Source organism: Arachis hypogaea, chromosome 2 (assembly GCF_003086295.3).
Source record: "Arachis hypogaea cultivar Tifrunner chromosome 2, arahy.Tifrunner.gnm2.J5K5, whole genome shotgun sequence".
In the NCBI taxonomy this organism is placed as follows: Eukaryota; Viridiplantae; Streptophyta; class Magnoliopsida; order Fabales; family Fabaceae; genus Arachis; species Arachis hypogaea.
Window position 1 is genome coordinate 98,386,060 of NC_092037.1, and position 128,553 is coordinate 98,514,612.

At 30.7% G+C, this 128,553-nt stretch overlaps 12 protein-coding genes and 1 non-coding gene across 13 annotated transcripts in view; 9 read left to right on the forward strand and 4 right to left on the reverse strand.

The window, feature by feature from the left end:
• The window catches only part of LOC112755380 (autophagy-related protein 18g), a 5,894-nt gene extending 5,587 nt beyond the window's left edge, over positions 1–307 (forward strand). The window contains exon 8 of the mRNA XM_025803435.3: positions 1–307. This exon is cut by the window's left edge and continues 583 nt beyond it. The gene's annotated coding sequence lies outside the window, so the exon portion shown is untranslated.
• A 2,332-nt stretch (positions 308–2,639) lies between these two features.
• LOC112755385 (histidine-containing phosphotransfer protein 1) lies at positions 2,640–5,746 on the forward strand. The gene is made up of 6 exons (XM_025803448.3): positions 2,640–3,068; positions 3,580–3,710; positions 3,886–3,954; positions 4,281–4,352; positions 5,188–5,260; positions 5,453–5,746. Exons 1-6 carry the CDS (start codon positions 3,009–3,011, stop codon positions 5,501–5,503), a joined length of 456 nt encoding a protein of 151 aa, XP_025659233.1. The 5' UTR covers positions 2,640–3,008; the 3' UTR covers positions 5,504–5,746.
• A 9,558-nt stretch (positions 5,747–15,304) lies between these two features.
• LOC112755394 (uncharacterized) lies at positions 15,305–17,773 on the forward strand. The gene is made up of 2 exons (XM_025803460.3): positions 15,305–16,467; positions 16,984–17,773. Exons 1-2 carry the CDS (start codon positions 15,604–15,606, stop codon positions 17,323–17,325), a joined length of 1,206 nt encoding a protein of 401 aa, XP_025659245.1. The 5' UTR covers positions 15,305–15,603; the 3' UTR covers positions 17,326–17,773.
• A 16,186-nt stretch (positions 17,774–33,959) lies between these two features.
• LOC112755401 (gibberellin receptor GID1B) lies at positions 33,960–36,946 on the reverse strand. The gene is made up of 2 exons (XM_025803473.3): positions 36,270–36,946; positions 33,960–35,544 (listed from the first exon to the last, which is right to left on the reverse strand). Exons 1-2 carry the CDS (start codon positions 36,306–36,308, stop codon positions 34,549–34,551), a joined length of 1,035 nt encoding a protein of 344 aa, XP_025659258.1. The 5' UTR covers positions 36,309–36,946; the 3' UTR covers positions 33,960–34,548.
• A 21,676-nt stretch (positions 36,947–58,622) lies between these two features.
• LOC112755407 (protein WHAT'S THIS FACTOR 1 homolog, chloroplastic) lies at positions 58,623–63,985 on the forward strand. The gene is made up of 5 exons (XM_025803486.3): positions 58,623–58,883; positions 59,435–59,585; positions 61,873–61,958; positions 62,259–62,898; positions 63,115–63,985. Exons 4-5 carry the CDS (start codon positions 62,276–62,278, stop codon positions 63,659–63,661), a joined length of 1,170 nt encoding a protein of 389 aa, XP_025659271.1. The 5' UTR covers positions 58,623–58,883; positions 59,435–59,585; positions 61,873–61,958; positions 62,259–62,275; the 3' UTR covers positions 63,662–63,985.
• Positions 63,986–67,977: 3,992 nt separating this feature from the next.
• Positions 67,978–70,070, reverse strand: LOC112755429 (protein VAPYRIN-LIKE). The gene has a single exon (XM_025803517.3). The coding sequence runs from the start codon at positions 69,680–69,682 to the stop codon at positions 68,285–68,287; it is 1,398 nt and encodes a 465-aa protein (XP_025659302.1). The 5' UTR covers positions 69,683–70,070; the 3' UTR covers positions 67,978–68,284.
• Positions 70,071–74,041: 3,971 nt separating this feature from the next.
• On the forward strand, positions 74,042–74,114 carry TRNAA-UGC (transfer RNA alanine (anticodon UGC)). Its single transcript has one exon. It is a non-coding gene; the product is annotated as a tRNA-Ala (tRNA).
• Positions 74,115–77,437: 3,323 nt separating this feature from the next.
• On the forward strand, positions 77,438–85,452 carry LOC112755436 (serine/threonine-protein phosphatase BSL1). The gene is made up of 21 exons (XM_025803529.3): positions 77,438–78,144; positions 78,235–78,295; positions 78,470–78,548; positions 78,657–78,736; positions 78,824–78,918; positions 79,254–79,353; positions 79,442–79,511; positions 79,719–79,820; positions 80,423–80,504; positions 80,618–80,785; positions 81,404–81,593; positions 81,687–81,885; positions 81,961–82,128; positions 82,264–82,502; positions 83,454–83,538; positions 83,652–83,750; positions 83,833–84,032; positions 84,132–84,207; positions 84,356–84,491; positions 84,567–84,706; positions 84,937–85,452. The coding sequence occupies exons 1-21, from the start codon at positions 77,943–77,945 to the stop codon at positions 85,018–85,020; spliced, it is 2,655 nt and encodes an 884-aa protein (XP_025659314.1). The 5' UTR covers positions 77,438–77,942; the 3' UTR covers positions 85,021–85,452.
• Positions 85,453–85,937: 485 nt separating this feature from the next.
• On the forward strand, positions 85,938–88,212 carry LOC112755444 (protein SLOW WALKER 1). Its single transcript, XM_025803541.3, has one exon. It carries the CDS (start codon positions 86,050–86,052, stop codon positions 87,673–87,675), a length of 1,626 nt encoding a protein of 541 aa, XP_025659326.1. The 5' UTR covers positions 85,938–86,049; the 3' UTR covers positions 87,676–88,212.
• Positions 88,213–88,421: 209 nt separating this feature from the next.
• On the reverse strand, positions 88,422–103,029 carry LOC112729283 (peroxidase 30-like). Its single transcript, XM_025779561.1, has 3 exons — positions 102,902–103,029; positions 88,540–88,891; positions 88,422–88,454 (listed from the first exon to the last, which is right to left on the reverse strand). The coding sequence occupies exons 1-3, from the start codon at positions 103,027–103,029 to the stop codon at positions 88,422–88,424; spliced, it is 513 nt and encodes a 170-aa protein (XP_025635346.1).
• LOC140177523 (protein MAIN-LIKE 1-like) lies at positions 103,028–104,149 on the forward strand. The gene is made up of 4 exons (XM_072210644.1): positions 103,028–103,282; positions 103,331–103,584; positions 103,702–103,789; positions 103,883–104,149. The coding sequence occupies exons 1-4, from the start codon at positions 103,028–103,030 to the stop codon at positions 104,147–104,149; spliced, it is 864 nt and encodes a 287-aa protein (XP_072066745.1).
• Positions 104,150–115,132: 10,983 nt separating this feature from the next.
• LOC112755452 (rho GTPase-activating protein 2) lies at positions 115,133–118,476 on the forward strand. The gene is made up of 4 exons (XM_025803552.3): positions 115,133–115,681; positions 116,577–116,697; positions 116,807–117,157; positions 117,431–118,476. The coding sequence occupies exons 1-4, from the start codon at positions 115,335–115,337 to the stop codon at positions 118,037–118,039; spliced, it is 1,428 nt and encodes a 475-aa protein (XP_025659337.1). The 5' UTR covers positions 115,133–115,334; the 3' UTR covers positions 118,040–118,476.
• Positions 118,477–119,533: 1,057 nt separating this feature from the next.
• LOC112755460 (uncharacterized) lies at positions 119,534–120,586 on the reverse strand. Its single transcript, XM_025803564.3, has one exon. It carries the CDS (start codon positions 120,279–120,281, stop codon positions 119,847–119,849), a length of 435 nt encoding a protein of 144 aa, XP_025659349.1. The 5' UTR covers positions 120,282–120,586; the 3' UTR covers positions 119,534–119,846.
• Positions 120,587–128,553: the final 7,967 nt, after the last annotated feature.

The following is a 128,553-nucleotide window of genomic DNA, read 5'->3' on the forward strand; positions in this document are numbered from 1 at the left end:
AATCATCTGTACTCAATAGATTCTCAGATTGAAAAGTCTATGCATGTTGTGAATAGCAAACGAACACATGAACAACAACTAAGGATATGATTGTTGTTCAATTGTGTGAACTGCCACTTCCTCTTTCTCTCTCAACCTTGTATATTCCATAGGAGGGAATTCATATATTCATGGGTTTGCTAAGTTTGGATTGGATCATTATGCTTAGCATGTAAATATTAGTGGGATATGGAAGTTGTATAATATATATTTTTTAATTCTTGAATTTGCTAAGGAGAAGAAAGTAAAGTTGGATTTTTTAATATAATTTATGAAAATTCATATATATATATTCTAAGCATGTTTGCTTTCCTTAACTCATTACTTTGCAAGGAATAGTGCCTATGGCAAGTTGTTGCAACTTAAGACAAAATAGCTCTTCAATCATTTCTTTGTTTAAAAATTAAGAGTATGTTGATGCTTGGTAATTAAACATAATTAAGAGTATTTTAGGATAGGAGATATCATTAGTGAATAACCTTTTTTTTTTTTGGGGTCATGCTTGGTGGCTCTTTTAATAAGTACTCATTTCTAAAGGTATTTTGATGCTGAATTGGTGAAGATGAAGACATATATACTTCATCTTCGTGAAAACCTCATTATTGATATCAACCACTTTTTCTATTCTCCTCTTCCCCCCACCCTCTTACCAAAAATAAAAAACATGTAGATGATATTGAATTGAATATGAAATTCAATGATACCATTTATATAAAGAGAAATGATGTTTAAATCACTTTTTTATACACCACTTTCATACAACTTTTTTTTAAGATATAAACATTTAAACATTTTTTTCTCTAAGTGTATAAAAGTGATATATAGAAGATAGTGCATATAACATTCACTATATATATATATATATATATATATATATATATATATATATATATATATATAAAGACTCACCTGGTATTCTTATGTCCTTTTTATTCCACTAGTGGTGCCAGCACAACACTTAATAGAACAAGATTATGTTTTCCAGAAAAAAAAATGAGCCAAGATTTCCATGTGTGGGGATGAAATTGAATACATAAGCACATAAAAACAAGGGGGGAATAAAACAGAAACCAAAAAGGAAAATGAAAATGATAGGGGTTGGAAAAAGGGCAACGTGGTTAATGGAAGCCAAATAGATTTGAATCCTCATGCACATGTAGCTTCTAAGATTTGTCGGGTTTTATGTCAATATAGATTTGTTTACTTAGACCAACTCCTCTGGACCCAAATCAAATTGTATTATTGCAAATTTTCCTTTTACTAACCAATCATTCTTTACTCTCTTTTCCTTTGGCATTTTGCATTATGTCACAAATCAAATGTTTGAAAAAATTACTTTTAAGTCAGTAAAATTGTTACGATTAAGTTGACAAATACATATTTTTGTTTGAGTCAGAAAAAAATTTCAAAAAAAATGGTATAATTTTGTATTAGAATTTTGACTTGATTTTTAATTAGAATTTATAATGAGTAAAAGAAAAATGAAGATTTGCTACTATGATGATAACTTATTTTGGAGCAATTCATAGTTAATAATTTTTATGTTTTTCCCTTTTCTTTTTGATGCTCTCATGAGTTATGACCAATGTTTTTGGTCAATCAATGTTTGCGTTTAGCATATAGTTTTCTTTTCGGGGTTTATGATTCCAACGAAAACAAAAAGAAATAAATGGTGTTCCCCACAATGAACAAACACATTCTCATATTGATTCTCTATCAATCCATTCATATAATCATATGTCAAGGCAATTCATACAATTATTTGTGTCATGTGGATTCAAACAAATAAATTCTTATTTCATTTTCAACTTTTATATTTAATATATATTGTATATAGATTTAATTTTGATAAATTAAATGAAATTTAAATGTGAAATTTTACAATTTGTTTAAGACTTGTTTGAAATCCATACTGAAATTCACTATGTGGATTAAAATACCAATGCCAAAATATATGACCATGGTTGGATGATTGGGTTTAAAAGTAGATAGAAGACTCACTAACTCATTTAAAGCTTTTTTTTAATTTGTAGAATAGTGGAATTTAAACTTCTAATACTTAATTAAATAGACGAATAAATTAATCATTTAACCAATTCAAAATGATTAGAAATATCGTATTATAATAATTATTATTATTATTATTTGAAGTTGTGTGTGTAACTAAAACCAAGAGAAATGTCTATTTTAAGTTTGTTATTTATGATCTACAATATACATTAAATTATCACCTATAATTTTGAAACCCAATCATTTATTAAAATACATATTTTATACACAACAAAGAATATCAATTATTATATTAATTATTGTATATTTGTAAAAAAATTTAATTTGTATTTTATTAATAATTAATTTTTGAGTAATATTACATATACACTAAAATTAGTAACTAATATAAAATATATATTAAAATATAAATACACATTGAAAATAAATTAAATTATACATGTATTTATATACAAATATATTAATAATTGATTTTAATATAAAAATAACATTTTTTTAATTTTTAGTGGGTAAATAATATAGTCGTTATTTATATATTATTGTATTGCTTTTTAAGTTTTTATAAAATGGAAAGTCAAAACCAAATAAGTGGAGAAATTAAGAGAGGAATCCCCATTTGTGGTAACCTCATTAATCCCATCACATTCATTCAACAACATTATTACTACTAATAACTCTTTTCTTACAACACAAACACCAACGTTTTCATTTCACTTCAGAATTTCAGAAACACTCAAATAATAAACGCACCAACCACCACGCCACCTTTTAAGTGAGAGAAAGAAAGAGAATTGGAATTAGAGAGAGAAAGAGAGAGAGAGAAAAAAAGTGCTTTTAGTTTTGAGTGCATACCCCTTGTCTCAAATTCAGTGCTACTCAATCTCAATTTCAATCCTGACTTCATTTTCGCTTTCAAGTCAGAAACTTTTTTTGTGGGCTGCTGAGATCTGGTTTCTGCCATGGACGTTCTTCAGCTCCAGAGGAAGCTAAGAGAGCACCAAGCTGCCATGCTTCGAGAGGTTCATAAATCATAATATTCTAATTTTCTCTTCTTTTTTTTTCTCTTCTATATTAGTTTTCTTTTATTCCCACAGAAAATCAGGGTTCAGTTTTTTCAGGTCAACGGCAAGTTTTTTTTTTCTTTCTTTCTTCTCTATCATAATTACATTCAGTTATATCTTAATAATAATAATAATAATTAAAATAATTAATAAATATGTATATGACGTTGGTGTGTTGTCCCTTTGTTTGAATTTTTGGTTGGAGAACTTTGTGTGTTTTTATTGGGGAACTAATGATTGGTGTGATGTCACTTTCTTTCGAAAAACAAGATAAAAATTGAATTTTTCCCACACCCCTTTTTTTTTTTCATTTGTTGAAACAAAAGACAAACAAAATTTGTGTACTTTGGTTCTTGTTATTGGGATGTTATGTAGTCCCACAAAGTTATGATGATGATGATTATTATGTTTTTTCCCCTTCAATATTGTGATTGTAATTATGATGTGATTCTTGTTTTGGGGAAAATAGGGATTTCTGGATGATCAGTTCAGTCAGCTTCAGAAACTTCAAGATGAGAGCAGTCCTGATTTTGTGATTGAGGTTGTCAAAATGTTCTTTGATGATTCTGAGAAACTTCTCAACAATATGACAAGAGCTTTGTGAGTATTATTATTGTTGATTAGGAATCCTTTTATCTGATCTATGCAATAGATATAGGCACAAATTTTGTCATAATCATAATAAATACATATCAGAGGATTTAAATTTCTTTATGTTTTCTTGAATAAATTTTCATTTAATTGTTGAATTGTGATTTTGTTTTGACTTTTACAGAGGACAAGTACCTGTGGATTTCAAGCAAGTAGATGCTCATGTTCATCAGTACAAGGGAAGCAGTGCAAGGTATTAACAATAAATCAATAATTATAGGGTTTAGCTAATTTTTTAAAAAATATTATTGGTTTTTAGAGTTAAAGTAAAAAGTTTTTATTCTTTTAATGTATTGAAAATTTATAAAAAAAAATTACTTTTTATTAAAATTTTCTGTGTAATATTTTTAACAAATGCTTTAACAAAAACCCTAATAATAATAATATAATAAAAGAAGTGAATACACAAAATATTTAATTATCTATTTTTTTTTGAATACGTAATGTATTGAATCTCTTTGGAAATATGTAATTTGGAGCTTGGAAAAACTTGTGATGATTTGCCATTATTTGTTGTAGTGTTGGGGCTGCCAGAGTTAAGAATGTCTGTGCCACATTCAGAAATTTTTGTGAGACTCAGAATCTTGAAGGGTAAAAACTTCTAATTCCTTCTCTCACCACTTCACTTTCCTGCAGAAAAAAAAATAGCATTGTTGAATCATTGAACATCTTGGCTTCATTGCATTTTTTTTAAATATATATTTTTGCTGTTACATTTTTTTAATTAAAAAGATATATATATAGGCATGACAAACAAAAGTGATGTGTTATTCATAAAGAGTTTACTCTTAAATCACCACAAGAGAAGTTTCTTTTTTGTTTTACAGAAAAAATTATTATTATTATTATTATTATTATTATTATTATTATTATTATTATTATTATTGAAATAAAACGGAAAGAGAAAATAAAGATAATAGCTAGATTTAAATGTAATAGGAAAATTATAAATTTATTAACAACTTTCAATTAAGATCTTTTGTTATAAATATTATTCCTATTAAAGAATGATTGCACAATTATGTATTAGATCTTTTTCTCTTTTTGATAAAGAAAAAGAAAAAGAAAATATGGAAATTTTATTTTATTCTTCAATTATAAAGATTTCACGGGTAAACTCTGATTGAGCAAACATTATTGGAACACCATGATTAGAGTGCTTGAAATACTTTTCACTTTGTTATTTGCAATCCTATTATTACATGGACCACTAATAATAACCCATATGAAAAATTAATACTAACTCATGATTAGTTGCCTAAAATTTTCCCCCAATTTTGTCTCATTAAAAGCTAAATTCTTAGACTTATTTTTATTTAAAGTAGTAAAGTTGTAAAAGAAAAAATTGGACAACTAAAAATATGAATTAGCGTTAGTTTGCTACTTGGTGTATTTCCAATATTACCCCTCCTTAAAATTGGTGCAGGTGTGTGAGATGTTTACAACAACTCCAACAAGAATACTCCCTACTCAAGAACAATCTTCAATATTTATTTAGGGTAAGTTATAAGCACTATGATATCTTGTTCTATTTGGTGTTTATATTCTTAGATTCATGTACAAAGGGGAATAGAGAGTATTTATTTGTTTTTTTGAAACCTTTTTTCACCTGAGATACCATATTGAAAATGAAAATGAAGCTTCATATATATATAATGTTTATAATATGTTCCATGTATTGAGTATTGCAGCTTCAAGAAGAAATCCAAGCTGCTGGTGGTTCAATTCCAACAATAGAATAGAGGGAAGTGACATGATTACCAATTGGTGAAAAATCAGAACAACGTGAAGCTTTGGATATAACGGCTGATTTTTGTTGTTCATTTATTTGGAAAGAAAAAAAAATTCTGATTTAATCTTTCATAATTATATCTAGAGTTTAATTAAACAGTGGGATAATGGTGATGTGAATAAACATTTTGTGCCTAGTTTGCTACATATGTGATTCTTTTTTTCCAATATAGCTTCATGCGTTTGTTTATTAATGTGTTACCACTTACCAAAGAGCTTATTCTTTTTGTTTTTTCGGTCTAGTTATTTATTTTCTTGATAACAGGGCCCACTTTACCAGGCCAGGGAAAGGACCTAGCCCAAAAACCTTATGGCAAAGCCATCAGGTCACTTAGATAGAGACCAAGATTATTTATTGGTCAAAATTTAACATTTGTTTTTGTTGTTTGGTATATTACCAAAACGTCTTATTTATCAAACTTAAAAAGGCCAACATGAGCTCTAATGGGTATCTGAGGTTTTTTTTTTTTCCCATTTATCCTTTAGCATTTGTTTTGAGGTATTAGGACAGAGATTAGAAGACTAAAATTCGGTATCATATTTATTGATTTTGAGACTGGTATTAAAATTTTTGTCTTTGTTTCTAAAATTTTAGTATTTCAGTACTTCCAAAAAGTGAGAATATAGGGGACTAAAATTTTTAGAGATAGAGACTGAAATTTTAATAACATTTTTACCCAAAATACTCTCATTTTAATTAATTAATTCTAATTTTATCCTTTGTGTAAATTAAATTAGAATTTTATTCTTGTTTCAATTTCTGTCTCCTATTTTACACCAAACAGAATACTAAAATTTATTTCAATCTCTGTCTCTTAATCTCTGTTTCTGAGTCTTAATCTTTCAATCTCTGTCTCTCCACCAAACACTACCTTTTTTTTTGGTGACTAAACACTACCTTTAATATGGCATTTATTCAAAGAACATGAGGCTTTGGTCTAATTTTAAAGTTGGATATATATTAAGTAGTAGATACTAGATAGAAATTCTTAAATGTTGTATGTGTGTGCATGTAATATGTATTTGTGATGTAATATCTAAGATTGAGAAATATTCTATTTATCTAACTTAATAAATAAATACATAAATAAATAAATAATTTATTTGAAGAACCTAATGGTCTTCTTCATGTTGCGTCATATTATGTTTATCAAAAATGTTATTTGTTTATTAAAATTAATTATTATAAATTTGTATATAAATATATATATTATTTAATTTATTTTTAATATATATTATATATTCTAATATATATTTTATATTAATAGATAATTTTAATAATTAATTTTAATATATACATAATATAGTCCAATATTTATAGGACAAAACTGGTCATATACCACCTTATGAAGAGTCATTTGATTCAAAAAATAAGTCAGTAAAGAAAATATATATTTAAATAATTCGCTTGTTTATTTCGTAAAGAAATTGGATTAGTTAGTCAAAATAGTTATTAAACAACAACCATCACCAAAAGAAAGAAACAAAAATCTACCTAAATCCAACCATAAGTATGGAACTTAGCTCAAAACTAATTATATTGTTTCTTTTTTCATAACGTAATTCCAATTTTAGGGAAAAAAAATAAAAAACAAACAAACAAAAACTCCAATAAACGAGACAATCCATTTAATCTGATGGACGAATGTTAAAAAGTGTTGGACCTCTGTATTATTAGTCTGTTAGTACTATTTCGTTAATAATATATATAATTGTTCCGGTTTATTTGATTCACAAATTTAACCGAGCTGGTTCACTTTGTAAATGTATGTATGTATAAGTAACGATAATGTAGTAAATTAAAAAAAAAATTTAACTCCAATTTTTATTCATTTTCTTAATTTATATAAATATACAGAAATAGATAGTTAATAGAAAACTAAAGAAATAATAATAATAATAATAATAATAATAATAATAATAATAATAATAATGTTTTTCCGTGTTCAATATTTATATTTATCATTCACTCGACTTCTTGTTTTTGTGTGATACACCACTGATTGTCTCGTACATTTTTATATATTATTTTATTTTTAGAACAAAAAAACTATAGTATAACTAGTAGTTAAGTAGTATATCACATGCTAATAAATAGTCATTATTTTATTTTTAAATCAACATTGCAAACTAAATGTCATTGCAAACTAAATCAACGTCGCCTAAAAAAATTATTCCAAGTACTCCAATTAATAGATTATGAATCATGCTACACAACCAATAATTTTATAGTCATATAGTCATGCACATATGTTTTATCTCTCTTTTTCTTTGAATGAAGAAAATAAAAACGAGTTTGCTTGCTATATATATATATATATATAGTATTAACTAAACAAGTCTTGGTTGCCTAGACTCTCTTATTATGTATCATCACTAATAAAAGGGTCAAATTTTGAGGGAGAAACAACCTTATAATATCATCATTGATTGATTGCACATGTATAGGTGGATGAAAAGGACAGCACAAGAAAGTTGCATTCATAGACACAAAGAATGAATACAACATAGAGATATAGTACTAACACATGCACCAAGTTTTTAGACCTACCACCTCAAACTCCATAAATTGAACCTTCAGTAATAAACAGAAAAAAAGTTGGTCCTTTTCGTGGCAATAGTTCGGTGTAATAATAATCCTCCCCCAACTTCCCTCATGACACAAGGTCATTTTTCAATTAGGATTATGGAGATTTTATTAAAGATAAAGATTTTTTGCTTTTGAAAATAGATATGTACAATTTAGTTCATTATGTATATATTTTTATTAATTTTTTTAACATTTTTTATTGACTTATTTATCCAAAACAACTTAATTATATTTGTACATATAAATACATATATTTGTTTTTCTGTGAAAGTTTTATCCTTTTTTTTCCTATGATCTCTCAATCAAACACTATAAATAAAGTATTATATCACATCCAATGTATGCAATAAAAGGAAGTATAGGAAGCTAATGGAATATCTGTACAATGTTAATACAACATGAACAACCACCAATCAAATAAAAATATATGACACTCTAATTTAATGCTACTAATTAAATTTAAGATTAATTTACTCTTTTAATCCTATTAATTCACATTGTTCACACATTGTTCAAAAATGTTGTTAGTTATCTATACTTTTTCTTATTTATTTATGGGAAAGTATGAGGAGCCAATGAAATATTTATACAATGTGTACAATGGAGGTTTATGGAGTATTAGAGATATAATCATTAGTGTTACATTTTCCCATTAGCGGAAGCTTTTGGGATGAGTGGTATCATGATATGGTATCAAAGCGCTAGATCCGAAAGGTCAAGAGTTGGTTATTCTAAATAGTATAGGGGATGTTCATTTCATAACTCAATAGCCATTGTGATAATAAACATCTGATATACTACTGAATCGAATATCTTTATACCCCATATATTCCATTGGATCCCTATACTTTTTCATAAATAAATAAAGTCTTTTGCATATATCTTTACTAGTTAACCTAGTTCATGATTTAGGTTATTTTAAAAAAATTAGCCACAATTTTCATCTAGCAAAACCCTTATGTTATTACCTTTAATTTATTTATAGTATCTAGTAAGTGTTTGCACCATTCTAATGTCTCCCCATTATATATGTGTATTGTGTAAGATTGGATAGTAATGAGTATTTTGTTGGTTATTGCGTCCCCATTGGCATTATATAAAGGTATGTGCGTGGGTGGCTTATTGGAGTGGTAGTCATAAGGCATGCATGCACTATATATGCCTCTTAGCTTTTCTATATCTTTTCGGTTTGGGACCAAACTCACAACCATTATTCTATCACTCACTCACACACATTTATACATTGTAAAAATGCCTTTTTCTTTTTTGTCTTTATTGCTCTTGGCTGGATTAGAGTTTTTGTTTGACGCAACGCATTTCTACCTATAATATTAAGTGTAGGGTAAAGTGGCGATTAGATAGATTATTGAAAATTTTAACCTAGGATTATAATTAGTTTTTAAAGGAAAAAAAAGTATTAATTAGATTTTTTTATGATAATAAATAGTAGATATGTATGTCTTTTTGTAAATTGATAGTGCAAAATAAAATAAAATTGTTTATATATTCTGTTATTTATAATGGTGTATATCTTGTTGCTGTTACGTGAATATAGAAATTAAATGATATAATTTTGTACGGTGAAACTTTTATTATCTTTTAAGTTTTTATATAATATTTATTAACTACTCTCAGTTTATTACGAAACTTACTAAAATAAGTGAAGTTTCGCTCAAAAAATTGTTCTCTACATAATAATCTTTTATAAATAGATACGTCACAATAGTTACATCACCGTTAAATTTTATGGATCGTAATGAATTGATAGAAAGACATAATGTATCTACTATTTACTATCGTAGAAGATCAAATTAATATTCTTTTTCTTAAAAACTAATTGTTTTGAAATTAAAATTTTTGTGGACCTAATTATTATCACTTTATTCTTAAATGTATGTATGTATCTATAGCCAGGTGGTATATTATTCAATATAATACTTTTATTATTTTTGTTTTGATATAATTAAACTAATTGTTTTATTGTCACTTCTCTTCAATATAATTTGTACTAATTTTCTTTATAACTTTGGAGGTTTCAATGATCTAATCATATATAACTAAGTACAAGGCTAGAGAGAACAATGCTATTTGATTTTGGCACAAAAATCAGAACATACTATACATACTAACAAATAGGTTTATTAGATATAGAAAAAGTAAAATAAAGAATAAATCTTAAAATCATAGCTTGATTTTACAGCAGTGTAACTTTTGCCCAAACATATGTATAAAGCTCCAATATGATTTAATTTTTACCAAAAAAAAAAAGGTTAAAAGTGAAGGGAAATAAATAAATTAAAAGGTTATGTACTTATGTTAGGATGCATGCACATGGCGGTTGATTTTGGTTCTGTTATGTTGACTTTGAGTCATTCTTTGTGTCCAAGTAAAAAAAGAAGAAAGGGACATGAAGAAACCATTCTTCAAATGTGAGTGTAATTGGGCAAAGCTCAAAGCAAATAAAAGCACAATTAATGTGAATTGCAAAACAAGCTTTTGATGACTTTGCATATCTTTGACTGCAAATGTGTTTGACTTAGCTTACCTCACCTTCAAGTTACCTTCTACACTAGTTTTTTTTTTTTAATAAATATTAAATTTACACTTATAGATACGTTTAGATTAAGTTGCGATTACACACTATTATATATTTTGTTTTTAGTATGGATAAGTTTTTTATGATTGTATCTCATTTTTGTTATAAACGAGAAAAATAGAAAAAAATTAATAATAATATATTTAATTTGTAGACGAGATAAGACATTATCATTTTTATAAACGTCTCTCGTCTATACCAAAAACAAAATATGTTTATAAAAAGTTCGTTTATACTAAATATGAGATATATAATCAGGTGTATAATCGTAAATGAATACATACGTGTCTATAAATTTAAATATAATATTTATTTTATTTAATTTAAAAAAAAATTCTATATTATGTTGATATTTCGTTTTTCATCAGCCAAACTGAATTTAATTGGAAGTGGAAAAGGACTTATATACACACTATTTGGATTATGCTCACACTTCATTTAATGATGGATAATATATAACTATATAGTTTATTAGTTTCACACATGACTTACTATAATAAATATATATTTTTAAAAGACAGTTTTTATTAATTAATTAATCTATTAGATTATAAATAACTTATTATACATAAGAAATGGACAAGAAAATTAAGAACGTGATTAAATATTTTTTATCTACATTTAAAATATGTATTACATGCATTAAATTTAAAAGCATGTGAAAATCGTACTAAACAATATTGATGATATAATGTGAAATTTTATACATGTGATTTCTAAACCTATGAAGAACTTCTTAATCCAACAGTTTTTTTTTTTTTTAACTAAAAACTTCTTCAATAATCAATAACAATACTTTTGTATGTGGGGGCAAAAATGAATTTAATGTACACATGTATAAATTGACCCCCTCTCTCAACATTTTCCAAACAATAGTATTTCTAGTTATGGGACCTTGTGAATTGTTATAGTAGCTGGAATATTAATGTGACCCCAAAAAAAAAAAACTTCAATGATTAGAGTAGTAGTAGCTGCTATGTATTTATTATGAGTTACTACTTACTAGTTACTACTAGGTAGACATTTATATATGTTGAAACTGAAATGGGCGAAGTATATTGTTATGAATCACAATCACTTATTACACTATTAATGGAACTCATAATATGCATTCAGGTTATATATCAAACTCTTTGGTTGATATGGAAATTTGGCAAAGTATTGAGCCATGATAACTTAAAACAGAATTAAAAGCATTTATTATTGTGATATTTAGAGAAATAGGACAGATTACATACCAAAATTAAATAATAACATATCTCATATAGTATCACACACACAAATATGTAGGGTGTTCATGGATCGGATCGTATCTGTATATCTGCGGTAAATATCCGTATTCGATGCGAAAATTGCGGATACGATCCGATCTGCACCCTTTATGAATCAGATCGCGGATATCTGCTCTACATCCGCAAATTCGCACAATAATAATTAAAAATAAATAAATATATATGTTTGGTATTATATTTATTTGTTTGTATGTTTTAGTTAGTAATTATTATTTATATATTGTATTATTTTATTTTTGTTATTTAGAAAAAGTTTGATTAAAAATATTTTAGGAATAAATAAGTTTAAAAATGTGAAAAAAATATTTTTATTAAATTTTTTACATAGAAATATGATTAAAAATAGAAGGTTCAATTATGCGGATATATTCAATATTCGATCTGCACATTTGCGGGTCAAATCCGAATTTTCGGCCATATCCAATCCGATCTGATACGCGTATACCCCTACAAATATGCATCATGTATGGGATGATGTGAGTATGCGTCTGAGTGTGAGGTTGAGTTTACACTCATAATAATTGTTTTCAAAAGAAATTATTAAATTACATACAAGAATATTTTAATAGACCAAATTAGGGGTGTATATGTCTCGATCCGGTCCGAAGATCTAACTTGGTTTCAAACACTTTAGGGGATAATTTAGTGTGATTTTATTGGATCTAGGGTTAAGTAATTGTCTCAAAAATATATCCGATTATTATTTCGGGTCGAATCCGAACCATATCTCAGATCATCCGAACTCTGCCCGGTGGCCCAGTCATCATACACAATTAATATTTTGTGTTATTAGTGATGGATGATGGCTATTCTTATGTAAAATTTAAATATTGTAAACCTTAGTATTTTGTGTTATTAGTCATCATAAGATTATAAGTTAATGTTTTATGTTTAAAATGCATAAGACTTTAGACTAATGTATAATATTGTGTTATTTGTATTGATTTAAATATTTGGTGTTATTAGACAATATTAGTATTGATTATGGTTATGCTTTAATTTTAGAGAATGGTTGGTTCTTGTTATATTTTTTTAAGTGAATTTTACTTTGTGAATTGTGAAATAATTATTAGAGATTAGGTGATTTTTACATGCTAAAGACCCAGTTTTTACCCGATTTTCACCTGGCCTGAAGGTGCGTAGGTTTCATCGGATCTAGGATTATGTTAGGGTCTAAAAATTAGGTCCGGTCTATATTTCGAGTCGGGCTTGGGTTAAGCCAAATCCGGTGTGGCCCAGTCCATGTACACCCCTAGACTAAATTTAATTTGAGAGTGATATATTAAAATACAAAAATATTTGATAACAAAAAAATAAAAAAATGATAAATAGGTTCTTATTAATTTTTTTATTTGTGGAGATTTAAATCTTCAAAAATTTAAAAATATATTTAAGTTACTGACCTTTTTAAAACTTGGACATATCGATCCCTCATGTTCACTTGAGTCTGTCAAACCCAACGAAAAAATCAAATGTGATTCTCGTTGTACTGACCTTATTGATACGGATGCATAAATAAAAAAGTTTTTAAAATGGGACAATCTAGACCCACAAATCGATGTGTTCATATTTTGAAAAGGTCAGATATTTATATGTATTTTTAAATTTTTAGAAATTTAAATGTCCGCGAACCAAAAAGTCAGGAATTGATTTATTCTTTTTTAAAAGAATTAAATAAAAACAACTATAAATTATTTTTTTAATATTTATTAATTACTGTAACAATTAATAAATACTACATAAAACAAATTCTGACATTTTTTTGTCTTTTTAATATTCATTAAAAAAAGTTTAAAAATTTGCAATTTTCATTTATATTTACTAGTAATTTTAGTCATTACACACACTATACTAATGTATTTGAACTTTTTTTTAAGTATATTAATAACAAAATAACAATACAACAAAGTCTTATTATAGTAGATAAAGTTATTAGCTATATGTGTATCAAATAAAGTTATTGTGCCATATTATAAATTATATCAATATTGGGACTTATAAACCAATAATTCAAGTGTCTTATATATGTAAATATTTTTTATTTTATTTTTTAAGAAAAGAAATAGAAAAAATAGCAACCCTCTCAATATTATAAGTTTGCCTTGAACTCCAAGGTGAGAAAGAGAATCTAGTTCAGTCCTAATGCTGCCATTTTTGTTCTATTATGAACTTCAACATCAATGTATCTTAGCTGTCATTCACTCCCTCCCTTTATTTGTTGTTTAGAGATTTGGATATTTATTTTGTACCATGCTTTTGGCTCACTTGGTGTCTTCTTCAAACGTTTATCATAATTAGTTATTTGTTTGTTAATAAATGTAATATATGTATACACATTATGTATATAAGATTTGGTTACACACATGTGAACAATTAAAAGTTATTTTATTAGTTGACAAAAACAAGATTTTCCTGTCCTCTTTCTGCTACCCTATATGGATTAAGACATGTGATAATGTCCATTTATTTTGTTTCCCCCAACATTTGATAACAAAGTATTTAATTTCTTTAGGTGAAAAATATCAATTATTAATCTTGAATTATTAGCCTTAATAAACATGCATATAGTGTTAAATTTTCAGATTAAATTTAAAATGAAGAAGTTGATTTTGATATGTTCTATATCATGTATTAGCAGCATTTAACTCTTGAGGTAACCAGTTTAAAAATATATGACAACAATATATATAATTAAGAATATAAAATAAAGTACTTTATCCTAGTTTATATTTAAGTGAATCTGATCTAAAAAATATTTATATTACTTTTAAAAATATAATTTAATTTTAATATATTATCATTATATTTAATTATACAATACTATATCATAAATAAATAATTATTATTTTTATAGACTAAATTAATAATTATCTAAAAAATAGATATAATTATATAATATTTTATACCGTCAGCATATTAAAATTAAATTTTTAAAAAATAATTATAATAATGAGTAACACATTGGACTGAAATAGATGCATGAAAGTAGTTTGAGAATATCCAAGAAATAAACAAAAAGAAAATGCCCATAATAGTGATATATTAACAGCTATGATAATCATTTTTCATTCTTTTTCTACAACACTTTCACTTTGGTGCCACTGAAGCTCAACACTTGCACAGCCTGATGACATGTCTCAACCGAGGCTAAGGTTCGGATGCCAAGTAGGCTCGGACAACCGTTTGACGCGTACCACTTCCCAAGAAAGGAAAAATAGTTAAAGCAATATTATATTATTTTTCATCATTATTTTATTATTATTTTTTGCCACCAAAGACAACAACAACTGTGTTACTTCGTACACCCAAAGTAAAAAGTAGCTTCCTCTGTTTCTGCTTCACACTCTCTCTCTCACATAGCCATAGCCATAGCCGGAACCACTCTTCTCTCAGAAGCCAAAACGAAAAGTAGTCATAAGAAGGAAAAGAAAAACCCAATATTCACATTCACCTATTGCTTCTCTTCCAAGCCTAATCTCTCTTTCTCTCTCTATATATATGACCCTTTTATCTATTTGATGCTGATTTTTGTTCCGCCATTGAAAGTTGAACACTTTAAGCTTGGTTTCTTCAATGGCGAGGCGAAAGACCGCTGTTCCTCTCTTTCTGCTTTGTTTTCTTCACATTCACTTTATTCTGATTCTGAACGTGCATGCCATTTTGGACCCAATTGATTTCTTAGCTCTTCAATCCATTCGGAAGAGTCTCCAAGACATGCCAGGTTCAACCTTTTTCTCCGATTGGGACTTCACTTCCGATCCCTGCAACTTCTCCGGCGTGTTCTGTGATTCGGACAGGGTTGTTTCTCTTAACCTTGGCGACCCGAGAGCCGGCTCGCCCGGTCTTACCGGTCGGATAGACCGGGCGATTGGGAAACTCTCTTCGCTTGCCGAGTTTACTGTCGTTCCGGGGAGAATCTACGGTAGATTGCCGGAGTCAATTTCCGATTTGAAGAACTTGAGGTTCCTTGGAATCAGCCGGAATTTCATCTCCGGCGAGATTCCGTCAGGGTTGGGTGGTCTCCGGCTGTTAAGGACCGTTGATCTCAGCTTTAACCAGCTCGCCGGAGTAATTCCTCCGGCGATCGGATCTTTGCCGGAGCTTACTAACCTCATGCTCTGCCACAACAAGCTAACCGGTTCAACTCCGCGGTTCGAGTCGAAAACCCTATCCCGGGTTGATTTGAAGCACAATGCTCTATCCGGTTCGCTTGGACCAAACCACTTTCCACCTTCTATGCTGTATTTGTCACTGGCGCGGAACCAGTTGACCGGTCCGGTGGACCAGCTTCTGAACCGGTTGGATCAGCTTAATTACCTTGACCTGAGCCTGAACCGGTTCACGGGGCCAATCCCCGGAAGGATCTTCTCGTTCCCTTTAACGAACCTACAATTGGAGAGGAACCAGTTCTCTGGTCCGGTTAGGCCATTGGATCAGGTAAGTTTGCAATAGCTTCTTGTAGTTAAAGAATAACTTATAAATTATAGTGTTAAGTTCTTTGAAACAATTTGCTAGAAAAAGATTGTATATTTTCTTAAATTCAGTAGTAATATTATTTGTATCGTGCAATGTATACGAATAAATTGGAATGATAGTTAACTTGGTAAAAAAAATGTAAAAAAACTAGGTATGACTCTGAAATTCAGTTATAGAAGTAGTGAATTGTTTACATCATATATACTATTTAATTATTCAACACATTCACTGAAACTTACAATTATTTGTACTTCAATTCTCAGATGTAAAATTTATGTTAAAAAAAATGTGATAAACAATGTATGATGGTGAATTTTGTTTCAAATATTCCAAAGATATAGATGTTCTACTGGTTTTAGCTGTTGATTCTAATTAATATATTATTAAATCATTAATCATTAATTATATTCACTGAGAACTTAATTATTTGTTGTTATGAATATTGAATATGTTCTTAAATCAATGTATTTGCCTCAGGTCTCAATTGCAACGGTTGATCTAAGCTACAACCGATTTTATGGTCAAATATCGCCGATGCTCGCATCGGTTCAGAACCTATACTTGAACAATAACCGGTTCACGGGGCGAGTTCCTGCTAGCTTCGTGAACCGGTTGTTGGACTCAAGCATTCAGATACTGTATTTGCAGCATAACTACCTGACTGGAATTGAGATTAGTCCAACGGCCGTGATTCCTCTAAGGAGTTCACTGTGTCTTCAGTATAATTGCATGGTCCCTCCCGTAGAGACTCCATGCCCCTTGAGGGCTGGGAAAGAGAAGACAAGGCCTATTGCTCAGTGTAACCAATTGAAAGGATGAACAAGAATGAAGTTCATGAATTAAATCAAATCCATCCTCATCAAGATTTGGAGCAATCTTGCAATGAAAATCTCTCATATAGGTTTTTGTTTTCCTTTTTTGTTTCATAATAATTATTAATTTTAATCTTTTTGTTTCTAATGTTCATTTTTTTCCCTTGCTTTTTGATTCATTATTATTTAATTTTGTGGTAGTTATGGGGAATATATAGGATGAATAAGATTAAGATGGCTGTGAATAGTTAGAAAAGTGTAGCTATTTTGGTGGAGTATATATATATATATTATGATGCAATAGGCAGAACAAAGCAAAATTATTATGTTAGTGCTTAACCTTTTTTGCTTTCTTTCTTCTTTTTTTTTTTTTTAATCTTGATCTATGTAGTTAGTTTGAAACTTAATATGCCATGTAAAACTATTTCCATTCTATTATTATTTTGTTTAGTCTAGGTAGTTGACCCAAGTAATAGGCTAAGGTTTGCTTGATGATTATATGTCCTGCCAATACTTATTAATAGTTAGATTATATTTTGTCTAATATTTAATTTGTTTTGATGTTTTCTTTAATATTTTTAATAAATTCTAAAAATACTCCTATTATTAACTTTTTAACAGTTAATACTGTTAAGTCAACCTTTTTTCTGTTTTCAATTTAACACTGCCTCCCCCTTCTCAACCACACGAGAGCAGAGGGCGAGGCGGAAATGGAGGTAGAGGTGACAAAGAGGTAGAAACGATGAGGGGTATTTTTGAAAGAGAAAATTAAAATAAATTAAATGGTAAAAATATTTTTTATTCTTTTTTAAACATTAGAGATTAAAATAGATTTTATCCAATATTTTTTGTTGTTGTTATAATGCTTAATCTTCATTTCTCACATTTATCTCGGCTATTTGACTATAATATGCCGAATAAATTACCATTTGTATCCATAAAAGATATAAACGCTGACAAATATATTCATATAAGAATAAAACGACAATTGTATCCACAGAAGATAATTTTCGTGTGACAAGAATACCCTAATGAATCAATTGTGTAATCAACGTTCGGTACTCTTGGCACACGAAAGCCATCTTTCGTGGTTATAATTGTCGTATTATTCTTATATGGATACATTTGTCAGTATCTTTTATGGGTATAAATGATAATTTATTCATAATATGCCAGCAACATTTGTTTCTTATTTAACACATTTTTTATTTCCAATTCTAAGGAACTATTAGCAATAATTTTGGGTACGAAAATATTTAGCAATAGAAAAAATATTAGTTAAAAATTGTTAAAATTTATTATTTTTTTATTTATTTAATGTATTTTTTAATAAATAAATATTAAATAAAATAAATTTCGATTTTTTTTTCTTTCTAGTATTATCTTATGCGATAAAAGGGGACGCCCTTTTCCATACATAAATGCTTGTTGGGTCATGCATGATAGAAGCCCCAAGGGTGATCCATAGTGAATAGTAATAATTATTTGTTTGTATGAATGCAAAAATATGCATAACCATTAACCACTTATCTTTTTATTTATAATAATGTATAGAATTTACAAACAAACAAAAAATGATTATGCATATTTTTGGAGCATTAAGTTTTGCTTACTTTTATAGAAGAATAGTTTAACAAATGATTGCAATTTTTTCATCTTTCTTTCCTTGTTGGTGGTTGCTAGCTAGAATTTACCGTTTCTCAGCTTTTTTAACCTTTGTTGTAGCTTTTAATAAGCACGAGGTGCAACACATTTCAATGGAAAATGATGCAACTAACACACTTCACTCATTAGGACATGTCTCTTTTTTTCTTTCTAGTTCTCTGTGTGGCTAAAATAGAACATCTATAGAAAAAAATCAATTCTGGTAAAAAAAAAAAAAAAAAGAGAAATGTGATTAGGTATATAAGGTTGGATGACATTTATTGCTTTTGCATATGAGGCACATGGAATGGAAGATGAAAAGGAAAGTAGTGGGGATAGAGAGAGATAAATAGATATTAGATAACAAAACCAAAGACCATTGCTTATGTATCTGACACATTTGTTTTGTCTTTGTCATCTCCAGTTGTTGCTGCTTTCTTAAAGTGCATTTCTAGATTGCATTATATGGAGATCAATTTTAATTTGTTATGTGAAAATTTTGTATGATTTGATCATGGGCAGTTTTGTTGTTGTTAATACATAATTATTAATTAAAGAGATGAGATTTAATGTAACATGATCATATGAAATGTTAACATTTTTCATTTCTTTACCTCTAGAGTGTAGCTCATTAAGTGGTTAGGGTTAGTTTATATGTCAAATGATATTAGGCTTAACTCTTTGTTATTATTATTATTATTATTATTATTATTATTATTATTATTATTATTATATAAAGTAGGTTGAATAATTATGTAACTAACTACTTACCAAACTTACGGTACGACTAACATCTACGATATCCAATCCATTCCAACTCGATCAGAGTGGGTTGATAATCCGACTAATAGCGAATAGAGTTGAACTCGTGTGTCAAGCCAACTTAAACCTTTAATATACAATGTTAATGTTCATAATATAAGAAGAGTTTTAAGTATACTGAGAATATTGTGTTTCAGTTGTTTTAACCATTTATCTGAATTATAAAAAATATATATAATATATATTAATTAAAATAAACTGTTAAAATAATTAGAATACCGGTGTTTCCAGTATACTTGAAATTTTTTCCGTATATATATATATATATATATATATATATATATATATATATATATATATATATATATATATATATGATGAGCCAAAAAAAGTTGAATCTAAAATTTTAATTATATAAATAGTAGGTTTTTTTCCTTTCCCAAAATGTTGAAGTAGCACCTTTGGAATCCCTTTAGAAGAAACAATTCTCTAGCCATTAATTGTGAGAGTTTCTCCCTTTTTATTTAGCCAAGAATAAATAAATAAATAAATAAATTATATTTATCTCTTATGCTTAGATAACTACCTAATCCTTTTATAAGGCTTATCAAAATCATGCTTCATGACAAAGAATATGATACTATCAATCATAAAGACAAATGCAAAATGATGAGAACTAAATAGTATAGATTCTCAAGACTTCCACCACCATAAGGTTAATATATACATACACATCTTGGAATGACTGATTTCTAAAATAGAAGCTTTAACATTTATCCAAAGGCAGAGAATATTTTGTAGCAACACATCAACTACCACAAAATATATCATCACTTTAATATGTAAAGTAAACATAAGTAATGCTATCTTGTCAGAATAAATTACCAGAATTTGCTATAGAAGACAATAGTATCCATTAAAATAAAAGAAGAAAAAAAGGTCTAATTACCCAACATCTTTTCTAGAAATTTAAACATTCAAAATCTAAAAATATTGTTTGTTTTCATTTACTTTTTAATATATATTCCCAAAAAAATATTTAAAACTTCTAAAATTTAAACATTTGAAACCTAAGTATAAAAAATATCTGAAATAATGCATTCATTTTTAATAGTTTGTTTTTATTTATTTTTAATTGAACATTTTCAAGAAAATATCCAAAACCTTTAAAATTTAAATATCTATCATCCAAGTATAAGTAACATTCAAAATGATGCTTTTTTTAATAGTTTGTTTTTATTTATTTTTTATTATACATTTCCAGAAAAAAGTTCGAAATTTATAAAATTTAAACATCTAAAATTCAGATAAAAGTGATACTTTTTTTTTTATCCTAATTTAAAAGAATACTCAATCTCAATTTTCAGTCTCCATACTAGAGAGAATAGAAGGCACAAGTATCCTAATCTCAAATTCTTTTCATACAGAGGACCCAACCAAATGTTTACCCATTCTTTAGGTCATGGCCTAGGCCCAAATAAACAGAACCCGACAACCGAAAGAACCAAATGTTTACCCATCTGCACATTAATTTTGGGGTTTTTGGATGAAATACATTTTGGACTTAAGCCACAAAAATAAAAAAGCTTAAGGCATTACAGTGTTTAGGATATACACTATACAAACAGGCCCAATATGCTAATTAACTATCTTTATGGTACAAGTGGAAGCTTAAACTCCCCAAAAAAATCATTAGAACTTGGAACTGACCAAAAATATATTTCTTTTAATATATTAGTCCTGGCCTTATCAAATTAAAAAATATTATAAAAAAATATTATTGTTTATCAATTTTCACTAAAAGAAAATGAGTCTTAGTCTGTTTTCAAGAGATGTACTATATTATTTTTTAAATTGTTCACGGTATCTTTTAACCTGACAAGTTAAAAACTAATCCGTCACTTGTTTAAGCGGTGAATGAATGAATTGATTATTCGACCAACCCAACTTGATTATTATTATTATTATTTATGACACTATATCTTTATTTCCAAAATTTCACTATTTTATTTACATCAAATCAAGAAAAATAGAGTATGCAAAAGCTAATAAGTTAATATAAGAGTTTATATAATATATAATTCATAAAATAAATAACATAATTAAAAATGCGACACATGATAAATAAAAAATGTCATGTTGGGCAATTAGGCTATTGTGGAAACAATAATCATGAAGTGGCTGTAACTCTATATAGGGAGTGACGGTGGAATGAATGCATTTTGTTTTATATAGCTGGTAAATTCACATTTGATCACCATGCACTAAAGACTTCTTATATTTTGTGGGACATATCTATTACTACTTCCATCTAGCTACAACTAATTCCTTTTATTGCAACCATCTAGCTACATATAGTATATCATATGACAGTCAAAATAGTAATATTAATAGTAATAATAATGACATACATAAAATCAACTTGATGAGTAATCAATTTATTTATTTATTTAAATAAGTGTTAAAAATTTAAATTTTATTTAGTATATACAATAATTAATTAATTATCAACAAAATTTTAAATAAGATTTATATTTATAAAAAAAATATTTAAATAAAATTAAAATTTGTGACAAATAAATCATTAACTTATTAAATTAAAAAATACTATAAAAAAAAATTAATAATAATAATAATAATAATAATAATAATAATAATAATAATAACAGACCATGAATATTGTCCTTGTTAATTTTAATAATATATTTTTTTAATTTAAACAAACATATGATGAAAAAGTTATGTGTGAAGTGATATTATTAAAAATAAGAGTAATAATATTATTTTTTTATAATAATAATAGCAAAATATAAAATTACGTCAGTTCTAAAACTATCGTAATAAATTTTGCGGTATTTAAAGCCATACAGATTTGAAAAAAAAAACTGCAAAATTACGCCTTTTCTTAGTGTGAATTAGTTTTATATTTAATTATGTTTAAATAAGATTAAAAATAATCTTTTTAACATCTATATATTTGTATTTTTATATTGATAGTCATTCTATCACCCTTAAACTTTATTATAATTCTTATTTTAACACTTAAAGCATTTTTTTTTAATTTCTTTTTCTCATTGTGATATAACTAGATCAAGTGTGTTCATATTATACACATTTTATTTTGAGATCTTCAAAAACCATCAAATATATCTCAACAAGTGACAGTAAGATAGATTTTAGATTTTTAGTTTATATGTATTTGTAAGGCTTAAGTACTTTTTTCGTCCTTAGGGTTTAGGGTGAAAATTAAATTCGTTTCTAATCTTTTTTTGTTATTAAAATTATCCTTAACGTTACAAAACGTTATAAAATCGTCCTTTTGTCCATAAATAATATTTTCTGAACAATTTTATCTTTAAACAAAAAATTAAAAAAATACCTCTCACCCCTCACCCTCACCCTCATCCTCATTAGAATGATTTACAACAGAAAAAGAAAAAACCAAAGCACAAAATTAGCATCAAAAAAATTTTTTAGCAATGAATCAGTAACAGGGTTATCAAATTAAATTTATCATCAAGATTAAACAGTGAGCAAACTCAACATACAAAATTCTATTTTAATTCCTCAAAAGAAAGAGCTAACACCAACAAATATTTCAACTTTTCAACAAGAAATCAAAATTCACAAGCTTGATAAACATTAAGCCATATAAGAAACCATCATCGTCATTATTTCATAGATCAACCAAAATTGAAACATATTTTTTTTGTAAACATAAAACCTAACCTCTAGAACCCTCCCGCTTCATTCAAATTCTAATCATTTTTCTTCTCACCTATGTTTTTCATAGAAGACACAGATCACAGCAGTAGTTGCAACAATAGTAGAACCAGCTACCACCACAGGCCACTGAATATTCAAATCCTTCACCCTTTTTTTATCCCTAGCAATAACCCCATTTTTATTCACTCCACCATTCACAGTATCAACCTTCTGGTTTAGTTCTCTGATCACATTCTCAGCCACCCTTGCTTCTTCCTTCAACCGAGCAACAAACAATTCTAGGCTCTTTTCTCCTTCCTTAGACTTCTTCAGTTCCTCCTACAAGCTCAGTTTCTCCTTAACTCACTCCTCCATATCCAAGCTCTTTTTTCTCCAAAGCCCCAATTATCTTTTCCAAATCCCTAATTTTCTCTTTACTCAGAAATTTGTCCATCTTCAAAAATTCAACTTCTCGATCCAGCAATTCCACCTTTGATTCCATCTCCGGTAGCAGCTTTCTGAGCTCAACAGCCTCAGTCATCATCTCCTCGATGGTGCTCATATCCGATATGGAGTCATGTTGGAGCCTCGCCAATTCTGTCTCTAGCTTCGCCGCCCTCACGGCAATCGCGACTACTCCAACTCCTTCTCCATCGCGCCAACTCTGTCGTAGTTGTGGCTGACAATAGGAACAGATCGAGAGAGAAGGAGTGGTCGTTGTGGAGATGAGGAAGGCGAGGCCGACGTTGATGGAAGAAGGGTTGAGGTTGGTGATGGAGAGGGAGAAGAAAGTAGAGAAGGAGGCGGGGGCGAAGATGGTAGGGTGACAGAAAGGGACAGAAGAAGAATTGGGGGTTGGGGAGGAGGTGGCTTTGAAGAGAATGGTAGAAAGAAGGGGATGAAGAGGGAAGACAGTGAACAGACACTAGGGTGGGGTGGGGTGGGGTGGGGTTTTTTTTTTAATATTATTTTTATTAATTTTTAAGGGTAATTTGGTAAAAAAAAATGATGATTTTATAACGTCTTGTAACGTTGAGGATGATTTTAATAACAAAAAAAAATCAAAGACGAATTTGATTTTCACCCAGACCTTAGGGACGAAAAAAGTATTTAACCCTATTTGTAATCTATTCGAATTTCGATCGTTATATATAAAACGAGTATATGTGTATCTATCCAACAACAACAACAATAACAAATCGTTATCCCATTAGGTGGGTCGGCTACATGAATTAAATGATGCTATTGAACTCTGTCATATATCATGTCTATAGAGATCGTTTATATGTAGATCTCATTTGACCATCTCATGGATTATCTTTTTAGGTCTTCCTCGGCCTTTCACCCATTTTTCATCTTCCATTTCATCCACCCTCCTGGCTGGGTGTTCTATCAGTCTTCTTCTCACATGTCCAAACCAACTAAGACGCGATTCTACCATCTTTTTCCACAATGGGTTCTACTCCAATTCTTTCCCTTATATCTTCTTTCCTTATTTTACCCAATCGCGTATGACTACCCATCCATCTCAACATCTTCATTTCTCCTTTATGTGTGTATCTATCCAAACCAATAAAAATAAGAGTAAATGCCTTTTCGGTCCCTAACTATTTGTTCGATGGACTTCCCACCCCTTAAGAAATCTAAAAACCCAAATCGGTCCCTATCTACTTTGATATATGTACGTTCTAGTCCCTGGTCCTAACCGGAAAAGACATTACTAGGGATGGAAAGGCATTTACTCAAAGTAGATAGGGACCGGAAAAGACATTATCAGGGATGGAAAGGTATTTACTCAAAATATATAGGGACTGGAACGTACATATATCAAAGTAGATAGGGACCGATTTGAGTTTGTAGATTTCTTAAGGGGTGGAAAGTCTATCGGACAAATGGTTAGGAACCGAAAAGACATTTACTCATAAAAATATTAGGTCTAATGTTATATGAAGCAAAAAAAATATGTTGAGATTTAAAAATATGTAAACTTTCAATAATTTTTTGCGAAATTTCTTAGCTGTGTTTCTTTTTTCTAATTATTTTTTATAGATTTTTTCTTATTATTTGTGAGTAAATTTTTTCCTTGAAAAAAATTAAATCCAAGCTTTTTTTTGGCCTTGAATCCTAGCATATTTTAAATAGTGTTAATTACCTCAATTTTATTTATCATCGCCTCAAAAAATAGCTACAAGGACAAAAAGACAACCACATACACTACATTTTAATTTACTATGAACCATATAATTGATTCATTATTCACAATTTTTTCCTCTTCCCGTTTTCTCTCTTCCTGCAAAACGGGGATATTTTTTTCCCATGAATTGAAAGCAAATTTTCTAATGCATATATAATTGTTAAAAGAAAAATCACAGGCATACACTTCCTTTAGTTGAGTGGAGTGGAGTGCATGACATTTTAATATACATCTTTTTTTTTTTTGGGTGTCTTCATGACATTTTAATGTATTGACTTCTGATTTTATATATATGAAACTTATTACATAAAACTAATCCGCTTAGTCCCAAGGTGGCAAACAGATTTGTATGCCAAAAACACACTTAATAATAATAATAATAATAATAATAATAATAATAATAATAATAATAATAATAATAATAATAATAATAATAATAATAATAATAATAATAATAATAATAATAATAATAATAATAATAATAATAATAATATATACATGGTGGAGCTGAGCAAGAAGATTTATTTATACATGACAATTTAATAGTAATTAGGAGCATATTTGGCAAAGCAGAACAACCTTTTTTTTTCTTCTAAAAAAAATATGTTTTAGAAAAATATATCCGTTGGAAGCCTAGGTAATTTTTGGAAATGTATTATAATTATATGCAGAAACTAAGCCACAAACTGATTATTTAATCATTGTTAGGATTTTATTAAAATGATTCTAAAATATATATCACATATTAAATAATATAAATAATCATCTTTTATACCCAAGTAGTTTTTTTTCCCTTTCATTCCATATGAATATAATCCAAACAAAACAAAATATGTTAAAAGAATTTCAGATAAATAGTATTGAATTAAAATTGATTTTCAAATAATTAATTACTGTTCAAATAATTTTAATCTTTCAACTTTTTAAACAAGTAATTATTCAATTTGGTCCTTTCACAAAATGTGACTAATTTAGTGACTAACAATTTTTATAATTAATTTTCATATTGATCACTAAATCAGTTACTAATTTTATTATTAGCAACAAATGATTTTATGACCTAATTTTCTTGTTAGTTTTTAAATCGATCACTAATATAATCATCAGCGATCAATTTAGAGACCAACTCATGAATAACTAACTAAGCAACCAGTAATTTTGAACTTAGTATTCATGTTAATTGCTAAATCAATTAATAATTTTACCATTATATTAGCGACGGTTTAGTGACAAAATTTTTTAAAAATTCCTAAAATCTAACTTTCGAATTTTATATTAAATTCAACGACAGATTTAATAACCAATTTCTTTTTGTGATAAAAAAAATCTTATCAGTCACATAACAGTTAGTCACTAAAATGGGTACCTATTCCAAAAAAAATTAATTTCTTTATTTATTTATTTCTTTATTGAAAACGTGTATTATGATTTTGATGAGGGAAAGGCAATCCATAAACTTAAACTATACGCAGAAGGGGGGGATCTAAAACAAGATTGATGCATGTTTTGTGTGTGGGGAAGAATTAAGAAACCTTTTCCCCAAACCGTGTGGTGGTGGTTTCAATTTCCTTTTCTCTCTTTTCCAAAAGTTAAATAAGTTCCTTGTATTTATGGATTTTGTGTGTATTCACAATGATGGACACAGTTTTGGAAGTTTATATTTTGCTACAAACACTGAACAAGATAAGTAGGTCCCAAAAACCATTTTATCCATTGCAAGACAAGAAACCCTGTTCCATGATTTTGACACTAAATTGGGTAAAAAATATTAACAACCTATCTTTTGTTTAAATATTTCTGTCTTTTGTGCCACAATTCATATTATTCTTATCATTTTATCTTTTTACCCCTGTTCTTCATAACCAACTTGTCTTTGTGTTTTTCTTTTCCATATATAGAGAAAGTTTAATTTAATGTACTGACAACGTAAAACGTTTTACACAATCGTATAATTTTATTTATTATTTTAAATGACTATTTATGCTGTTAATATAAAAAATAATTATTTTTATTAATGTAAATTATATAATTAGATGTACGTATAAAATTATTTTATAATATATTAAAATTAAATTTATATATATATAGAGTAGGGCATATGTATAGGAAAGAAAGGAAAGCAACATGCACAGGAAATAAAGTTAAATATGGATAGGGTAAATCTTTGATCTGATAAGGACTAATCAATCATCCCTTAATTAGAAATGTTATGCTAAGTTCTAATGAAGGAATAATGTGTTTTTGTGTGTATGTGGGTGTAATTTTTAATTGTGATCACTGATTAGCAAATGAGGGTTTTTTTTTTCTTTTTGTTTTATACGTAATAGTTTGTGTCATGTTTTTATTGGATTTGGTATTTTAAAGAGTTAAGCTTTGAATATAATTTTTTACTTTTTTTATTAAATTAATAATAAAAAATATAATTATTTTTATTAACATAATAATACATAATTAAATATATATTATTATACTGACAGTATATAAAAATTAAATTAATATTTTTTATGTTAATTCCTTTTGAAGAGTTGATTATATATCGGATTTTAGAGAATTAGATTAGATTGATTTTGTAAATAATAAACAAACAATTTTAGTAAAATAAATCCAAATATACCAATCAAATATTTAGGTTATATTTAAAAGAAATATATTTTTAGGATATATTTAGTAAAAATGAAATAAAATTTCTTCATGTAAATTAATGAACACAAATAATGTTTCTCACTCTACATCTTTTCCACACTTGGTGATCACCAATGTTGGTCTCCACATTATTAGCAATTATCAATTTTTAAAAAATCTAGAGACCAACAAAATAAGAGTGAATAATAATTGTGGCCATGCTTTGTATTTTTCATTGTTTGTTTTATATGACACATTAATTCCACTAGTCTTTTTCTTTGCCTTTGTCAGTCCATGCGTGTGTTCTTAACTTCTTATATGACTTTACATGTGTGAACACTTTCTCAGCCCTAGCCACGTTTTATTTTATGCATGGTGAGTACTAATTATATCATTATGATTTTTTTATATATTTAATTTTTCATTTCTCTTTTCTTTTCCTTTTGTTAATTATACTAGAAAGTTGATTGCTATTATGGTAGTGAAAACTGAAAAGAAGGAAAATTTAAAAAAAAAAGTTGGAATATGTATGTGTTTGAATTTTGTTGGCTCCCTTGGCTTCTATTGTTGTTTAATAATTGATAATTGATAATTGATTGATTCTCCAAAAACCACTCTATTCTTAAGTGAGATTACATTTCCTTAATTAATATAAGGACCCAAGTTGTATGAGATGCCATAACTTTCTCACAGCATTGTTTATTACCAAATTAAGAGTTTCAATTAAAAATAAAAGAAAATAGCAAAATTACCCATATAAAATAATTATGGTGATAAAACTACCCTTCACAAGAAGAATATTCATTTAACAAATTTATCTTAAAAAACATTTTATCAAAATAAGATAATATTTTTTAGATAATGTTAAATCTTTTTTATAATTTTTTTTTGTTTCAATAGATAATTTTAATATGAGTTCAATTACAAAGCCATTTTTTTAACCAATATTAATCAATTTTCTGAAATTATTTTTTTTATCCTAAATTCTACATCACAAATTCCAATCCTAAATTCTCTCAAAAATAAGAGTTAAAAAAATAAATTTACAATAAAAATTAATTAATATTAACATAAATTATATAATTAAGTAGGATTGGTTGCTGCTAGGGTATTTGGCATGGCATAGCCCCAATTGACCTATAATCATTCAAAGTCTATATACAAAGGAATATCATAAGTTAGGAAAATTTTGATTTTCCATTCTTAATTTTGTCCATAAGCTCATTAATAATCCCTTGGAAATTCACTTTACATTTCCTAGGTCTTACTTTGAAAAAATGTAACAATAGTACTAATTAATAACAATACAACCCAAAACAAGAGACCAAATTAATGAGAATTTATTGACCTCATGGCTTGCATCACATTTGACCTAACCTTATCTTGGAAGTAAAGACTAATTAAATACAACTATTTATCCCCGTCAAATAAATTAATGTCTTATTTATATATAAAAAAAGTTTAATGATACATTTTATAAAATAAAAACACAAGTATCATGTAATTTAATCTTTGGTAAAGTATATTTTTTATTCTCGAAGTTTGGCAAAATTTTGAAAAATACTCCTAAGTTTTATTTTGTTTTAATTTTGTCTCAAAAGTTTTCGATTTGTATCAAATATATTCTCGACGGCTAAATTTTCGAAAAATTTAAGACTAATATAATAATAATACATGAAAATTATGTTTGATTTGTTTGTGTTGAGGGGTTGTTCTTATGAAATTGTTGTTGAATCGGTTTTAAAGGTTTTGAAAAATTAACCGTCAGAAATATATTTGATGCAAATCGAAAACTTTTGAGATAAAATTCAAACAAAATAAAATTTAAAAATATTTTTAAAATTTTTTATCAAACTTTAAGAACAAAAAATATATTTTATTCTTCATCTTTTAATATATACTTCTATAAATAGAAAGATATAACCATGATGGTAAATACCAATTAAATCAACCACATAAGAGTAAGATTTTCAGTTTTAATTTACTTATAAAAAAAAAGAAGGGATCAAAAGTTTTTTCCATTATACAATTTTTAATTTTTTAATTTTTTTAATATATATCATGCAACTATGTCTCAATGCAACTGTCAAATGCTCACATGAGAATCACACTTTTTCTGAAACCATTTATAGCAAACGGTTTTGAGGTGAACGTTGAAAGCTGAAAGTAACTAGCCAACTTAGGTGTTCAAGGACTATGATTTAGATTTCGGAGTATATTAATATTAATATTATGTAGTATAATGCATATATTAATTATTAATTAATAGTATAAATTAAAAATGGGGGGCCACTAATGACACACACTCCTGAAGAGAAGAATCATCATGGTGGGAAGGCGCATAAAACAAGTTATGACCCGTCAAATATTAAATATATATATTTTATTAATATTATTAAATATATTATTTTTTTATATATATAAGAAAGGTTGCCGACGACCAAACAAATGAGGGTTTTGTCGATAATAATCTTGTTGCAATAAAGAAAAGCCCCATTTGTTGACAATGACACCCCAAAGTGTCGTATTAGGGAATATTTTCAAAGACATAAACAGCTAATTTACTAAATATATTTCACAATAAGACACAAAGTAAAGCAAAATAATATGCACAAAGAAAGGGGGTGAAAATCAAGCCTCAAGCTCCAAACAAAACTCCTCATATCAAAATTCTATTGACAAATAATTTTTTTTAACATTTCAAATACAAAGATTGCAAAATAGTAAACAAATTGTTAATGTAAGAATATGCCGACATTGATTACCATAAGTAATTTTTTTTTTTTTTTTGTACTTGTTATTGATTCTGCAATGTTAGTTTTTTCTGTTTTTTTATTGATAAAATAAAGATTTTGATACATATAAGACTGATATTTGAAAAAAATAAATTTCACTTTTAAATATTAGATTTCAACCATTTTAAATATTTATAGTTATTAAATTAGTCATAAATTTCGACTGCTAAATATCTGCATAACAAGTAGTTTACATAAATAAAATCAATTAATTTTTACACCTAATATTTTTCTAATTAAGAAAAGACTTTTATTTACTTGATATCTAATATTTAAATGAAAATCAGTCTATTATTTTACATTGAGTGTATAAAATAATTTAAAGGGTAAAATATACTTTTTGTTCTTGAAATTTGGCAAAAGTTTTAAAAATATCCTTAAGTTTTATTTTATTTTAGTTTTGTCTCAAAAGTTTTCGATTTGCATCAAATATACCCTCGACGGCTAAATTTTCAAAAAATTTAAGACCAATTTAACAATAATGCATGAAAATTATTCTTTATTTGTTTGTGTTGAGGGTTGTTCTTATGAAATTGTCGTTAAATCGGTCTTAAATTTTTTAAAAAATTAACCGTCAGGAATATATTTGATGCAAATCGAAACTTCTGAGACAAAATTAAAACAAAATAAAACTTAGGGATATTTTTAAAACTTTTATCAAACTTAAAAGACAAAAAATATTCTTTACCCTAATTTAAATCATGTTGAGTTGTGATATCCATAAGTTAAGATAAGCTTATATCATATATATGAATCTATATTTTTCTTTCAATTATCAAATCAAAACAAACAAAAAAACAAAAACATCTTAATCTTAATTGAATACATTTTCTGTTATGTCAAGTGCTCAAAACAAATTAAAAAAATAAAAAATAAAAACAAGAATAAATTAAGAAAAAATATTAGATAAGCATAGGAAGAAAGTCAATAAAAGACAAGGTTCATGTCTTTGTCGAAGCTTAGCTGTTCATGAATCCTACCACTCACTTAGTAGCCATTGAACACTTTAAAGCAATCCCAACAGGTTTTAATTTATTAATTGGACTTTTTTAGGGTTTGTGGGTTCCCAAAAGTAGCCCCCCTAAGAATACATCCAAAATTCCCAACAACTATAAAAATGAGTTCCCCCCATCAAAACAATGCCAAATTCTCATTTTTGTATGTTTTCCTAAGTGCCAAATACACCTATCCACATTAAGCAATGAGGTGTTGCCACGCATTAATCAAATTTGATGTTGAAAGATGGAGAAAATTTTTTCATCATTCAAAAACTCTTGCCAATCATTCTTTTAGAGTGAAACTATGTTCTACACATTTTATATAATTGTATTGACTTGTTTACATTTACAATAAGATTAAGTTTGAATTTTAAAGTGATTTTTTTTAACCTTTTATTAAATGTATTAGCTAAAAAAAGTATGCATATTTGTATTTATAAAATAATTAGAATTAAAAAAAATCAATTCACAATATTTTAAAAAGAAAAAAAAGACTTGTAAAATGAATACACCTAACAATATAGAAAATGCAAGGACCTAAATATGGTCCTCACTTTAGTGTGTACTCTAGTTATTCTATATTATGCTTTGATTATTCCTTTGTAAAAAGATTATTAGTCACACACAACAAAAACCCTTTTCTTCTTTTTTTTTTCTTTTATCCTTTTTTCATATTGGACATTTGGTATCAACTTTTTGAGGCGAATCTTATGTTCAACCTATAACTAAGGTGCAAAGAGGGTGGGGGAAGGGAACACCAAAGAGAATAATTCCAATGCCCTCTTTCATCTTTTTAACCACTTGTGCAATAGTACAACACTGCTTTTTTATCTTGTAATACTACCACACTGTTCTTGTTGTTAACTTGTTGGTGATGATGAATCATGATAAGGATGCTAAAGATGACAAACTTAAGGCTTTGGAAGATTTGCCATAAAAATATAAATAGGGTTACTCTTGTTTTCTATCATTTATTTTATCAGTTTTTGTCTTAGGATTTTAGGATTTAATTTTTAAAATTTAGAGTTTAACTTTATTAATATTTTTAAAGTTTAAATTAAAAAAATTAATTTTATAATATTAATGTGAAAAACATTCAATTGATCAGAATAAAATTACTAACTTACTTTCAAAACTTATACAAATAAAAATTTCTAGATATTTTTTTTATATAAAAATTATCGTTGTGTTATTCTCGGTTATGAAAAAGTGGTGTGTTTTAATTTAGTATTGAGGTAATCACAAATTGGAGGGTTCGATTTGTACATTAAAAAAAATTAATACTGAAACACAAATTAGAAAGTAGATTTTGTGTCACTTCACAAATTGAAAGATAGGTTTTATATTTTAAAAATAAAAAAAAAAGTTAAACTTTATAACATGGGATAGGGAATTTTTCACTTTTGTTATTTACTTTACTAGTCTAGTTTTGAGCCTTGTTTGCCCTTTATCATACTCTTGCCAATATTTTTACTTTTCATGTTGGCCATAAATAGCCACGGTTTGGTAACTGTCACCAAATAAAAGGAATAAATAAAGAAAGAAACAAAGATTTTTCCTATAATAAAATTGGTCTAATTTTCCATTCATCCAAAAGCCTACAACAAAATACATTAATTTTCATCCACTAGAATGAGAGACCAATAAATCAAAGACATAAACAACTATTTTGTCTTGTCCCATTATCCATCATAATATCTTTGTATCTCAAACCTAAAACATTTAATCCAAGTTTTTGGACAAACAAACAATGCAAGCTTAAACCATTTGATTTATGACATTTGTGTCACAAACTAGAAACAGCTTAATCTGAATTATGTAGCAGCATGCAACAACATTGAAACAAGTACAAACATTAGATTCTAACCCCAATAGTAGAAATCTAAACTGAAATATGCAAACAAACAAAAAAAGAAAAGCATTTATATAACTCTAGTGGAGACATATGTATATAGATATATAATTATATATATAACATACACAAGTTCTATAACAGGATTTTGGGGTTCTGCTGCTCCAAATCAATTCAGTAATAAGTGCTACAAACAAAAGATATGTATTCACTTTCTATCAAAGTGATCATCACAGCCAAGCCCTGTTCTTCTATGTTCTGATCTCCCCTCCTGTTATTGAGGTTGAAAAGGTTAAAATGGGGCAAAGCTTGTAATCTTGTATATGGTGATTCAGCGAAACCCCGCAAACGACCCGAAACTATGGTACTTCGCGATTGCCTTCGGTAGGAAGATACCTGCAGTTTCGACCAAACTCCGGTATAACCGGTGCTACCCTACATGAGCCGCAGAACAGCCCCGAATTTAGCAGAACCAACCACCATAGATGTTATAACAGTGAGTAATGCTACACAATTATATATAACTACACACCACTACTATAAAGTAGGATACAAAAATAGTAGGAAATAAAAAATAGAAAAAACTCAAAGTGAAAATGTCAGGCTTATAGTTATGTATGGCCTCCTGTAGAGCAAGGTTAAAAGTGGTGGTAGTATATTAACAGTTAGGATTAACGAAATTCTTCATCTCCTCCATTAGGCAATAGAAGTGATCATTGTTTGGTAAGAAGTAGAATCCAATTGTGGCCTCTTTTAGGTAAAGAAGTTTCACATTCTGGCCACTGTTCTTGAGGCCTTCAACATATTCCAATTGCCAATCTTGGAGAAGATCCAAACCCGCGACACAAACTAGGCTCTTCGGGAACTTTAGTCCTGCGATGCTCTTACCCCGGGGACCAAATGGGTTACAAGCCGGATGGTCTCTGTCCTCGCCTTCAGGAAGGAAGGCTCGCCAATACCAATCGCGGTCTTGCAACTTCACGAAGTACTTCCCGTCGAGTTTCTTCTCTGACTCTGTCCTCTTCTCCCCACCGAACAACGGATGGAGAAGAATGTTACCTAGAATCTCGACATCTTCCTTGGCAGCCCTCACTGCCACATGATGAGCAATGTTGCCGCCGGAACTATCCCCGGCCATGTACACATGAACCTTGGAATCTTTTCCACTTTGAAGCCATACCCTTGACTTGACCCACTTAAGTGCAGCCCAGCCATCTTCATATGCACACGGATATCTATGCTCCGGCGATCGCCGGTAATTCACAGATACCACAACAGCCTTACAATTGCTAACAAGGCGGCGACAGAAAGTGTCATAGATAGCACTATTAGCTGATGAATGAGAGAAGCTTCCACCATGGAAGAAGATTATGACGGGCACAACCTCGGTGGTGCTCAAGGGCTTCTCCAACTCTATCATGCCCCACCTAGCATCATTCTCCGGTGCCGGCTGATAAACCCGGTTGAAGAGGCCAGTTTTCTTATCAACATGATCAAAAGAGAACACCCCATCAACAGGAATTGTATTGGCAGGTACCTTGCGATCGAGAAAATCGTCCAATTCTCGATTGAATGTTCCATCTGCACGCCTTAATAGATTATAAGCCAGCTTGAAATTGGAGATAAGCACCCAAGTATTGAGTGGAACAACCCTCTGTAAGATCAAGGCAGCAAATTTGAAGGAGTGTTAGGTATGAACTTAATATTCCATTTCACTAAGTACTAATTCTAAGATGAACTCCAGTACTCTCTTAACATTCCCCCAAAACAAAAGCAAGGGACTATCATCAAAAGAGGGTTGCAAATATCAAAATATCATAGCACTAGAGAAAGAAGAGGGGGGGGGGGTGTTAAAAGGAGGGTGCACCAGAATGATATTACTCACAAATCTTAAGGAAAAAACAAAAGTTTTCAACTTGGGGCAACAAATCAAAATCTCAATTTTTGCACTTACCAGAACAAGAAACAAGAGGCCTACATGGAAGAAATGGAAAGTACAAGAGAGAGAGAGAGGGAGAGAGAGAAAGAGAGAGAAAATCAAACACCCCATCCCCCAATAAAACAAAAAATCATCCTAATAGGAACTTCATCATCATTAACAAAACCCCTATAGTTAGAAAATAAAATCCCCCCTTTGCACCCAAAAACAAAAGAACAACATTTACTCTGCAACTCAGACATGTTATGTGCAATTGAAGCTAAAGATTGCAAATTTCCACCTCAAACACCAAAACCCATCACCAAAAACACCTCCAATCACTCAATCAGAACACAAAAACCCAAAGAAATGTACCACAACATAATGCCAGCCTCATTAAAAAAGAAATTTAAGAACAAAAATGTTTAAAAAAAAGTCTATGTCTATGTTTATGTTATTACCTTAGATTCATTAAGGTTGACTTCATTGCTGCCAGTCATGTCTTGTTTGTTCCTTCTTCTCTTTTTTTTTTCTCTCTCTGTCTTATCTCAATAGCCAAAGAGACTTTCAAAAAAACAAATCCAGAGAGAGAGAGAGAGAGAGGGCTAAGGAAAAAGCAACAGTGATGAATGATGATCTTCTCACAGTAATAAGTAACACCGACCCTTTATGAGAATGGTAACAAGAGATGATAAAAACGGTTCCTTTGCTGATGGGGGTGGGTGTAGAAAGAGGAATCAGAGAAGTGCTTGGGGTGTGTATGTGTATATATATATATGTATGTCTGTGTTGTGTTTGAGAGAGAGAGGAAAAGGAACAAAGGAAGGGACAGAGTTTGTTGTGTGTATGTGTGGAATGAAAGAAGAAGGTGGAGAGAGAGAGAGAGAGAGAAAGATCAGAGTTAGAAGGGTGAGTGAGAAGGAAGCGAAGGATATGAAGGGGGAGAGAGAGAGAGAGAGTCAAACGCAAAGAGAAACGACGGAGATGAACGGAGACGACAGAGGCGACAAAGCTGGCGGCCGAATTAAACTATTTATATGGGTCCCACCCTCCCCTTTTTTTTTATGTTTTATTATTTTTATTCTTATATATTTCTTTTATTTAATAAAATTCAAAGTTGAATATGTGTTTATGGTTCATAGGACTACTCGTATCCGCAGGTATCTATTCGGGTACATTTTTGGTTTAATATGTGTTTATAATTTTAATATATTTTAATTAGTTTCAAATATATATAAATAACTAAAATTTAATAGTTAGCTAGGTCTTTTAAATATTTATTATTATTTAATTAATTTAAATATTTAATTTTATATACTAATTATTCAAAAAATTAAAAAAATTATTTATTATTTATTTTTTTTAAATTGAATAAAAGATAATATTTAAAAAATAATGAATTGTATTGGTCAACAATTTCAATTGGTTGAGAGAAGAATGTGTTAAAGAAAGGCATAATCATTTTTATTGTCTTAAAAAGAAATTAATCACTGTTATTGATAATAAAACACCTTCTTTATAAAAAGCAAAACAAAAGAAAATATTAACATTAATATTTGTATTTCAATTAAGTTATATATTTTAAAAATAAATTATTTCATTATTATTTTTTGTGTATAATTAATATTTTTATGTTTAGACTTATGAAATGGCTGCAATTATATTTAAAAAAAAAAAGAAGCACTAAAAGAACTAAGATGAAATCTATAATAGTAGGAGATATGGGTAAAATATAGCAACCCGGATCCAATAACTTTATAGTTTTTGGTGGGATTTTTGATAAGTTTTTGTTTTGTATGGTTGTTGGTGTGTGGAGAGAGAGAGAAATTTTGAATTGAAAAGACATGTGTGACGTAGGAGTGTTGCGTTTTGTGCGTTTGTGTGTGGCAGAAGCCTTTCTTTCTTCATGGCAATTCACAATCTCCGTTTTAACTCACAATGGATCTTTTCAATTTTTTTAAATTATTTCATAAAATATAATATTTTATTTTACATTTATTAAGTGAAACAAAAAAATATATATACAAAAATATTAAATAATTAAAATTCACATTTTAATAAATAATTAAAGAAAAAAAAATTGAGAACATTTACTCTCGTTTTTTGTTTTCTTTTACATTGTGTGTTGTCCGAAACAGCTTTCTTTTCTTCCATTTTTGGGATTACTCCTTTCCCATTCAAACGGGAAGGTAATTTTCTTATTTTAGTACTCCCCATTCACTTCTCATTAATTACTACTACCTTCTCCCAACTTCACCACTCTTAATTGCGCTTTTATTCTTTATTAATTGTTTCTTGGATTTTACTCCTATTTCTTAACATTTCATTTTAATATATTTATTAATAATTTAATTTAACAATAATACTAGAGAGACAAAAGTTTAAACAATTTACACTTGTCTTATTTAATATTTAATTATTAAAAAATATATTAAATAAAATCAAAAATAAAAAATTTTAATAATCTTTTGTTATTAAACATTTTTGTTAATCTAGATATATTTACCATGTACAGAATTATCAAATCAGAATCATACGTTTAGATGTTTTTTTAAGTAATAAATTTAAAAATTATTTTTTTTGTTGATGTGATAATGATTAGATGACTCTATCATAAAACTCTTTTATATTATAAATAGTTGAAAATTAAATTTATTTATTAAATCAAAAAATTTAAAATCTTTTGTGATAAATATATTTCACAACATTTTTTAAATAAATTTTATTATAAATATACATTTGTAAATTCTCACTTTGTAATTTTTGCAGTTTTTTATATATTATATATTATAGAGATAATCATTTTAATTTTTATGTACACAAAGCTCTAACATGTAATAATACTATAAAGATATAAAAGCTATTTTATAATAAAATTAAAAGTTAATTACTTTTGTGCCCGTATCTAGCTAGATGTTAGTATAAGATTAGTTTTATATTAACGGGTGTATGAATAGTAAATTCTAATAGATTCACTCGATGTTCTGTTATGATTATGATGAATCAAAATAAATTTAACGCTCTAGTACTTTACTTACTAATAAAATTTAACAAAGATACTACATCATCAAATTATTTTAGCTAGTAATTAAGTTTAATTAATAAAAAAATTTCATCATTACTCTTATTAAAAATTTCATCTTGAAGGTGAAGTTACCACTCCCTTTAATTAAAAGAACAATCAGGTACTACAAATCACACAACCAAACCTATTCAAACCAAAGATGAAAAATAAAAAATTAAAAGCTTTTTAAATGGAATTTATCACAATTGTCATACTCTAATGTATAATAGAAAATAAGGAACGGATATTTTTAAATAGGGAAAGTATGAAGAGCCAATGAAATTTTTATACAATGTATACAATGGAGGTTTATGGAGTATTAGAGATATAATCATTAGTGTTACATTTTCCTATCAGCTGAAGCTTTTAGGATGAGTGGTATCATGATATAGTATTAAAGCGCTAGATCCGAAAGGTCAAGAGTTCGATCATTGATGAACCCAAAAATTAAACTAATTTTTCGAGAAGATGTTTATTATCCCTTGTACTCGGATGGTTATTCTAAATAGTATAGGGGATGTTCATTTCATAACTCAATAGCCATTGTACACATTGTGCTTGGAAGTTGACCAATAGTAGGGTTTTTTAAGTAAAATCCAAAGTCATCAAAGTTAACAAGGTTTTAATTTCTAGCCGCTAAAATACTTCTTTTATCCTAAAATATTATGATTATGATAGTTTGGTATCTATATAAAAAAGCTCATTATATCTAGATGCAAATAAATTGAGTTTTGAATGTAACAAAATTCTAAAATAACATATTAATTTTTAGAATAAATTATATGCAACTTTAGGTTAAATAATATTAAAAGACTTTATGTACTTAACCAGTGTTAATGTATTTTAATATAATTAAATTAATCTTAAAAACTTTTAAATATTAATTTGATGTCTATAAACTTTTTCTCCAATGCAACACACAAATATATTAGTCATTACATATAATGAAAGTAAAACGTATTTTATACCAAATTAAGCATAATTTATATCAAGTTAAGTCTAATTATTTCTTCCCATAAGAGTGAAACATATTCACTCTGAAGAGATTTGGATAGTCCTCCGAACAAGATTTCCCAAGCAACCTTAATAGCAAAACAAACTCCCTAAGAGGAAAAAGTCAGGTCTTCTTTTAATTGTAATGATTCAATCTCTGAAAACATGATTGGATCTGAATTGTATTTTACTATTTCTTGATGAATACATATTATTTTTTTTTCGATATTGTTCAGTTTGATTGACTAAAGATCATAGTTATCATAACTAAATTAATAATCAAACTAGTTAAATTATTGATTTACTGATTTAATTAATAAATCATTAGTTAAACTGTTTAAATTATAATTAATAAATATAAACTTTAAAAATATAATTTAAATTTTATATATATATTAAAAAAACAAATATAATAAAAAAACAGCTTGGGCTAATGCCAACTAAATTGTTATGCATGCAAAATGATCTAAAGAGGAGTTTTTTTTTTGTTAATTGTTGATTTCCACTTCTAATCAATTTGTATCCATTTTGATTAGTTTTAATGGTTTTTTAAAATGGTCAGAATGATGGACTGAATTGAAATTCAGTCCCATTTTACAGCAGTTATCAAACCGCCGCAAAATATGCGCAAACTTGAATCAATTAAGTTCAGTCGCGATGATTGTAAAACTGCCAGTAAATATGATGGTAATCATAGCATTTTTATTTTGTGGCGATTTTTTTACCGCCTATTGCGAAATACGATTTTAGCGGCAATTATACCAGCGATTGCTGGAACCGCCGTCAAACCCAATTTCTATGCCCATAACTAAGGCAATTTGGTCGGCTGTCAGTGTTTGATTTTGTGGTAGTTTAAAAACCGTCGCTAATTAAAAAAAAAACTGCCGCTAAACAACACTTCCGTTGTAGTAATTGGTTTAAAATTTAGTTTATTGGTTATTTAGTTAAATCGATTAGTTTAGCCGATTTTTAATAACTGTGTTAAAGACTAATTTTCATAGATTAAAATCTCATTTTAAAAATTTATTACTAATTAATAAATTTAATAGGATTGAATTCTTAATACTTATTTAAATAGAAGACGTCACTCAACCAACTGAAATTAGAACACATAAAATATCTTATGGAAATTAGGCAAATGTAGTTGTATACAATCCTATATTCAACTGGACAATGATGGTGCTACATATTGTATTGATGTATATACCATGCAAGATGCATGCATCATGTTCATTTTATATTAGGTAAATTGCAATAAAGTTAGTTCTCAATGAATTTTATTCACATGTGATATAAATATCTTTTCATTAATATTTTATTGATTCAAAGATTGTTATCCTTTAAGTAAAGTACGTTTTGCTCCATTCACGAGATTTTTTAAATTTAAATTGATGAGAGTTTTTTATTTTTATTTTTTTAAGACACACAAGCAATAATAGATGGTTTAGAATGATGACTAGCTAGTACTTTTCATAATATCTTTTATTATGAAGTATTAAGGTTTAATTTGAGTAAATAATTTAATTAAATTTTTTTTGAAAAAATTAAATAATAAATATTTATATTAAAATAATTTATAAATAAATTATCTTGTATTTATTTTTTATTTTAAAAATATTTATTTAAAAAAAATAAAAAAATTATTATAAAAAATTATTTTTTTATTTTTTTAAAATATTTAAATAATTTTTTAAAAAGTTATAATTTCATTTTTAAAATTATATCAAATATTAATATTATAGTTTTTTATAAATTAAAAATTAAAAAAATTACTTATTAACCTATCCAAACTAACCCGTAAATTAACGCTACAATTATAGCAAATTCATTTTCTTTAGTCAATAAAAAAGGAGTGTGTCGTTTGCTTTGCCGTTCTTTTTTTTTTAATATTTTTTTTTCAGAATTTAGTAAAAATAAAAAAAAATAACAAAAAAATTATATTTTTTATCTTTTTTTTTTCAAAAATACAAAATATTGAAAATAAAAACACAAACTATATTACTTTCCTATTTAACCATGACTCTCAAATTTTAAAATTTCAATGAATAATTCCATTATTGATGAAATTGCAAACTACATATTAGTTATTTTATGTTAACTCCATATAGGAGTATTTCTATATATGTTCTATATATTAAAATAAAAAACATTTGACCCCTAGTTCTCTGGTTTGAAGAATGAGGTATTGAGAAAGATGCAACTCTCAGAGACAAGACATAGATAGATTATTAGTGTAACATTTGTTTGGTCAAGGAAGAATCTTTGAGATTAATCAGCAGATGTTGACACAAATGCATTGTACCAAGTTCGGTGGGTTTGATTATTTTATAATCAATTTCATTAGTAGGGAACTAATTAATCTACCAAACAACAACCATGGCATATTCATTATTATTGCATATGCTGCTTCCTTTGTCTTTTATATGTACTTGATTGATGCAAAGGTGAAGCCTATTAGACTTCAAAGCCATGCATTTCCTAAAGGAAAATCTCTGTACCACAAATACATTATTAATGATTTAACTTTTTATTATAAAATAGGTGTAAAGATGCTTTATACATACTAAAAAAACCTATATATATTTATATTTATTATATAAATTTGACTAGGTAATTATTATGTAAAATATTTTAAGAGTAAATATTTAAATTAATCCTTAAAAAGTTCTAAATAAAATATTTTAGTGTCTAACAAATCTTTATTATTTAAAATTTTTAAAAATTATTTTTGTCAGATAATTAATATACATTTTGGATAAATAAATCTCTAACAATTTTTTTATTAAACAATTAGATTAAAAAACATTATAAGAAAACTATTCCTTTTAAAATGACAAAAAGCCTAAAGTATCCAATAACCAAAATAATTTTTTAAAAAAAACTAATTTTAAGTGTTTATTCCTATTTTAACCTTTATTATTGATATTAAAAACTTTCGGGTTTTATACCATAATGAACATCGCTTCATCACTTTGTTTATTAGATGCAATTGGCATACTAATTAAGATTTAATAGAGTGAGGCTTGGTTTGATAAAACTTTTACTTTTTAAAAATAGTTTATGAAAGTTGTTTTTTAAAAGATAATTTTTTTAAAAGTTATAACACTTGTATTTGGTAAAATCACATTAAAAATAGCTTTTAATAAGTATAAGTACTATAATTGTGTTTGGTAAAATAATTTTTAAAAATTAAAAAAATTATAATAAATATATTTATAACGAAAAATAATTTTTTTTTCAAATTTTAGAGACCAATAATTTAAATATTTATTTAATTTACTCTCCATATTAATATAAATAGAGTTATCATTAGTCAATACTCAATAATAATAAGTCACCAAAAAAAAAAAAAAAATACTCAATAATAAAACTTGTATGTACAATATTAATACTGATATGTCCATTACCTATTTATATATATTGACTCACTTTTACAAATCACAGAAAATGGGACACATATCTCAAGTAAAATTATATATCTATATTTACATATGTATATATGTTGTTATTATAATTTTGACTAATGTTTATCAAGTTGATGTACAAAAATTTTATGATTGGTTTCATTACATTTTAAAGAATAGAGAAAAACAAACATCTACTAAAAAATACAAAAACAAATGCACAAAAAAAATATAAATAGATAGAAGTTCATACCTAATACGTGATAGAGATGTAGTTGTGTTGAAATTGTGAAGATTAGGTTGAAAAATAAAAAATATATGAAGATTTTCTTATAATTTGTGAATGTTAGGTTAAGAAATTAGAAATACATGAGTATTTCAATAGCAATATAATGACGAAAAATATGTGTGATAAAATAAATAAAATTTGGTGTTAATAATTAATAATGGTAATTTTGAATATTTATTATATTAATTTTTTTTATTTTAATAAACACAAGCCAACTTTAAAAAACTTTCTCTTAAGTGCTTTCAAAAGCACCCCTAACTTTTAAAAATCTCAAACATAAGTATTTGGACTTTTTAATTTACCAAACATAAAATGAAGTATCTATGCTTTTAAAAAATACAAACACTTTTTAAAAAACTTTATCAAATCCAGCCTGAATATGGTTCATGATGATGATAACCTATAAACTAAGCAACCATGGTTCATTGGAGATTATGGTAGGTAATTAGGCATAGATGATAAATAAAAATAACATAACATACCAATGCAATGCAATATGCTAAATTAAAGTACAAGAAATGAAATTAGCGTTGTCAAATTAAAGAGTAAATCATTGATATAATCTTTTAGAAAATAATATAGGGTGACAATTTAACCCTTCAAATATTGATGATGACACATGCAATAATGTATGAAAAATTAGTTTAATTAATGGTAAAAAATTAGGTGAAGTTAATTTTACATGAAGTTGATATCTAAAAATTGTTAAATAAAAATTTAGTCAAATTAATCAAATTATCTAACGGATATTAACTTTATGTGAAGTGAGTTGTACCTGAATTTCTACCTTAATTAATTACCCTATTAGTAGCATAATATAGAGAAGGCTAAGGCAATGCGTCAGGAAGAAGTCATGCTAAGCATGTAAGTGACGAGATTATTAGTGACTTTCCCCGGCTAATATTTTTTTATATTAGATTATTATCGGTGATTTTTATTAATATCATGATGTTTTTAGTATGTTTAAAAAATAAAAATAAAAGCTAAGAAAACGTGAATCACGGTTTTAAATTGGACAAAAAAAAATCGTGAGTTATGGTTTTAATTTTTTAATTTAAAAAATTTATAATTTATAAAATCACAAATAACAATTTTTTTGTTATATGAATAGGCGAATATCTATTTGTGTTATACATTACACTTATAAAATATACTAATTTAAATTCATATCAACGTATTACGCAATTTTATTCATGAGAAAGTCTAAAAGTTAATATTTTTATATTTTATAGTTAGTATTTAACCATAAAAAAGTGAATGATCTTCTATTATTAAATGTAATTTCACACTATTATAAATATTATTGATAACTAACTAATGGTTACAAAATACAAAAATTGCTAGTCCTCTACCACTCTTCAAAATTTTAATTAAATTTTTATAATTTTAAAAATTTTAATTAAATTTTTATATTAAAAAAAAGTTATACAAATTTTATTAGTCTAAATTTCGACCAGATTGACACTGTTATTTAGGACTGAGAATGAATAAGTTTGATAGGATTTAAATTCTACCAAATCTTAGTTAGACAATTTTATATATTTTTAATTCAAATTTTATCATATTTGTGAGTGTATAAATTTAACACCAGAATTCTTCGTGCAACATATTATATATTTTTAATTCAAATTTTATCATATATGTGAGTGTATAAATTTAATACCAGAATTCTTCGTGTAACATATTTATATACTATGTGTATGCTAAAAATAAGGTGATGCAAAAAAAAATATGTAAATACAGAGTTTTATTATCATGTAATAATAAATTTCTAGCAATCACTAACTATATCTTTTATTTAAGAACAAAGATCTCGGTAGATCATATGGATTCGAGAATTAGTGACAATTATTTTTATTCTATTATTGTGGAAGGACAATCTTATGGTTTCTTCAAATTAAATAGAGGTATATGATAAGGAAATTTTCTATCTCTCTATCTTTTTTTTTTCTGTGCAGAAGGTCTCTCATTCTTGCTGCACAAGGCAGAACAAAATAGACTAATTCAGGGTTTTCAGATAAATAGGCGATGCCCCAAGGTCAACCACCTCCTCTTTGCTGATGATTCCATCTTATTTTGTAACTTAATAAATCTGTTGTATTCTTTAGCTACAACACTCCCTCCACTACTCGTACACTACTGGCTAACTCTATGAATATTAATCATATTGGAGCTCAAGATAAATACCTTGGTTTGCTTTCTACAGTCTCTAAATTGAAAAAGGCTTCTTTTAGTATGATCAAAGAAAATGTTCGGAAAAGAATCCAAGGGTGGAAGCGCAATCTTCTATCGTTAGGGTGTAGACACGTATTGCTTAAGGCAGTAGGATAAGCTATTCTTATTTATACATTGTCTTGCTTCAAGTTGCCTGGTGGTTTAATTTCGAAAATTCACTCTCTACTTTCTCAGTTCTGGTGGGGACAAAAAGGTTCTGAAAGGCGGATGGCTTGGATTAGCTGGTACACTATGACTCGCCCACGAAAAGAAGGAGGCGTTGGATTTAAAGATCTCAGAATCCAAAATCTAGCGCTTTTAGGCAAACAGTTTTGGCGACTCGTAACACAGCCTACTTCGTTATTATCCAAAATCCTAAGAGGTAAATACTTTAGCAATGGTAATGCTATAATGGCAGAAATTGGAGTCTTACCCTCTTGGGGATGGAAGAGCATACTGGAAGGCCGAAAGATTGTTGAAAAATGTCTTAATTGGGCTGTGGGTACTGGAGAGAATATCCGAACCTTTGAGGATCCTTGGCTGCTTCTTCCGTATCCTTTAATGATTTCTTACATGTCAAATAGACAGGCTATTTCTAAGTTGGTTCCAAAAGTTAAGGATCTAATTACTGAAGATAGGAATTAGAATCAGAAGCTCATTCAAGAATTATTTCCCCAAGAAGTTGCAAATAAGATTTTGTCAGTTAAAATTCAGCAGAGTAGGGATAAATTGCAATGAAATTTGAATAAATTCAAGTAATATGATACAGTTTCAGGTTATAGAATTGGCTATTTATTTTACCATTCGCCTCTAGAGCTTTGCCCTAATTATATGCAGCAGAAAAAGCCGTGGATTGATCTATGAAAGTTGAACTTGCCTCACAAAATTAAGCTATTTATCTAGAAAGCTCTCCATGGTCGACTTCCAGTGCTTGCTCAGATTCATCACTGCATCCCATATATATTACCAATATGTCCCTGCTGTCATGAAACAACAGAAACAATCACTCATTGTTTGATCGATTGCTCTAGAATTAAAGACGTATGGTCTCAGAGTTATCTTCGTGACTGTCTTCCCCATCAGAGTCCTAACGACTTTTGGACATGGTGGATTGCATCAACAGAGATACTTAACCCGTTGAAAAATGCTGATCGTAATCATCAATTGCTGGAATTGCTAGAAAGCTCGCAACCAGTTGATTTTTGAAGGTTCTATTTTTATACCGTCTGCCATTCTAGCAAGCTCTGTCAAGTTGTTCCGTGAAATCCAAAGAACTTCCAGTTTAGGTCGTCATCTCCATGAGATAAGCTCTTAGTTACATTCAATTTGATTTATCATTCTTTCTTCTTTAAGATTTTTTTTTCGTTTTTCGACTACGCACCATTTGATGAATACTTTTAGTGTAGTGTTTTTATTAGGAAATTTCCACCTTTTATTATGTTGTCCTGTTTTTGGACATATTTATATTTTATTTTTCAATAATTAATGAAATATAACCTACTATCTTTGAAGAAAAAAAACTTTAAATTGATCTTTTAAAATTCACTTGTAAGTCAGATTAATTTTTTAAATTTTTTATTGAATCAAATTAATTTTTAGTCCACCTTTTATTTTCACATCTTATAAATTAACTTTATTGATGTAGATTGTCAAATTCCATGTAAATTACAACAAAACGACGTGTTATAATAATGAAAGCCAAATAATAAAAATTATTGTATTTAAATGTGAAGTTAATAATTAAAAATTATTAAATAATAATTTAATTAATTTTATTAAATTATTTCATAATTTTTAAATATAAATTTTACTTAAAAATAATTGCATACGAATTCTCATCAAGTCAAATTATATAAAGATAAAAATTTGATAAGGATGAAATTCATGCATAAGTTTAAAAAGATAAATTTACACATTTACTGATTTAGAAATTAAAAATTATTTGAACATAATTTTAGAGTATTGGTTAATTAACAAAAACCCTAACACTAATGCGTATAACAGAGTGTAGATAATCCAAGGGAGCACACGGATTGGTCACATGAATACATGATTATAGTGATTAGTGAAAGAATTACAAGCTGTTTGCCCCCTTTATTAAAACTAAGGATTTCAATTTAACTATTAAAATATTTTAATATTATTTTAAATAAATAAATAAATTTTAAAGCCTTTCAGGAATAATTTTACAATTTAAAATTTGTTATGATTTTATATTTTATATATTTAATTTATTCTTCTACTTTTTATATAAACTCTTGATTTTCTATGATAATTAAATATATTATATAGAATTAACTTTTGATTAACTATAATTAATTAATACTGTAGTATAAAATATGTTCAATTTTATTTTTTAAATTTAAAATTTAAAATTTTAATTTATAGTGTAAATGGAAATATATTCTTAAAAAATGCAAAATTCTTTAACTAGATGATTACATTAAAGAGTGTGTGAGAAAGGGCATAAACCATAAATAAAAAATTTATTAATTATTTTGTTATTTCTTTTAATTTTACTAAATTTTTATATTTTTTAATTGAATTTTTATATTATTTTTAATTTTGTAATTATATTATTTTTTATAAAAAATATTAAAATTAATATTTTTTTTCAAAAATAGTCAAATATCTAGTTAAATTTTTAATTATAAATACTTTTAATTTATAAAAAATATTTAATTAATTCTAATATTTTTTATATTAAAAATAATTTAATTATAAAATATAAAAATTTAATTAAAAAATTATAAAAATTTAATTATAAATTTAATAAAATTATAGATATCATCTCACTCACTAAACCTAAATAAAATGAGATGAGGATTCAATTCTTTTTCCATTTGGTGGAGATTGAACCAATTGGCAGAAGAGGCTAAATTGCTAAAAGCTGTTCATAGCTAGTTGTTGACCTAACTCACAAAACGCCAAAACCCTTAATGGTGGCCCTCACGTTATCGATGCTCATACCCCTTTTTTATTTTATTATTTTACTATAGTACTATATTATACTATATTAAAATGATATTAAATTAAAAAACACAAAAACGAATAAAGAAAAAGAGATGGGAGGATTCATCACCCAAAAAGAAACAAATGGCATGTTTGGATATAAAGAAATGGTTCGGATTGACTTTGGTTTAGATCAACCCAAAAAAATTACTACTAACTTATTATCTATGATATATTTAATTGGGATTTATTAACATGTGTATTAATAACACATTTTAAAATACCATGAAAAAATTTGACTAAAACTATGAAAAGTTAAGTTTTTTTCTTTTTTTTTTTACATTTTTAATACATTATTAAATGCATAAAAATCTTTAAAATATTTTATTATTATAGTATATTTTAGCTGTATCCTTTAAAAATAAACATATATTATCTTAGCAATATTTTCGAAACAATAACGTTTGAATAATTAAATATGGGCAAGTGATCACTATAGCATAAATTCTAAATATTAAAATTAAACAGGTTTAACTTAATTATAAAAACTACTTTAATTTAAGGGAAAAAAGAGTTTTCCATGTACTTATATTACAATATATCTTATCAGGGATCTAACAAAATTACGGTTCAATTAATCAAAATTTTTTTATTGTTGTCAGAAATAATTGTAATTAAATATTGTTATTATTAAACGCATACATTATTATTTTAAAACACGATGATAAATATAGGTCGTATGCTCAAGTTTTTCAAATACGAACTGTCCCTTTAAACAAAAACAAACCGGAATGGTTTAATGATCCGAATAAAATGACTAATATATTTAAAGCTAAGAATTTTATCTTTATAGTAAATTAATCCTATTGATAACTGTTATCAATAGTATATAATAAAAGAAAAAAATACAACTAATTTAATTTGGTCAGTTAATTAGTTCACTTGTCTATTTAAATAAATAAGTATTAAGATTTTGAATTACATATTATGCATACAATAATTTATGCGGCATTTGTTTTTAGATATTAATACTAAAATTAGAGAACTAATATTAAAATTTAGTGTTGTATTTAGTAACTATAAATTAAAACTAAAATTTTAGTTCATGTAATATTTCTAGAATTAGTGAAAACATAGAAGATTAAAAATTTTAAAGGTATACTAAAATTTTAATAATATTTTTTTAAAAAATATTCTCATTTAATTTTTTAAATTTATTCATAAATTTTTATATTTATGTTAAACTAAATATAATAGGCAGTTTAGTATATTTTGCACTAAATACAATATAAAATCTTAATTTAATTTTTCAATTTTTATCTTTTAGTCTTAGTATTTTAATTTTAATCTCTCTTTTAGGTATAATTTTATTCATCAATAATAAACTCTTAAACAGAATTCAAATTAGAACGAATTAATTATTAACTGGTCTAGATAAAAGATACCTTAAGAAATAGAAAAAAAAAACAAAAAAAAAACAAAAATAGGAAGCATACAAAGGAACAAGTTAGTAGTAATCAACACGGCAATGTGTTTGGTATAATTTGTGTGTATGTGTGGCACATGCATAGCCACCACTCTCTTAGTCACAACATATGAAGCCAAATACATAAATGCACGCTGCTCTCTTTTATTTATTTTATTTTACTTCACTTTATGATATGTTCCTTTTGGGTAGCATTGTACCTCTTCTATTCAAATCAAAACCCTACAAAAGGAGCTGCACAAACACAATTTATTCAATGATAATATATTTTTTTTAAAATAGGAAATGGTTTTACCCTTTTGGTGATGCTTCCTTCTGAACATGTGTTGTAAAGGCTAAAGGCCATTCTCAAATGGAGGGAAGAAATGAAGAATATCACTAGGGTATGTAGATAAGAGATGTTCTTTCTTTGAAGTGGGAAAAATATTCTCTCATTCAATTCATTTTTTTAATTCAAATCACTAATTTTTAAGGTCTTTAATCTCCATAACAAATCTAATTCCTTATCATCGGGTTGTATTTGGTTAGAGAAGGTAAAAACTTTTCTACAGATATTTTTATATGAATACGAAGTTAATAATTAAAAATTATTTAAATTTATTAAATTATATAATATTTTTAAATATTAATTTCGTATAAAGATATGAGTTTTTATTTTTAAATATTCAAATTTCTAAATTATCATTTAAATGAATTTTGGCATTAATACTTAAATATACAAAATTTATTAACAAAAATATTTGATAACAAAAAATTAATAAAATTAATTATAATTTATCTTATTTAATATTTATTAATTTTTACAATAATTAATAAATATTAAATAAAAAAATTGTCTTTCTAACAGAATATCACAATTCATCATCTGTGTTTATTTTGACTTACATATATTGCTTAAAATAATTTCATATATGATATTTAATTTTGGACGGAATAAATTGACTTATGAACCGTTGAAATGTATGAGGCATAGGCTAAAAAATTTTGATATGATAGTAGAATGAGTGTTATACTTTAAAGTGGTGATTTTTAGTGTTTTTCAAAATTATGGGGTACACAAATCGGGTCCGATTTGTATTGAAAAAATTTAAAAAATTTGGAGTACACAAATCGGACTCACCGATTTGTGTTGAAAAAATTAAAAAAAAATTGGAGTGTAAAAGTTGGAGTACACTCCAAAATTTTTTAATTTTTTCAACACAAATCGGACGGTCCGAATACAGAAATCGGACGGTCCGATTTGTGTACCTAAAAATCAGACGGTCCAATTTCTGTATTTCTTAAAAATCAGACGGTCTAATTTATATTTCATACATTAAATCATCCCATATTTTAGAAAAATACCACAATAAGTCACAATTTAAAAAAATACCATTATTAATCCAATATTAAAAATAAAGAAATGTGACGCATAAACCATTTTTTTGTCCTTTTTTCTTCTATCAATTAATAATAACAACAATTTGTAAATATCAATTTCGCCCTTTAATACGAAATTTTTTGTTTCTTGTTCTTACTATTTCCTACCATGATAATGATAAAGTAAAACCAACGGCCGTGATGGATTGTGAGGGATTGGGTCCCAACAGCATATGACGAGATGAATGATGGCGCAAGAAGCATGCAAAGAAAAAGAGAACACGTGGCAGGAGACACACGCCCCTTGAAGGGTGTGGGTCCGGTGAGAAGGGTGGATTATCAAATATGAATGATCATCGTACAAAACTGGTTTAGTGAGTGACTCAGTGGGACTTTGGAGGGAGAGTCATGGACCCACCAAACACCACCTTAAGGGGCTATGTATATAAACTAAGGTTGCGAGAATCGGACCCGGTCAATGAACCAGTAAGACAATTGGTTTATTGGTTTAATGATCTAATCGGGGTTTAATCGGAATTCAACTGATTTAATTAAATATTAAATAAAATTATTAAAAAATAAAAATTAATATATGTAATGCTTGATCAGTATCTAGTTGTTCTATCTTTATTAAGAGTAGTTAGTTGAATAGCTTCTAATTAGTACTCTTTTGGTACTCTTACTTTGAATTATGAGAAAAACCTTACTTTGAATTATGAGAAGAACCTGGTGTCACCAGGCATTTGAAATTATTATCCACCAGTTAGAAGAGTACCAATTAAAAGCCATCTAACAAACTACTCTCAACCATCTTCAAAAATAAAAATTTCTAGTTAGTAAGAACTACAATTTAGTAAACGACTATGCCACATATCTCGGTCCGGTTCGATTTTCAGAACCATATTATAAACGACTACGCCACATATCCCGCTTCGTCTTCCATTATAATACGACAAATTTTAAAAACTTCACCTCTTCCTTTTTTCCTTTTCTTTTTTAACCTTTTTAATAGGTTTAGTGAAAAGAATTTCGATCCCTGAATTTTGTTCTAGAGAATAAAATATAATTTATTATTATTTATTTTGAAAGTGAAATTAAAAAAATAATAAAAAATTTAATAATAACAAATTTTATTTTAGTTTTTAAAATAAAAATTTAAAATTTAAAACATTTAAATTCAAATAAAATAATAAATAAATATAAAATGAAAATAAATAAATAAATAAATAAAATTATAATAAAATAAAATTAATTAATGTCTTTATATATTATATAAAAATTATAATTCAAAGAATAATTCTTTATTTTTATTTATATTTGTACTTCTCTATTAGCACAACAGAAATTACATCAAACTTTTACGTTAGATTTGATGGACCCATATGAACAGAGAGATATATATGTCTAACTTTTAAAGAGATTAGAAACTTAAATATATTTTCAAATAGTTAGAGACAAAAATATTCGCGACACAAAAAATCAGAGACTTAATTGTCATTTTATGATTTTATCTTATATTTAATTACTCATTTTTTCATTTTATGAACAACATAATTTAACGCCAAGAAAAGAAATATTATAAAGAGATAATTACAGAAAGAGTTATACTAGACAAATTAGTATCAAAATATAAATAAATGCAAAAAAGTAATGTAAAATAAATAACATATCCACGTTATATAATAAAAAAGGCAATATTAATTTTATCGTGTCTATTCAATTTACCTTTTAACTTTCGCCTTTTATCATTGTTATTAAATCCGACTCGATCTGTCCTATTCAATAAAAAAAACTCACTAATCCGGTCACCTGATTGGGTCGAGTCACTCATCAGGACCATCTCCGCATTAGACCTAAAAACACCCAAGTCAACCTGTCGAGTTTTGTAAAGAACCGGTGACTTGGCCGGTTTATACAAGTTGAACCGGGTCATGTTTTATATTTTTAAAACATGAAACCCTATCACCCTTAGAACGTCTCTCTCCTGAGTTCTCATACTCAAAACTCTATCTTCTCTCTCGCTGCCTAGCCTATTAGAGTCTCTCTCAATCTCACTCAAGTCTCGTTTCTGGGCTCCTCGTCGCCTGCGCGAGAGGCCACTCGTCAGGTCGTTGTCGCTCATCGTCTTCTGGTTTCTATTCATCGTCGTCGCCGTGGACCGTTGGTGAGTCCCCTGTTCTTTCTTTTTCAGATTTTCCTTTTCCCTGTATTTTGAGATGTTGCTGAATTGCTAAGTGTAACACCCTAATTAACCTAAACTTTACCTCGCGTCGTAAAGCAAAGGTTAACCAGAGATTACGACAGTTCTAAACTCATACATATAATATATATATATAGAAAGAATAGTATAATCTAGAAGCCCGATGAAGAATATAGCTCAAAATAGGATTTACAAAGCGCAAACATACTAACGAAGCTACTAACTTAAAGCACAAGAAACATATGTGATATAAAAAAAGATAAAGAGTATAATATCATAATAATCCAGCAACGGCTCACGGAGTTTAAGTCGGCTAGCCATATACAAACCATACATGAAACCAGACAGTAAAAACAGCTTATACAAGTTTTGTTCTCTCAAAATATGCCTCTAGGCTAAACAAAATACAAAATGAGATATGAAAGCAAAATAAACCAAAAAGACTCCAAGAGTAACAGGATCCTCCGCTTCTGTCACCATCCAAGCAACTCATCGAGATGGGTTGTGACTTGCATCTGAAAAATACAATAGAAATATGGTATGAGAACCAGAGGTTTTCAATATGGTAACAGTGCCCAGTGATGTAGTATATAAGACCCCGGGATACCAAAGGCAATCCTAAGATCCATATATATATATATAGGGGATTTCTATTCTAACCAAACACCGCTGTCCCACAGTCTTCACCAACCTATCCTCCATGCGATTCCATCGCCACCGCCTTGCGAACCTCCTCAATCCTAGCAAAAATCACAATTATATATAATGCAAGTAATACACAAGTAGAAGCATATAAGGCATGTAGTCAAGTAAGCAAATATTCATGTTGTTCAATTAGGCATAAAATTACAAGTCGGCAAAGCAAACAAACAGATAGAAAATGCACATGATGAATGCCTGTCCTACTGGCTGTGATATCACATTGTCGGTTCAACTGCCAACCCGATACATCTCCATGGAGATGTCGCCCTCCGGAATCATCATTGGGAACCCCCGAGATATAGTGCTGAATCACTATCCAGAGTTTTGCGTTTGCACGCTCTATTGATCCGAAGGGATGTGAGCGGGATACTCTTGCCACGGACCTCACATCTCAACGTAAGCGGGATTTAACCACCGTCATAACATCTCCGCTACTACCTTGACAGGCAGGATCCAACCGCCGTCGCTTCCGGGCGTATAACGTCTCAACAATCTCACTATAAAGTGATACATCAGTGGTTCTCAGAAAATATTTTCAGTATATCATGGATCCATCATCTCATTCCGAGTCCTCTACTCATTACAACCACTGTCAATCAACATGTTCATTTTCGAGTCCTCGACTCATCTCAACTACTATCAATCAACATTTTCATCTCCGAACTCAACCGTTCATCAGTTCTTATCTCATATACCAATCCTTCTTTGTATGCCGTCAAACCACCCTCAATGCACCATAAACCTAGCCTCCATTTTCTAACTTTTTAAAACAGCATCAACTAAAATCCTTAGGTTATTTCTCATGTTCTCATACTAAAGATTAAGCCCAAAAGTCATAAAATGGTGTTATAGAAACTTACAATCTTATTGGGAAGGTGAAATAGTTGAAAACAAAGTTAAAATTTGAGAAACAGGGCGTGTGCGTACGCACAGGGGTGTGCGCGCACGCCCAGAAGAAATTTTTAAAAGTGTACGTACGCATAGAGGTGTGCGTAGGTACCAAAATTCATAATGTCTGTTCGCTCACACAACCCGTGCTAGCACCCTCAACAGACTGGCCTTCCTAACGTGTGCGTGCGTAGGGTTGTGCGTACGCACAGGTTGCAATTCCTCATTGGATATGTGCGCGCACAAGCTGTGCTAGCACTGTAAATAGATTGCCTGCCTCTGTTAGGCTTGGGTCCAATCCAACCCGTTAGTATTTTTAGTCCGTTCGACCCGACTTTGGGCCAAACCTTTAAAAATAACGCCTGATTTTCCATTTTTAATATTTTTCTAAGGTTTTTTACTGTTTTCACTTTTCTCGCGTAGTACCGGACAGACTCGAACTGGTTCGATTGTCGGTTCGCGGTTTTTCACGTTTTTTTTTTTGCAGAAAATACATTTTCTGTCTCATAAAGACCTACTGAGTCTAAAAATCATATTTAAGTCCTCAAATTTTCACTCTAATTTTTTTAAACCTACTTTAGGCAATATTAATTACTTAATTAAACGGGTAATTAAGCTTGGTTCTTACACTAAGATCAATTAATGCCTTGTTGTTGATCTAAATGTTGCTGTAAATCATGACAGAACTAGGAATTGTTGAATTTGTTATTGAATTTATTGTTGTATAGGTTGAATTTGTTGCTGAAAATACCGTCGGGCTAATTTTTTAGTTGATGAAAATCATCTCTAAGTTAAATATGTTGTTGATTATCACTGAACCTTGAATTTGTTGCAGTCTTGTTGAAATAATCACTTAGCTAATTGTTTTAGCTACTGTAAATTATCTTTGGAGCTAATTTTTTTGTTGCTGAAAATTATCATAGTTGAATTTGTTGTTGAAAATTATCAATGAGTTGAATTTGTTGCTATAAGAATATATTTAGTTCTTAGTATTGATTGAGTTGATACTTACATAGGCAGTATTGATTTGGTATAATTAGTTGATAACAATGCGATGCAAGATATAGATGCAAATTAAAATGAAGGCAATGTTAGTCAAGCTCTAAATTTGTCCGATAAAAATATACATGCCGATTGAGATCACTCATTCGATTTGATTTATTTATTGTGTTATGTTTTACTCTCTTTTTTAAATTGAACAAGTATTTTGTACTAGTTGACTAATTTATTTTCTATTTTTACATTATTAGCTATGTTTAAGAATTGATTATAGTTCTGAAAATCGGATCGAATCGGTTAGTCGAACCAGTCTAATTGGGAACCAACGAAAAAAAGATCAGATCCGATGCTCATAACGGTCAATTCGAAAACTGTTTAACTGGCCAAGAACCAGTCGGTTGGACCGGACGAATAACCAGCTGGTTTTCGATAAACGGCGCCGTTTTATTTTTTTTATTTTTTTAAAAAACTCCAACGTTTACCCTCACTCACTCACTCACACCCTGTTCCCCCAACACACCCCCTGCCCCGCTATTCGTGAATCACAATCCCTCTGAACTCTGAAGCAAAGTTCAAAATCACCATACCAAAACCCTAGGTTCTCCCTGCAACGGTTCTGCCGCAGTGCCGCCGCCGTCCGTGCTGTCGGCGCCTCCGCGTCCTCTCTTGTAGCCCAGGCCCTCTCTTGTAGCTCGGCGTCCTCCTTCCCCCTGTCCCCGTCCTCCCTGGCTTCTTCGTTCGAGGTTGGAGCATCTCGCCGCCGTGTCGCCGCTCGCCGTCCGTGTCTCCGTCGAAGGTTAGTGGCACTGCTTTCACTTATTCGGTTCTTCTCTTCCTTTTATGCTCTGTTTGCTGATATTTGAATGTGAAATTGTGAATGGATTAATGGAAAATCAAATAATTGATTTTGTGTTGCTGCTCTTTTTTTAATTCCTGAAATTTTTGCTGAAATTTTATTGCTGCTGCTAAAAATGGAAATCAAATCATTATTGAAATTTTTGTGTAGTTTTATTGATTTCAGGTTTATTGTGATTAGGGATTACTTGTTGCTGTTTTGTAATGTTTGATGCTGAATGCTAAAAATAGAAATCAAATCAAATGCTGTTTGTTGCTGAATGATAATTTTTGTTGCTGAATGCTAAATGCTGAATGCTGTTGGTAGTATTAATTTTGTGCTGCTATTAATTTTCTGGCTGTGCTGCTGCTGTGGGTTCTGGGTTCTGGTGAGCTGTTGTGTGTTTTGTGGCTCTGCTGTATTGATCATCTTTCTCAATGGGTCAATGTTCACTCTTCACTCTTCACTTGCGTTGTGTTGATCATCTTTCTCAATTGTCAATGTTCTTTATCAGAACTGAGAAGGAAAATGGCAATCTGAACCAGCAAAAGGATTTCCGCAGTGTCAGGCCTGCTCACACTCGCAGGAACAAGAAAACTAACTCTTTTTCTGCCCTCTGGTACCTCTTCATCTTTCCTTCTATTTCTGCACTAGTTCATTGTATAGTAAGTCAACTCTTTGGATTACTGGCATAATTGAATTGGAGATTCAAGAGCACAGTTGATTTCTTAATACTGAAAATTCACCCTTAGTTTTGATCTAATTGTTTTGTTTAGTAGGAACTAATAAAATCTCTTCATGGCTTTATCAGTGTTGTTTTCTAAGTTATACTAGTTTCTTGTAAGATAATTAAAGCTAAGCTAGTCTTGCCTTCCGTTTTGCACAAATAGGAATATGTAAATACGGCCATTTTATCAAAACTATAGTCACAATTAGGAAGTTTAATTTAATAGTATATGATGCAGATACGCCTATGGTACAGATATTTGAGTAGAAACGAAGTATTTGTACATTATATATATAGCTTGCATATGTTGCGGAATAGGATAATAACAATTAAGAGTATTGAGTATTGATATACTTGTTATCTCTCTTTGAAATGTTACTTTATGGATTTACTGTTTTAATTTAGCTTTGCATTCTCTCAGGACTTCTTGGAATAGCGATTATAGTGTTGTTTATTGGGTTTCTTTCAGTATATCATGGTATTATCCAATGTTCTGAAAATCGGACCGGACCGGCCGGTCAAACCGGTTTAACCGGGAACCGACACTATAAACGATCTGGTCCACTATCCCAAACCTTTAGAAGAAAAACCGTATAAAAACCGTTTAACCGGCCGAGAACCGGTCGGTTGGACCGGACCGGTAACCGACCGGTTCGAATAAAGCGACGCCGTTTTCTATTTGTAAAAAAAAAAAAACGAAACAGATCCGTGAAGTGTGAACCAAGTAACCAACCCTTATTCCCCCAATTCATTCGTCACTCACTCACACCCTGGATTGGAGAACTCTGAACTCTGAAGCAAAGGGAACCCTAGCCCTTCTTCGCCGCCGCCGGTCCTAGGTCGTCAACGCCGCCGCCGTCCCCAGGTCCTCAGCGCCGCTGCTTCTTCCTCTTCCCCGTGTCCAGAACCCAGTTGCTCGGCATGTCCTCTTCATCTTCACTGGCTTCTCGGCATGGAACCCAGGTCAGTGGCTTCTCTTCTTCATCTTCACTGAGGGCTCGGTCTTCTTGGTTTGAAGTTCCGAAATTGTTGTTCTTCGGTCTTCTTCTTCGGTATTCTTCTTCAATTTTTGTTCCATTTTTCTTCAATTCTTCTTCATCGGTCTTGGTTTGAAGTTTGGTTCTGAATGTTTTGTAAATTGTAATTTTCTGTTGTTGATAGATCTGTCTTGTACTCTTGAATTTGCTGGTTGCTGATGGTTGAAAATTTACAAATTTGCAAATTTGTATATGGTTTTGAACTTCTGATTGCTCTGTTACTCTGTTAAATCATGTGTATTAAAATAAACTTACTCTGTTATATCATTTGTATCAACCAGAACACCTAATACTTACTCTTTTATTCTGTTTTAGTGTTTTCTAATTGCTCAATGGCTCTGATAGTGTTTTACTGGTTCACCAGTTGCAGATGGCTCCTAATTTTTTTGTTCATATTTGCTCATGGTCTGTTGCAAAAATTAGAAATCAAATCATTATTGAAATTTTTTTATTTTTGTTTATCTTTATTGATTTCAGGTTTAGTGTGGTTACTTTATGCTTGTTTTATAATATTTGTTGCTGGATGAAGTGTGCTTCACTTGGCATGCCTTGTATCTGATGCTGGAATGGTGGAGCTGCTCCTACAATTTAGAGGGAAGATTGCAACTGCAAAATTACTTATTTTAAGGTAGTTATGTCAGTAGTTCTTCTATCTTTTAGATGATGTACTTTATGCTCTAAAGTGCAACTTGCCAAAGGCTGCCCTAAGAGGAGACAAACCCATTCGTCTTCATACTGTGTGTCCTATATATTATATGCCTTTGAAATTATCTGTCCTAGCTATGAAGATCTACCCCGCCTCTTGTTATATTCTGTTTCTGCACATGTAGTCACATTTCTTATCTTACTTTATGTGCTAAACATCTAGTTCATGAGAAACTTCATAGAATTAAGGCTAGTGAAACATTGTTATAATTTACTGGATAATGCATGTTTTTCTAAGTAATACATATACATTTGGTACTTTTCAAGTGTTTCAAGTGATAACAACACTCGAGAGCATTATATTTATGCATGTTTTTTTTATTGTTGGAATCAGCCACTTTCTGAGGTAGTTATTAAGGGAGAGGGCATTTATTCAGTTTCATTATGATTCATTTTGTGTTCATTTTTGAGATATTTGTTTGGTTGAATCAGACATTTTTGTGAATATGATAAACACATGATTTGGTATGTGTATAAAGTATAAACTTTTTTTCGATTTCTTACGGTACATACAATTAAATATCTAAATGACTTATTGCTTGAGTTTTATAGTTTATTTTCTAATGATTTATTAGAATGTTGTTAGTTTATAATATAATGATAACGCGTATTCTATTCTAAAACGGTTTTTTCGGTTGAACCACCGGTTAGACCGGTTGAACCAATAAATCAGTGAACCAGTAACAAACGGTTTGATGACCGGTCCGATTTTCAGAACCTTGGTATTATCTGATATCTTCACACTTTGTACTATTTGAATTGGCATTTCTTTCAATAGTCACTCACAAGCTGCTTCTATATTCTAGGATGTTTATTTATAATTTATTTATTATTTTATTTTAAAACGGTTTTTTCTGGTGGAACCACGATTAGACCGGTTGGACCAGTGAACCAGTGACTAGAGCGGTTCGATGACCGGTCTGGTTCTTAGAACCTTGGAATTGATACTTGTTTGTTTTTAGTGAGTTTGTGAAGACATGCTTTTGAATTTATAATTTTAAGCTTATTTTTTCTAATTTTATATTTATATTTAATTGTGCCGGATCAACTGGTTCAACCAGTAATCCACTGGTTGAACCAGTGACCCACTCGTATAACTGGATCGATTACCGGTTCGGTTTTGATAACTATGCCTTTTTTAAATCAAAATTCACTGGTTCGATTTATGATGGGACCGAACTTTCTCTCTCCTATTTTAGTAAATCGAATTGGGTTAATTCGATTTACTTGGATGCTTGCCAAATTGAATAGGTTAATTTGATTTACGTGTAAATGTTTAAATTGAATTATCCTGATTCGATTTATATAGATTTGTTTAGGACAGATGTGTAACCATTTTCTATTCACAACATTTGTGTAAATTTGATCTCCAATCAATTTATTTATGTAAATTATCCTATTTATTATTCTTTTCCTATTACAAAATTTACTCTATAAAATATTCTTTTTACTGTACCAATAATATGTATTATTTCCGTGTATATTTTTTATCTTTGTTAGTTGTGATGGTGTTATGTTTATGGTGACTGCAGGTATTAAGTACAGTACTTGCATACTTGTAATAATGTTTCTATTTTAAGTAGTTAAAAAAGATGTAGCATCACTTTGTGTAATTTTCATAATACAAGATACAGGAGAGGAAGTTGATAAGGGAGGAATGGTGGGTTGCAAATTTGAAGGGAAACAATTTGGATACCTGACTTGAAGAGAGGCAGGGACTAAGAACTAACCAACTCGCAAAGTAGATAATGGAGGAACAGGAGCAGCTTAAAATAAGTTTCAACTCAGTATCATTTATGAAGAATTATTAATATTCCATGTGTAATAGGTTAAAATTAAGGCGATAAAGTTCAGCATATCATAGGAGGAATGTTGACCAAATAAAGTTATGGTGTTACTATTAGCATGGTTTTGCTTATTCCATAAGAAAATCTAGGCATCAAATTGAAGTGTGGAAGTTGACTTATAATTAGAATCGATTTTTCAACATTGAAAATAGAAATGAGTTGATAGTTAGGTTGATTGATACATAATGGTGAAAGTTTTTTGTATTGACCAGTTTTTTTAGACATTAGGATATGTACTATTTTATGCCTTCTATTGATTCTTTATTTGTTCATTCAATATTGTTTTTTGCAATGCTGAATTTGTGATCACAAAGATCCAACCTTCTTTTAAACTCATTAATTTTATTTTATTTATTCTGGAAGGAAAATTATCTAGATGGTTGCTGTTCTACTTGGAGCAATCACATTTGGCCTTGGGACTTGGCAGATTTTTCAGGAGACAAGATAAGGTGTGTTTTTTCTTATACTTAGCTGAGCACCTATATATATATATATATATATATATATATATATATATATTGGTGCTCAGCTAAAAGAGTTTCACAATGTCATTTAAATATCCGACTATATTCTTCACTGTTTATTTGTATGACAATAGTGCATAGTTTTATATGGAAAGTGTATTGAGATTGAATTCAAATGTGGCACGTTGATTTTGTGATTTCATTTTGCTTCATCATTTCATTACGGTGAAGATCTTTTCTTTGTTTCTAACCCCCCCCCCCCCCCCAACAAAAACCTTTTTGTAGTCGGCCAGATCCTGTTGATGCTTCGCCATGCTCCATTCCGAAGCTCCCATGGCCACTTCCAGTGTTCCCCCATATGGCTTCTACATACTCGGCAGAAATCAAGTGGTGGAAGCAGGCCCAAGAAGAAGGTCTACCACCGGGTTTCTGATCTCGACAGGGTGATGGAGCTTCGTAAGAAGCCCTCCCTCATTCTGGAGCTCTCCTCCATCATCCAATCCCACAAGACCCAGTCCCTCCTCCTCCGGGACCTTGAGAAGAATGTTGGCTTTGTCCGCAAATGGGACTTCATGGCCCTCATTGAAAGGTACCCGACCATCTTCCGTGTCTCCGGATCACCTCCTTCCGTGTCCCTCACCCTTAAGGCCCAGAGTGTTGCCCAGGAGGAAGCCCAAGCCAAGGCCCTGATGGAGCCCCTCTTGGTTAATAATCTTAGGAAGTTGCTGATGCTGTCTGTTGATTGCCGGGTACCCCTGCAGACTCTCGAGTTTGTTGGGCCTGAATTGGGCTTGCCCTGTGATTTCAGGGAGTCTTTGGTTCCTAAGTACCCTCATTTCTTTTCAGTGAAGCGTGTTGCTGGGAAGGATTGCCTTGAGTTGGAGGATTGGGACTCCTCATTAGCTGTCACTGCCAGGGAAGCTAGGTACTTGCTCATTTGTGCATTATTGCTTTTCATCGATTTTGAAGGTGAAAAGAATTTGCTTTTCGTTTGAAAGAAAGCTGTGATGCTTGCTCTTGATAACATTTTCATTATTAGCGGCACCAACTACATAAATTAACTAACCAAAATAGCATAGTAATGGTTTGATTAGAATTTATTTTAAGCACACATCAGCTAGCTAATCCAACTATCACTTAGGTTGGCACAGGAAGGAGTTCTGAGCGCGAACCAAAGTGGGGTTCGGATAAAAGTAAGGATTTCAAAAGATGGCAACTATATGGGTCCCTTTGCTTTCAAAATGAATTTCCCTCCTGGTTTTAGGCCGAACGTTAGTTACCTTGAGAATCTTGAGAGGTGGCAGAGGATGGATTTTCCTTCTCCTTACTTGAATGCAAGGAGGCTTGACCCTACTGCTCTGGAAACCCGAAAGCGTGCTGTGGCTGTGATTCATGAGCTCCTTAGCTTGACCATGGAGAAAAGGATGACATCTGTGCAGCTGGATGCATTTCAGGCCGAGTGTCGTTTGCCGTCTAAGTTGCTGCTTTGCTTGATAAAGCATCATGGGATATTTTACCTTACAAATAAAGGTGTGAGAAGTACGGTCTTCCTCAAAGATGCATACCTTGGTTCAAACTTGATAGATAAGTGTCCTTTGTTACGGTTTAATGATAAGTTTGCGGCCCTCTCTGGTAGAACAAATATGGATCTGTGCAACAGCAACAGTTCTATAGGGGCCATTGTTTAGTAGTTTTTTTTGTTGTCCACGGTATCTCTCAATCCGGCAGGGCAATGACTAATCTGCTGCGGATTGGAGCTCCATTTAATATTTTACCGCTTGCCAATGCGTTGTCATATGCATAAGGCAAGATTGGAACCTCTTAACACTTACGCAGACTAGTGAACTAACTACTAGTTTTATTTTTTTGACAGGAGTTAGTTCCGTTGTTTAGAAGTTGAGTTTGGATTTTCAGAAAGCACAAATATTGCACAAATATTGCATATGTAGAAACTAACATTGAAATTTATATTTTGTAGCAAAAAAGATAAAATTACAGTATTCCTCTTATAACATTACATATTCTTTTTATGCAGTTAAAATAAGTGTTAGGTCCTTGATTAAATTGGTTATCTTTAGCCCAATAACCAAACTTGGCTTAAGGCCAAGAAATGGGTTAGGTGCTGAGTGTCTCCATGTTAGGGTAATATAAACCATGTACCAAATCTTCCTTGTTTTCACCTTACCTCCATTACAAATTTGTAAATTAGAGCACATTCATTCACGTTTCAATTTTATCCAAACTTTCGAGATCTATATGCCTAATCAAAACCATTACCTAATTGAAGGGAACCACGTCTGCACATCACAATCATCACCATGGTCGTTTTCTTTCCATATTTCATCCATTTCGTAATATCTCCATTTGTAATTTTTAACATATTAAAATATCTTATGCAGCATTGATTTCTTTTTTCCATATTTACTCTAATAATAGCAATGTAATTTCTAAGAAAGGTAGTAAATATATTATTAAATAAAATTTGTCTTTTTATATGGATATTAGAACAGATATTATGAAACAAATTGAGTACTTATTTCTATTTTAAGTATCATATCAGTGGCTTGTAATGATCATATATCATGAGAACATGATATATACTTTAGAAGTTCACATAGTGTTTGGAAGCTACATCTGAACCAACGTTTTTTTTTTTCCGTAATAGAAAAGTTTATTTACCTATCCGCTAAATGGCTCACAAAAGCCTTATAGCTCAGTAACCATGAAATCTATACATCAATTTTGCAAAACTAAAAACTATAGTTTTTCATTGATTAGAAATGTAGATTTAATTTAAACTTGATTGTTGATCTAGATTGTAAAAAGTCCCTTAGTGTGGCTATAAATATATACAATACCTTTATTTTTAATTAATGAAGTTCTTGAATATATAAAAGAGGTGAATTCTACTGTACATTTTATAAATTAACATATAATTTATCTTATGTGATGTGTCACTTTTGAATTGGTTATTAGGTTAATCATGGTTAGACTATTTTATGATTAAATTAATTTTTAAAATGAATAATTATACAATTTTTTAAAGTATTAAAAATGGTTAAATATGATTTTGGTCCCTAACGTAGGGGCTGAAAATTTTTTTCGTCCCTCGCCTTTTTTTCACTCCAAAATGGCCCCAAAGTTTCAGTTTGTTTTAAAATCGTTCTTTTTACCAATTATATATTTTTTATTATCAAATTACCCTTTATTAAAAAAATTATAAAATAAAATAAATATAAAATAAATAAATAAATAAATAAAAGAAAGGGGGGATACAAAAGCGGGGGTGGGTGGGGAGAGAAGGGGGGAGAAAAGGGGGGGGGGAGGGGGGAGGGGGGAGGGAAAGGAGACCCATGCACTGCCGTTGCACCGCCGCTGCCCCCGCCCGCCGCTGCACCGCCGCCCCCGCCCGCCGCCACACCGCCTTCTTCTTCTTCTTCTTCTTCTTCCTCTTCCTCCCGCCGCCACACCCACCGCCGCCCCCACTTCTTCTTCTTCTCTTCTTCTTCTTCTTCTTCTCCCGCCGCCACACCCACCGCCGCCCCCACTTCTTCTTCTTCTTCTTCTTCTTCCGCCGCCACACCCACCGCCGCCTCCACTTTTTCTTCTTCTTCTTCTTCCCGCCGCCGCACCCACCACCGCCCGCCGCTTCTGTGAATTCTGTTAATTGAATTTTTTTGTGAAATTTCTGGATCTGTTTATCTGAGTTGAGTTCTGAATTTTTTATGATGATTTTCTGAGTTGAGTTTTTGTTTGTATGAGTTTGAATTTGGATCTGAATTCTGATGAGGATGACGATGATGATGTTGATTTTCTGAGTTTTGGTTGGTGTGATGGAGATGGTGATGGAGTGACAGTGGGTGGGGGGTGGTGGTTCTGGTGGTGGTGGTGGTGGCATGATTTTGGGGAAGAAGGGATAGGGGCATTTTGGTCCGAAGGATCATTTTAAAAAAAACTCAAACTTTGGGAAACATTTTGGAGCGAAAAAAAGGCGAGGGACGAAAAAAAAATTTCAGCCCCTACATTAGGGACCAAAATCATACTTAACCCTATTAAAAATTAGAATATGACTTTTTTTCCCAAATCATTTTCAAAAGATGTATATTAACCCTCTGCCATGGCTTTCGGCCTTTCGTTCTTCCCCCATTCATTCATCCTCGTTGAGCCTCCAAGTAGCATTGTCTCGTTGACCGTAATCAAATTATAAGCCAACTGAATAATTAAAAAATTTGATAGGGAGTTTCAAGAACACAGAGAAGAAAGAAAACCAACCTGTCCAAGCATGGCGAATCAGACTTTGGCCAAGGGTGACAGCAGCGATGGACGAGGACGCGACGATGCAAACCAGGAGCCACAGACGCGATCGTGACTTTTGGACTTTGGAGTTCGGCTGTTTGAGACTTCGGGAGAGGTTGACTAGTGAGAAAGAGTTGTTGAGTGACATTGAGAGAAAACGAGGAAGAAGAATTTAAGATTAGGAGGAAGAAGAATTTAAGATTAGGGCCACTGTTTACGTGATTTGGAAAATTAAAAAAATTAGTTTTTAATCTTTTAATAAATTATACATTTATTCTTTTTAAAAATGTAATTATAATATAACTTAACTATGGTTAAGATAGTAACTCAAATTAAAAGTAAATATCCAATTAAGATGTGACACAACATAGAGAATAATTTACATGTTATTTTAGGAAGAGCTCGATAAAATTCACCTATAAAAGATTATGAGAAACAAAAAAATGAAAAATTCTATACTAAATTATCCTCCCCCACCCCTTCCATTTTTTCTTTTTTAATTCTTTTATAGCCTCGTAATACGCTTGAAAATTTATTTTAGTATTGAGTTACAATCTCTTTAAAAAGCTTAAAATCAAGTGATATTATTTCTAGGGGTCCAAAATCCAAAATAAAGTTTTAAACTAACTAACTATATATATATATATATATATATATATATATATATATATATATATATATATATATATATTGTACATGAATAATATTACAAATAAGTTATTCCATTAGACTCAGAAAAAGTATAGATAAATAATAAAAATATTAAATAATGTGAACAATGGATATATCAGATATTCAATTTACTAGGTGTTCAGATGGTTATCCTAATATTAAGATTTAGGTGGATAATTTTAGGGTGTAGTGTATTTTTATTTTATTGGGCTAATTTTAGAGTCCATTACTCATATTATTCACAAAAACTATTGTTTATCTAACAAATTCTTCAACATTTTTTTTTTATATAATAGTCAGCTGTTACCTGAAAACAAATTACAGTGAAGCTAAGGAAGTTTTAGCTAAGAGCATAAATTCACAATGGACTAAAAATATATTTAGAACTAGGCTCAACATTAGGGCTTTAATTTTCAAATAGTGGAGAATAACAATCCCCAAAAATCAAGATATGAAAATGGTTTTAAGTTTTAACAATGAAGAGGTCATGGATCTAAGAGAGCATTGTATCAGTTTTTGGCCAGTGTTATTAAACTCTATAGTAGCTCTGCCATGACCCAAAAAAATAAAAAATCTATAGTAGCTCTAACAAAATTCCTTATTTCATCAACCACCATACTTAGGATAAAATTTACAAAGAAAACTGAAGAGGTCCCCTCTTGAATTCAACTTATACATGATATCCCTTTCTCTTTATAGTTATTATATGTTATCAATTATGACTATAAAAATATTACACTATATTTTTCATTAATTAAACTAATTGATTGTATTAAAAACGTACAAGAAAAAAACCAATAAGAAATTCTTAAGTGCACTTAAAATATTGAACTACCTCTTGTATTGTAATTCATTCATTATATACTATTAGTGTTAAAGAGCTCACTTATCAATTCTCTAATCATTTCACTATCTCGTTCATAAGGTTTGTATAGAGAATTAGAGATTAACAAATGAGAAGAGAAAAGAGAGTATTTTTTACTCAAAGCACTAAAAATATGTAACAGTTATAAAATTGGAAGAAAATAGAACAAAATGAAGTATAAATCTTAGTCCATCATACAATTCAAATATTTCCCTTTCCTACAAAATCAAAACTTGTAAACATATCCTAAAAATATCCCAAAAACAACAATTTACAAAATTGATATACCAAATTACAAGAGTGTACATCATTTTCTTACTCTAAACACATTTAGACATTTGGTTATAAGTGAGAAATGAAACAAAATTTTTCATGGATGAAAATTTAGTGTACAAAATTACATACATAGCTAATCCATAAAAAAATTTTGTACCATTATTCCAACCCTTTCAAAAAAAAAAAAAGATCTATTAAGAATTTATGATGATGATCTAAGAGTAACATGTTTTTCAAGAGAATCCAAATCAAGAGTTGCAACAACACCTTGGAAGCTCTTAAGGCTAACTTGGGACCCACCATGACCAATAAGTAAAATAGCAACTTGCAAGTGCCCTGCCTCAACAGCACAATGCAAAGGAGTGTAACCTGCATCATCAACCGCATCAACCCACGCGCCATGATCAACCAACACCTTCACGCTCTTAATCCGACCCTTAAACGCAGCCCAATGCAGCGCCGTCCACCCATTCTGGTCCCTCCGATTGACCCACGCGCCTTCTCCCAACAACCTCTTCAGCGCGTGAACATCGTCCACCCTCGCAGCGCGGAATAGCAAGTCACCGAAACGCAGCGTTTCGGCTAAGTGAAAGTGCTTATTCTCTTCCGCTAAAGAAAACGCCGTTTTCCCGAACCGATTCTTAACGTATTTCACGTTCGAGCATTCTAACAAACACTCAACGGCGTTTAAGTTTCCGTTAGAAGCGGCGAAGTGAAGCGCCGTGGAGCCGTTAATGTCGACGGCGTTAGGGTTTACGCCAATGGAAACGCTGAACTCGATTGCTTCGACGTGGTCGTGAATCGCAGCCACTTGAATCGGCGTTTCGCCGTTATGATTCCCTAAATTCACGTCCAATTCGTCATGGAATGAGTCCAATAGAAGCTCCATGAAATCGATTCTGTTCATCGCCGCGGCTTCGTGAAGAACTAGGTCCACCGAGTTTTCAATTCGGGTTCCAGAGTCTACCAGAAGCTTCAGAATATCGAAATTCCCGTGCCGAATCGCGTAAGGGATTAAGGATTTTCCCGTTGAGTCTCTGAAATTAGTGTTCGCGCCGGCTTTGATCAAAACGGCTACGGTTTCTACGTTTCTTTGTTCAATTGCGGGTTTTATAAGGTTCGTAAGTTGGGGCTTTGTGCATTGGGATAGTGAATTGGTGAAAAGCTTGAAGCTTTCGGGGATTTGGGTATGGTGGGTGGTGATGAGGAATTCGGCGACGGTGGGTCCGACGAGGGAGATGGTCAAAACGGCGTCGCGGAAGACGTGGGGGCCAGGCTTGGAGAAGAGGCGGCGGAGGTCGTCATGGTGGGCCTTTCCGACGGGAAGCATGGCGGTGCGGACGGTGACGGCATCAGGAGGGTCAGAGAGTGGTGGGTGGTGGTGATGAGTGAGTTGGAGAGTGTAATTGGATGATGAGAGTGGTGGGATTATGGAAAAGGGTTTATTGATTGAAAAGATTGATGGGTTTGTTGTTGTTAGTGACACTGCCACTGTCATTGTGTGCATTAGGTTTGTGAGCTTGAAAGTGGAGCTGCACTTTTGTGACTTGATGAACACAACTTCCACTTCATTTCTGTCTGGTTTCACAAGTCTATCCATCTTGTTGGATTTGAGGATTTTCAGTTTGTAGATTGTGTTGTTGAGATTAAGAATTTATGGAGAAATTGTTGTTTTATGTTATTGTTGTGTGAGTTTATATGGTGTTTGTGTGTCGGAGGATTTGAGTCAATGAATTGGATCATTGGATGAGAAAAAAGTGTGCTTGCAGCAATGGAGGCCCTTGTTTTCTTTCTTTATTTTTATGTTATTTTATTGCTGGTTTATGGTTGATTGTTTATATCTATTGGACTGGTTTTGATTAATAATATATATACGTTTGTATTGTTGTAGCATGCCTGTTGCTTATGGTTTGATGGTGATAGGAAAAGTGTGGGAAAAGGGTGCATTGACAATGAGAAAATGAAGTTGGATGGTGTTTGTGTGTGTTGAGTGTGAAGATCAATATGACGATGCCATCCATGGATATATGTCATATCAAGACATATTCTCAACCTCAATGCCAACACACAAATATTCTAAATTTTTAAAATAATAAGATTTATAATATCAATTTAATTTTTATATAATTTCAATCTATGAAAGTTTTACATAATTAATTAAACATGTAAAGTCTAAATGCATGAATTTAATCAAATAATGTTTTATATTAATATATTAAAATTAAACTCATAATATTTAAGTATTGAAAAAATATAGGGTACTAATATATTATGTGTCAATTTATTGTCAATAATAATTAATTATTATATTTTAAATACATGTATGAAGAGATACATCTAAAAAATCCATCTATAAAGATACTTTAATTAGACACAGTCATAAAAAAGACATTTTTATTAGACACATTCAGTCATTTACAAAGACACTTCCATTAAATACAATTATAAACAAGAGTTGACAAAAATTGATAGAAATACTGTTAGTAACATACCAGAATTGTTAAATATTTACTACTACTAATATTAGAATTTTGAATTATATTTGATATTTTAATTCGAATTTAAAGTGTCTTTCTCATTAAAAAAAAAATTAAATGATATATGTATACTCAAATATCCAGACACTTAAGGTGTATTTGATTTGTATTAGTATTTTTTTTAATATTTTCTATTTTTAAGATTTTTTGAAAGAAAAAAAATAGTAAACTAATAAAATTATACTTGTTTATTTTTACAAAATTTTAAAAAAAATAAAAATAAAAATAAAAAATGCCCGTTTAATATTTTTTTTTCTCTAATGTATATAGTAGGATGCTATTGTTGTTGACCAAGTGGACAGAGCAAAGACAAGGTAAAATGGTGGGTAGTGTAAGTTAAAAGATTAGAACCAATTCAACTGTAATAGAATATTTTACTATGCAAAATCTCCACTAGGTTGATTTTATTATCATAACATGAACTAACAATCTAGCTAGCACGTTTTGTGCCAAGTGAAGACAAGGAATCTAATGTAACCCTCAAAAGATATTCTGTTATGTATACTGTTTTTGGCCGTATGTGAATACAAATACCAACTCTATTATATTTGGATTATAATGGCTACAACTTCGGAGAAACATTTTACGAAAATAATTTATAATGTGGTCGTAATCAGCAACCATGCGTCATTTACTTGTAAGTTTTAGTCATAAAAAATTGCCCCATGATGTTTAATTCAAATAAAAATCAAACTACTAAAGTGAAAGGAATAATTTCAAAATATGAAATAAATTGGGTTCATCTAGTGGTTAATTTACTAGTTTGCTTAAATAAACATCAGGAATTCAAATTTTATTTTATGCATATAATAATTAATTGGTCAACAATAAATTCTTAAATAGAGTACTGAACTGTGACAGATTAATAATTGTCCTCCCGTGTTAAAAAATATCATAAAAATCCAAAATAAAAAAAGAAATCAAAACATCACCCACCTTATTGTGTAGCATAACACACAAGTGTTGCTGTAACAATTTTCAATTGCCATATAAGAGTTTGTTAGTATTTTAATTTATTGTACATTAATAAAGATGATGAAATGAAAGCAATAGCAATTAAGCTGACATTTTTGAAGAAACTAGAACTTTGAGAACATCATATTATCTTCAAATAAGTCTTCAATGACCTGATTAATTAAGCCTTAAGCCATTCATAAATTGACTAAGAAACAGACGGTCTAAATTCCTAAATAATATATAGGTCTTTGGTGGCTATGTAATATAGAATGTCTTGACTCTTGTGGTTGCTACATTTTTCTTTAACTGAATTTCCACAATATTTTATTTATAATTTGTGTTAGTTTTTTGTTTCCTTTCCAAAGTATGATTTATAATATGATATTAACACGCGATATGTATTCCATCGTATAAAATATCAAGAGTCTCCTAATAAATCTTATTTGTTTGACCTGATGTATTATGAATTGGCACATTATTCATTAATAACTTATTTAACGTAACGATTTGAATTTGGGTGGTTTATTCTAAAAAACACTTTTTTTGAATTATTTATTATTAATATTAAATTTATTTCATAATAGGTGAAAACTCAGGTGAAGTCAACTTCATATGAAGTTGATATCTGAGAGCCGTTAGATGAAAATTTAGTCAAATCAGTCAAATCATCTAACGGCTCTCAAGTATCAACTTCACGTGAAGTCGACTGCACGTGAGTTTTCACCTTCATAATATTCAATAATGACATAAATTATTATATATAGACCACAAAGTCCACCTAATATGGAAATTAATGAGAAGAGAATATTAAGAAGAAAAATGATTAGAAGTGTAAAAATAGAAGAAAATGATTAAATTTAAATAATGTGAAAAATAATCAATACATAAAAATGTTGAAATGTAAAAATAGAGGGATATATATAGAAAAAAACATGGATGCATGAATTTTTTTTACCGTATTATATTTTGTTCCAACTATACGATGAGTTCAACGGCAGTCAGCAGTTTTAAAGGTTTGCACCGGTGTCCCGCGAACCCATGACCCGATTTTTTAAGTTGCATGTATGCCTAATGCATAGATAAAAAATTAAGAGACTAACATAATACATTTTTTCCAATTTCACTAATGTAATTGGAATCTAAAGGCTATTTTAGTACAGCGATTAATATAAAGTACCATGACTACCATCTTGAGGCTTTTTTTTTTTTTGGACATTCATCTTGAGGCTTAACTCTATTTTTCTCTTTTCTTGATTTATATTATTTTTGCTCTTGTTTATTGACTTAGTGTGGGTGTTTTTTTCCTCCAAAGATTAGAGCCTTTGGTGAAGTCCATTTTTTTTTTCAAAAAAGGAAAAGTGTCATTATTGGCTCTGTTTTTTTGCCAATCTAGGCGCATAAAATTTGATATTGGAACTATCTTCTCAAGTTTTATTCAATTAACATGTCCGGGGACTATATACAGATAAAAGAAAGTGATTAGAACACAGTTGACGACCTCTAATTTTAGGTATTACTACACACTCACTACACACTTATTCACACAACACTAAAGGGTTCTTTTTCAACTTGGTGCATACACCAAGGTTCGAATCTGGATACAGTGTATTAAGAAGCACATGATTTACCATACGAGGCTAATAACTTTTTGTTGTTTTAACTTATAACGCATTGTTGTTTATAATGTTTTTGGTCAAGGGCTTTGTTGTTTAGTTTTTTTTTTTTTGGGTCAGGATTTGTTGTTTAGTTTAAAATTGTTTCGGTTTTCCATGTTCTTCATTTTATTTGGGCTACCTATAATTAACACTGGGTTTGTTTTTTGTTGAAGTTGCGTACGAAATTTAATTTTTTGTCTATAATGTGTCTTGGGCTCTTGGCTTTTGAAGTTTAGTATTTCACGAAAGGCTGACAAAGAGGTAAAGAAAAAAAAGAACAAGGAATCTACTTACAACAGAAAAATCCAGAAATACAAATGCTATAACAAAAAAAAATGAGAACTTCTCGTACAAAGAAATTTATCAAGTGATAAAATAAGAATTAATATCATTAAATTTATAATTTTTTTATTATATTAAATATTGTTATTTTAATTTAATGATGATTAAGTTTTTAATTTTTTTGTTCATCAAAATACCTTATTTTAGAAAGACTCCATTTTCTAGTACCATGGCCAAAATGAACTCCCGCTTCCATCATCTCTTCCAACGTTATGTTCCAGTATCTTTTTGTCATTGATCCCCACAAAAAAAGAGACAGGGTATCCTGAAATAAGAAAAGTTTTGTTCCGATGGAACCTTCTATTTTATCGAAGATTGCCTCTTGATACATGGTCAGGCCATTCAATTTTTTTTACTTTTTTCTTTATTCTCTTTCAAAAATGTAATCAAACGCCTTTATTTAAATTTAAGAATTAGAAATTCGAAAAAATAGGCTTTTAAGAATTATCAAATCTTCGGAAAACATCTGGGGATGTAGCTCAAATGGTAGAGCGCTCGCTTTGCATGCGAGAGGCACGGGGTTCGATCCCCCGCATCTCCACTTTATTTATGAAATTTTCTGTTGACATAAGAGGTAATCTCATTTGATTTTTATACTAAAATATCTATAATCATTTCTTATTATTATTACAACCATTCTATGCGATTGTTTTTTGGTAACTAGTGGAACAGCAGAACAATACAAATTTTACCAAGAAGAAAAATGGCACAAGGGTTTTCTGTCTTCTAAGTATTATAATGATAATGATGCATGGTTCATAGCAATGTAGATATTCTCTTCCAATTTTCCGAACAAATACTCAACAAAGCCTCCACTATTTTGGATTTTCTTTAGTCAATTTAGAAAACACATGAATCAAGTGTGTGCTTTTTTGGATCTTGCTTATATTATTCTCTTTACCTTCTTTCCTCTATTATTTTGTTTAATATGTTTAATTTTAATGAACACACAGTGACGGACCCAGAAAAATTTTGTAGTGAGAGCAAAAATATAATAAAATTTAGGTATATATATATATATATATATATATATATATATATATATATATTTTTTTTTTCTTCCTACAATATCCAACAAGTTAAGGATTATTCCATTATGAATTTGAATTTTATTTAAAAGTCTGCAATTGGCCAATAAATTACTATACATACAAGATGAAATTCGAACTCCTAACACCTACTTAAGTAGACGACCACTAAGCTGATCACTTGACCAACCCAAATTGGTTTAGATATATTTAAAATTTTAAATTATAACTATCTATACATATTGATAAAAACTAAAAATATACGCGCAATCACTTATTATAGTATTAAAAATAATAAAAAGATAATTTCACACCTACAGTATAATATTCAAAATAATAAAAATAATAATTTATAATATCTTTTTTTATTTTTAATATGGTAATATTATTTTTCTATATATATTCTTAAAAAAATTATTTTATTTTTTATTATCATATATTTAAGTATTTAACTGTTAGGTCTATTTATTATAGTCTTTATAGTATAAATAAATTTTTTAACCAAAGTAATTACTATAATTAAGACCATTTTAATAATAAATATTAATACAGTATATTAATATATAAATAATATATTTTTATCTTAAATAATTTTTTAACAAATTACTAATAAGTTAAGTTGTATTTAATTAAAAAATTAAGTTTCAATTTAACTATCAACTAATTAACTAATATAATGAAATTAATTATCATTATTTTTTGAGTTTATTTTTTTATTATACTGACTCAAATTTAATAATATAATTATTATTATTATCATATGTTAAGTTTAACAAAAAAAATTAGCATAAAATAAAAGAAAATCATTTATAAACATAATATAAAAGGAGCAACATATATATATATATATATATTATTATTTTTTTAAAAATTTTGTGGGGGCAAATGCCCCCTCTGCAGTACATGTAGATCCATCCCTGAACATACAGTCGTATAATTATAACTGTTTGGATGATCATTCATACGGTCAATGTAAAAAATATTTATTTTTATTGATGTAATATTATGTGATTAGATGTATGTGAAAAATGATTTTACACTGACAACGGACAGTGCATCAAAATTAAATTCTTGTTTAATTTGTAATGTTTATAAAAAAAATTATATATTGTAAATATTAGCTAAAAGACAATAAGTGAGCATAATATTAAAGTATCTTAGACTTCAAATTGTTCTTTCAGATAAATAATTAAAGAATGATATTGATACCAATCAAGTGAACCGAGCCCAAAGAGCAATACCATTTCAACATTTTTGCACAAATTAGTTGCATTTAAACTTAAATAATTAAAATTTAATGTATTTTTCCATTAAAATACTTGATTCATCCAAACAAATACATGTTTAGTCGTAGAAGTTGTCATTTTAGAATTTGTTCTTTAGATAAAAAAATATTCTTTTTCATTAACTGATGAATTCTAGTTCGAACCATAGATACACAAAAATTGACTTTAAAAAAATAATTTTATTTATAAAATTTTAATAATTATATATGTTAGATATACACAAAAAAATATATATAAATACATATTAACATATCATAAATCCTTTATCAAATTATTATAAACAAATTTGATTATTGGTCTATTATTATTATAAGTTTGATTATTCTAGTGGTTAATTATTTAGTTAAAAAGTTATATAAATTAATATTCCAACAAAAACAAAAAATAACGTGGGGACAATTAGAAGTGCATGCAAATGGAAACGGCAATAATAATTAGGGTTGATGCATCATGCATGTGATGTGTGCTTGCTAGCATGGAAAAGTGGCATCATCTCACGCGATTCACAACCACATTGGAGTCTAATTAAATTATTCAATTGTTTACTTTTATTCAAATTATTCATTAAATTTGGTTCAATGAAAATTTAACTTCTAAAATAAAATGTCTATATGTGAATGCAACAGCAAAGTGACACAATGTATGTGCAATGTTACCCTTTCCTCTTTTATCCTCTCTATTTTATTTTTTTTTCCATTTCATAATTTTTCTACATTCATAACTTAATTTATAAATAAATATATCAAATTTATAAACAAAGTAATTTGAGACTGTTTATCAAATATGAAAGTTCTTTTGTTATTTATAACAAATATAATATTTATTAATTTTTTTATCGTATTTTTAAATTATTTAAAAACTGTTTTATTGATAACATCTTTCAAAAACTTTTTGTCAATGACTGAATTTTTTGAATATTAAATTGGTAGTTAACCTCTTAAAATATAGTTGTAAGATAAATTATTTAGCAAATGGCAATACTTGATGTATTGCAACACTTTTTGTTTGAAGCAATTAAAAAATGTTGCCTAAACCTGTCCAAACTGTTGCCTTTGATCAAAGGCAAACTTTCCCAACCTAAGGCTATTGCTTTTGACTAGATCTATCAAACCACAAGTGAAAAAACAAACACTTTTGACCTCCTCTTATGATATCTTCATTAAGTTCATATTGTATTCTCAATTCTTTGGGCAAACTCACAACTTTGTCAACATTTGAATTCTTTTGAATGGAGACAATATCTTAATGCTATTATTCCATTTCTAGACAACAATATAAAAATATATAATTTTCACCTCTTTTTATATTTAGGAAGTTATTTTTGCAATTTTTTTCTTGTAGCATGTAAACATGATTTCACTTATGTAATTATCCATAATGAAACTTCTTATATTTCTCATAGAAAATATCAAAAATTCATTAGAGTGCATAAAAACTTACAATCAAAAAGAAAAATATCCAATTTAGCCAGCCGCCTAAGATCCCCCCCCCCAAAAAAAAAAAAAGTTGTGAAGACAACCCTTAAAAGACCATTTTGGCCTTTGACTTTAGGACCATAGCTGTCTTAAAATTTAGTACTAATAAAAATATAAAAAATCTTCTTACTTTTTCAAAAGGGTTCTCTCTCTCTCATGCAATGCTTCAAGGGAAACCACTTGGCACCCAAAAAGAAATTGAGACTCTCAAATCTCAATCCTAAAATACACTGACACACACATAAAGCTTTCTCCTCTTCCTTCTTTTTTTTTCTCTGAATTCTAAGTTTCTAACTTCAAACACTTCCCTATTTAACTTCCCAACGCCATTTCCATTTTTCCCCAATGATCTATTAAATTAAAAATAAAAAGAATGATTTTTTAAGAAAAAAATAAAGAAAAAACGAAGAAAAAGAGAGACCCAATATAGGTTTTTGATTGGGTCCGGAGCTGGTCCGGGCCCCCTCCGTAATCGGCGGCGCCACCGTGTTTGCCACCGTCAATGCCCAATTAGGGTTTTTGTTCTTCATTTCTTTGTTGTAAATCGGAGGATTTTCGTTCAAAATTGTTTGGAATTGTGATGGGTTCGAAACCGTGGCTCTACCCTGCTCCTACGTATCGGCCATTAGAGACGTTTTGGGACACTGATGAAGACGCGCCGGGGCCACGATGCGGCCACACACTCACCGCCGTCGCCGCCACCAAATCTCACGGACCAAGGCTCATCCTTTTCGGCGGCGCCACCGCCATCGAGGGAGGATCTTCCTCAGCTCCCGGAATCAGTAACAAGCTTCCTCATTTGAGTTTATTCGTTGAGCTAGGAGGTGCTCAATTTGGTTAATTTTGGGTGTTTTTGAATTTCTTTTTTGCAGGGTTAGCTGGAGTTACCAATTCGGTTCATTCGTATGATGTTCTAACGAGAAAATGGAGCAGGTGAGTTGAATGAATTGAATACCCTATTTTCTGAATTATTGAAAAGTTTAAAGTTTTGGATAATTTGGGGGCTTTTTATTTTGGGTGTATGAGTAATTGAGTATATTGGGTAGTTGAATTTGAAGCTCAAGTTATGATCTTTTGCCACTTTTGTTGTTGTTTTGAGTGTTTCAGTCTTAAACCTGCCGGAGAGCCTCCATCTCCACGGGCAGCTCATGCTGCTGCCGCCGTTGGTACTATGGTTGTTTTTCAGGTAATTGCGTGAATGATATTGCTTCTGTGGTCACTGGTTTTGGTTCTGATGAAGTTTTAGTGTTGAAATGATCTGTTTGATTATTTTTTTATTATTTGTTTTGTATAGGGTGGCATAGGGCCTGCTGGGCATTCTACTGATGATCTCTATGTGCTTGACATGACCAATGATAAATTCAAATGGCACAGGTGAGCTTTGTTGATATCAAACAAATTTTTATCCTTTTTGCTGTTGCTCTAGGGATCTTGGCAAAATTATGATATTCTTGAATGCAGAGTTGTTGTACAAGGGCAAGGACCTGGGCCTCGCTATGGCCATGTAATGGATTTGGTTGCTCAGAGATATCTTGTTACTGTCAGCGGAAATGATGGTGAGGGAAGCTTGGCACCATTTTGTAGCTAAACTTTTTTGTCTGCATTTTCTTTTTATAATTGAGGTTTAAACTTTCAATAAGATAGGCATTAATAGTTTTCTACTTGAAACCATTGAGTAGGCGAAATGATGAAGTGAAACATGAATAATAATATCAACTTAGAATGCCATGCATATGGGGAGTACACGTTGGTTCCGGGTTTATCAAAATTTGGGAGATACTGAAGCATTGTTTTGATTTTGGTTTACATTCCATTCTTAATAATTATGTTGGCAGATATTGTCATGTAATATATAATAAATAGTTTCTCTGTTTTTTTAACCATGCGATAGGGAAAAGAGTTGTTTCTGATGCTTGGGCTTTGGATACGGCACAAAAACCTTACATGTGGCAGAAGCTGAACCCAGAAGGTGATAGACCTTCTGCTAGAATGTAAGCATGTCTAATACTTTTTTGACTCTCTATTTCTCAACGTACATGAAGGCATGTCAGTTTTAAATTTGTCTACCTCAATCTATAGGTATGCTACTGCTAGTGCTCGTTCAGATGGAATGTTTTTGCTTTGTGGTGGAAGAGACTCTTCTGGGGCGGTATGATCTGTGTTGCCGTTTTCATCTTGTTATTGTTTCTTGTCGCTTTTAGGAAGCTGTGTGTGCTAATCTGTGCTCAAGTAGGTTATAAGTGATTCTATGGGAGCAAAATGATACGCCTCTTTGTAAAATTGTTTTCTTCATGAATCTCTTACTTGAGTATTATTCGGTGAAATATGAATACATTTATTGTATTTATGTGAGCAGCCACTAGCAGATGCATATGGACTGCTCATGCATAGGAACGGCCAGTGGGAATGGACACTCGCACCTGGAGTTTCCCCTTCACCAAGGTATCAACATGCTGCGGTAAGTGAGATATTCCTGTAATGGGGAAAAATGATTTTTGTCATCATGGGGATGCCTTTAACATTGTTATTTTTAAATAATGAAGTTATTTGACACATTAATTATGACCATATATGTTCTTATTTATGCACGTGCGAGCAGTCAGTAATGCATTGACCTTACTAAAATCTTGATCTAATGGCTAAAAGGAACTTCAGTAGATTGTGGGTCTCACTTTCACCGAGGAAGAGATTTCCTTCTTAAATGCAATCAAGCTTTATCTATATCTAATAGCTAACATTAATGCGCATGAAACATTTATGATCCCGATAATGTTTTAATTAGTTTTATATCTATATCTTGAAGTAATCCGCACTCTCATAATTAATGAAGAGGGGCCATTGCGAAGTTCTAGAAATATTTTAAGTGGATTTCTCTCCTAGTTAATGCCAGATTCCATGCTATTTCTAGATGTCTTTTAGGTGTTTTATGAACATATGGTCAATGGCTTAGAACTGGTATGATGATTTTATTTTATTATCGTGTCAAATGTTGATTATGTTAACCAATTTATTCATTCCATTTAAAGCATTTTGTTAATGGGTTGTGGCATTGCATTCTAGGTTTTTGTTGGTGCACGATTGCACGTTACAGGAGGCGTTCTCAAAGGTGGACGGGCTGTAGAAGGTGAAGCAGCCATTGCAGGTAATCTGTATTTCTATGTTATTATCAATATTTTTTGTTTCATTTTTCTTCCTTCAAATGCTTTTTTAGCCAATTCACATTAATATTTAATCTTCCTTTACTTGTTTTGACAGTACTCGACACAGCGGCTGGGGTTTGGTTGGATAGAAATGGCATTGTGGCCTCGTCACGCCCAAACAAAGGTCATGATTATGACCCTCCTTTGGATCTTTTGCGTCGTTGTCGCCATGCAGCAGCGGCCGTTGGTGTTCGTATATACATCTATGGTGGTCTTAGAGGAGGTGAGTACTCATGTTACACAATTCAAAGTTGAAAACTAAACGTGGCATATTCACTTGGGTTATTAGAAGAACAGTCAGGATAACATGAATTGATTTCCACCTTTTTCACAATAAAGAAAATCTACCCTCTTAATATGCTGTTTAGTTCTTCCGGTCTAAATTTAAATGACTTAAATAAACAATGATCATTTGATAGAAGTCTGTATACTTAATTGATAGAAGGGGAAAAAAAAAACAAAGAGTGGTGTCCAGATTCGAGAAGGGAGGCCCCGATATATGTTGAATGCCCGTCCCTCGGGGTCATAGCGTTGCAGCTCAACTCCTCCTTGCTTCTATTCTATAATCTAGTATATGTATGGGATAAAGGTGACTCATTGTCCCTTTAAGGATAATTGGCAGTTGTGTAGAGCTCTAGTCTTGAATACCCTCTTGGCAAAAAAGATCGAAAGTCCTACTCAGAACTAGTTAAGATCTTACAGTGATTCATTGAGAAATGGTCATTGTCGTTTGCCCTAAGTAATCTTATGATTTTCCCCCCAATAAGTTGATTGTCTTAGAAATTACAAAATTTGTTATATTGGTTATGATGTTCTAATATAACCATGTTATTTTCTGCAGATTCACTACTAGATGATTTATTAGTGGCAGAAAATTCACCCTTTCAATCTGACACTAATTCTCCTGTGTTAACATCTGAGAGAACTTCACCTATTTCAAGCCCCAAATTCGGCCAGTCTAATGTAAATTATAGCGTAACAACACCAAGTTCAGATTCTGGGCCAGATGTTCCCTCATCTGGTGGCTTAGGGTATATAACTTTTCCTGTTATTGCAAGCTTAACATGTCTACCTCATGCTTATGATATTTCAATTTTATAACTGATGTATTTAATTATTACCAGAATGGATAGAAACTCCATGGAGAAACTTAGGGAAGCATCAGCTGCAGAAGCTGAGGTAGCGAATGCAGTCTGGCAAGCTGTGCAGGCATCAAATAGTCCTGCTGAAGAAACATCGCTATCAGATGACAACTCACAAGCTGCAGAAACAGTTTCAGATGGCAGTGATACAGAAGGCGATGTTCGCCTTCATCCCAGAGCGGTATGTGCTTTGGATCTTTGTTTATAACTCAATTATTCCTCTCAAGACTGCGAAATCATATATATTTCATTACAGGTTGTAGTTGCTAAAGAGGCCGTAGGTAACCTAGGTGGAATGGTGAGACAGCTATCGCTGGATCAATTTGAAAATGAAAGCAGACGCATGGTTCCTGTAAATAATGATACACCATATCCTACCAAAAAATTCACTAGGCAGAAATCCCCTCAGGGATTACATAAAAAGGCAAGTGTTATTTGATGCATGTTTTTGTTTCCTTTTTGTTACTGGCTTTGCAATATTTATATCTACCTTTTTAATTATCATGTCACTGCACTAAACGTTTAAATCAATAACTTATTATCATTTCTTTCCTGCCAGATAATTTCGAATTTGCTTAGGCCACGCAACTGGAAAGCACCTGCAAACAGACGATTCTTCTTAGATTCTTATGAAGTCGGTGAATTATGCTATGCTGCCGAGCAAATATTTATGCAAGAACCAACTGTTCTTCAGTTAAAAGCTCCTATCAAAGTATTTGGTGATCTTCATGGTCAGTTTGGTGATTTGATGCGACTATTTGATGAATATGGATTTCCTTCAACTGCGGGAGACATCACGTACGTTTGCTATTTATTCATTGGTAGATTAGCGGTGTTTTTGTGTCAAAACTGCTTATGTATAGATTGGTTATCAATCAGATCATGTCTCTTCTGGTGATTTTCCAATGGTTTTAGTGATCCCCTCATGCATTAATTGGAAAAACACAGTTTCTAGGTATTCAAGAGCATAATGCAGTAATGTGAACCTGATAATATTTAAAGATGAAACTGAAACTGATATATATTAATGTGGCCATATATAATACAAGTATGGATATTGAAAATAAAGGATATGGCCTGGACAAAAGGGGACCTTTACCCTCCTAATTCCTTTCGAAGTTTTGTGTACCCATGGTTCCCTCATATAGCAGTAATTTACTTCCAAAAATACCCACAACTTCCTATGCATGATCTCTAGTGTATACCTACAACATAGCCCTTAGTAATACAGGGTTCTATTATGTAATATGTGAAATTGTCTGAGCTGTATAATAAGCATTAACATTCAGTTTTTGGAGGCATATACTATGAATTTGGTTTATCAGGATTTACTTGAAATATGTCCATTAGCTATAATCTGAGGTGACCTGTTTTGTGGAGAATTACAATATTGAATTGACGATTTGGGGTAAATAAATTAAGGTGGCTATCTTCATTGGAAGATTTTTTAGCTAAGAGATTGACATGTGTTATGTTAAGCAGTTTAGTCTAACATATCAAAACATCTAATAATTTTTAGCTATCATCTTCACATGAAGATGTCTTTGTATAAGTAGTCACCTTAAGTTAATTATGTGACATTTCCTTTAATAGCAAAGTTCATCTGTTCTCTCTGGTGCTATAAGTAAATAACACATTCACTCTTGGTAATGGTTCAATTAGAACTTATTGGCGACATTGATCTCTTGCTATGTGCTTCATATGATTCATTTATTTATTATTTTTAATTTGGTACTCATAATGTTTCAGGTATATTGACTACCTGTTTTTGGGAGATTATGTTGATAGAGGACAGCACAGCTTGGAAACCATTACCTTGCTGCTTGCGCTTAAGGTAAGCTACTTCAATTATATTAATGTGTATATGTGTATATGTAGTTGTATTTTAATTATTATTTTTGTTTTTATCTTTATAACCGATCATGTACTTCCCTTGTGATTCTGCAGATTGAGTATCCTGAGAATGTTCACCTGATACGTGGTAACCATGAAGCTGCTGACATAAATGCACTATTTGGTTTTCGTATTGAGTGTATTGAAAGGATGGTACGGATGGAATGTGCTTAGATTCGATAATTCGATTTAACTCTACATTCTATTATTCTACAACTAACTAGTGTTCCTATAGGGGGAAAATGATGGAATCTGGGCATGGACGAGGTTCAATCAACTTTTCAACTATCTTCCACTTGCAGCTCTTATTGAAAAGAAAATTATCTGTATGCATGGTGGCATTGGAAGGTCTATCAATTCTGTAGAACAGATAGAGAAGCTTGAAAGGCCCATAACAATGGATGCAGGATCTATTATTTTGATGGACCTTCTGTGGTATGCTTTCCTTCTCTCTCGTTTTGCTGGGTTGAACATGCGGTTTTTACAGTTTTTAAGTGTTTTCATTCCTGTTTTATAACATTTACATGTTTGTAGGTCCGATCCTACAGAAAATGATAGCGTAGAGGGTTTGAGACCAAATGCCAGAGGACCAGGCCTTGTCACTTTTGGGGTACGTAGCTGTTCATCATGCATTGCAAACATAGACCTTTCGTACTATATGTGCAGTTGGTTATTGAATATTAGTTAACCACAGACAAGTCTCCATGTTTGATCAACGACAAGGCACAACTGACCCGGTGAATATTTATTTTGTGCAGCCTGACCGTGTAACTGAGTTCTGCAAGAAAAACAAACTACAGCTAATTATAAGGGCCCATGAATGCGTGATGGATGGCTTTGAACGATTCGCACAGGGACAATTGATTACGCTTTTTTCTGCAACTAACTATTGTGGTAAGTGTAATTCCCCACCAGTTCTCTCCTTTGTCCGTATTTGCATTTGAGTCTCACACTGCACGTGTTGTTTAGGAACGGCAAACAATGCTGGTGCCATACTGGTCGTTGGCCGGGGCTTGGTAGTGGTTCCAAAATTGATCCACCCCCTACCGCCACCCCTTCAGTCTCCAGAGACATCTCCTGAGCGTGTCATGGATGAAACATGGATGCAGGTGAGGACCTTAATGCAGTTTCATGCTTTCGTGTACCGTGTTTGTTTAAGGTTAAATTACTTTGGAGTATTTTTTAGATTCACTCAATTTTCAATTAGGTCTCTATATTTTGTATCGAAGTCTTTATATTATATATTGTATGAAAGTTTGAAAACAAAATCCATATGATATTTAAACGTTTCAAATCAAGTCTCTAAATGTTTATCTTCTTTTTGTTCTTGTTACAATAGGAACTTAATATTCAGAGGCCACCAACTCCGACACGTGGTCGACCACAGCCAGACCTTGACCGCGGCTCGCTAGCATACATATGATGTATAGTTCATGACATGGAGTTCAGCAGAATTTGAGGCTAGCCACCCCCTAATGTTGTGTTCTTTGTATCCGCCAATGTTGAAAGAACAAAGACATATTTTGTACTGTTTCTGAAATAGTTGCAGCAAGTAAGGAAGTTCTTGTTTTCAGTGTACAAATAGCTTTGAGACAGGTTGGAGAGTTTTGTGATAGCAAATTAGTGAAATGGGTGATTTAATTTATCTTTTTATGGAGGTGTTGAATTTGTAAGGAATGTGACATGTATAAAGTGGAGGAGATGTTAGTAACTAATCTTCTACCACCCTCAACTTAGGATGTGACTTAGGGAGGGAATATAGTTGCTCAGCGTGTATATTGTATCATAAAAAATGTCAAGGAATATATAATTCTTCTTTTATATAAAATGTTTATAACATTTTTATTTTGTTCAAGGCTCTCGTAAGTTTTGCATTTCTTGATTTATTTCCCTATAGTGTCATCACAACTTCCATGTTTCTTTCCTGATAATTTGATTATGCCAGATGAATGAGTTGATGTGCATCCCTTTTTTCAATAAATTATGGTAACTTTGTGAAGTACAACAATTATTAGGAAATAATCGAATTAGACCTGAAGCTATGATCACTACCAATGGTTTAATACTCTAATGAGAGGAACGTAAGTGATTAATATTAAGTTAATAATTGAAATTTTTTTCCAAAAAATATGTAAAATTCTTAATAAATTTATTATTTATTATGTATTTATTAAAATAAAAATATAAAGTCCTTTTGTTAATATTAAGTTTAACATGTATTTGTTAGCCTTTTTTTTTTTTTCTCTAAAAACAGGGATTTTAATTTTGGTATGTTTTTCTTTCATTTTAGTTGTTTTAGCAAAAACGACGCCGTAACACTCCAACCCTAATATAAACACAAGACAGCATAGATGAATATCATTGTTGGTTCCCAACTTCCCTTAAACCCTAAACCTCTTTCACTTTCACTTCCACTTCCACTTTCTCTCTCTGCTTCGAAGCTCCATCGTCAATGGCGGAACCACTACATTCTTCCCAACCGAAAATCTTCCCCGTCAAGCCTAAACAAAAACCCAAACCCAGAACCCAAAATCAAACCCCAGAATCAAAGTACTGGTCCTCCTTCAAGAACACTCAGATTCAAAACCTCATCTCGGTCCCTTCCCTCACCTTCTCCCCTTCCTCTCCTCACCCCTTCGCGGCTGCACACTCCGCCACCGTCTCAATCTACAAACCCCAAAACGACCCCCTCGATTCTCCAACCACCACCATCACCTCCTTCAAGGACGTCGTCAGCTCCCTTTCGTTTCGATCCGACGGCCGCCTCCTAGCCGCCGGCGACCTCTCCGGCCTCGTCCAGGTCTTTGACGTCGGCGGGGGATCTGCCGCCGCACGCTCCGCCCTCCGCCGCCTCAGGTCGCACGTACGCCCGGTCAGGTTTGTTCACTATCCGAAACTCCAACGTCTCCGAGTTATCTCCGCCGGCGATGATGCACTTGTGAAGGTGTGGGACGTCGCCGCTGGTGATTCCCCGGTGATGGAGCTACGCGGCCACCGGGATTACGTCCGCTGCGGAGATTCCTCTCCGGTGGACGCCGATACTTTTATCACCGGTTCCTATGATCACACGGTGAAGCTTTGGGATGTTAGGGTTGGGGATTCGAAACCGGCGATTGAGGTGAATCATGGAAATCCGGTGGAGGATGTTGTGTTCTTGCCGGCGGGAGGGATGGTTGCCACCGCAGGTGGGAATTCGGTGAAATTTTGGGACTTGATCTCCGGTGGGAAGCTCGTGTGTTCCATGGAAGGACACAACAAAACGGTTACTTCGTTATGTATTGGAAGAATTGGAAGTGGTTCTGATGAGGAATTGAATCAATTTAGGGTTTTGAGTGTTGGGTTAGATGGGTACATGAAAGTGTTTGATTATTCATCAATGAAGGTTACACATTCAATGAGGTTCCCTGCGCCACTTTTATCTGTTGCTTATTCACCAGATTGTAAAACTAGGGTTATTGGAACCTCTAATGGGATCATATATGTTGGGAAGAGGAAGATTAAGGAAGAGGAAATCGAAGGCAGGGTTAGTGAAAAGAGCTTGTTTTGGAGGATTAGGCCTTTGGAGCACACTCAGAAGAAGGTTTTCCGGCCCTCCCATTTTAGGTACTTTCAGAGGGGGCAAGGTGAGAAACCCTCCGAAGGCGATTACTTGATTATGAGGCCGAAGAAGGAGAAGCTTGGCGAGCACGATAAACTTTTGAAGAACTTTAGGCATGGGGAAGCTCTGGTTTCAGTATTGGAGGGGAAAAATCCCGGGAATGTTTTGGCTGTGATGGAGGAACTAGTTTCAAGGAAGAAGCTAATGGTGTGCGTTTCGAATTTGGATGCAGAGAAGCTGGAGTTGTTGCTGGTGTTCTTGAGGAAGTATTGCACTGTGCCTAGATATTCCGGCTTGTTGATGGGGTTGGCAAGGAAGGTTCTCAAAATGAGAGTCGATGAAATTAGAGGCTCTGAAGCTCTCAAGGCTCATATCCAAAATCTCAAACGGTCTATAGAGGAGGAGATAAAGATTCAGCAGTCATTGCAAGAGATTCAGGGTATAATATCTCCTTTGTTGAAGATTGCAGGAAGGAGATAATTTTGGCCTTCTTTCATTTATGTATGAGGTGGTTTTTCTCACTTGTTTTGTGTCATTTTTTTCTCACTATAGAATGTATTCGGTTTAGTTTGATGAGAAATTTTGTTGGCAATGATATGCTGTTAAAGCCCCCAGGAAACTTTTACAGTATCCCTTGTTATATTTAAGGGTATAATGATTTATATTATTTCATTTAGAAACTATGGGAATTTTGGAAGAAATCATGTGGTTAGTAACATAATACACTGCATAGCTGAATCATTAGCTTCATCATATTCATGTTTGTGCTTGCAGAAGCTAGCTATCTGGTAGCTTATACAAACATGACATCCTAATTTTGTATAACCTAGAGCCTTGTCATATACACTAAAGTACTGAATATTGGATTGCTGGTTGTGCAATTTTCTGTCTTGAGATGTGTAGTAGTGCAGCATACCATTCTGTCTAGAAATATGTAATACTCTGAAATTTTGTATTCTTTGGCATTATATTTCAACTTTATGCTTCATTGATATTAAATAGTATCAAGTTAACTTACAGTGCGCCTGAGTCTGAAACCATAGTGATGCTGGATTCAATTTAGTTTAAGATATTACCTTTATAACCTGCCTCTGCCCTATTACAATAATTTGATAAAGTTTCAAGAACTGCCTGATTTACTTTATGTTATATTTGATACAGCTTTGCTCCAAAAGAGTGGTTTCTCTTGATAGAATTTTAATAGAGGATAGACAGTTTCATTTCAGTTATATAGAGAGTGTGATATTATCAAATGTAAGCTGCAATAATTGGTATCAACAGAGCAAATAAACAAATGAAAATAAGACACAAATAGAGTGAATATCTAATTAATTTGGAGTTGACCATTGAGCACTTGACCCTAATCTTCCCAGAGTTTCCTGTGAGGACCTGAATGCCTCCTAAATTCTTCATTGGTTTTGCAAACTTTCTGAAGAACCTTTTTTGATTAACCATTTCTTTAGCAATATTTACTGCATCCTTATTTGTTAAAAGTGTAGCATCTGATATGAAGAAACCCTTGTTCTGAAGAAGAATAGGATAATAGTGACTACCAAATTTGGTAGAGCTATTAGGATCCATCTCCACATTTGTGGCTCTGTTACCGAGAAACTTGCATTTTGTCTTCAAGAATTCAGCATAAGTAGGGTTCAAATTAGGGTCTTGATCACCCCTTCCGGTGAAGTTATAAAGCCTCCTACGAGTAAATATTCAATTTGGCCATTAAAATTTAAGTTCAGAATGTCGTACTCAATTTAACCCTTAAAATTTTAGTGAATTCAAATTGGATCCCAAAATTTATTACCATAACTCGCATAAATCTCCTAAAAGCTTAGGAGACAGCAGTCACACTTTCAAGAATTAACCCGTTTGGAAAACTCGATAAGTAGCTTTTTTTAACTTTTGACTTATGAAAAGTGGTAGTATTAATGTCTGGTGTAATTTTCAAAACTAAATTGCAACTTTCTAAGAAGCTATTTTGGAGCTTATAGAGAAGTTAAAAAAAATGACTTCTCTCATAATACTTCTACTTTTCATTACATTTCTATAAAATAAGCACTTTTAGAGTTAAAAATCCAAACACAAAATAACTTATTTATAAGTTATTTTTAACAGAGTCATTTAATGTTTAAGTTATTTTATTAAAAGGAGCTTAATTAAGTTAGTTACCGAAACTGGGCCTTAGTAGTTCTCAATCACATAAAATTTAAGCGGAGGAGCCTAAATCTTGGCAGGTTAACATGTAAAATCAATACACTATTTACTGAAATCAAGAGTTAATACAAGTTACTATTGTAAAATTTAAGGTCTAAATTGAGTCAATTATAATTTTAGGAATCAATTTAAATTTGACCTCAAAATTCAAAGGCCAAATTGAGTATTCTTAGCCTCCTACTAACCAAGTTGCAATGGGCTATTCCAATTGTGTGCGTCCCTACACACATATGCTTATCCAATATTAATTCACATGGTGATGAATATTAATCTGCATAGTAAACACAATTTTACTGTAGACAATATATGATAGTATTTAATAATGGCGTTAGATTTTTTTTTGTATGTCGTGATTTATGGTAAATCGCCCATTTAAAATGAACCTCGTTCAATATTTTTAAATTGTCTATTCTGAATTGACTTTAATTACTAATATAGCGTATATAAATTGTTCTAAACTAGAACGATTTAGTAATAAGTAATAACTACTAGTTAGTCATTTTAACCGAAAATGATTTACTAGGAGAGAAGAATAGAAACACCAACAATAAATTGTTCCAAATTAAAATTATTTAGTAAAAATGTAAAATTGAAACATAATTGTAAATCATTCTTAGATAGAACGATTTTTTAGTCCCGCTATAAGGCTCAGATATATTTCTTAAACGCTATTTGTGGGGGTGAGAATGCAAATCAGGAACCCATTATTCATTTTTCCTAATATATTTATGTTGACCACAAATTCTAACATATTCATTAATTTTCTCATTTGTTAGACACTTAATTTAATATTGAGTTAGTGACATATATTTTATAATTTATTTATATTTTAAAAGAAGACACCATTATCCTTTAATCTATTACTGCGGTATTTAACGTATTGGTTTAATTTTCACATCACCATTGCAAAACTATTGGTAGTCTTTAAACTTTAAAGTAATAAGGAGCACATAATGTAGAGAATTTTTTTTTTTTAATTAGAATTCAATCTAATTTTAATTCATTAGACTTAGCGTATTATTCGTAAAATGTCTTATTCATTTAAAAAAAAACTATATATATATATATATATATATATATATATATATATATATATAGAGAGAGAGAGAGAGAGAGAGAGAGAGAGAGAGAGATTGGACAACGTTGGTAAAAATCTTTCCATGCAAATTTTTTATAGTATTATTTAATTTGAAAACATAAGTATAGAACAACAATTTATAATTAAATAATATCAACCAAAACTTTTCCAAGACATGAAGCTGTTTATTTGAAATTTTGAATAGCCTTTGAGGAATATATTGGAATGTCAAACTTTACTATAGCGGGCCTAGTAAATCGTTTTATATAGGAATAATTTATAGTTATGTTTTATTTTTACTAAATTATTTTAATTTGGAACGACTTTCTATTGGTGTTTTTACTCTCTTCTTCTAGTAAACTGAATTATATACAATCATGCTATTTATTAAATCTTTTACTTTTGTCTTTATCTCCTACATAAATTATTATAGTTTAGGATTATTTACTAACAACTACTATTAAATCGTTCTATTTCGAAACAATTTGGATAACTCATATTAGTAACGAAAGTCAATTCAATACAAATAAATAATATTAAACGAGATACATTTTAAATAAGTGATTTACCCTATATTTTCTTCCGTATATGAAATAGTGGCTCACCAAACTCAAAACCTTAGGCCTTGTGTTGTAAATATATGTAGCTATTAATGCTTGGTGGCATAACCCAAAAAAAGTTCATGGGGCCACGTCTGGCCTTAAACTACGACATATTATGTATTTATGTAAGGACAAAAAGGGGAAAAAAATGAAGATGTTTGGTGTAACCATAAGTTTAACTTGTAATTTTTAAACACGTTCATAGAAAACTTAGTAAATTCTATAAATAATAAATGTAGCCTGAATAAAATTGATAAGATCTATTTTTATCGTAAATAAACTTGAGAATAATTAATTACATTCGTGCATATGCAATAACATCTCAAAACGTACAGAAATCTCACATTCAATTCCTTTAATCACGCGAATGGCATAAAAAGGACCATAGTTGTTGGGAAATAGGAAAGTTGTCTCTAATGATATAATATAAGAAAGATGAAGAATAATGCAAAGGAAGAAAGGAATATTGATGAGTGTGGTGACTTGGGCCAATAACAATAATTTCATCACCTACTAATAGTTAACAAGAATTGAAGAACCCTCTCTTATGGCCCCAGAAACAAAATCAACTCTTCAGCAACGGTCTCTTCCATTGTACAAGAGACCCCAACAAGCATGTCCTTCTATTGAAAAATTCATAGAAATTGGTAGTAATTTGTCCTTGTGAAAAATTAGAACCTTTTCACTTGCATCAAATAAGGCACGCAATCTTTTACATCCGAGGAAAGTTGTCATAACATATATATGTATAGTAATATATTTTTGTGATTTTCATAGCAAATAAAAAATGTTATTTATATACTAAAATTAGTTATTAAAATTAGTTATTATATATTTATGTATAATTATATATTATGTTTAATTTATTTTTAATGTATATTTTATATTTTAATATATATTTTATATTTTTTTAATTAATTTTAATATATACTTAGTATGATTAATAATAAATATATCAATTAATCTCTATATTCAAGTCATTTAATCAATCAAATTTAATCAAATAACTTTAACCTAATATTCTTCCATGCACAACGAGCCAAATTTATAACTGTATTTTTCAAATTATTATATTTTATATATTATATACTCTTTATATATTCTCATTATAAAAATTTTACAATAAATAAATTTATATCTACTATTAATAAAAAAATAATTTAAATAACACTCTCTCATAATTCTCTCATAAGTAAGAATGGTATAAATCTGTTTTGTCCATAAAGCTACAATACAACTCAATAATCTCTGAATTAGAGAGCAATAAGGCTCTGTTTGGTTGATGTATTTGATGAGACACAGACACAGAGACACAGACATTAAAGACATGGACATAAAATATTTGTGTCTATGTATTGTGTTTGGTAAAAATAAGAAACAAGACACATATATTTAAAAAAGACTGAATTACCCTTCATTCAACCACAAGTTTTACCACCATTACAATACACCTATTATCCCAAACAATGCATGCCATCACCATTAAATTTTTATTTCTTCTAATAATTTTTTATTTCTTCTAATACCATCTTAAATTATCATTTAAATATTAAATATATAATTGTTCTTGAAAAAAAATAGAAAATTAAAGTTCAGAATTTATCAAAGATTAATCAAAATTTAAATAAATAAAAAAAATTAAATGTACAAATTTTTTTTGAAAAAAATAGAAAAGTAAATTTAGTTGTAGAATCTAAAAGAGAAAGAGAAAAAAAAGATTTGGGAAGATAAGAGGACAAATTTTAAAAACTCAATAAGGGTAAAAGAGTAAAAAATTAGTGTCTCACAAGTTGTGTCTCAGTGTCTCACCAAATTGGAGGTACACAAATTTAGTGTCTCCGTGTCCATCCGTGTCCTCCCGTGTCCTTCGAAAATCTGTGTCTCACCAAACCAAACAGCAGACATGTGTCACCGTGTACCACTATGTCTATGTCTCAGTGTCTATGTCTCAGTAACCAAACGCTACCTAAATGACTTACAACGTGTCAAACTTGACGCACAACAACACACACTTAACCAAAATTCATCTCTCTCCATTTTTTTTTCTCTTTCCAATTTTTCTACTTTTCTAGGCAGCCAAACACGCTTCTTCCCAAAGATTTGTCCTTCCCAAAATGTTGAAGAAATGTAGTCTCTTCCTAATTTCCGTTGTGGCATCGCCCACCACGGTTTCTGTTTCATCCTCTAGGCACGTCACCATTTAAGATTCATTGAGATCTTAGTCACTGTTCACATACGAAATTTTTGTTTTCTAGGAATAAGAATTTTGAAACTTCTTGCTTAATTATCCGCTGTACTATTTTTATTTGTTTGTTTACATTTTTTTGTCCCGTTAATCTTTTTTATTTTGCGCTATCTAAAAAAAGTATTTAATCATAAAAAAAATTAATTTTCTTTTTTTGGTAGGATTTATTATAGTTAGAAAGGAAAATTGAGAGAGAAATGATAACTTTGTCGGATTGTTTTGTTTTCATGTTCTTGTTATGAGCCATCTAGTGTACAGATGTATCTGTACAGATTTTTGTCCTTTTGTGGCTGAAAAAGCGTGTCATTAAAAGTGTTGCTTAAAGAGAAAGTGTTACCCTTAATCGTTAACTTGGCTCTGATACCAATTTTTTAAAGTCGTCTTTTCTTTTAATTTTTTTTTCGAAATTTCTATTAACTCTTCGAATAATTTGCCAATTCATAATAAAAAGTATTGACCGTATTACTAGTATTTATAATTCTAATTTTTCAATCTTGTTTTAGTTTATAATATTCTTTTTTGCATAGATTATTGTATATAAAATCTTTTATCTGTTTGTCTTTTTCTTTAATATAATTTCTTAAATCCTCAAAAACTTCTTTTGTTTCTACACTTTCTGTTGTTTCTAAATATCTTTTTAATTTTTCAGCTTCATTTTCCATTTTTTCTTTTAACAACTTTAATTCTTTTAAGTCATAATATGATTTTTCAGGCATTTATAAATTTTTTAAGTTTAACTCCAACTTGTTTATATTTATTCTTATTTCTATCCTTTTTATTATAAGGTCATCAATTTTGATCTGAAGATTATTAATTCCCTTTTATACTCCTTTATTTTACTTTTTAATTTTTTCGCCCTTTTCCTATTTATTTTATTTTCTGGTCTTTCAATCTTTGTATGCTTCATTATTTATCTTAAAATTTTTGCAAATTCTATCATCGATTCATCACTATTTTCTAGAGATTCTATTAATTTTTCTAGTTCTTCGACTTCTCTTTTTAACTTGTCATGAATTATTTTTAGAGCTTCAAATGTTCTTTGATTTATTTCAGAAAACTGTAAATAATTCAACCGATTTTCTCTTTCAAAGAGTTCTTGTTTCTTGTCTTGATAAGTTACATATATTTTTTCTTTATTTATTGTCATAATTTAATGTTTAGGGTTTCATTTAATTTTTTGACATTTTTTGTTAATTCTTTTATTTCAGAATTTTCTTCTTTAATCTTCAACTTGGATAAACTTAAAGGGCTATTAATTTTAGATTCTCTTATTTGAAAATTCGATGAAACTAATTTTTCTGATGGTTCTTTTAATAATAGAACTGGGTTTTCAATAGCTTTATATTTTGGTATTTCTGTTTTTACAATTTTCTGAAATAATTCATCAACATAAATTCTTTCTCTGTTTTTAAATATTATACTATGATGGCTATTTGTTAAAGCATAATTTATTGCATATGTAATTGAAAAAGGTTCATCATCTTGTTCCATTAGATTCTTTCTATGAAATTTATAAGCCAAACTTATAGATCTTCCAAGGTTTTCAGTTGATAAAGGTATAGCATATCCAAGATGGGCATTGAATTTAACATTTACGTTTGCCAAGTTTCCATGAACAATTCCAATTATTTGATCTATTGGGTCATCAGTAATTCTTTTATCACAGATTGCTAAGCTTATTGGTGAATTAATTCCTTTCATATATGTAGATTTGATTAAGACTTGTATAGTACTAATATGAATCCATCCAATTTTAGATCTTTTTTGTTGATCCTTAATTTTCTCAATCTGTTTACTCAATTCTTCATCATTTATCAAAGCTATTTCAAGTTCTCTATTGGCGGATTTTATCTTTATAGGGGCTTCAAGTTGAATTTTTCCATAGTATAGTATATTTTTTCTATTAAAAACTTCTTTTAAAAGATTTTGTTTATTGAAATTTTCATTTGATTTGAGATTTAATTCTGTTTTTAGAACAGCCTGTCTTTCATTATCTAATAAAGTAGTTAATCTATAATAATCAGATTCTTCTGTTAATTCTAAGCTTTCTAAATAATTCATAACTAAGAAATTAGGATAAAGGCGTACCTTTTTGGAGAAAAACTTCCTTTATTTAGTATATTTTACATAAGATGTTTTTATCTCCAGAGGGGAGATTGTAGATACTAACTCCAGAGGGGAGTTTAGAATTGGTTTTTCCTAAGGGAATTCTTCTTCAAACTATAGAATCGCCTCGGCAGCTTCCTCCTTGCTCTCCTAGCATATGAGTACTCTTAGCCTCCTGCTTTCTATGGTTTGATGATCTCTTCAATTGCCTAAGCAACCTATTTATAATGGTTGGGTCTGATGGACAATTCCCATCCTTACCCTTCTTATGACGTCATTGCTTACGTCATTGTTTATTATCTTGCACCAGCTACATTGTTGGTGCTCTATGACCTAAGCGCTTACGTCACTATGCAATAATATTGAGAGATGGTTCAGATGTGCAGTCCTCCTCTTTCATCATGTGACCTTCAGATGCGTTGTCTTCTTCCTTTATCATGTGGGCTGATTCCGTTTCATTATTGCTTTCTTCAGATAACTCTGAGACACATAGCTGGCACTTGTGGTCTTCTCTGTCTTTTATCAAATAGCAGAGATTCTTCTTTATCCCTTCAGGGAGCTTTCTAAGAGTCCAGATAAGTTGTAGAATGCTGATTCAAATTCCACTAAGAGTCTCATCTCTCTTTCTTCAATTTCATTTCTTTTACTGGACACAAGCAAAGTATTTCTGCTTTTATAATTGATTCTTGTGTGAGATTCCCTTGTTATCTTTTGAGTTCTTTCGAAGACCCTTGCTAGTGTGCTGGCTAGTCTTCCTTCATGACTGTAGATTGTTAAATCTTGAACTTGATCAATTGGTTGAAAATTTCCTGGGAAGACGGACATGAATATTATTTGGTGTGCTGGAACCAAGCATTCTTCTTCTTCATTAAAAATAGGTTGACTGTTCGTAAATTTTAGGGATATATCCCTTGGATTTACGTTGTCAATCATATTTTTAAATCTCTTTACTGCATCAATGAATCCTGCAGAAAACTCACTAATAATTTTCAAATCATTAAAAATTAGAATTGTATCAATTAGTCCATACTGGAAAAACTGATAGGTGTCAAATGGGGAAGCTTCTGGAAATATAACCAGCTTTGTTAACTGTTCTTTGGCAATAGGATAATATCCCAAGATTGCCCTTTTTTCTTCAGTCCAATTTAGGACTATGTTAAGGGTTTCTCTGAGATTTGATCTACAGACCCTTTTCTTTTCCTTGATTTCAGCCCTTGTAGGAATGTTTCTTATTATTCCTGTTCTCTGGGTTTGAATTGGAGTTTTATCTGCTCTTTTTAGGGTTTGCTCTGGATGAAGAGCTTCATATTCCCTGAAAGATTCCTTTGCTTCTTCCAGTGTTAAAAACCCTCCTTTATGAATTATCCTTGATTGATGTGTAAATGGTGCTGCTTTTTCCCAGGCATCATATACTCCTTTCATGGGGCCATTATAAATTACATAATATTTTTTATCTTGGGTGGATTTTTTGATAATTTCAGCAATTGTTTTATTTTCTGGAATTTTTTCTTCACCTGATTTGTCCACCACGCTTAGCTGGCTGAACTCTGATGTTTTTGGTTGTTGTGTTGATTTCATTGCTTCGATGGCCTTCTTGAGGGATTGGATCTGTGTCCTTATTTGCTGACAATGCTTGCATTTTTCGAGTTCTTGTTCGTATTTCTGAATTTCTTGATCTAATGCGTTGTAAACGAACTCCATTCTCTTGTTAATGTATCTGCAATAACATTTTTGTCACCCTTAATATATTCAATTTTTATTGGATATTGTAACAAAAATAATTGCCATCTTACCAATCGTCCATGATTATAATCAACTTTTAAATTATATCGTATGAAACCTGTTAGGTAACTTGAATCTGTCCTTAATGTAAATTCTCTGGGTAGTAAATCAATTTTCCATTTCTTAAGAGATTTAATGGCTGCTAGAGTTTCCTTTTCATGAGTGGTATATCTCTGTTCTGTTGGAGTAAAAGTCCCTGAAATATACCTGCAAAGTAATTCCTTTGAGGAATATTTAGAATCTAGTGATTCTTTTTCTTGTTCCAAACTTTTTATAGTTTTCTTTGCTTTTAGACATCCTGACCAAGTTATGTCTGAAGCATCTGTTTCTACTATTAAGTAGTCATTTTCTTCTGGAATATAAAGTTCTGGAAGTTTTTCACATAATTCTTTAATTCTTTGAATTTGCATACTGTCTTTTTCATCCCATTTTCATTCTTTTTTAGTACTTATTTTTGGAAATAAGCTTTTAGTGTATTCTGTTATGTTCTTTAAAAATCCTTGATCAGAAATATAATTTATACACCCTAAAAATCTTTGTAATTGTTTTCTATCTTCTATTTTATTATGAAATAAATTTACCTTTTCTAGGACATTTGGCTGTAGTTTTAGCTTTCCTTGAGTGGATAGAATTAACCCAAGAAACTCTATTTCTTGTTTTGCTATTCTTGCTTTCTTTTTGCTAAGAACTAATCATTTTTCTTTACATCTTTCTAAAACTATTAATAATTTTTGAAGATGATATTCTTTATCCTGTTTTGTAAAAATTAGTATATCATCAATATACACTAAAACAAATTCATTTAACTCTTTTAAATTTTCTTCCATAAATCTTTGATAAATACCTGGGGCTTGTTTTAATCCGAATGGTAATACATTCCATTCATAGAGCAACACACTTGTTGATTCTTTTGTTGGGCAAGTAAAAGCAGTTAGTTTCTTTGTTTCTTCGTCTAAACGAAGTTGCCAATACCCTGATTTTGCATCAAGAGATGAAAACCAAGTTGCTCCTTTGATTTTTTCTAAAATAGAATCTTTTCTTGGAAGTTTGTGAGCATCACCAATAGTTGCTTCATTCATCTTCTTATAGTTAATAACCATTCTTCGTTTTCCCCTTTTAATTTCATTATTGTTTTCGACATAAAAGGCTGGAGCTGCATGAGGACTTTTACTTAATCTTATTATTCCTTTTTCCAAAAGATCTCTACATTCTAATGAAAATTCTTCTCTATCTCTTGTGGAATAAGGAATTTTATATGGAACATTTATCTCTTTTGTAGGATCTTTTAATTTAATACTTACTAATTCGTTATTTGTATTTTTAATATCTAAAGGATTTTCAGCACAAATTTCATCCAAAAGTTCTTCTATCTTTATTTCAAGATTATTTTTTGGGATATTTATCTGAAAATATAGATTTAAATAACATGTCTCTAATATAGAGAATATTTTAAATTTTAAGATCTTATCTATAGTAGTAGTTGGTATTTTTATTCGTTTTGATTTTTGATTTATTGAAGAATCGTGTGGAGCTTTTAAAACTATATATGTTAATTCTTGAATGAATGGATGATATAGCTTTAAAAAGTTATTTCCTATGATGAAATCCATTCCAGAATCTAACATATATATTGATGGAACAATGAACCTATAATTTTGAATAAAAATTTCAACCATCTCTGCTTTTTGGTCAATTTTATGTATTGATTTGTCAGCTATTCTAACTCTTAATGGTTTCTTTAATTTTTTCCAATCAAGTTTTATATTTGAACTAGCAAAGCATTGTGTTGCTCCAGAATCTATGAAAGCATTTATAAACTTTTCTGTTATTTTTATAGTAATAAATGTAGCATTATTACTCAGTCTCTGAGTCTGTTTCCGAGACATATTCAAAAATATAGTCTAAGTTGTCATCAGATTCTTCTAATGGTTTCATGAAACAAGACTTAGCAATTTCTATTTGTTTAGTAAGATCCTTTTTATCCTTCTTTTTCGGACATTCATTTGCATAGTGTCCTTCTTCTTGGCAATACCAACATTTACAATTTTCTTTTTTATTCGGGCAATAGTTATTTCTTTGTCTTTTATTTTTATTATTATTTTCCTTTCTAAAATATCTCTTTTTTCTCCAGTTTGGATAGTATTTTCTTTTTCTAAATTGATATTTTCTTTTTCTTTGAAAATTTTTATTAAGACCATATTTTTGAGGTATCTCCTCATTATCCTGACAGCAAATTCTAATTATATTTGCAAATCTTTTTTTGAGTTGCTTCTTGCATACAACGTTCTTTTATTTCCTCTCTTATTGCAGAGGTTGCTCCTCCAAAATTATTTTCAATTGTTCCTCGATTTATTTCTCTTATAAATCTTTCCATTATAAATTCATTAGTAGGATATGGAAGTTTTGTTATATACATACTAAGATAATGATTTTTATCTTCTTCTTTTAATTTGTAATAATGTATTCTATATTCACATATATAAGACTCCACATTACATAAATCATATATCTGAATATTAGCTAAATAATTTTTTGCTTCTTGATATTCTTTATTATAGACTTCTTGTTTATGATCTATAATATTTTTTCCGAAAAATTCTTTATACAGAATCATCATTATATATAATATCTTATCATAAGCTGATGTTTTTGTTTCTAATTCTCCTATTATTTGATTTTCTATTGATGTCATATAATCTCTTATAGTTCCTTTAGTATGAAACCCTATGTAATTCCAAATGTCTCTTCCAGACAATTCACTAAGTTTTGGATTAGTAAAGGCTTCTAATAAGAAGGAATTCAACCAGTTTTCGAAAATTTCCTTTTCATTCTTTTTACAGTCTAAGTCAAGCATTCTTTCTCCTTCCATTTCCTGGATTTTAGGAACGTATTTCGATGGTATTTTTGTATATTTTGAATCTTTATTTATAAACCCTTTTTTTAAAGCATAATTATCAAAACATGTTTCCCATTTAAATTGAGATTGATTATCTTTAGATGTTCCAGCTTCATTTTTTACTTGTATTGGAATTGCTGGTTTTTCGTCACTTGAATAATCTAGGATGTGTTCTTCATTTTCTATATTTTCAGAATTTACTAATTCTTATTCTATTTGAAATCCTTGTTCCATAATATTATTTTCTTGAGCCATTTTTAATTGTTTAAAAAGCATTGTAACTTCTTCTAATTTTTCCTCAATATTCATAATTTTAGTGGTGGTTTTACTTTTAAATCTGTTATGTTGATTATATTTTGAAATTTTTCTTCTTTAGGATTCTCTTTTTCCTTATTTCTTTGAAATTTTATGGATACTAATATTTCTTCAAGCATATCTACTATAGAATTTAATTGTGGGTTAAAAGTATGATAAAGATGTGGGGAATCATTTCCATGGTAACATTTCTTAGAAATTCCGTGTGAAAAGTAAGTTTTTTCAGGTTTTTGAAGTCCTTCAATAAAACTTATAGTAAAATAAAGATTTTGAGAAAAATCATTTTGTATTGATTTTAAGAATTCGGTGTCATTACAGTTAACATTAGTTAAAATCATTAATTTTTGATCTATTAATTTTGATAACTTAATTATTTCTTCTCTTAAATCTTCTAATTTACTTTTTTCCATTAGGTGACGCTTTTCTTTGTGAAGAGTTACAGTTTAAAGTGTAACTTTAGAAAGTGTGGTGTAAGCAAATCTTTAAATTTGTTATTTGTACTTTTTTTTATCTGAAGTTATGATGTGCTTTCGTGATTCTTCTACGTGAATTATTTTTCAGAAAATAATAAAAAAAATTTTACCAAAAAATTCGTTAAATTATTATATTTTATATATTATATATTTTTATTATAAAAAATTACAATAAAAAAATTTATATTTATTATTGATAAAAGATAATTTAAATAACATTGTTAAAAGTTTTATTTATAGCTCAATCTAAATAAACAGAATATAACTATTTTATGTTTTGCGACTGAAATGAAAAAAAGAAAAATAAAAAATATATTTTTTGGTGGAGATTTTAAACTTTGCTTGTAAATTTTCTTGAATTTTTACACGATTTTGACAATTTTTTCAAAAATTTCGAGAGTTGTTTTAATTTTCATGGGGTTCAAACCTTTGTCTTCTACGAAAAAAATGTCCTTTATCGTCACCGAATTATCGTACTTCTTACCAATATATATGTAAATTATAATATATATATATATAGACATTTTTCATCAAATAGTTTTCTATTTAATTTATTTTAATTTTAGTTATAAATTTACTCATTTTTAAATTAATTATATTTTTATTTATCAATAATTATAAACTCATTATTTTTTTTCATAATTATATAATATCTATTATTATTATTATTATTTAATAAATACTTATAGTATATAATAGTATAATGGATATAAACTAATTAATAAATTATAAAAATTTGAAATTAATAGGTATTTTAATATAAAAATATTTATGATATAATAAAGGGTAAAAAATCCAAATGAGCCAAGGGGAGTTCACTTTAACCGAAATCAGCCAAATCAAAGTTTGATACCTCAATCTACCAGAACTCATTTTTATATAATTCGAATCAATAGGATTCGAATTAGATTTTCACGTAATTCGAGTTGAATCAATTCGAATTACTTTCAAGCTATGTTCCAAGGTAATTCGAATCAATAAGAATCGAATTATGATGCAAAAATCCTTAGTAATTTGAAACGAGTAGGTTCGAATTATAATAGTGTAGTTCAAAATAAATCAATTCGAATTACATTGAGAAGGATACATGAGTGGGGTTCAAATCATATTGATTCGAATTAGTTGGGCTTGGTGAACATAAGTAATTCGAATCTACTTGATTCGAATTACAAGGGTTTCGGCTATATAAGGAGTTCGAACCAAGTTCATTCGAATCACTTTGTCATTCTCATACCCCACCAAATCCCAGAGAAAACGACCAACATTCGGGCCGAGTAAGACAAGAGAGGCATATTTAGGGGATGGGGGACGATCCGGGGAGGCTTTATCGTTTGGATGGAGTTGCTCATATCGCCGAGGTGATCAACGACGAGGTTAGTGGTTTATGATGTTGCGTTGTTGATAGTGTTTTTTGTTAGTGGTTTATGGTAGTGATTGATGAAAGTAGTTTATGATAGTGGTATTTGATAATGGTTTTTTGTAATGGTTTATGTTACATTTAGTGGTTTAGGATAGTGGTGTAGGCAAGTGGTTTTTGTTAATGGTTTTTTATAGCGGTTTATGTTAGTGTTAGCGGTTTAAGGTAGTGGTTTAGGCCAGTGGTTTTTGTTAGTGGTTTTTTTATTGTGTTTTGTTAGCGGTTTTTGTTAATGGTTTTTGGATAGTGGTTTTAGTGACGGTTAGCGGTTTAAGGTTGTGGTTTATGATAGAGGTGTATGCTAGTGGTTTTTGTTAACGGTTTTACGTGTTAGTGATTGTTGTATTTGTTAATGGTTTTTGCACGTGGTTCATGTTAGCGGTTTGTGTATACAATGTTGGTTGCCTGTTTCATATATGTTGTGTTGCACGATTTATTTTTTGGTTCTTTACGAAATAAATTGTATATGTTAGTGGTTTGTGGATCTGTTCTAATTATGCGGTTTATGTACTGGCCAGCCTCGTCGTTGCATATCCAGCGTTAGGCGGCAGCAGGGGATGCGTCTTGATGAGAGGTACGTTCCGTACTTGCAGATGGCCGGATTGTACCATCTTGTGAGACTGAACGACAGATGGTTCTGACTAGACGAGCCCCTAGTCAGCGCATTCGTCGAGAGGTGGCGGCCTGAGACGCACACCTTCCACATGCCGTTCGGGGAGTGCACCATCACGCTTCAGGACGTTGCATACCAGCTGGGGTTGCCAGTGGACGGACATTACGTCAGTGGTTGCCTGACGGACTTCCACCTGTACATTGAGGGTGGGAGGCCAGCTTGGCAGTGGTTTCATGAGTTGCTCGGTGTTTTACCTCCCGAGAACCAGGTTCAGAAATTCGCAGTCAACTGCACCTGGTTCCAGGAGACATTTGGAGAGTGTCCCGACGGGGCTGATGAGGAGACAGTTAGGCGCTTTGCCCGTGCCTATATCATGATGTTATTGGGCACGCAGCTGTTTGCCGACAAGTCCGGCAATCGTATACACATCAGATGGCTACCCTTTGTTGCTCGGCTTGAGGAGATGGGTGGCTACAGTTGGGGGTCGGCGGCACTAGCATGGTTGTACCGGTGCATGTGCCGAGTCGCCAACAGACATGTCGTGAAGTTAGCTGGGCCTTTACAGTTACTGCAGTCTTGGATCTTCTGGAGGTTTCCTTCATTTAGGCCTACTGGGTATGATGAGATTAGCTGGCCCCTTTCCTCGAGGTACCGTTATTGTTTTCTGCTATGTATCATTATTGTATTTATTTTCGATTATGGAAGCAATTTCATGCATTGTAGAGTGAGTGATGAATGCAGTAGAAAGTTTAACCTCTTTTGCAGATGGTCTGGTTACAATCCTGAGATTAGCAATAAGGGACCTCGGGTACAGATGGCTCGCCTGAAGATCGACTTGTTACAGCCTCGGGATGTAAGTACGCTGAAACCATATGTAGCTCTAGTCGTTGTTTCAGTTTATATTGTCTAACAGAAGTGTTAAATTGTTATTGATTGCTTTTTTCAGTTCATATGGATGCCGTATAGCGCACTCGACGTCATCCAGGTTGTCCATCCGGAGGTCTTGGAGTCGCGGCATACGATGTTATGGCGGTGTGTGACGTCGTTGATTTATTTTGCGGTGGTCGAGTGGCATCAGGTTGATAGAGTTTTACCGCAGTTTGGCGGCGTTCAGCCCCCCCCCCCCCCGCGTCCCGCTTTGAACATCGACTTCTTGATGTCGAAGGACGGGAGAGGAGGTGACCGTTGGTTCCCGGCGCACTTAGCTGACTAGCATCTTCACTGGCAGGAGCGTGCGGAGCACATTTTACAGTTCGACATCGTGCCCGACTCTGGTCCCTCGCATGATTTCTTGACATGGTGGCATCAGCACGGAAAGAGGTTCCTGTCGCCGGAGATGTTATTGGGGGATCCGAGAGGTATTCCTATTCCGGATGAGGCGACGCAGAGGCGTGCAGGCCGAGTTCCAGATATGGCCCGAGTCGACGATGTTCCTGACAGACGTCGTACTTAGAGGAGAGCACGGGTCGGGACACGTCGTAGCCAGCAAGAGTGGAATTGGGTTGATCATGCTATGGATGACGTCGAGGATGCAGTTATGGGTGGCGGGAGACGACGTGGTCGTGGAGGCAGGAGGAGGGGTGCTGCTGCTAGAGAGGGTGCCCATCAGGCTGGGGGGGGATGCAGCTGGAGGAGGTGCTGCAGTGGGGTTGATAGGCCCCATCAGGGGGGGCATGATGGTGAGTAGTATGGATCTGGCATGGGAGATCCGACGAGTCACACTGAGGCTGGGCTTGGGGGTGGACCACTTGGAGATTATTTCGTCGGTGTTCGCATATGCGGCGTTCACAAGAAGCCTCCGAGCATCTTTGCCCTTGAAGGTGAGGGCGAAATTCGCTGTAATGTATCGAATGCAGAATGCCCGGTATGCAGACGGAGGTAGCCATCCCCCATCAGGTGCTTCAAGTGCTGCCTTGATGCCGTTATGCCTATCTGAAATAACTAACAGACCTGGCTGAGGTGTCACGTGCTGACGGAGGTGGGAGAGAAAGAAGGACCATGACTCAGCATTCTCACCCTCAACTAGTGCGAATGCCACAGGGAGTATGTTGGAGTTCCCGTCCTGTGCAATCGCCACAAGCAACGTTCCCCCATACTTGCCATATAGATGGGTGCCATCAATACTCACCAACGGCTTGCAATGATGAAATGCTTCGATACAAGGGGGAAAAGTCCAGAACATCCTATGAAAATAAGCCTGAGACTCATCCACCTGTCCACCAACTCGAACAGGGCAGGTCCTGAGGACTGCTACAGTGCCAGGCATAGTCAACTGAACTCCTAAGACCCGCCGAGGAAGCTCGTTGTACGACTCATCCCAGTCCCCGTAGATGATTGCTACCGCCTTCTGCTTGGCCATCCAAACCTTCCGGTATGTAGGCCTGAAGCCAAAGTGTGCTGCCGTTGCATTTAGAAGCACCTTGATGTTGACGGATGCGTCAGCCCTAACCATTGGCATGATGAATGTCGCTATCACGTGGTAGTCCAAGCTCCTATGGTCGCTGGAGATGGAGGTGGCGAGACAGGTATGCGGCCCGTTGTACCGCTTGACTTCCTAGATGCCCTTGCGCTGTCGGAGGCTCAGCCTAATCAACCATGTGCACCCATTCCCAAACTCAGAACACTTTCCCACGTACCGGCGATAGTCAGACTCAACCACCTTGTACTGTACCCCTCGGCGGATGCTATACGTCTTGACACTCAACAGCGCCTCATCTTTATCCTGGAATTGTTGACCAACCTGGAACTCTGTTATACCGGCAGACCCGTCGGTATCTCTAGCGCCAAATCCAGCTAGCTGCCCAAGATGTCCGTCCTGCCTCATGGCATCCAGATCCAAAGATGAAAAATGGGGTGGGTACTGATTTGTTCCAGAACTAGAACCACCAGTAGGCCTTATCGGATCAATGGCTCCAACATCATCGCCACTTTCATCAGCGATAATATCCGGCTCGACTTCATCATCATCTGGATCATCACACAATCCCTCGCCAACACCAGCCGAAGGAGGACACTGTACTTCAGTCGGATGATGTTCATCATATCCAACCTCGTCTCCAACATTGCCGGCGAGATCAACAGCAAACGATGGGGAGGCGGCAGGCTGGACCGCTGCCTCATACACTGGAACGGAGGAAGAAGCAACCACAGGTCTCGAGCTCGAACCGGTCACCGTGGCTATAGTGTTGGCATTCCGGTTTGACCCACCAGAGCTAGATACCACGTCGACGAACTTAGCCAACAGCTCCGGTGTCCTCACCTCCGGAAACTGCCTACGAGAAAGAAACATGACCTGCAAGTCCTCATCACTCCCGATCGTGAAACAATCATACTTCACCGTATCGTGGAGCACCGTGATTGGAATGCGATAGAAAAACTTCTTAACTCTCTTCACTCCTTCCAGACCAAGTTTGCCAAGCACAGAGCTCACGAGACCATCGTAACTGGTCGCGGGGCTCATGATAATACATAGAGGATCCTTATCCGTGAACTTCACCCCAGACCGAGTTTTTCTCTTAATCGATCCTCTGTGGTGTACTAGCACTATAAAACTATCCTCACTAGTCATCTCCCCTCTTTGTTCACAGCAACATGATTTCACAACATATATATAGAAAACGTTCCCTAACTAATTCGAATCAATTACATTCGAATTACCCGGTGTGAATAATTCGAGTCTATATGATTCGAAATATGAACTTCTTCACCTAAACCTACTAATTCGAATTAAGATGCTTCGATTTATGATTTGGTAGTTCGAATCATATTGATTCGAATTACTCGTGATTTTTCATCTTAATTCGTGACAAATCAATTCGAATTACATGTGAGTGTGCATGCATAATTCGGGACAATTTAATTCGAACTACGTGCTTACATTGTCATATAGTAATTCGAATTTTATTAATTCGAATTATGTGTTAGGCTAATTCGAATCTTATTGATTCGAATTATATAAATATTTGATCTGGTGGATTGTCGTAGCAAAGTTTCATTTGGCGGATTTGCGTAAAATTGAGCTAGCATTGGCTCATTTGCGTTTTTTGCCCTATAATAAAATTAACAAAATACTTATTGTTCCTGTTTTATATTATTTTAGAATAGCTAGATATTCTAAAAATATATTTTAAATTTTTTACTATTTTTATTTTTATTTATATAGGATCGAGTTAATTTGTTCAATTAGTAACTTACCGATTGAACCAATAATACAGTAATTTAATAGCCTAATTGGTTTAATTACCGATTCAGATCTAAAAAACTATAAACGCGTGCTTACACGTACTTTAATGTGAGATTGATTTTTATTGGGTTTGGGCGAACTTAATTAGAATTAGTTGCCCAAAAAACTTATATGCTACTAGGCCTCTAAATATATATATAATATTATGTTATAAGTATATTCAAAGTATCTCTAATAAATGATGAAGCCTGTTGTAGCCTCACAGCGCCAGTTACTCTGGAAGAAGTTAAGTCGGCCATTTTCAGTATGCATTCTTTTAAGGCGCCGGGCCCTGATGGGTTTCAAGCTTTATTCTTTAAAGAATACTGGAAGATTGTTGGTTTTGATGTTTGGACTATGGTTCGTCATGCGTTCTCTGGTTTGTATTTGGATCCAAGGATGATGGAAACTCTTGTGGTTCTTATTCCGAAGGTAGAAAACCCGGTTTCCATGAAGGATTTTCGACCAATTAGTCTCTATAATGTGGTTTACAAAGTTATAACGAAGGTCCTGGTCAATAGACTTCGTCCCCATCTCAAAGAGATTATTGGGCCCCTTCAAGGAGGGTTTATCCCGGGGAGAGGAACCCCAGACAACATCATTGTAGCACAAGAGGTTCTCCATTTCATGAAGAAGACAAAGTCAAAGAAAGGCACCTTGGCCTTTAAGATTGATCTGGAGAAAGCGTACGATAGAGTGGATTGGGGATTCCTGAAACAAACCCTGGTGAGTTTTGGCTTTCCTCCTCCGACAGTCAATCTGATTATGCGTTGTGTCACTGCTTCCTCACTGTCTATCCTCTGGAATGGGGATAGATTAAATAGCTTCACTCCGAGCAGGGGTCTTAGGCAAGGAGATCCTATATCATCGTATCTGTTTGTGTTGTGTATGAAGAGATTGTCTTGTTTTATTAATCAGCAAGTTGATAAGGGCTTGTGGAAGCCGGTTGCGGTTTCTAGAGGGGGTCCAAGAATTTCTCATTTGATGTTTGCCGATGATTTGCTTATTTTCTGTAAAGCTGAAAAACAGCAAGTTCAAACTGTAATGGTAGCTTTGGAAAATTTCTGCAGAGCCTCTGGGATGAAGGTTAATGTGGAGAAATCTAAAGCGCTATGCTCTAGGAATGTTTCAGCAACAAGAAAAGAGATTTTCACTAGAGTCTCCTCCATCAGATTTGTCCAGAACTTGGGCAAGTATTTAGGGGTGAACCTTAATCACTCTCGGGTGACACGCGCAACTTTCAATGATGTTCTGGACAAGATTCGGGAAAGGCTAGCCAGCTGGAAAGGGAGATTGCTTAGTAAGGCAGGTAGACTCTGTTTGCTCAACTCGGTAGTGACTGCCATTCCTACTTATCGTATGCAAGTATCTCTCTTCCCTAAAGGGGTAACTAATAAGATAGAATTCATGATGCGAAACTTTCTATGGAAGGGTCAAGCTGATGGTAGAGGCCTGAATCTAGTTAACTGGAAAGTGTTGGTCACCCCTAAAAAGTTTGGAGGTCTGGGAATTAGAGATCCTTTTTGTGCCAATATTGCTCTTCTTGGAAAACTAGTTTAGCAACTTTTTCACCATCTCGATAAGCTATGGGTTCAACTGTTGACGGAGAAATACCATTCTTCTAAGGATGATTGTCTTAGTCGGTCTCGAGAAAGGGGATCTTATGTTTGGAAGAGTATATGTCGAGTTTGGGATATCCTGAAGGAAGGTTTTATTTGGTGCATTGGGGATTTGGAACAGAACTTTTGGTTTTCTAAATGGAGAAGAGAGGGACGACTGTGTCAGGAGATGGATTATGTTCACATTTCTGATTCGGATCTCAGGATCTTGGACCTTTGGTCATTTGGACAGTGGAACCATGAGAATATCTATTCTCCTCTGAATCAGTCTCTACAGAGCAACATTAACTCTTACAACCCAGATGTTCAAGCTGGTTCAGAGGTCGGTTGGTGTTGGACTGGTGCGGTTTCAAAGGTTTATGATGCTCATAGTGGTTATTTGTGGCTCAGTAAGAAGATGTTTAGTTGGGAGGATAGGGGTAATTGGCTTTGGCTTTGGCGTCAACATGTTCCGGAAAAGCACAAATTTTATGCCTGGCTATGTCTTCGGGAGGCTCTTCCTACTGCTGCATTTCATTTTAGGAGGGGCATTTCGCACACAGATAGCTGTCAACGATGTTTCTCAGGTCAGGAATCGGTATTACATTGCATTTGGGATTGTCCAAAAGCCCAACTTGTTTGGCAAGCTTTAGGGATCTCCGATCAACCAGTGGATTTGATGAGTTGGTTCTTACATAATAGCAAACAACGCCCCTTTAGATTCTTTTCTGGTCTCTGGTGGATTTGGCGTTCGAGGAATAACGAGATCTTTCATCCTCACGACCATTGGACCACAGACAAGGTGATTGGTATGGCTTTGTCCTTGGAAAAGGAGTTCCGAAATATTTTTGAGTTGCAACGACTGTCTATCCCCTCAACCATTAGTGGCTCTTGGATTCCCTCTCAGTGGATACCTTTAAGATTAATTGTGATGCTAGCTATCCTGGCAGTGGTGCTCGAGTTGGTTTTGCTTGTGTTAGCAGAGATTGGAAGGGAAGGTGGCAACGAGGCTGTCTGGGAACAATTGAGAGTCGTAGCATTTTGCAAGGAGAGTTGTTTGCTATTTGGAGAGGCTTTCTTTTAACATGAGACTCGGGACAAAGAGACATTATATGTGAGACAGATTGTGTGGAGACTTTTACTATTGTCAATAATTTATAAGATTGCTCTGGGTTTATTGATCCTTTGGTGTTAAAAATTCGAGATATAATGTCTTGGAAATGGCGTGCTGATCTTCGGTTGATCTTGAGAGATGCAAATACAGTAACAGACATCATGGCAAAGACCGCAATGAGGACCCTTTCTCCCCAAGTGAAGCTTCCGTTACCTTGGAAAGAATTTGAGAGTAGTATTCAGCGAGACTGCCTTTCTTAAGTAGTTTCTTTTTTTTTTTCTCGTTCTTAGTTTTTGTTTATTTTTTTTAAGTCACAAAAAAAAATCAACTTTGATTTCTCTTTTAACCCCAAATTTATCATTTATGAATGAACTAATGGTAAATTTGATATTTTTGTTTACCTTTAAAGAACGATCTGAGTTTTCATTTCTTATGAATAGTTTGTGTGAGGAGCTATTGCTCGAGCTTTTGCGAAAGGAATGATGCATCCAGTTGACACTTGACACCATTAATATCCAAATACAAAGCCAAGCTGGCATGGTGATGGAATAAAAGGCTTTTACAGGGGTGTAGTACTTGGCGTTATAGAGTCCACTTGTGATTGGAACCACATTTTCTTTCCATCAAAATTTTTACACCTGAATTCTTATACATTTTCATATCTCAGACCCCAATTATTTAGAAGCCGATATTTTTATGATGATATCTTCACATAAAAATAATATTATAAATCATTAAATGAGTTGATGTGTTTGATTAAATATGTTTGGTTAATTATTTAAAAATTTATAATATCATCTTTATATAAAGATATTATGTGAGTATTCTCTTTATTTGAAATATGTAAAATTTTTTCATCCAAATTTTAGCGTGGTGATTTGGCTTATGTAAGAGTGAACTACTAATCCGATCTTTATTTATTTTTTAGAATGATAACGCAATTCCTCAAGATAAAATGATTTACTTTAGCGTCTATTCTTATTCAATTCTGAACAAAAAACGCTGACATATCAGTTTTAAAAATACATAGGAACTTAATTATCTCTAAATTTAAATTGGTTAGGAGTTTATTACTTTATTTATCCTCATTCTTTAAATAATATTTTTTTAAATTATTTTTTATTCATTATATTAATATTTTTTAATAAATTATTAAATATATAGTATAATAAATACACACTAATTAAAAATTTTGAATTTAAAGATATCATTTATTATGAAATTGAATAAATAATTCTCAAATATAATTTTTAAATATATAAATAATAAATATTAAAATACGATTAATACATTAATAATAATAAGCCTATGATATACTATTAGTATTATGATCTAGATAATTTTCACAATAAAATAAAAATTAATGAATACATTATTTAATATATAGTAAAAAAAATTTGAATGATAATAAATTTAATTTTTATCTCTTTAAACTAAATTAATAATTCTATTCGATATCTTTACACTAATATATATATATATATATATATTATGTTTTATTTCATTTAGTATTAGTAACATACTCATTGTGTATTTTAGTGTAAAAATTTCAAATAGAATTATCAATTTAGTTTAAAGAGATAAAAAATTAAATGTTATTACTCAAAAATTTTTTACTATATATCAAATAATGTATTCATTAATTTTTACTTTATTGTAAAAATTATCTAGATCGTAATACTAATAGTATATCCTATAGTTATTATTATTATTCATGTACTAACTATATTTTAATGTTTATTATTTATATATTTAAAAATTATTTATTTAGTTTCATAATAAATGATATTTTTAAATTTAAAAAATTATTAATTAATTTGTACTTATTATACCATATATTTAATAATTTATTAAAAATTATTAATATAATAAATAAAAAATAATTTAAAAAAATATTATTTAAAAAATACAAATAAATAAATTTTTAATTAATTTAAATTTAGAGACAATTAAATCTATATCTATTTCTAAACTTTACACATCAACATCTTTTTTTGTGTGAAAAATATAAGTAATTAATAACATTCTTAAATAACGTGTAAACAATGTAAATTAATAGAATTAAAAAAATAAATTTAATGAATAACATTGAATTAAAATATAATGTACTTATATTTGATTGGTAGTTGTTCATATTGTTCAAAATAATCATCGTTTCTTAACACTCTTTTTTTTAGAGTTGACGAAGAAGCAGCATTGTTCACGAAAGTAAAAGAGAGAAATCGAAATGGATCATTGGGTTGAGAGAATCGCACATCTTCTAAAGTTTCTCTTAAAAGTACTTGAACCTCAGTTAAAAGAAAAAATTGACCAAAAAACAATTATTTAAATTATGTTTTAGTAATAATATATTAATAAGAGTACATAAAAAATACATAATATATTAATAAAAAATAATTTAAATAACACCCTTTCTTTTTGAACAAAACTTATATAAATAAAAATTTATCCAAAAATGTACAATACAAATCACTGAAATCAAAGAACAATGAATGACTTGCGAAATACTTGTGACGTGTCTTGCCTCGTTCTCAGTATGTATAAGCTGTCAAACCCTACTCACAACAACACATCTTTCTTCCCTCACCATGTATAAGCTGTCAAACCCTACTGGCAACAACACACACTTCACCAAAATTCATCTCTCTCTCTTTCCTTTATTTTCTCCTTTCAATTTTCATGTGAAAATCTATCTTAATTTTTTAAACAGCCAAACACATTTTTTTCTAAGAACTCGTCCTTTTCAAGATGATGAAAAAATTCAGTCTCTTTGTAGGTTCTGTAGCCGCCGCGTTGACCACTGCAATTTCTGTTTCGTCTTCTTCTATGCATGTCTCCATTCAGGGTGGTGGGTTTCAGAGTGACCATGGAGGCTCTTCTTCTCCGAAAGATTCAGCATCGACAGAAAAATTCGCTCCAAGATTTGACGGGTTGAGGTTCATTGAGACCCTTGTCACTGCTCACAGATGAAACCTTTATTTTCTAGAAAATAAGAATTTTAAGTTTCTTGTTCAATTACCTGTAGTACTCGTGCTATCTGAGAAGAAAAAGATTTAAATTTTTTTAACTTTTTTCTTTTCTTCTTCTGGTAGGATTTATTATAACTAGGAAAGGAAATTGTAATGTTGTGGAATTATTTTGTTTTTATGTTTTTGTTATTTGTACTTTTTTTTTACCTAAACTTGTGATGTGCGTCTTGTGATTCTTCATAAATTTCTCAGGAAATAATAATAATAATAAAAAGTTTCTGCTAAAAAAATTTATTAAATTATTATATTTTATATAGTATGTACTCTTTTTATACTCTTGTTATATAAAAAAAATTATAACAAATAAGCTTACATATACTAATAATTAAAAAAAATAATCTAAGTAATATTATTAAAATTTTTATTTATAGTTCAATCTACGAAATAAAAAAAGTTGGTATAATTTCATAAGTTGATTACTTAATATCATGTATGAAAAAATTCTTCTATGATGCTGAAGATGAAAAATTTCAGCACTTAAAAGAAGCTACCGTGGTTATAGTGCTAGATAAATTCTTGTTTTTTATAGAGCACAGACTTCTGAAAATAAAGCCTGCAATTCTGTTAGTTTGTATTTTTTTTATATTACACTAGTAATGATAAAGTTAATAATAGTGATTTTTTTATTAAAAATAATTAAATTATTATATTAAATTATTTTCATAATCTAATAAATAGAATAAATATCTTAATTTTTAAAATATTAATCATGAAACAGAACGTATAATGACTTAAGTGAATTGTTATATATATTTTTTTATTAATTATTATGCACTTTAAATTACATATTTTGAATTTTTGACGGACATTTTTTGTAAAAAATATTTAATTTTAAATTAAAATATTTATTTTTTCAACCACCTAAAATTTTTAAAATAGACAAAATAAAATAAATAATCAAGAATTATATTATATAATAATTTGTTTGTGAATTTTTGCATTACCTCTTGTTATACTTTCTTAAAAAAATAATTTAATTAAAGTTAACTCATTTTTACAATTATAAACAAAAAAACGCAAACATAAAAGAGACCACGTTAATGTGTTATTCAACTTAAGCAATAAATAATATAAAAAAAGAGTTTAGTAATTTGACTATTATTATTATTATTATTATTATTATTGTTGTTATTATTATTATTATTTTGAGCGGTCTTTTTCGACAAAAAATACCAATCTTTATTTTACTATTTCTTTTTTTATTTTATAAATTTTATTTTATTTTTTGAATATTTTTAATATTCACCTTTTAACCATTTTTTCAAATTAATTATAATTTATAAGTTTTTAATTTTAATGAGGAGATAAATGATGTCATAAATAACATATGTGATATATAGTACCTGATGTAAAAGTAAAAAGAACACATGCCACTTTTAATAATTTGATACATAGTTAAACTATTGGAAATTTTTTTTCATCAGCATTATAGAATTTAAAAAAAATATCAGTTAAAAGTTCAAAATATATAATTTAAAGTGCATAACAATCAATAAAAAATATATAAGATCTGTTTCATGATTAGTATTTTAAAATTAAAGTATTTATTTTATTTATTATATTACAAAAATAATTTAATATAATAATTTAATTATTTCTAATAAAAGAAAAAAATCACTATATTAAGTTTATCATTAGTCGTATGATATAAAAAAACACAAACCGACAGCAATGCAGATTTTATTGTCAAAGCCTGGATTTTATAAAAAACACGTATTTATCTAACATTATAATCACGTTAGCTTTTTTAGGTGCTAAAAATTTTTATGTTGAGTATCATAGAATTTCTCATACATTTTTTCACTTTGTTATCAGGAATGATAAGTAGACTAATATTATAACAGTATTTTATTTTTATTTAAAAATATTTTATTCTTTTTTACTTGAAAAATTTGTATAAAATAAGTTGGAAACATAAAATTATGACGATCTTTTTATTTTAAATTTACTTTAACAAATTTTAATGTCATCGACAATGAAAATAACAAAAAAAATTAATGTGACTAACCTAAATTTTTTTAAAAACGAATTTAATTTAAAAAAATATTTAAAAGATCAATTTAAAAAATAAATAAATTATTTATTTATTTTTGTAAATACAAAATGAAAAATACATCTAATTAAGCACCAAAAAAGTAGTAAGCCTGATGGAAGGGGTTAAGGGAGTGGCAAATGTGGTAATTAAGCTCAACATCGGAGACCGAAAATGGAAAGCTCGGCATTAAGATAAAGTGACATTTCGTGAGAGAGAGAGAGAGAGAGAAGAAATTTGAAAATGGGAGTGGCCGTTTGAATTGAATTGAAAGCCTTCAAAACAAAAAACAAAAGCTTCATTCATTACTGTCAACAAATAAGAAATCAATGCAACCCAACAAATCCACATTCATTAACTAACCACTACTCACAACTCAGAAGAGAGAGAGAGAGAGAGAGAAATGCCGGGGTTAGTGATGGTAACGAGAGGCGGCGGATGCGGTGGTGGTGGCGGTGGAGGAGGGAAGAGAGCGAGACCTGATGCTACTGAGGCGGAAGAAGAAGAGCAGAGACAGCTGTCACTAGTGGCGTTATTGATAGCGGCGCTGAGAAAATCTATGGTGGCTTGCAGAGTAGACAGACCATCAGAAGAAGTGATCTCCACTGTCCATCATAATCACCAGATGGAGATCGGATGGCCGACAGACGTCCAGCACATCACACATGTAACGTTTGATCGATTCAATGGCTTCCTCGGTCTCCCTCTTGAGTTCCAAGTTGAGATCCCCGGTCGCGTTCCCAGTGCTAGGTAAACGTTTTATTTTACTTTTTTTTTTTAAATAATTAACAGTTCTTAGATTTTTACTTTATTTAATTTTAAGGGCTTTGCTTTGTGTGATTGAAATTTCAAATGCTAGGTACTTCAATTTCTTTTGTTTGAAACAAAACTGGAAACTTTGTGTGTATTTATTATAGCTTAAAATTTTTATAAAATTAGAAAAAGGAAAATTAGTCATTGTTTTGTTGTATCTCTAGATGAATTTTATGTTTCAAATGTACCTTTGTTATTTTTGTTGCACCTCAACTTGTGCTTTTTGCTTTTGAATATTGATGAGTATGTCGTTTGGAAGAGAAAGAATCAAAGGATAAGGCTCTTTTGAAAGCCATGGTTCTAGCTGATTTGAAAAAAGCATTGGAGCTGCTCATTTTAACTTATACAAATAGAGGATGGAAGAAAATTATTATTTTTTATTTTATATAAAAATAGAGGATGCAGAACTGAGTTATATACAGGTGATGAGCCTAATTACCGTTTATTAATAAAAAAAATTATATTTTCTTAGTGTAAAGTAAAAAATAAGCTAGAAAAAAAATCCGAATGTAGATTGCATGGTTTTCCTAGGGTTGTGTAAATTCAGAAAATGAAAACACCATTGTTCATTTGAAATGAGGTCCTCCTGAGACTGGAAAGTGTAATGCATTCTACAAATTCATTGAATTATGTAATGTACTGTTCAATCTTATTTATAGTTTCTTGAATTTACCATTACTTTTTCAAAATTCATTAGCTCAATCCTATTTTTTGAAAGTAAAAAAATAAATAAAGAGGTGTTCTTCTCTAGACATTGTCTATTGTGTTTTCGTGTATACCGATGTTCACTGCAACATTCTAAGCTGTGATTTGCTGCAATCTATGCTTGCAGTGTGAGTGTGTTTGGGGTCTCAGCAGAATCTATGCAGTGTTCTTATGATTCCAAAGGAAACAGTGTCCCCACTATTCTATTGCTAATGCAGGACCGTTTATACTCACAAGGAGGCTTAAAGGTATTGAAATTTGAAATCAATGCAATATATTTTGCAATTTGGACCAGATTTTTTAAAACATTCAGTTTAAGGTTAGCTTTCTTTACTTGTATTTTCAATGAATTTTCAGGCTGAAGGTATATTTCGGATAAATCCGGAAAATAGTCAAGAGGAGCATGTGAGGGACCAGTTAAACAGAGGCATTGTGCCGGACAACATCGATGTCCATTGCTTGGCCGGGCTAATTAAAGCCTGGTTCCGGGAGCTTCCTTCGGGGATACTAGATGGACTCTCACCAGAGCAAGTTCTTCAGTGCAACACGGAAGAAGAGTCCGTTGAGCTCGTGAAGCAGCTAATGCCAACGGAATCTGCATTGCTCAGCTGGGCTATTGATCTCATGGCTGATGTTGTGGAAGAGGAGGAGTGTAACAAAATGAATGCTAGAAATATTGCAATGGTTTTTGCCCCAAACATGACTCAGGTATGCTACTTCATGTGTTGGGGGATGATAATATATTAACATGATATGTAGTTTTGTTGAATTAGAAGCAAAATAATCTGCCGTCATTACGTAGTTTTCAATATCAAACAATTTGCATACTAGTGAGGTTACACAAGTTCTTTGATGTTGTTAACATTGCTCAAATCTTTACGAGTTTGATTGTCTTACAAGGTGATGAATATCATTATTGAATAACTTTGGACAGCATTAGTCTAATTGTGTTCATATTTTATATTTTGTTTCTTGAAACAGATGTCTGATCCTCTAACTGCCCTGATGCATGCGGTTCAAGTGATGAACTTGCTCAAGACACTGATAATGAAGAATCTAAGAGAACGTGAAGAAACCACAACCGGATATTCTCCCATGTCATTTCGCTCATCGAATCATCAGTCCGAGGAAGAATATGACAGTCAGCGAGAAACGGACACCAGTGGTGAATTGAGAGGGACTAAGTCGGATTATGACGATCATCACCCTCACTATAGTCATAGCAGTGAGGGGGAGGAAGAAAGGGAGGCTGAATCTTTAAGCGAGATTGAAGAATGCTTCTTGAAGCAGTTGGATGATGATAACACTAAAGGGTTCTCACAACAAGAACCTTCAGGCTATTTGCAAGAGTACATTAACCCTATAAGTTGTTGCTCAGATTTTAGCATCAAATCCATTGCATCAATTGCCGACGGAACCATAAATTCCAGCTTGAGTTCCATTGATGGAGAAAGGTTGAGGACAAGGGTGGCTGCCGTGAGCTCAAACATCGAAAAAAACAGCCGGTCAATAGAATGTACAGGAACCAATGACGTGAAGATGATCGATAAGTTTTCCGATTCTGCGCCGCCGCTGCTTGCATCTAGTTGAAAAACTGGATTTCATTTCAGTAGGTTTTTTTCAAGAGACATGTCATGTATATTCACATTTGCCTCCCTCATTCAGTGGCTACACACCTTCCTCCCATGTAACAGAAAAGAGATGTGTGTTAGCTTAGTGTATGAGACAGAATGAGTATACGAAACATTCTCTTTTCTAAGTTCCTTGTTTCATATTTTGTCTCAACAAGCAGGTTTTGTTTGTGTAAATTTTAATACATGAAGTAGGAACTGTATGGCTTGTTGTGGATTGTTGGAAGGTTACTGTGTTCAGCTTAGGCTGAATCTGCCTTGTTCTGTATGTTCAAAAAGTACTAGACAACTCTAACCATGACAAATTTCACTTCTGTGAAAAGTTGTAAGTTTGATGACTTGATTGAATTCCTTGGGAATAGGCATAATGATGTAGGTCTAAGATGATGCTTGCTATGTTTCCTGTGTATGATCAATATTTGATGGATTTCATATTTCATTCACAATGGTAATATGGTAAATCTTCAACGGGATAATGGGATATAAGAGGAATTTGCACCAGAATTTTTTCGAATTTGGTGGAATATGATCTTGGTTGAATATCCCGTGACACAATTATACCCCAAGAGGTGTATTGGATCTAGTTGAGAGTGCTAAACCAAAAACATAACCAAAATAATTCTTATAACCAGGTTAGATTTATGGTTAGAGATGGTTTAGTTGTGATGGGTTAGGTTTTCAAGTTAAAATGATTTATTTATAAAAATATTATTCTTACACTAAAATCAGTCTTTAATGTATCTGTGTATAAATTCATATGCGGTTTAATTTATTTTCAATATATATTTGTATATCAACATATATCCCGGTGGTTGACTTTGATAGTAAATTTTAATGTACAAATAGTATAGTCGTTTATTTATTAATTTTTGTACGGGTTATATGTTAACAAAAATGTTATTCGTACACTAAAATCAATCACTAATATATTTATATATATATATATATAGTTTAATTTATTTTTAATGTATATTTATATTTTAATATGTATTTTATATTAATAGCTGATTTTAGTGTACATGTAACATAATTCATATTTTAGACGTAGTTTGATTTTGAAAAAATAATGTTTTCTAAAATAATCTTTTTATCGTAATCTTTTATGATAATAGATAAAGAAATTAAAAATTAAATGGACGAGGTCAGCTAATATTCTGAGATTATAAACTTTAGTTTACACTTTTTGGGGAAAAGTAAGTTGGAACTTGACCAACTTTAATTTTCTTAACATTATACTCTTTCCGTTGTTTTTAAATGAGTATTCATTTTTAACATTTTTCCTTTATAAATAAATGCTTTCAAAGAATTCGTCAAATTCATACTTGTAAGCTCAAGAAATTCATCAAAATTAGAATTTAGAAGATTACAAGTGAGAATAGTTTCCAGCTTCAACCTGCTGTCTCTATCCCTATAATTAAATAAAATCATATAAAAATTAAAATGAAACAAATAGTAATTGTGAACAAACATTCATTGTAATAAATAACAATAATAGCATTCATATGACCATTTGCAGGGAAATTACATATTTACATTTAAATTCACTAATTAGCTGCCTAAGTTTCTAAAATTTACATTTTCTTTCTTTCTTTTTTTTCTTTTTCTTTTTTTTTCTCTTCTAACCTATTTGATTCATTTTCTTTTATGTGTCAGCCAAAAGAAAAATATAAGAAATTTTCCTAATGAGAAATAAAAGAGCTAAAAAAAAAAGGAACCCAGAATAGATAAGAAAAGTTGAAACCAAAAATAGATCTGAAGAAAAGAAATCAAGATGCCAAGCATGCTTCCCAGAACAACCTATTCTTTTCCATTTCATCCAAAGATTCCTGATTTGAAGCAAATGACACAAATGACCTTGTTGGGTGCTGTTCTTGCAAAACCTCATCTTCTTCATCACAATATGATGTTCCAAAAACATCATCTTTCTTCTCCCCATCATCATCATCATCATCATCATCATCCCAATTGACCTCAGCAACATTACATGCATCATCATCATAATCAGATCTATCATAGCTGCAAGATAGAGCATCATCATCATCATCATAATCTTCATGACCATGATGAACATAACTACCTACCCTTGAAATCTCACAAACCATTTTGTTGTGATTAAAATCAGCTTCTTCAGAATCCCCACTGGCCTCAAAGAGAATGTAAGAAGAAAAATCTGGAGTGACATTATTACCCTTCACATCCATAATAAGAGAATGAATGATATGATATGAACAACTTTCAATGTTCCTAGGATCCTATAGAACCACAGCCACCACTACTCTTAATATGAAAAATGAAAATGAACACCGCAACAACGTTGGCATAAACATATAACTAATAAAGAAAATAAAAGGTTTCGAAAACCATAATAATATATTATTGGAATTAGAAAACGTGGGGCCACACTTGTTAGACACTTTTGGTGACAAAGACTATGATGAAATCTTTTCAAAATTAAACTTATATAATGTGACTCTGCCTTCTCTCTCTCATTATTGTTACTGATGAATGAAGATGAGAAAAGCTTCTAGAAGGGTAGTGGCAATTAGTGCATGCCCAATTGCAAATAGGATTCTCTAGGGAGATAATGGATTATTTGTACAATGTGTACAATGGTTATTGAGTTATGAAATGAACATCCCTTATACTATTTAGAATAACCATCCGAGTACAAGGGATAATAAACATCTTCTTGAAAAATTAATTTAATTTTTGGGTTCACTAAGGATGGAAAAATGTAACACTAATAATTATATCTCTAATACTCCATAAACCTTCATTGTACACATTGTATAAATATTTCATTGGCTCCTCATACTTTCCCTTGCAAATATAGTAGTAGCCAATAGGAATTTGAATTTTGCATACACGCGCTCTTCTAGAACATTTTCTTATTCATTCACCCTTATCTTATCATCTTGCTAATCCTTTTATGTATTAATCATCATCTGTTTTAGATTTTCTTTTAAGGAAAAAATATTAAAAATCAATAATTTAGTCAAAATTATTTTTAATATGAAAATAGAGAAGGTGTTTTAATTAAATATTAATATTTAAAATATATTATAATATTATAAAAATATTTAAGATATCTTTTACGTATTAATTTTTTATTTATAAAATTCATTCATCACTTATAATTACATTAATAAATTATATTTTTAACAAAAATAATAATATTTTTTATATTAAAAATAGCTTAATTTAATTTATATTAGACAATATTTTTAATTAATAATTTAATATTTTTAATTTAACAGTTAAATACTATATTTTTAAATATTATTGATTAAGTACTGATTAAAAATTTGGAATTTGTTTTCTGTTCGGACTTAAAAAAGAGGAGGGGAATATTATATTATATATGTGATATAATCATGATCCTAATATTTCTAGAAGCTTTAATAATTAAATCAAGTTAATTTTCTATCAGTTGGCAACATGGCATAGTTCCCCGTGCTTCAAATAAGAAAGACGAAAAAATGATGGCAAAAAATTATTTTTATCAAAAATATTATTTATATATTAAAATTAATTATTAAAATCAATCATTAATATATTTATACATAAATATATATATTTATATTTTAATCAGTATTTTATATTAATAATTAATTTTAATAACTAATTTTAATATCCATGTAACTTAGTCCTATTCCTATTAATTTGTCAATTTAGTTAGGTGTGCTACTATCATTATTCTTTAATTTTTTTTAAATGAATTCACCTGTTTCTTCTGTAATATTAGACATCATTTTTTATTTACAAAAAAATTAATTGTAATATGTTGTTGCTAAAAAATGTATGCAAATATAAAATAATGTATTGTCACCTTAGTATTTATTATTTAAATAATTATCTAAAAAATTAATATTGCTTTCATTGAATGGTAGTTGAGCACAATCGTTTATATGACTATGCCTTAGGTAGCAAATTCCTATAATCAAGGTTTTCGTTTGAAATGGGATTTAGTTAATTTACTGTTCTTTAATCTAGTTAAACGCATCCAACTAACACTTGGAGGAGTTGAGCTTTCAATAATTATAAAACTGAAAAAAAAAAAAAGAAACTAACATATGGAGATTCAATAAATAAACAAGTTGAATAAAAAAATTAATTAAGCATTTTAACAAGCAAAACAAAATAAAAAAATAAAAAAGTCCTCTTAAGATTTTAACCTAAAAAGTGAGCAAAACAAATCCTTGAAGTTTAGTTATTTTAGCCGCTTCACCTTATTTAATTTCTGTTAGAATCTTTTGGTCTTAAAAAAAAATTACATAAAAATTAAATTATGTTTTTTGTTTAGCACATTAAACTTATGGAGAAAAGTGCACATGGTTTTGCTTTCTGAAAATTGTAAGATAAACATTGAAGTTTTTCCTACGCATTATTTTCTAAAACAACATGCTTAGTCCCTAGTATATAATTTTAAACATGTTGATTTACCATTAATTCCGTGTTTGACAAATTAAATTTGGATAAACAAAGTTAATTACGTGTTACACAAAACTAGTGTAGCCGGCATATAGAAAAAATGAAAAATACTTTGGACTCTCTTGTGAGTTGAATCTTTTGACCTATTTTCATTTATTTCAAATCATCATTGGAGCCTCCAATAATAGAATATTAAAATATATTAGAATTAATTAACATTCATTAAAATTATTTAACATATCAAAAAATTTATTATAAAATATTATATATTTATTGCTTCGATTCTCTTAGTATTTATAAGTACTTTTTTATATTATATTATTTTATACAATTTAAATACATACAAACTTTTTTTTAATTGCTCTCTCTTACCTTTTTTAACGTAAAACATCACTAAGCAAAGGAAAGAAGAAATTGAAGAACAATGAAAGGGGAAGAAAGGTACATCTACAACTACAAGTAATGAACTACCTCATGCATGTAAAGAGAAAAAACATGACAACTAGCTAGCTCTAGGATTATATGTATGAATATTAAAATAAATTTAATTTTAATATATTATACTGTAGTGGTTGAAAACTTTCTTTATGTAATATTTGCTAAGTCTTGTGTTTATTGTCGTATAGATAAAAGTTTTGCTTAAAAGTTGTTAATAATAATTATCATTTTGATTTTTTTTATATAAGCATAAATTAAACCAATATATTTTGACCCAATTTATTTAAAATTTATAAACAAATAAAAAAGGTCAAAAACAATAATTATTATGAAAAAAATAATATATCTAAAGTATGGATAATTATTGGAGAAAATTCAAAGAATATATGTTATAACATATTCTAAAAATAAATATTATATATATTATTTTTAGATATATTTTTTGTGAACTTTTATTTTGAATATTAAAAATAATTAATAATGTATAAAAAAGACAACGAAAATATTTTATATCATAAAAAGAAGATATAAAAAAAATCAAGAAATTTATGTAAATAAATTTTTTATTAAAAAATATTTAGTGAATAAGATATTGAAATTAAATTATCTTCTGGAAGTATGGTGTTGTCTAGTCTTATTAGGTATGCTGAAATTAGAAAAGTCAAATTATGTGCGTTTTACACGTGGGCAATTGGGTCCATTTCCATTCATTCAGCACATGCCAAGAATAAGATGCTTCCGTAGGGTTAATACCGTAAATATACCCCTAAAATTATACACACACCACACTTCACACATGACATGACACACAACTCTATTATTAGTTAGTCGTAAGATGACAATACCACCCGAATTCACAGGTACTCACTCCACCCTTATCCGTTAGGAGTGGATAATTACTCGTTCTATATCGAGACGGATTTTTAGTGGAGTGAATTTTTGGGAGGGACGGGACGGGGTTGGATTTAAGTAATACCCGTCCCTACCTGTCCGTTATATATATAATATATATTATTTTAATATATAATATGTATAATATATGTAAAATAATTAGTAAATAATTAATAATATTGTATTATATTTAAATTTTTACTTTAATTTATGTTATGTATATGATGATGGTTATATAAATTTTGAAATTTAATTTTATTTATTGAATTTTAATAATTATATGGGCGGGTAGGGGCAGGACGAGTACCCGCAGGGGCGGATTAAGGTTCAGCGTTTTACTATCCGCGAGTAGAAGTAGGGCGGGTTCTATGCGGGTTGGTGTACCGCGGGGCGGGATCGGGTAGAGCAAAAATTCGCCCCTACCCGCCGCGTTGCCACCCCTAATTAGTCGTTAAGCATGTCAACGAAATATAATTTAAATGATATATTTTTTTATATTTATTTAAAGATCATGAGTTTAAATTTTTTTTTTAAAATTAGTCATCGAGTATATCTTTAAAAAATTTTACTCGGTTTTTTCTTTTTTTAAAAATTTTATTATATTAACATCTATAAATTTTATAAAAATAAAATATATACATTTTTATTTTAGTTAGATTCATTATTGTCATTTAAATAAATAAATTCTTAAAAGTGTAACAAAAATTTATATATTTTATTTTTATAAAATTTATAAATTTTTTAACGTAATAAAAAATTTTTATAAAAATAAAAAATGTTTACCACAAAATTTCTTAAAAACATATTTTGAATATATACTCTTACTTATTTATTAAGAAATGTAAATATACACAATTCCACAAAAAGACATTAGACATGTTTATAACATTGCTTATGCTCGTTGAAGTGAATTGAGCATGGTAAAAAGTACATCATAAAAAAACAAAAGTAAATCTAAGAAGATGGAGCCACCATTATTAGTGGGTGACAAGTACTGCTCTTAAAAAAGTTGAAATGGATCATTAGATCTTATTATTAAATATAAAATTACAAATGGTAGATAATTGGAGCACTGGATCTATCCTCCTCTTTAATCAATGACTTGAGTTTCGGTTTTGCTAAAAAATAAACGAAAAAGAAAAAGAAAAAAAATAACAATAATATAAAAATGACTATTATTAATTATTTTGTATATTTCGTGTTTTGTTTCTGATCTGCTATATATTTTTTTTTAAAGGATACAAAATATATGAATTTTGTGTTTTGAAACATAGCTTTTTGTTTCCTTTTTTATCTTTAAATAAAAGACCTAAAATTCACTTAAAATATTTTATTTATTGATCAAGTTAAATTAATCAAATTTTTAAAGTTAAATTCTAAAATGATCCTGAAGTTGACGTCGTGCACAAAAATTGTCCATGAAATTTTAATTGTACTAATTACGTTCCTGAGAATGACAAAAATGCACTACATTAGTCCCTGATCTATTTTTCATTAACAGCGTAATAACATGGTTTGATGACGTGACATGTTAGTGACACGTATCACTCTATGATTTGGCCACGTGTAATGGTATAATCATATGTTGACCAGTGACACATGGCATACTGACATAGATAGTTGTGACACATGTCACAAATCTTATTTGGCCTGTGTAACGCGTCACAACAACATTCGTCTACGTGTCATTCATTATATCATCGTTGTAGATGCTCCAAATTAGTCAATCACTTTGCGTTAAATGACTTATTTTAGTCCCTGAAATTGAATGTCCTGCATCAAACTAATCCCTTCAACAGTTTTTTCTCATTTTTTTAAAAATTTCAAATTTTCAATATTTAAATACATTAATTTCATTTCTATTTTTTCACATATCATTTAAATACAAGTGCTTTTACAAAAAATTTTAAAATTTTAGTTTTAATTATATAATTTTTTTCTATAATAATTTAAACATTGGTAAATTATTTAATAATATATAAGTATATTATTATAAGAAATGAATTATATGATTGATTAGACACATTTTTTCATTAAAAAAATGTGTTTTTAACAAGAAATCAAGAACTAAAATATACATTTTTTTCGGTTCTTATGAAATACACGTTTTCATTGTGTGTAAATGGACTAGACCGAAGGTACTTCAAGCACCCTCTCTACCATCTCCGACCTCTTTAATCTAGACGAAAGAAGTCGGAGATGGTCGTCGGGGTGCTTAAAATATCTTCACGTCAACTCCAAGACAGCAGTTTAAGGTACCCGCAAGAGAAAAAATATTTTATAAAAGCACTTATATTTAAATAATATGTGAAAAATAGAATTGAAATTAATGGATTCAAAGATATTGATAATTTTGAATTTATAGAAAAAAAACTAGTGAAGGGACTAGTTTGGTGCAGGACATTTAATTTTAAGGACTAAAATGAGTCACTTAACGCAAAGTGAGGGACTAATTGGTGCATCTACAATCATGACATAATGGATGACACGTGTGTGAAAATTAGTAAAGCTAATTTTAGAAAATAAATAAATAAATAAATAATAACTAAATAAAATGAAAGGTAATAAACAATCCTAGTTTATAACCTTAGGATTTTAATGGTTGAAAAAGAAAAGAATTATATACCTCTAATTGATGGATGGTTCATATTGAAGAGACTCACCTATAAATTGAGTTTTTCTTTAATTCATTTCAATCAAGTCATCCAGATAGAATAACATAAGATTTCTTTGAGTAGTTTTCTCCTATATTTGATAGAGAGAAGTGTGTTCTCCTTTTGTCAAGAGAGAGTGTTATTGTAGTCTCCTTGTGATAGAGAGAAGTTGTAATTCTCAAAAAAAATTATTCAATTATTTCCATATTTTATACAAATTTCTAATTTTTCATCTCTATATTTTGCTGTGTCATTTGTCTGGTACCTAACAGTGGTATCAGAGCCAAAGGTTGTTGATTAAGATTTTTTTTTTCCGCTGCGAGTTACCGTCTAAAAAAAAATGGCAGCAAAGTATGAAATTCCAAAATTCAGTGGGAGTAATTTTTCCATATGGAAATTGAAGATAAAAGCCATTATGAGAAAAGACAATTGCGTGACAGCAATTGAAGGTAGACCCACTGGAATTACAGATGAAAAATGGAAGGAGATGGACAACAATGCTGTTGCAAACTTACACTTGGCACTAGCTGACTCAGTTTTATCAAGTGTAGCAGAGAAAAAGACAGCAAAGGAAATTTGGGATGCTCTCACAAAATTATATGAAGTCAAGTCACTTCACAACAAGATATTCTTGAAGAGAAGACTTTATACTCTTCGAATGAGTGAGTCCACATCGGCAACGGATCACATCAACAATCTAAATACGCTATTTTCCCAACTCTCATCGTTGGAATATACCATAGCGGAAAATGAACGTGCAGAGCTCTTACTTCAAAGTCTACCAGATTCATATGATCAGCTAATCATTAACTTAACTAATAATGTTTTGACTGATTATCTTTCTTTTGATGACATGGCTGCTGCGGTTCTTGAAGAAGAATCTAGGCGCAAGAATAAGGAAGATAGATTAGAGAGCTCAAAACAAGCAGAGGCTTTGTTGATGACAAGAGGAAGATCAATGGAGCGTGGTTCCAGTGGGAGTCAAAGTAGACCAAAGTCACAAAGTAAGAAGCAGATCAAATGCTACAATTGTGGTAAGAGAGGGCACTTCAAGAAAGATTGTTGGAATAAGAAGAGTATAGAGAAGGTTACAGAAGGATCAAGTTCTCAAGGATGTGTTGCGAGTACCTCTGATGATGGAGAAATCCTGTATGGCGAAGCAACAATTGGTTCTAAAGGCAGCAAACAGCTCACTGATGTTTGGATTGTTGATTCAGGAGCAACATGGCACATGACTCCTCATCGTGATTGGTTTTGTACATATGAACCTGTCTTAGAAGGATCTGTGTTTATGGGAAACGATCATGCCTTAGAAATTGTTGGAATAGGTACTGTCAAAATAAAAATGTTTGATGGTTCTATTCATTCACTTCAAGGGGTAAGACATGTGAAGGGCTTGAAGAAGAACTTGTTGTCGATTGGGCAACTGGATGAACTTGGCTGCAAGACCCATATTGAAGGTGGGATCTTGAAAGTTGTTAAAGGAGCTCTTGTGGTAATAAAAGCAGAAAAGATTGCAGCAAATCTATATATGCTTGTGGGAGATACTTTGCAAGAAGCAGAGGCATCAGTTGCTTCAACAAGCCAAGAAGAAATGATGATGATATGGCATTGCAAACTAGGCCACATGTCAGAACGAGGTTTGAAGATTCTTGTAGAACGTAATCTCATTCCCGGGCTCAAATCGGTAAACTTACCGTTTTGTAAGCACTGCGTTACAAGCAAACAACATAGATTGACGTTTGGTAGATCAACTGCTCGGAGCAAGCACATATTGGAGTTGATTCATTCTGATGTGTGGGAATCGCCGGAGATGTCCCTAGGAGGAGCAAAATATCTTGTATCATTTATTGATGATTACTCTAGGAGGCTATGGGTGTTCCCGATCAAGAAGAAGTCAGACGTGTTTGCGATGTTCAAAGAGTTTAAAGCAAAGTTAGAACTTGAATCTGGAAAGAAGATCAAGTGTTTAAGGACAGATAATGGAGGAGAATATGTCGATGGCGATTTTCTAACATTTTGCAAGCAAGCAGGTATTCAACGGCAATTCACAGTTGCA

Coding starts and splice junctions, on each gene's coding strand:
- LOC112755385 (XM_025803448.3), top strand. CDS start 3,009: ATGGACGTTCTTCAGCTCCAGAGGAAGCTAAGAGAGCACCAAGCTGCC. Junction 4,353..5,187: donor GAGACTCAGAATCTTGAAGG/GTAAAAACTTCT, acceptor AAATTGGTGCAG/GTGTGTGAGATGTTTACAAC. Junction 5,261..5,452: donor ATCTTCAATATTTATTTAGG/GTAAGTTATAAG, acceptor TGAGTATTGCAG/CTTCAAGAAGAAATCCAAGC.
- LOC112755394 (XM_025803460.3), top strand. CDS start 15,604: ATGGCGAGGCGAAAGACCGCTGTTCCTCTCTTTCTGCTTTGTTTTCTT. Junction 16,468..16,983: donor CGGTTAGGCCATTGGATCAG/GTAAGTTTGCAA, acceptor TATTTGCCTCAG/GTCTCAATTGCAACGGTTGA.
- LOC112755401 (XM_025803473.3), bottom strand. CDS start 36,308: ATGACTGGCAGCAATGAAGTCAACCTTAATGAATCTAAG. Junction 35,545..36,269: donor TCAACCTTAATGAATCTAAG/GTAATAACATAA, acceptor TTGATCTTACAG/AGGGTTGTTCCACTCAATAC.
- LOC112755407 (XM_025803486.3), top strand. CDS start 62,276: ATGCTTCGCCATGCTCCATTCCGAAGCTCCCATGGCCACTTCCAGTGT. Junction 62,899..63,114: donor GTCACTGCCAGGGAAGCTAG/GTACTTGCTCAT, acceptor ACTATCACTTAG/GTTGGCACAGGAAGGAGTTC.
- LOC112755429 (XM_025803517.3), bottom strand. CDS start 69,682: ATGGATAGACTTGTGAAACCAGACAGAAATGAAGTGGAAGTTGTGTTC.
- LOC112755436 (XM_025803529.3), top strand. CDS start 77,943: ATGGGTTCGAAACCGTGGCTCTACCCTGCTCCTACGTATCGGCCATTA. Junction 78,296..78,469: donor CTAACGAGAAAATGGAGCAG/GTGAGTTGAATG, acceptor TGAGTGTTTCAG/TCTTAAACCTGCCGGAGAGC. Junction 84,492..84,566: donor TTCTGCAACTAACTATTGTG/GTAAGTGTAATT, acceptor CGTGTTGTTTAG/GAACGGCAAACAATGCTGGT.
- LOC112755444 (XM_025803541.3), top strand. CDS start 86,050: ATGGCGGAACCACTACATTCTTCCCAACCGAAAATCTTCCCCGTCAAG.
- LOC140177523 (XM_072210644.1), top strand. CDS start 103,028: ATGCCGTTCGGGGAGTGCACCATCACGCTTCAGGACGTTGCATACCAG. Junction 103,585..103,701: donor AGCTGGCCCCTTTCCTCGAG/GTACCGTTATTG, acceptor CCTCTTTTGCAG/ATGGTCTGGTTACAATCCTG. Junction 103,790..103,882: donor ACTTGTTACAGCCTCGGGAT/GTAAGTACGCTG, acceptor TGCTTTTTTCAG/TTCATATGGATGCCGTATAG.
- LOC112729283 (XM_025779561.1), bottom strand. CDS start 103,029: ATGTGGAAGGTGTGCGTCTCAGGCCGCCACCTCTCGACGAATGCGCTG. Junction 88,892..102,901: donor GCCATCTGCAAGTACGGAAC/GTACCTCTCATC, acceptor ATTTACTCGTAG/GAGGCTTTATAACTTCACCG. Junction 88,455..88,539: donor TTAGGGTCAAGTGCTCAATG/GTCAACTCCAAA, acceptor CAATTATTGCAG/CTTACATTTGATAATATCAC.
- LOC112755452 (XM_025803552.3), top strand. CDS start 115,335: ATGCCGGGGTTAGTGATGGTAACGAGAGGCGGCGGATGCGGTGGTGGT. Junction 116,698..116,806: donor ACTCACAAGGAGGCTTAAAG/GTATTGAAATTT, acceptor ATGAATTTTCAG/GCTGAAGGTATATTTCGGAT. Junction 117,158..117,430: donor TTGCCCCAAACATGACTCAG/GTATGCTACTTC, acceptor TTCTTGAAACAG/ATGTCTGATCCTCTAACTGC.
- LOC112755460 (XM_025803564.3), bottom strand. CDS start 120,281: ATGGATGTGAAGGGTAATAATGTCACTCCAGATTTTTCTTCTTACATT.